The sequence below is a fragment of the Oncorhynchus tshawytscha genome, linkage group LG08 (genome assembly GCF_018296145.1).
Source record: "Oncorhynchus tshawytscha isolate Ot180627B linkage group LG08, Otsh_v2.0, whole genome shotgun sequence".
NCBI classification, from domain to species: domain Eukaryota; kingdom Metazoa; phylum Chordata; class Actinopteri; order Salmoniformes; family Salmonidae; genus Oncorhynchus; species Oncorhynchus tshawytscha.
In genome coordinates this window covers 29,732,080-29,876,258 of record NC_056436.1, presented here as the reverse complement: position 1 = coordinate 29,876,258, position 144,179 = coordinate 29,732,080, and the positions used below count along the sequence as shown (strand labels likewise).

General features: G+C 42.0%; 5 protein-coding genes and 1 long non-coding RNA gene across 8 annotated transcripts in view; 2 read left to right on the top strand and 4 right to left on the bottom strand.

Annotated features, from left to right (window-relative positions):
* LOC112256677 (rho-related GTP-binding protein RhoV) overlaps nucleotides 1-6,612 on the bottom strand; it is a 6,663-nt gene extending 51 nt beyond the window's left edge. Inside the window, exons 1-4 of the mRNA XM_024430087.2 lie at nucleotides 6,489-6,612; nucleotides 1,785-1,973; nucleotides 1,602-1,660; nucleotides 1-1,482 (exon numbers count right to left, since the gene is read on the bottom strand). The exon at nucleotides 1-1,482 is cut by the window's left edge and continues 51 nt beyond it. Of these exons, the coding sequence (XP_024285855.1) occupies nucleotides 1,036-1,482; nucleotides 1,602-1,660; nucleotides 1,785-1,947 (669 nt within the window). The 5' untranslated portion in view covers nucleotides 1,948-1,973; nucleotides 6,489-6,612 and the 3' untranslated portion in view covers nucleotides 1-1,035. The remainder of the gene's footprint in view (nucleotides 1,483-1,601; nucleotides 1,661-1,784; nucleotides 1,974-6,488) is intronic.
* LOC121846891 lies at nucleotides 5,767-10,008 on the top strand. Its single transcript, XR_006083882.1, has 3 exons — nucleotides 5,767-5,834; nucleotides 8,656-8,795; nucleotides 9,471-10,008. It is a non-coding gene; the product is annotated as an uncharacterized LOC121846891 (long non-coding RNA).
* A 14,988-nt stretch (nucleotides 10,009-24,996) lies between these two features.
* Nucleotides 24,997-26,946, bottom strand: LOC112257140 (glutathione-specific gamma-glutamylcyclotransferase 1). The gene is made up of 3 exons (XM_024430704.2): nucleotides 26,413-26,946; nucleotides 26,137-26,172; nucleotides 24,997-25,941 (listed from the first exon to the last, which is right to left on the bottom strand). The coding sequence occupies exons 1-3, from the start codon at nucleotides 26,584-26,586 to the stop codon at nucleotides 25,576-25,578; spliced, it is 576 nt and encodes a 191-aa protein (XP_024286472.1). The 5' UTR covers nucleotides 26,587-26,946; the 3' UTR covers nucleotides 24,997-25,575.
* A 3,013-nt stretch (nucleotides 26,947-29,959) lies between these two features.
* On the bottom strand, nucleotides 29,960-38,945 carry LOC112256678 (delta-like protein 4). Its single transcript, XM_024430088.2, has 11 exons — nucleotides 38,462-38,945; nucleotides 38,028-38,291; nucleotides 37,655-37,712; nucleotides 35,252-35,515; nucleotides 34,529-34,589; nucleotides 34,264-34,394; nucleotides 33,305-33,474; nucleotides 32,758-32,974; nucleotides 31,820-32,570; nucleotides 31,481-31,589; nucleotides 29,960-31,331 (listed from the first exon to the last, which is right to left on the bottom strand). The coding sequence occupies exons 1-11, from the start codon at nucleotides 38,513-38,515 to the stop codon at nucleotides 31,326-31,328; spliced, it is 2,085 nt and encodes a 694-aa protein (XP_024285856.1). The 5' UTR covers nucleotides 38,516-38,945; the 3' UTR covers nucleotides 29,960-31,325.
* A 44,525-nt stretch (nucleotides 38,946-83,470) lies between these two features.
* exd1 (exonuclease 3'-5' domain containing 1) lies at nucleotides 83,471-92,369 on the bottom strand. The gene is made up of 11 exons (XM_024430089.2): nucleotides 92,019-92,369; nucleotides 87,094-87,162; nucleotides 86,941-86,971; nucleotides 86,698-86,777; nucleotides 86,494-86,561; nucleotides 86,202-86,288; nucleotides 85,987-86,091; nucleotides 85,818-85,898; nucleotides 85,542-85,685; nucleotides 85,193-85,384; nucleotides 83,471-84,965 (listed from the first exon to the last, which is right to left on the bottom strand). The coding sequence occupies exons 1-11, from the start codon at nucleotides 92,140-92,142 to the stop codon at nucleotides 84,249-84,251; spliced, it is 1,698 nt and encodes a 565-aa protein (XP_024285857.1). The 5' UTR covers nucleotides 92,143-92,369; the 3' UTR covers nucleotides 83,471-84,248.
* A 19,205-nt stretch (nucleotides 92,370-111,574) lies between these two features.
* On the top strand, nucleotides 111,575-137,415 carry LOC112256680 (RAS guanyl-releasing protein 1). 3 transcript variants are annotated; one of them, XM_024430092.2, is made up of 17 exons: nucleotides 111,575-111,808; nucleotides 112,551-112,717; nucleotides 123,173-123,278; nucleotides 124,882-124,944; nucleotides 125,988-126,119; nucleotides 126,277-126,430; nucleotides 126,604-126,777; nucleotides 131,583-131,699; nucleotides 131,812-132,087; nucleotides 132,180-132,260; nucleotides 132,580-132,684; nucleotides 132,972-133,081; nucleotides 133,497-133,641; nucleotides 133,907-133,943; nucleotides 134,482-134,604; nucleotides 135,935-136,314; nucleotides 136,457-137,415. In XM_024430092.2, the coding sequence occupies exons 1-17, from the start codon at nucleotides 111,666-111,668 to the stop codon at nucleotides 136,595-136,597; spliced, it is 2,454 nt and encodes an 817-aa protein (XP_024285860.1). In that variant the 5' UTR covers nucleotides 111,575-111,665; the 3' UTR covers nucleotides 136,598-137,415. The 3 variants fall into 3 exon arrangements, with proteins under 3 accessions (XP_024285860.1, XP_024285859.1, XP_024285858.1); XM_024430091.2 differs by having other exon boundaries at nucleotides 111,576-111,808; nucleotides 112,554-112,717; nucleotides 134,482-134,616; XM_024430090.2 differs by having other exon boundaries at nucleotides 111,576-111,808; nucleotides 134,482-134,616.
* Nucleotides 137,416-144,179: the final 6,764 nt, after the last annotated feature.

The following is a 144,179-nucleotide window of genomic DNA, read 5'->3' as shown; positions in this document are numbered from 1 at the left end:
CTGTATATATTATGACTTTCCTCTTTCCAAGGCTTAAACCAATTTGCTGTATTACAAAGGCAAAGGGAACAGCTTTAATGGAGAGGCTTTGTCTTGTAAATTGGATCCTCAATGTGACCGCAGGTGACCTTAGTCCCTTGTTGGTGAGCTGGGTAACAAAACCCTGTGGTGAGAATATTCTCAACTCTGTCTTTTCCTCTGTTTTCTGAGGATTTACCTCAGACTGTTGGCCTCCCTCAGTGATCAATATACCTTACCATAAAATGGAGCTCACATGTTAACAGTAAATTAAAATAAGGTCTAAGGCATTAGTGAATATAATTTTCTACAACTACTCTAATGAGGTCTGATCTACATTATCTTTATATTTTTTAATTGAACCTTCATTTAACTAGGCAAGTCAGTTAAGAATAAATTCTTATTTACAATGGCGGCCTCCCGGGGAACAGATTTTTTACCTTGTCAGCTCGGGGATTCGATCCAGTAACCGAAAGGTTACTGGATAACCACTAGGCTACCTGCCGACCCATTCTTGATTTTATATTTTCACATTTACAAACTCCAAATTTCTTAAAATAAACAAAAAAATGAACACTTAAAGTGAAATATGTAACGAGACAAGTAAACGTGACATAAAACGACAAAGCAAACATTGTTTGAAACGTGGCTTCCACAAGAAGCATATATGGCTAGAAGATATTCACATTTTAAAGCCTACAAACAAAATACTTGACTATGCAGTATATGCGCTAGAAAAGTGATAGTCAGGTCGCAAATAGTCCGTGACACCAACTGCAATACAATGCTGTCTGAACCGTGTGAATAAGAAAGACTTTCCACAGTGCATACAATGGTGGAAGGCTATCACAGGTTGCTGGGGGAACTTTTGGCTTTTGAGCTTCAATAAGCACAACATAAGACAACTTTTGTCCAGAATAACTAACTCTTAGTAATCCAGCCAGTGGCTACTGCCACCCCCTAGTATTCAACACCAGAGGGTTTTGTGTCCTGTATTGAGGTAGTGATGCCATTGGATCACATGAAGCAGAAGAACTTCTTCCACCCCCCACTAGAAAAAGTCTTTGCACGACCAAATAGTTTGAGCTTCTTTGCTTTCTCACAGGCCTTGTGCTTGACGGCAGCAAAGATAGCAGAGTCAAATGCTTCTTTTAGGTTCTTCTGGGTCAGTGCGGAACACTCCACATAGTCGTGGGCTCTGATCTTCTCTGCCAGACGCCTGGCCTGGGAGTTCACCACTGGCTTGACCCTCAGCTGGTCCAGATGGATAAGGATGCCAACATCATGCCGGAGGTCAGACTGGGTCCCCACTAAAATTATGGGTGAAGCAGAATTGAAGGTGCGGATCTGTGGGATCCATTTTGAAGTGATGTTGTGGAAAGACACTGGGTTGACAACACTAAAGCAAATGATGAAGACATCTATTTGATTGTAAAACATGGAGCGAAAATTATCAAATTCCTCCTGCAGAAAATAAGGAAGTGGCAGATTAAGTCATGGTATAAATATATTTTCACTGTAGCCAACATTTAGTGTTGCCATAATGTATTTGGTAGGCCTACTCATTGCATTGGCCTAGTTACCTGTCCTGCAGTGTCCATCAACTGGATTTGTACTGGAATCCCATCTACTGTAACCAATCCTGTAGAATAGAGCACATTTCACCACATGCATTCTCAAACCCCCTTTCACTCAGCCCAAGTTACTGCCAAAGGAAAATTGTTAAGGTACAGTATTTAAAGGATGCAAAAAAAAATGCAACTCACCGGTGAAGACGTCAAAGGCCGTCTGACGGTATTCGTTTGGGTATCCATTTGAGATGTAACTTATAATCATGCTGGTTTTCCCCACAGCACCATCCCCAACCAACATACAACTAATGATTGTCTCATTGTGCTTTCCTTGGAAATCATCAGGGGGCTGCATCATCTTATCTCCGCTACTGCGTTCACTATCTGGTGGAATTTCAGCAAAAGTTTAAATTCTTATCCAACAGAACTATCACTGTCTCATCTTACATCAAAGCGCACATGGTGGAAACAAATGTAGCGGATACTTTGCCACCTCCAGTTTGAACGAACAATGCCGCCCAATCAAGTTACAGCCCTCAATTCAACGCAAATGTATTTTCACACGCTTGATTTGCATAGTCACTCCTACAGCGGCCATCGGCCACTTGACAAAATATGGGACATTGTGGATCGATGGCCTGGATACTGTATGAATTTCAGCGCGAAAGGCTACCTATATCAAATCAACCTCTCCGACCAAGGTGCAGGAGTTGAGACAAACTTAAGTGAAAAGGTAATTTAGCAACTCTTAGTGACCAGAGGAAGCTGATGAGGGTTTCTTTATTGTTTCGGCTATTTTTAGAAGTTTACAGAGAAAAATGAAGGAGGCTTTTATATATTTCAGAAATAGCCTATGGGTTCAGGGACCAATTATAATCGCAAAACAAAATGATGGTAAATTAGTTACAAGGTCAGGTGAACAAATCAAATTATCAATGAGAGAGTTCTATTGTATTCTAAAATAAATATGGGTATGTGACCAATACCATTTGATTAATACCTGATACTGATGGTTTTGTCGGGACTGATGGTTTGTTTACATAGCAGGTTAGGAGAATGAACGTAGCCAAAGATGATCTATAATATAAGATAGGCGACTGACCGTTCTAACAATGGAAATGCATGTCTGCAAAGGTGGAAGGCAAGCGGGAGGACGCGGGATCATTATAGCCAATAGAGTGGTGAGGAGTAGTTTAGTGTCCGGAAATAATTTAGCCATTCATTGTAGTCGATCTGCGATCTGTAAAGTTGCTATTTTCTCGTGTCATTCCTGGACTACTCATAATTAACAAAGTCAAATTGAATCAACAAGTACGATAGTCAGTTGGCGAAAAAATAAGGGTGCAAGACTGTGTACATATATGGCTGTGTTAGCAAAATCACTACATATCCCATCGAACGAAGCGGGGAGAGGCTCACAGTTCAAAGACCAGTCAGAAACGTCCTGACGCTAACGTAGGCGCAATGACGCCATGATGTCCTTCGCCACCGTTGTTTTACGATAGATACCTCAGATACCTCGAATTAGGCAAGGTTGTCCTATCTCTCCGTACCTGTTTTTATTAATCACCCAACTTCTTGCAAATTCTTTAAATAATAGTCCTGTACAAGGTATTTCCATAGCTGGTAAAGAAATTATTAATAAATGTGAACTCATAGCTGTCAAAGATTGTGTGACACCTTCATATTATGGTATTCCAGTAAAATATCTTACATATTTAGGCATAACCATTACAAAGGATTAGAAGTCTAGAGGCTTACTAAATTTTAACCCTCTTATTAAAAAAACCCAGAAGCTAAATCAATGGCTACAAAGGGACTTATCTTTAAAAGGTAGAGTCCTAATAACCAAGGCCGAAGGTATCTCTAGACTAACATATGGTGTTCTATCTTTATATCTTGACAGTAAAATAAGCAAGGAGATAGACCAGATGCTTTTCAACTTTCTTTGGAGAAACCGTACCCATTACATTAGGAAAACTGTTGTAATGAACACTTATGAGAATGGTGGACTGAATTTTCTGGACTAATAATACTTTTAAGATCAATTGGATAAAAAATTCCTAAGAAGACCCACTTCTATCTGGAATTTTATTCCTCATCATGTCTTCTCTACTTTTTGTTGCCTTAATTTCATGTTGTTTTGCAATTTGCAATCCTATTGGTGAGCCAACTGGTAAATGCAGTGGGTCTTTTACTCAGTTATAAAGAATTCTTATCACTTTACAAGGTCCCTGTAACACCTAAAGATTTTGCAATTGTTTTAGATGCCATTCCCTCAGGTGTTGCTATGTTATTCAGGAACGTGACCCTCAGAGCCTACCTTCTATTGACCCTTTTGACTCATCAGTAGGAAAGATTTGTTTCTCTTTTGGTCCATTCAACAACAGAGCGATACGAACCTTGTTTCAGCAGGATGTTGTATTTATGTTGCCTTATTGGAATGGATTTATTGATAATATCTGTTGGAAAAAAGTTTGGATGTTGCCACACACATGCCTACTTGTTAACAAAATTAAGGAAGTTTCCTTTAAAATTATTCATAAATATTATCCTGCCAACCACTATATGAAGAAGTTTAAGGAAAACATCAACTCAAATTGCTCCTTTTGTAATGACCACCCAGAAACAGTGTTGCATCTTTTTTGGCATTGTATGCATATAAGAAAACTGGCAAGATATCAGTAGGTTTATAATTGAACACATTTATGAAGATTTTACACTATTGTGGAGAGATGTACTGTTTGGATTCTTTACATACAAAAGAAATAAGCTGAAACATTTTTATGTAATTAATTTCATTATTCTTTTGGCCAAATTTCATATACACAAATGCAAATTTACAAACAGAAAACCACATTTTCATACCCTACAAAAATAAATTGAACTGTATTTTAAGACAGTTAAATGCTCTACTAACAAAAAAGCTGTTAGAATTGTAGGTATATATATGTCCCTTAAGGTCCTTGTGTAATTGTAATGTGATATTGTACCCCCTAGCTTGATTGTCCATTGTTTGTAATCTATGTATGCTTGTGTTCCCTCATGTGCTTTATGTATTGATTTGTTGTTAATAAAATAAAATGTAAACATTTTTTTAACAAAAAAGATACCTCGAACCAGTCATGACTATTCAACAAAACAATACTTAATTTAAGTTTATTTCCAGCGAATTTATTGGTTACATTATTGTTTAACTAACAAAGGCGTTTGAAGTTGAGAGTGCAGTATTTATTAAGTTTGACAATAAGCACGAAAACTAGCATAGTTCAGCTAGCCAGCTAGTTTAGCCATGGAAAGATGAGAAAAGAGTTAGAACATAAATGCACATGTGGGCCATCACTAGGCTAATTCAGGAGACCGATGTAGTTTCTATGCCCTGATCTCAGGACCTGGCGGCGAAAAGTTTGATGAAACAATTCAGAGACTGAAACGAATAAATCAGATTACTTCTATTTAAGTAGATAAAATCAATATACATCCCCAAAATCAGCTATAATTGTCAATAGTAAAACAAAGCTTAAAACGATGTTTGAGTACGACCAAAGTGTTTTCTAACTAAACCAAGATAGACAATAGCTTGTCGTTTCAAATGGGAACAAATGAGTCAGAGGGCAGAACAAGCCAGGAGGTGGGCAGAGCCAAGCACGCTAGAGATATCCTATTGGTGCGTTCTAGTAGACATCTGCATATTTCCGTTAGGAAAAACATACTTTGAAGTGCTGTGTGCAATAACTCAATTTGCCTTTGCACTCCTAAACCGCGCAATTTTTAAAAACTTTTGCGATGGGTAAAGTCTACAAACTTAGTCCACTCTGTTCATAACAGATTTGATTTTGGGGAACAGAAAACTATTGAGATGAAATGTTTAATTGATAAGAAAATGTACAGAATGTCAACCAAAATCTCGTTCCATCTTCTCCCACTGCCCTCCAGTGGGCTTCCTCTCACTACCATATTTTTCCTCTCACTACAGTTTTGCATGATGTATACTTTGACACTAATTAACCATTTAGAATCTGAGAGTAAATTGACGCGAATCCATTGATAAAAGTCCGAGAGAGATTTTTACACACCAGTGTAAACCTTCACGAAACACAGCCCTTATTTTACGTGTTTCTAAAATTCCCTGTGGGGAAAATGAATGGAACAATAGGTTCCTGTTGCTAGGTTTTATGGGTATTATGACACGTCCGCTGTGGGGCTCTATCCAGAAAATTAATGGGGAATTCAATTCTATGAAAGGTCAGATATGCGTGTAAACAGCAGACCAAACTCCAATATAAAATAGTGATGCGAACAAAACAGCTCTTTTTCAACTGATCTTTTCGGTGAACGTCGGGAGTCGAATCCCATCGGTGAAAGAGACGTCATTTGGCATCCTGATTTGCATACTGCTAGTGCTGCTTTTTTAGCTCAAAACAACTTTTTTCTGCAGATAAATGACAAAATAATTATCTAAAGAGGGTGATAGTGGCGATAGTGCGTCAATCAGGTCCTCGCTGATTTTTCAGTGCAATTATTATAATTATTTTGCAGGTCATCGAATAATTTGGCGTGTTTCACAATCTGACATAATGGTATTGTAGACTACCTTTTGGGCTTTACATTAGAGATGTGGATTTTTATCAGGTTCTAGGTCGATTATCAAACATTTTGAACAAAAAGCCATTTGGGAGCCAAATGAGTCGTCTCTTTTTCCTGAACAGATCCAAATGTGCCGGCTCAACGAAAAGACTCGGAATGCCCATCACAAATATAAAATCGTTGCCGTAATGCCACGTGCGTCCACTTATATCAGTAGGCCTACATGTGTAGCATAGTAAGCATTTCACTGTCTAAAGCTGTTGTTTACAAATCATTATAAAACTTCTGTTCGATCAAATAAGCCTCACTTACCAAATTAGCCCAAACATAATGTGTTGACCAAAATTGACACTCTCTCATAGACCTCCTTACAAACAATCCCACTTGGTCTGTTTATCGCAGATTGTGGGCGGAGTTGAGCCTCTCGCTTCAACTCTTCCTCTCTGATGTAGCAGGTTTGGAGAACTAGCACAGTAGGTTAGGAGAGGGAGGTTAGGAACTGATGGTTTGTTTACATACCAGGTTAGGAGAATTAGCGTAGCAGGTTAGGATATTATAATTAACGTGGCATGTTAGGAGAATGAGGTTAAGGTTAGGAAAAGATTCAGAGTTAGGCTTAGCTAAAATGCTACAGTTGTCAACAACTGTTGTCCCCGACGCGATAACTAGATGGAGCTGTAGGCCTACTCCATCTAGCTACAACCTATGATACTGATGGTTTGTTGGGACAGATGGTTTGTTTACATTTCTATGGTCAACATCCATTGTGCTCTAGTTGCTGAAGTCCTAATAGAACAAACTATAAAAACAACAACCTTTAAAGCTGCAATATGTAACCTTTTGGGTGACCTGACCAGATTCACATAGAAATGTGAGTTATAGATGTCATTCTCATTGAAAGCAAGTCTAAGAAGTGGTAGATCTGTTCTATGTGTGCTATTTCTATGCTTCCCATTCTTAAGTTTCATTTTTACTTTCGGTTTTGTACACCAGATTCAAACAGCTGAAAATACAATATTTTTGGTTATGGAAAATATATTTCACAGCGCTTTATATTGTACAATTATTATCTGCACTATACTTGCTTGTTTTGTCACATAAACTGAAATTAGGCGAACTATTTGAATTATAGCAACCAGGTAATGCCGGAGCGATTTCCTCATAGCGCATCTTTAAACAGATATCCCACAGTTATTAAACCAGGCCTACATATTTCACCTTTTAGGTGACCTGTGAATGCAGTTTAAAAGTTTACTGGAAAGGTGCTCACATGACTCGATGTGCATACTGTCCTGTTACCAGATAATAATGTAAACTGATTTACTTATTGTAGTTTGACTGTGTACTGTGCCATGTAGTCCTATAATGTGTGCCTGTCACCCGTCTCTGTAAAAGGCAGTGTTGTTCTACTGTCAGACATAATCTCTGCATCTCCAACCCTGTTTGTGTGGCATGCTCCCTCTGTTCCAGACCTGTTTTTGGTTCCTCTCCTCTCCCAGGTCTGATTGTCCTCTGAAAAAAAATAGCTCAGTTGTGTGGACATTGTGGCTCTGTCAACAGCTGGACAGTTGCTTTTTGCTCAGCACAGCTGTCAGATGCAGGCGCAGGATCCTCTGCTACAGCAGCATGTGCCAAGTTCCACTGCGGTGGTGGAATCGTCTCTGTTGTGATTTGCTAGTCTGACAGATACATAGAGGCTCACCTGTGTTAGCCTCCACAAATGCCTTCACACTTGTCTCTAACATATACATGCAGATTCCAGAATGCCGAACAGTCCCTTTACAAGTCAGAACTTCATTTGTACTTACTCTGCTGGGGTTCCTCTGAGTTCATCCTTATGCCGTTGGAAATTTGAGACAAAATAGCCACAGGAAAGTATTATGAAACAGACTTCAAAATGCTGGTCTCTGTGTGCGACTCTCACGGTCTGTTTGTCATCACTTGATCCAGGCAAACGCACACAACGTAAATACATGCACCAGATGTACACATAAACCAAGCTCTTGCAGGTGTTTACATGGTCTTGCACTTGTGCCTGGTGATAGAAATGTGTTAGAGCCCTCATGGTTGTGTATGCAATCATTCTCTTGATGAAAGACTACAAATTACAACTTCTTAGTATTTTGATTTACCTGATTCACATCATCTGATGATAAATTAATAAGATTAATGAATAAGATGTATTTTTAATGCACATATTTGATTGAATCTCTACGATGGCTTTTCAGTCTGTGAGGGACACAGTTATGTATTAATGAAGTTGTTTCACCACAATGTCCTAGTATATGCCTACTGTGCAGAAAGCACAATATGTGACTTGGGACAGTAGGGATATATTTATGGGGGAAATATAGAATTAGATGGACTTCCTTATCTATTGAAGCCTGCAGGAAATTCTGGGAGCATTGTGTTGTAAGTTCTCTATTTCCTGTTTGACATTGTTCCTCACTCTCTCCCCCTCTCTTTCTCCCACCTGCAGTGTGAGTGATAGGGATTGTATTCCCCTCCGTAGCAGGACAACATCTCTTCATGGCATCACCAGTCTCCTAATCTCAGTTAGCCAGTCTCCATGCTGCACTTTGCCACCAGTGATTGACAGGGCTCATTCCCACATCCAAGGTAACACTGCCATACACAGGAAACAGACCGTTATCATTGGATTTCCAATTTCCCTTTTCTGAAATAGCTGCTCTTGACATTTTTGACCTACCCGCAAGTTTAGTGTGATTATATAGCTTGCATGAAGTTGGTGACGAAGAATAGTTTTTGTATAAATGGAGTACACTTATTTATTTGCTGCATATACCGACCTGTGCTGTAGGGGTCAGCAGCACTCTGTTTTCAGGATGATTTGACAGTTAGGCTTCATTGTACTGCCCAGTGTAGAGCTGCTTAGTGTTTATAGTTCCCACGCCTCAGTCACTGTAAACATGTTTTTGATACACAGTACCGACCTTTTTCTGTATACCTCCTGTGTGGTTTAAATTGTTAACTTAATCTATATGTGGATGATACTGCAGCGACTGTATGCTACTGTTGATCTGGCTGTGTAAAAACTACAGTCAGTTTCATAGCTATGCAGGAATCCTTTGCTGATTTAAAACTTGTGCTTAGTTAAATAAAGGTCAAATAAAAAATTAGATGGTTCTCAGATTTAAGTTTTCCCGCATATAAATACTTAGGCATGTGAATTGATGTGGATTTGATGTTTAAAAAACATACAGATGAGCTGGTTAAGAATTTAAGATTTAAAGTTGGCTTTTTCTACAGAAACAAATCTTACCTTTCTCTAAGTCGGCAGGAAATGTAGCTGCCTGCTGCTGCTCTTAAACCTTTGGATGCCATCTACCATAGTGCCCTTCATTTGTTACCGGCGGCAGCTCCGATACTCATCAATGCATACTGTATCAAAAGGTTGACTGAACTTCGCTAAGGACCCGTAGATCTCTTTGCTGTTGAAGTATAGACACCTGAGTTGCCTAACCCGTTCACAGGATTGGTTCTCTTGAGGTTCCTAGGATCTCCATCAAGCTAGGTAAATCTGCTTTTAGTTTTAATGCACCATATTGCTGGAACAAAATTCAAAATACATTTCATCTTTCTATTCTGATTGGGGATCTATTTATTGATCAATGTAACTGTTTTTCTGGGTGATATGTGATGCATTATTTGTGCTGACCATGACTGTGCTTTTGTATTCTTATATGTATATACACAGTATATATTTTGTGTTTAATATGTATTTTATATTGTATTATATAGGGCACATTTGGAAAAGAGACCTAGGTCTTAATATGTCTTCCCTGTCAAAATAAACGTGAAATAAAAATCATTAGTATTCCACAGCTCTGTATCAGCATCACCAGACATGAGAACTATGTCCTGACACAGATTTGAAGAAGTAATCTGCTTAGTAATGGTCTCTGAATGGATATCTGCAGGTCACCATAACAGAGTCTACAGTGCAGTAGTGTACTGGGCTCCATTCTCAGGGCTATCCAAGCTGTGGTCTGTGAAGCAGCTTTAGAAAATATATACAACAGTCAGCCAACCTAAATACATTTGAACCAATTCTTTACAATCTGTTAAAGAGTGAACACAGTAACGGAAGTTCACGTCTTAGACCGAATTGGAGCACAATAGAATATCTGTCAGAAAGGTGTTAAAAGATTACATATCGTAAAATGGAGATTAACGTGCTACTGGCATAGATAGGGTCAAATGGGGTAGAAAACAAGCTCTATGAATATGTGGGGTACATTATCCTGAATAATCTATCAGTGAAAGCAACTGTTCCCTTCAAGCCTGTGCTATGTTGAGTATTTGCAGAGCACACCTCCATCAAATGAGATAGGTTACCATTACAGCTTTTTCTGGGACCCCCTGTGATGATGTTTTTGCGAATCCTCTTTCCGTTTGGGTCCAGTGGCATCCATCTTGTGTCTCTCTAACTAGAGGGGGTGAGTGGAGGAGTGTCGTAGTCTATAGCACTCCTCCAGGGGTGTTTGATCGTGGCAGAACTTTTCATGACCAAACCCAAGGTAGACTTTACACTTGAATAGTCAAAAATTCAAATTTAGTTCAGAATATTTAGAGACAGACTAAATTGTCAGTTAGGGTCTATATCGGTATGTTACTCAGGCCCATTACATCCTGTGTATGGTTAGGCAGAGAGGTACCAGATGTTGACAGTGCCAGAGTGGCTTAGTCTGCCTCTGCACTCTCACTGGAGACAGGATACAGCCCTTTCCCAGGTCACCTCCCTGGCTCCTTCAGTAATGGGACTGATTCATGGGAATTAAGACCTTTGTGAATCTCCCCTGTTGCTCACATTCTTCACATGTCGCCAGTAATAGCAGAGATGGCAGAAATTATTCATAGTAAATCCCACACACTAGAGTATGATTCCTCCTTGTTTGTTGGCCCAGTTAGAGTAAAGTCCAAGTGTTGATTTGGGGGTCACCCGAGCTTGTGTGTATCTCCATTAAGCCTTGGCAGGGGTCCAAGAGGAGGGGTCCCCTAATCCCACTTTGCCCTCAAGAGAAAGCCACAGGGGTCTGTCCCCGAATACAATCCCCTAATCCAAAAAAACAGTCAAAAAACGAATAGTAAGGTTAATGTTCATCACTCTGCCTGCTGGATGACCATAGGAGATTTAGGAGGTTGGTAAATGAATGCCTCATTTGCCTACATGCTTGGTCCACATCATAGGTAGCTTCATCCTTAATGTATTAAGGCTGGTGGAGTTAGGTTTCAGATGGGAATATATTGGATCACTTGCTTAATATATCTACAAGCAGTTCGCTACACTCGCATTAACATCTGCTAACCATGTGTATGTGACAAATAAGATTTGATTTGATTTGATATGCTTAATGAGGGATCAGGAAAAACAACTCATCCATCATATTGTACTGTACAGAATAAACTGTATCTGAACAAATGAAACAAAACCACAGTAGGCATAAAGTATCTCTGGACCGCAACATTGTCAGTCCTCCGTCAGCACTTTGGGAGTGGAGGAGTGTCTTGCTCAGTGGGTCCTGGGGGCTGGTTCCCCTTGTGGGTGCCTCTCCCAGCTCAAGCCTAGCATATCCTAGAACATGACACTCTAGAGCGTCTCTCCTGTCGGACTCTGGGCCCACGAGTCAGCTGGATCTGCTGGAGCAATCCTCTCTTAGCTGAGGGAAGTTGAATCTCTTCCCTCTGTCTGTCAGCACCTCTACGACCACAAGTCTAACAGTGTGAGCTCTGTCTGCTGCACTAGTCATATTAAATGGTGTTGCGCTAGTCAGCTGATTTTGTGTGGTAAAGCCCATTTTGAAATGTAATGTAGTTCTTGCAACAACACCAAGGAAGGAACCAGTTTCATACATGTAAGCACCTATAGTCCTTACCTGTCATCACCACAGCATTTGTCCCCATCATGCATGTTCCCTAACATGCATGCCTGACCATGTAATTCCATTTGATTTTTCCTATGTTGGGAAATCCAAATTGTTTGGTTTTATCCCTGTCTCCCAGTGGGTCAGATGTCCAGGTCTCTGGGATCCCCCAGGAATCCCCTATCCCACCCCTGTCTGTCTGCCTGTCAGCTCTGGAGAGGAGAGGGACCCTGGTGGCAGGGGGCTGTCTTCAGTCTTCCCTTTCCCTCTATGTACCTATGCAATATGTGTAGAATTGCAGGAAATTAGCTTAAAAATTCAGAATTACTATGGAAATGCTGTCGGCTATGGAGGAATAAACTGTCATGACTGGTGAAGTGCAGAAATGTTCCAACATTAAATCTCTGCAAAGATGAGCCTGGTTTAAATCTAAGAAACTCCATTAATAGTCTGATGTGCCTTGCCTATGCCTAGCTGACAATAAGCTACATTTCCTGGCCTATCCTTTTTTTTTTGCATTAGAGGAATTCTGGCCAATATCAAATCCACTCTCTAACCACACCACTTGCAAATTGCAGTGGTTTGACTTTCTATGCTTCCAATGATGTGAGGCTTCATGCTAGATAAATATAAAATGTTCTGTTGAAGAACTGAACCCATGGTATGAATGAAACAATCTGCAGACATAGTTACAGTTAAAGGGCTTTTGTGTTCCTTACCTGTAATTAGGAGGTCAAGAAACCCCGGCACAGAGTCCCTCTCACAATAGATTAGCTTCTCCTTTGTTGTCCTCTGTAAGTACAACATAGAACCACTGTGGAACGGCATTGAGATCCAACCTCTGCTGGTCTGTGGGAAAACTAGGCTCTGCTTCCTGTTCTTTGAGAGAAAATGGCAGGAAACATCCAGGGCCTTTTGATATTTGCTAAGTAAGTTTTGTACATAAGTGTTTACAGTGTGCATATGTCAGGGACATCTCTATCTATACCAAGAATCTTTGCCCTTTGGTGAACATAATTCAAGGGAAGTCAAACCCACATGGATATGAGTTATTACATGTTATTTATTGCTTGTAAATATTACATAGAAGTACAATGTATGTTGCATTTCTCCAAGTTTGAGATGGCCCTTGAAAGGGGAAATGTTCCAGACCTTGTATGTGGCCAGAAAGACCACTGAAGGTAATACTATTTCCTCTCCCAGCGTTCAGTTCTGCTGTGGGATTCGAAGTGGGCAGTGGTCCTCAAAGGGTTGGTACCCAGGAATGTCAGAATGGAGATATAATGTTCTTGACTTTCAGGAAAGGTCACCCATAATCTGCCCTCTCTTCAATGTACTCTGACAATGTACTATGTCAACCTCTCTTCTTTTTCCATCCTCTTTTCTCTTATTCATCCCTCCCTCTTATATCACACAGCCAACAGGGGGAGCTGTTAGCTCATCCTCCCCCAGTTTCAAGTTTTATTAGTCATACAGTATGTACAGGATACACATGGTATACACCTTCCAACAAAATGCTTACTTGCAGCTTCCTTCTCGACAACGCAACAACGAAAATAAATTCTAAAAGATAACAATATGAACATAAAGTAAATGGCTCAGTAGAATAGAATAAACATTTTAACATAAGTGTAGTACAGGAAGCCACAATTTCTAGTCCAATATTTACATGTTTTGGGGGACAATTGTTTAAATTGTGCAGTGTTTAGCAATAAATTATAAGAGTCTAGTAGCAGCATTTGTGATGTGTGTGTAACATGAATGTACAGTATATGTGTGTGTGTGTGTGCTACATTTTCCGATGTCTACCATTACAACTCTCAAACCAGCTGTGCAATGGAAAAGCAGACTCAAACTTTTTCCATGTCAGCACTCTGTGGTTTTCTTTGTGTTGACAACCAACATAGTGCAATATTGATGATAGGGCATCACTCAGTGAGTACCAAATGGTCCAGTAGTCTTTGTAATGTTTACCAACACACAATCAGCCCTCTCTCCAGGCTGTTCGATTACTACACATTGATTTGACCCCCCCATCTATCAGTGAAAGCTAGAAGGCCTCCCAGAGATGATCTCACAATGCTATTTACTAGAAGGCCCTAAAAACACCCCTCAACCAGACGTGGTGATGGTGCCCCGGAGTGAAAATTTGATTAGGGAAATGAAATTAAGAGCAGTAAAAGTGCCATTCCACAGAGGTGGGTCGGGATAATGAAGCAGGGGGAGGCTCTCTGGCTGGTAGGCTAATCAGGTCATTCCTGGTACAGGCCCCAGCCCCCAGAGCCCTGGTCCCCACAGATTGGATTATAACAGCCAGAGGTTGTGCTGTGCTCTGTATGAAGGTGTGATGGATGGGATGGATTGAAGTTTGGGTTTTATCATGTGATGATGGATGATTGTTATTAGGTTTTTGTTTCTGTTTGCAGAATCAGGCATCAATCAGGCATCAACCATCAACAACAACACGTAGGCCTACTGTAAGTTCTGACTCAGACCCTGTTACAAAGGAGAGCTGGACTTTTTTCTGGTGTGCTTGGGCATGTTGTGTACTGTTAGCTAAAAGGTTGATATAGCTTTTCAGTAAGAATGAACACATTAGCTTTGATAAGGTGGTTGCAGATTTTCTGCCAACCCATTAGCCATCATTGTAAGTGTTAGATTAGTGTTTTTTTCTCTCTCATGTCCTGTGGAACCAGGCTGTGGTGTGGTCAGTTGATCCTCAGTGGACACTAGTCTGGATCTTGGGGTTTGGGGTTACCCCAGTATTGGGGACCAGTAGCTCTTAAGTGCCCAGACTCTATTAGTGCCCTAATCACTTTCTCTTTAAAGCACTCTCAGGGTGACCTTCAATATCCTGCTGACCACAGAAGGTCAAGGGTCAGGGTTCAGCCAGAGTACACATTTGCATGCAGGTGGTGGCAGAGGGGATGATTGGCAAGGAACAATGTTTCTGGAGCGTGCCTTCTATCCTGCTTGTTGAGAGACAATGAACCCAAAAGATTGTTTTTATCGTCAGTATGTGTGACCTCGCTCTTTGTTCCTCCTCAGCATTTTTAATGCACACTCTTTGTAATCAATGCACACACAGGTCAGAGCACGTGTGACATATTTGTCTACGTCAGATGACCATAAAATGGAAAACAGGAGTCATTGGGTGTGAGAGGGGAAACAATTGAACATCAAGCTAGACAAAAAAGGGATTTCAGAACTAGAAATGTCCACCCCTCATTAAACAATTATTTTTTTATTTTATTTGATTAGGTTTTCACTTTGTCTTAAATGACCACTTACAGTGAGCTAGGGCCATGTGGTTATGTAATGGAGATGGTCAGGGATGGTGACATGGCCTGTGCCTGATCCCTATGCTCTAATTGAGTGACCCCTGGGTCATGTTTTCACTCCTTTACCCCTCCAAGTAACCCTCATGGAGGTTTTGTAAGAGCTCTATTGATTGGTAATCCCTTATTATCAGGTCTTCTAAGAGCTGTTAGCTTGACAGCTCAATCAATTCTGGAAAACCAACTGGTCATCATGTAAAGATTCATCAGTGATCTAACAGAGCAATTGCTCTCTGTTTACTGTCCATGAGAATGTACACATTCATGTTGTACTGTATTCCTGTTGTACTAGCCCTTTTAGTGTCCTGTTTTGACTAGAACAGATGCATAAAGGTACTAAATACTAGAAAAAAACTCATATTTTAGTGTAGTGTGTTTATATTGCCTTTAGTAGGTACATTTAGCAGTGTTGTAAAGTACTGAAGTAGAAAAACTTCGAAGTATTACTTAAGTAGTTTTTTGGGGGTATCTGTACTTTACTTTACTATTTATATTTTTGACAACTTTTACTTTTACTTCACTACATTCCTAAAGAAAGTAATGTACTTTTTACTCCTTACATTTACCTTTACACCCAAAAGTACTTGTTACAATTTGAATGCTTAGCAGGACAGGAAAATGGTCAAATTCATGCACTTATCAAGATAATATGTGGTCATCCCTACTGCTTCTGATCTGGTAGACTCACTAAACACACATGCATTGTTTGTAAATTATGTCTGAATATTGGAGTGGGCCTCTGGCTATCCATACATTTTAAAAACAAGAAAATGGTGCCATCTGCTTTGCTTAATATAAGGAATTTGAAATTATTTATACTTTTATTTTTGATACTTAAGTATATTTAGAACTAAATACTTTTAGACTTTTACTCAAGAAGCATTTTAATAATTTATTAAATTTTTTCTTACCCCTTTTTTGTGGTATCCAATTGGTAGTTACAGTCTTGTCTCATTGCTGCCAGTCCCGTACAGACTCGGGAGAGGCGAAGGTCAAGAGCCATGCGTCCTCCAAAACACAACCCAACCAAGCCGCACTGCTTCTTGACACAATGTCCACTTAACCCAGCCACACAAATGTGTCGGAGGAAACACCGTACACTTGGCTACTGTGTCAGCGTGTACTGTGCCTGGCTTATGCACTAGTTTCTAGTGCACGATGGGACAAGGACATCGCTGCCAGCCAAACCCTCTACTACCCCGGACAACGCTGGGCCAATTGTGCATCACCCCATGGGTCACCTGGTCGTGGAAGGCTACAACAGAGCCTGGACTCAAACCCAGAATCTCTAGTGGCATAGCTAGCACTGTGATGCTATGCCTTAGACCACTGCGCCACTCAGGATGCGTACATAAGTAGCATTTTGCTGGGTAACTTTCACTTTTACTTGAGTAACTTTCTATTATTAAAGTATCTATACTTTTACTCGAGTATGACAATAGGGTACTCTTTTCACCACTGCGTATTAGTAAAACATGAGTAGGTTATTGAGTACACAAGTAGGTTATTGAGGACACATTATATTTTACAATAGCAACATGGAAGTATCACATACATCCAGGTTTTCAAACTGGTTATTTTATTTCCAAAGCCAATTGAAGTGTTTTGACTACAGAGGATATTTTCAAAACAGTTTAGAACTATGGTGGGGATTTATGAGTCAACTCAACTGCATGTTGCACTTAGTAAATGGAGCCCAAATGGTTTTCATGTCATGCTTTGTTGTTTCCTGAGTCATCTGATAGATATGCCTTATGATTGAAAATAGTGCAGAGGATTTCATACTCTGATATGAATACGCTGTTGGCCTCTGTTTTGAAGTGTGTAGGCCTATTGGTACGCAGAGGGGTCCAGTCACATAAGGTTCTTATCAGACGCTGCTGCTGACTGAGTTTCCATTTGTCCAATTCTTCATACAGGCCTATACTTAAGCAATAAGGTCCAAGGGGGTGTGGTGTATGGCCAATATAACACGGCTAAGGGCTGTTCTTATGCACAACGCAATGTGGAGTGCCTGGATACAGTCCTTAGCTGTGGTATATTGGCCATGTACCACATAGGTGCCTTATTGCTATTATAAACGGGTTACCAATGTAATTAGAGCAGTAAAAATGTATGTTTTGTCATACCCGTGGTATACGGTCTGATATATCACGGCTGTAAGCCAATCAGCATTCAGCGCTCGAACCACCCAGTTTATACTTCCCAGTTTATAATTCCATTTATACTATCTTAACTGCCTTTGCCTTTCCTAGAAGAGAGCACATTTTTTACGGCTCTAACCTTTCACCCAGTTAGAGAGGGCTTTCTTGGAATCTGGACCAGAGTGCCACTGAAGGCGCTCAGCCCAAAATGTATATGTACTGCCGAGACCTCTCTCTGTTGGGTGTACACGTGTTCTCACAACATGATCAAACTGAACATGCAGGGAAAGGGAACTCATCTGCCCCCTGTGTCTCACTTTCAACACACAGACAGCACTTCTCGAGTGAGTGTAGTGGCTCTCCCAGGAACAGAATGTACTGACTAACACTGCCGGCATGGTGTGTATTTGTATAGCACCCTGGTAGCCACTGACACCTCACAATGCTAGAGCATAAGAAAAAGGGCAGGTCTGTTTTGGTAACTGTAATGCTGTGCTCCAAATGTTAAAGCTACAGTCTGTGATCTGGGAATCTGTACAGTGGTCTTTACAATTCTTGATATACACACTGATTCTTGAAGAATATACTGTAACTTATAAATCCCTCATGCGCTTACCCTATTATATTACTCTGTTGTTCAACAAGACTTTTAACAAACAATATCTTCATGTGGCATGTTGACATCACTCTCAGTCCTTGCATCTGGAGTACTGCCTGAATTTGAGAAGGGTTACATTTCCGTAGCCCCATCTCTCAGCTGTTCACCAAAACAAGTGGCAGGGATGCCTTGTCGTTGTTTTTCTTCGCTTTAAGACCGTGTTTACATACTGTACAAGACTGGTTAGTGTGCCATGTAGATCTTAGTATTCCTGCCAACCCCGGTACTCTGGGCATCCATTTAACGGCTGATTAATGGACCTACAGTACGACACCTACATTTAACCTATTACATAACCTTGAGTATGCTGTTGAAGTTAATGGTTCAGGTCACAAGACGGAGTGATCTAAGCTGCAACTCCATTAAACCTGCACTGCAGGATTGGCAGGATGTGCATTCACATAAGAAAATACATGGTTTCTGTACCAAAAATGACAACAATATGTGACTGACAGAACATGTTCAGTGGATGAAACTAAAATAGATTTTTTGTGAAAACGTGCTTTTCCTCCATGCAGTTTGACTTTGTTGTGCATTGTGGGTTTGATTGAATGAAGTCCAAAGGCACTCTAATGGACCTGTGAGCTGACTATTTCCTGGAATAATAGAAATAAAGAATACCTCACATTTCTCTCCTTTCCTACAGAATGGTCTAGACCAGGGCTCTCCAAGCCTGTCCCTGGAGTGCCCCCCTCCTGTAGGTTTTCAATCCAACCCCAATTGTAACTAACCTGATTCACCTTATCAATTAGCTCTAATTATTAGAATCAGGTGCACTGCATCACGGTTGGAGGGAAAACCTACAGGGCGGTAGCTCTCCAGGAACAGGGTTGGAGAGCCCTGGTCTAGACCATTGACAACTACGTATATATCTGCATATGGCCAAGTTATATAAAAGTGTGCTAGGGCAAAAAAGTTTTTGAGCTTTGGCACATGACCAGGAAACATACTCTTGAGGAATTCATAAACCTTTCGGCATTGGGTGTCTTTATATATTGAAAATCAGGATAGAAAAAGGGATGATTTCTAACCCAACCCACTATCCTTTAACAGCACATGATCTACATAGTTGGAATAGATTTTGAATAAGCAGCCTTTACCATTAGAATGAAACATGTGAGACACAATCACATACTCATACTGAATTGGAAAGATCCAGGGTGTCTTGGTAAGAATTCAAGTTAAATGCTATTTAGTTCAGTTGATTAAAAAAGCAAAAGCATTAAAAATCCCTGCTCCTTCAACAACAAAGGCAAATTGACTTCACATAGAAATAGAAAGGATATAGTATATACAATACATTGAGCAATGCAATAATCTTATTTCCACACAGGGTAAGTATTTGCATGACTCATCTATAACAAAACCCGTTTTTAAAGTCAGACCAGAAACAGGTAAATGTTAAATATTCTGTTTTTTATTCATATTTTCTTCAATCAGCCAGCCTCTGTCTTCATAGTAAGAAGCCCTAGGAGTAACGTTATCTGCTTTGTAATCAAAGTATACATTAAAGCTGCAATATGTAGCTTTTTGGGTGACCCAACCAAATTCACATAGAAATGTGACTTATAGATATGTCATTCTCCTTGAAAGAAAGTCTAAGAAGCGGTAGATCTTTTCTATGTGCGCAATTTCTATGCTTCCCGATCTTAAGTTGAGTTTTTGCGTCTTGTACTTTAGGTTTTGGACACCAGCTTCAAACAGCTGAAAATACAATATTTTTGGTTAATTAAAAGATATTTCACAGTAGCTTAGATGGTACAATGATTCTCTACACTATACTGTACATTGCTCGCTTTGTCACCTAAACTAAAAATGGGCGAACTGAAAAATAAGGGTAGGGTTGTAAAAAATCGAAGGACCATGAATGTAATAAGAAATCTTAGGTGCTGGCTTATTAAGGCTGGGAGCAATCACTACAGAATGTCCGGTCAGGACAAGGATGAGGTGGATATCCACTAGAGAGTGACTAGAGAGATATACCTGCTGGAGCGTGTGCTACAGGTGGGAGATGCTATGGTGACCAGCGAGCTGAGATAAGGGGGGACTTTACCTAGCAGGGTCTTGTAGATGACATGGAGCCAGTGGGTTTGGCGACGAGTATGAAGCGAGGGCCAGCCAACGAGAGCGTACAGGTCGCAAATGGTGGGTAGTATATGGGGCTTTGGTGACAAAACGGATTGCACTGTGATAGACTGCATCCAATTTGTTGAGTAGGGTATTGGAGGCTATTTTGTAAATGACATCGCCAAAGTCGAGGATTGGTAGGATGGTCAGTTTTACAAGGGTATGTTTGGCAGCATGAGTGAAGGATGCTTTGTTGCGAAATAGGAAGCCAATTCTAGATTTAACATTGGATTGGAGATGTTTGATATGGGTCTGGAAGGAGAGTTTACAGTCTAACCAGACACCTAAGTATTTGTAGTTGTCCACGTATTCTAAGTCAGAGCCGTCCAGAGTAGTGATGTTGGACAGGCGGGTAGGTGCAGGTAGCGATCGGTTGAAGAGCATGCATTTAGTTTTACTTGTATTTAAGAGCAATTGGAGGCCACGGAAGGAGAGTTGTATGGCATTGAAGCTTGCCTGGAGGGTTGTTAACACAGTGTCCAAAGAAGGGCCAGAAGTATACAGAATGGTGTCGTCTGCGTAGAGGTGGATCAGAGACTCACCAGCAGCAAGAGCGACCTCATTGATGTATACAGAGAAGAGAGTCGGTCCAAGAATTGAACCCTGTGGCACCCCCATAGAGACTGCCAGAGGTCCGGACAGCAGACCCTCCGATTTGACACACTGAACTCTATCAGAGAAGTAGTTGGTGAACCAGGCGAGGCAATCATTTGAGAAACCAAGGCTGTCGAGTCTGCCGATGAGGATGTGGTGATTGACAGAGTCGAAAGCCTTGGCCAGATCAATGAATACAGCTGCACAGTAATGTTTCTTATCGATGGCGGTTAAGATATCGTTTAGGACCTTGAGCGTGGCTGAGGTGCACCCATGACCAGCTCTGAAACCAGATTGCATAGCAGAGAAGGTATGGTGAGATTCGAAATGGTCGGTAATCTGTTTGTTGACTTGGCTTTCGAAGACCTTAGAAAGGCATGGTAGGATAGATATAGGTCTGTAGCAGTTTGGGTCAAGAGTGTCCCACCTTTGAAGAGGGAGATGACCGCAGCTGCTTTCCAATCTTTGTGAATCTCAGACCTCACGAAAGAGAGGTTGAACAGGCTAGTAATAGGGGTGGCAACAATTTCGGCAGATAATTTTAGAAAGAAAGGGTCCAGATTGTCTATCCCTGCTGATTTGTAGGGGTCCAGATTTTGCAGCTCCTACAGAACATTAGCTGAACGGATTTGGGAGAAGGAGAAATGGGGAAGGCTTGGGCGAGTTGCTGTTGGGGGTGCAGTGCTGTTGACCGGGGTAGGAGTAGCCAGGTGGAAAGCATGGCCAGCCGTAGAAAAATGCTTATTGAAATTCTCAATTATGGTGGATTTATCAGTGGTGACAGTGTTTCCTATCTTCAGTGCAGTGGACAGATGGGAGGAGGTGTTCTTATTCTCCATGGACTTTACAGTGTCCCATATATGAATGACATGGCTATATAAGCTAGCACAGGTAAGTATATAACAGAAAGGGCTATACACTACAGGAGGTACCAGGCCTAGTCACATGGCAATAGACTAAACAGCTTATTAGACTTGTAAACTGTACATGAAATTCAGGCAAATGTGCTCAAATAGACATTACAGTAATGTTGAAATGTATACATGTATATAATTACAATGAGCATGAGTGATATACAGTAACAGTCAAAAGTTTGGACACCCCTATTCATTCAATGTTTTTTCTTTATTTGTCAAAACTATGAAATAGCATATGGAATCATGTAGTAACCAAAAAAGTGTTAAACAAATCAAAATATATTTTATATTTGAGATTCTTCAAAGTAGCCACCCTTTGCCTTGATGACAACTTTGCACACTCTTGGCATTCTCTCAACCAGCTTATCTTGGAATTCTTTTCCAACATTCTTGAAGGAGTTCCCACATATACCGAGCACTTGTTGGCTGCGGTTCCTTCACTCTGCGGTTCAACTCATCCCAAACCATCTCAATCGGGTTGAGGTCGGGTGATTAAGGCTAGGTAATCTGATGCAGCACTCCATCACTCTCATTCTTCGTCAAATAGCCCATACAAAGCCTGAAGGTGTTTTGGGTCATTGTCCTGTTGAAAAACAAATGATAGTCCCACGAAGCGCAATCCAGATGGGATGGCGTAATGCTGCAGAATGCTGTGTTTATTAAGCCATGTTTATTAAGTGTGCCTTGTATTCTAAATAAATCACTGACAGTGTCACCAGAAAAGCACCCCCACATCATCACACTTCCTCCTCCATGCTTCACGGTGTGAATGGACTAAACATCCGTTCACCCACACCGCGTTTCACAAAGGCACAGAGTTTGGAAACAAAAATCTCCAATTTGGACTCCAGACCAATGGACAAATTTCCACCTGTCTAAAGTCCATTGCTCTTGTTTCTTGGCCCAAGGAAGTCTCTTCTTATTATTGATGTCCTTTAGTAGTGGTTTCTTTGCAGCAATTTGACCATGAATGCCTGATTCATGCAGTCTCCTCTGAACAGTTGATGTTGAGATGTGTCTGTTACTTGAACTCTGTGAAGCATTTATTTGGGCTGCAAATTCTGAGGCTGGTAACTCTAATGAACTTATCCTCTGCAGCAGAGGTAACTCTGGGTCTTCCTTTCCTGTGGCAGTCCTCATGAGAGCCAGTTTCATCATAGCGCTTGATGGTTTTTGTGACTGCACTCGAAGAAACTTTAAAGTCAAATCAAATCAAATTTATTTATATAGCCCATCGTACATCAGCTGATATCTCAAAGTGCTGTACAGAAACCCAGCCTAAAACCCCCAAAAGCAAGCAATGCAGGTGTAAAAGATCTTGAAATTTTCCATATTGACTGATCTTCATGTCTTAAAGTAATGATGGACTATCATTTCTCTTTGCTTATATGAGCTGTTCTTGCCATAATATGGACTTGGTCTTTTACCAAATAGGGCTATCTTCTGTATACCACCCCTACCTTGTCATAACCCAACTGACTGGATCAAACGCATTATGAAGGAAAACATTTCCACAAATGAACCTTTAACAAGGATCACCTGTTAATTGAAATGCATTCCAGGTGACTACCTTATGAAGCTGGTTGATAGAATGCCAGTGTGTGCAAAGCTGTCATCAAGGCAAAGGGTGGCTACTTTGAAGAATCTCAAATATAAAATATATTTGGATTTGTTTAACACTTTTTAGGTTACTACATGATTCCATATGTGTTATTTCAAAGTGTTGATGTCTTCACTATTATTTGACAATCTAGAAAATAGTAAAAATACAGAAAAACCCTAGAATGAGTAGGTACTGTGTGTTGAATAGAAAATAACCTAGCACCATAAATGAGCAATGGTATTAAATGGCTAATCACTAACAGTCATGCTTCAGGAAACAGCAGAGGGAGCACCCCCCTATCCACATCGATGGGACCGCAGTGGAGAAGGTGGAAAGCTTCAAATTCCTCGGTGTACACATCACTGACAAATTGAAATGGTCCACTCACACAGACAGTGTGGTGAAGAAGGCGCAACAGCGCCTCTTCAACTTTGGGAGGCTGAAGAAATTTGGCTTGGCACCTAAAACCCTCACACATTTTACAGATGCACAATTGAGAGCATCCTGTCGGGATGTATCACTGCCTGGTACGGCAACTGCATCGCCCGCAACCGCAGGGCTCTGCAGAGGATGGTGCGGTCTGCCCAACACATCACCGCGGGCAAACTACCTACCCTCCGGGACACCTACAGCACCCGATGTCACAGAAAGGCCAAACAGATCATCAAGGACAATAACCACCCGAGCCACTGCATGTTCACCCCACTATCATCCAGAAAGCGAGGTCAGTACAGGTACATCAAAGCTGGGACCGAGAGACTGAAAAACAGCTTCTATCTCAAGGCCATCAAGCTGCTAAATAGCCTATGTATATAGATGCCCTATATACATAGACTTGAAATCACTGGCCACTTTAATAATGGAACTCTAGTCACTTTAATAATGTTTTGCATTACTCATCTCAGATGTATATACTGTATTCTATGCTATTCTACTGTATCTTAGTCTATGGCACGTCCAAATGGCTATGGCTCGTCCAAATATTTATATATTCTTAATTCCTTTACTTTACATGTGTGTGTATTGTGTGTATGGTGAATTGTTAGATATTACTTGTTAGATATTACTGCACTGTTGGATCTAGAAACACAAGCATTTTGCTACACCCACAGTAACATCCACTAAACACGTGTATGTGACAAATAAAATGTGATTTAATTTAAAATGTCATGCATTCCAATGCAAAATGCTAATGGTAGTGCTAACGCTAGCAGGAGCACGAGCTAGCACACAAGCTCAACACAGAGTAAATTATAAACACGAAGGCCACAACCTCAAATCCTCCTACAGCGTCACATGCAGGTAAGAGCACATTATGAGGTTTCCAATGCCAAATAACACTTAAAATTTAAGAGATGCACTCTATTTCAAATTGTAAACTGGGTGGTTTGAGCCCTGAATGCTGATTGGCTGACAGCCGTGGTATATCAGACCGTATACCATGGGTCTGACAAAACATTTATTTTTTACTGTTCTAATTACATTGGTAACCAGATTATAACAGCAATAAGGCACCTCGGTGGTTTGTGGTATATGGCCAATATAACACAGCTAAGGACTGTATCCAGGCCTTAAGAACAGCCCTTAGGCATGGTATGGTATATTGGCCATATACCACAACCACTCGGGCCTTATTGCATAAATAACCACTGTTTCATGAGCGCCACACTTGAGTATGAGGCAACAGATAGCCTACAGCAACACAAACTAATTAAAATACTATTTTGTTATTTTATATAATTACTTTTTCATATTCTAATGTTACCCAGGACCTTCATAAACACAACGCAAATATTATTTATTCATCTGATGCCATATATGAAGTATATTTATTGGACAGTGTTTACACACCTTGTAGAGAAGCATACTGCACCTTGATTCTAATCTCATTGCCCTTTCAGCTTAAAAAATGTCAATGTCATGGGTGATTACTGACAATGGACAACAAAAACAGTGATCATGACATGTTGACCCTTTTTATGAGTTGGAGTGACTCTCACTGTCTTCACATTGTCAGTGTATTCACATTGTCAGTGTCTTCATGTTGTTCACATTAGCAAGTAACGTAGCGAGTGACGTAAGGGTTGAGTGTCGTACCGGTGGTCAGATGTGAGTATCCCTGGCCCTGGTAGTTCAGATGACCAGAGCCAGAGCGGCTGCCTCTATGGAGAAGAGATGGTCGTCCTCTACCTCGGGACAGTACAGCCTCATGAACTCAGCCAGGCGGAGGAGGTACTCTATGTTGTGGCCCGTGTTGCCTCTGCAGATGGTAATCTGAGCAGCTATCTCTGTGGGAGTGGCAGGCCCGAGGTATATGGGGTTGTCAGAGGTGGCAATGTAGACCAGGGCGATCAGGGACCCTTGGTACTTCTCTCTGGGAGTGAACTCCACCATCTTGGTGACGTAGCCCCCCAGCACAGCCTCTCTCACATTCAGGTACTGCAGAGACTCCTCCATCTGGGAGTCAGTGACCTCGTAGGCTACCCCCCAAGTGCAAGCCTGCAGCGAGAAGAAGAGGTGGATGTTAGACTGGGACAGGATTTCAACTTCAAGTTCTGTTTATCAACATGATGGACTATGCCAGTGTCAATATATTTTGCAACATACAGTACAGGACTTATTCGTGGTAGAAAGGATCAAATCAAATGTGAGCTGTAGGTGTGTTGTGGGTTGTTTTGAAATAAGGCCACTCACATCTTGATCTTCCACCAAAGTTACCACTCTACCTGGCTGTGGACAGGATGAGGATAAATGCACAGTCAGCATTTTTAACCATTTCATTTCCAGTTAGACTACACTGACATTTCCATATCCAAAATGTTTGACTTACAAATCAAACTTTTTTATTTGACTTTTCATTGGACTTCCCACTTTCTGAAGCACCACAGTTTGATCTGAGATAAGATCATATTTTGTCAATCTACAGCAGCAGCAAATACCTGAATTGCATTTCTGAAGGAAAAGGCTTACCACGTCTTTGTCTCCTCGATGGAAATTGTCCCCATGCCAGAAGCGTCGACTGTATCCTTCAATATAACCGACTTTGCTCCTCTTGTATTTGAAGTCTGGTTTCCAGACTAAGGAGCCATATCCGAATATCCACAGGCTGGGTTTTTCTGATGTGGTAATAGCCAGAAGCTTCATTATGGTTCGTTAGGGTTGAGGTACGATGTAGATGTAAAGTGTTGCCTATATTCTTCTGTCAATAAATAACTGTTCTAAGATGTTACCGATGCAGCTCATATTTTTTGCAGATGCGTTCCGAAGCATGAGACTTTTCAAACCTATTCGCTATAAAAACCTATCATCGCCTTTGACATTTCATCTTAGGAGTCTTGACTAGTCTTGCTGATGCGAAATAAGCCTATTATAGCCTACCCCTAGGTGTCGATAACATGTGAAAGAAGTGATGCATAGGCCTACAATACGTTTTGGTGTGTCGGACAATGTAACGTTAAAGTACTAGCCTACTGCTTCATTACCTTGGTTTACTGACACGTGTATTTGTTGTGTCCGGACGTCAGAACAAGGCGTTTCTGACCAATGATATCATATAATAGATCGTACTATAAGTACAAGCCTACCAAATCCGAATCCTTTTCGGGAGCAAAACATTTATTGGAATCCAACTTTCGAATTAATGTTACAATGTTGCGACATTGTATCTCACGATTGAACAGACTCTGACAACCACAACCACCACTTGAAGTAATATACAATATGAGAGATCTGTACTGTATGAACCTATGCCAACTTTGGTTTTGAGCATCAACTGTTCTGATAAGAAAGGGGATTTATTAAGTGTGTAATTTAGTCTTCACTCAAGGTGCCACTTGAAGTAATGTACAATGTACTGTAAATGCAATCTTGAAGGTATTTGATTTACTGAAAATGGTGTCTAATAATCATGAGTCACATAAAAGAAACAGAAAAATAGATGAATTCATTCATTCATTCATTCATTCATTCATTCCTTCTTCCATCCATTCATTGTATGTCAGAAGATATTGTATGTACCACATTATCAGAAACGACAAGTTATTTTTGCCCCATTCACAGGATTTTGAAACCTTATGTTTGAACATTATGCTCGCTGGTTAGACGTAGATTGACAGTTTCACTGGCTATCCAATGTCCAAACTTGTGAGTTGAAATATTCTATCCTTTAAAAATGCTTTGCTTGAGATCTTGCAATTCCTCCATGGACGTTGTTGGTGATAGTAGTGTATGTGAAAAATCAGTGTTTATTCACTTTGAAGTACTGTTAGTATATCCTTTTTTGCCTTGTTGCTCTGCACAGTCAGGAAAGTAAGGAAAGCAGCAATCCTGTCTATTTTTAATCCTGTGTGAAAATGGATCTCCCTTTATTTCATTTAGAGTCATATAGTCTGATATTGCAGCAGCAGCAGCTAACGAAATTGGATATACATAGAAGCATTCGTTTTCAGAATAAGATCCAAGCATTGTATTTTTTTAAATCATATTTTTATTATTTTTTATTCTTACTCCACATACAAACGTATACACATACGAGCAACACTTTACAGACGCACACACAATGACTACATCTCATCTGCCCAGACCCGCATATGCTCACACCCCCATCCTTAGTGCCTGCATCATTGCTTTCCACTTGGCCTTAAATTGTGTCAATTAGTTTTTCTCAGTCTTTATTTTGTTATGTAACTTTTATTACATTTAATGATTGAACCTTTATTTAACTAGGCCGCCCATTGCTATTTCAATAATAAATCATTCGATTTTTCCATTCTGTTTATTGATTTCCACGTTATTAGTATACGTTTTTTCAAGATGAGAAGGGAATCGTCCAGCCCATCGGGTATCTCACTACACCACCATATGCCTTGAAATGTGCAGACAGACGGATTAAAGGTACATTTACATTGTTATACTTCTGACAGCCAATTGTATTGCTTACGGGCGTTATAGTGCCCCCATGTGGACTGTATAGGGTTGCCATAAAGATCCAAGCATCGTAAAGCCCACTAAATGTCTGTTCTCTTCGTAGGTGCCTCTCTAGCACCCTATACATTTGTATCATACATGGTCAATGAATGACTCTTAAGCAGGCGATTTACCTTCAGCCTCATTGGCCTCTGGCTAGGACAATTATGTTTTGGTCCAATGACAACACAGTCTGATAATGGTATTCAATGTACTATATTTGATATCATCACAAAATCATAACATATAGAATACTTCCCATGCTTTGCAGATGCCATTATTAGTTGACAAAATTGTTTGTTATGACATTGTGATTCTTAAAGTCTCTAGTTATCAATTGTCATTGTAAGTATTTAAAGACATTTTGGAAGTAACTTTAAATGTTTTGTTAAGTGTGTAAAAATGTACATTTCAGTCTGTCTCATTTTGAATGTCCTTCCATGTATGATGTAATGCCCCCAAGTGTTAATTAAGAACATTACAAAAGGAAAGGAAACTGGCATGTATTTTTTAAATTTAATTTAATTTAATTAATTTAGATTTCATTCTCATTGCTTGAGCTTTGTAAAGCAGTCATTCACTTATGTTTGTTCTTTATAGGCCTTCTAAGATTTTTTTGATGAATAAATACCTTTTATTGTCAAGCATCGGATACTTGTGAAATACATAGCAATTGATCATGTTTGTAACCGTGAAGACGTTTCATAACAGATGCGTGAGACAAGTTTGCCGTTATCCTGTGCATTTAAAATCCGACGGGAAGCAGGAAATGATGTCACTTGGCCACGAACAGGATGCTTTTATTATAACACAATGAAAATACATGACTATGTGGTAGATGTCTGAAAAGGTTGTAAAATGGGACAGAATATGTGGAAAAGACAAACGTGTGGGTGTTAGTTGTTGTGACAAAATAATTAATCAAACTAATAAATATAATACTAGAAATGGATAATCAGGTGGTTTTCCAGTAGATATGTTATAGTCATTTAATGTGTGTGTGTGTGTGTGTGTGTGTGTGTGTGTGTGTGTGTGTGTGTGTGTGTGTGTGTGTGTGTGTGTGTGTGTGTGTGTGTGTGTGTGTGTGTGTGTGTGTGTGTGTGTGTGTGTGTGTGTGTGTGTGTGTGTGTGTGTGTGTGTGCAAGCATGTGATAGCCTACATGTCTTGTTGGGGAGATCAGGACTGGCCAAGGTGTTGTGTTGGCTTTAACACCTCTTCAAGGCTGCTGGTAACTTGCCACTGGACTCTTGGGGCCTTATTTTCTGCATTCATGCTTACAGTAGTTAGAGAGGAGGCATATGATGATTTTCCCAGTGGTGTAGGGTCACACCCTAAAGTATCTGCCTGGTTTGTTAAGTAGCCTCTTTTCTAGATTGTGCCTCCTCCTTGTCTCAGTATTGTAGCTTATGGGGCAGACATCCAAGGAAACAGCTTGAAATGTGAAGTCAGTTGAAAGCGACATGGATGCTTAACAACAAGGGGCATAGTGAGATTGGTGTTCTTTTTGAGGAAAAACTTGCATACAAATACTGACCAATCTGTGTACCGTACTTTAACATGACATGTTTTAATATATAACTTTGTCCATATTTCTCACATTGCTGTCACATACAAAACTGTCCACTGAATGATTGTGAGCACATTGATTTAACATCACATTGACACGCATGCCTCTCACCACTGCGATTGTTATAACTGCTACAAGGTCATACATCATCTAGACAATGAAGCCATTTCCACAACAGGTGGTGGATTTCAACTGAAGGTTCTTGATCATTCCAATATCTAGGCAAATTTATAGCTTTATAGTTGACCAATTATACTCAACATGAAACCAACAAACAACAGTGTACCAGATATTTTTTCATTGTTTTAAAAAACAACAATCACCACAACATTAAAAAATAAATTCTACTTTTTGGGCATCAAATAAAAAAACAGTTGTACAGAGACTTCTACATTTATAAATATACATTATATACAAAATAATCTTATAAAACATAGAAAGACCAGTGCTTTGAAATATTTAAATAACTAGTGAAATACTAATCTTAAAAATAACATTATTGGTTCAGTGAAGTCAATTCTAATTAAAGGCGTCCTTGGTATGATAGTCACTTTTGTTTTTCTTTGTCTTCATTTCTGGGCAATGCTGCATAATAACAAGTAAATATTGCTTCTTCTTGAATACCCCTGGCACTGCATCGTGTATCGCATCAGTTTTTTTCTCTTAAATTTTCCCTTCATTTTTTTGTTGTGCACTGGATCCAAGAAGAAGCTGGGCACCAATTTAGCTCTTTAACCCATACTTAAGGCTCTATGATTTGGGATGCATACATTATTTATCAACGTTTTAAAAAAAAATTAAAAATCATTTACAAAATTGACATAGGCCTTGGGTCTCAAATATTCTCATAAAATGAACCGTTTCCAGACGTTTTTATTCTCTCCTTGAAAGTTTATGAAACAAAGTCTGCCTTATTATATAGCACTTCACCAGGGTAGAGAAATGGAAGTAGCTGGCTCCTTCCATAGGCTTGTTGGCAGTAAGTTGATTGGTTGGTTGCTGATTATCACAATAAGTTGGAGTATCTCCAGACAGAGCCCTCTCATCCTGCAGATGGGCATGCTGGTATTAACACAGGCCTGTTTCCCATGGATATAGTGGGACGTTCTGTCAACGGGCTGAATCTGTCAGTACACACTGAGGGTGAAATGTCCAAAAGCCCACATTATTTCTCTATTACAGTGTGTTCAGTCCTTACATTTTATTGCATTCATAGAGCACACAGGATCGGTCCAGTTGTCAAGTTTTCAAGAGCAGCAATTTGCAGTTAAATTAAATCCCATCTATTTCTACACCTGTAAACAGTCCAGAAGATATCCATTCTTCAGAATGTCTGATACCATCCATGTATTATACCTAGGAGAAGAAAAAAAGGAAACCATTTGAATCATTGGAGCAATGTAATGGAAACCTCAACTTTTGCATTGCTGATTGATGACTGTTAATGACATGGTGTCAAAAGTTGCAGGAACATGTTCAGACGAAATGTGAAAATAAAAGCTTACCTCAGTTGCTATGACGCATTCATTCTTCTCCTCTGCTATCACAAACACAGACTGGTACATTGAATCTCTTGGAGAACATATCGTTGATATCCTACACTCTGGCCTTTCGCTGTAAATGAAAAGTAAAACATGTCAACACTCAAGCACAAATCCAAACCACTGTCATTTATCAAACACTGGAGAATAGGAAGTAGGACCAAATCTATCCAGGTTGTCATCTGCAAGCAGCATTTCAACCCACTAGGCACACACTGGTTTGAGTCAGCGTTGTTTCCATGTCATTTCAGTACAAACTTGGAATAGACGTTGAATTGTCGTCTGTCCCCAATGGGAACTTACCTGTACTTTCTAGTCAATGGCATTTTCTCCTCTATCATCTTTTTACAGTTCTCATCTTTATCCTCTTCTGATGGTTCATCCTTGTACTCCTTGGAGGTTTTGTAGTCCAAGTGGTAGTTGATGTGTTTGTGGTTTTGGGACTTCTCCCTGAGACAATCCACCTCCAGGTCCAGCTCCACCTTTTTGTTGGTGTTCTTCAGCTGCAGGTCAGAAATGAGGTTCTCCTTCTGGACGTCTGATAGGTTGTTCATGGACTCTGAGTCCTTCTTCCTCTTCCTCTGCTGCTGGATGTGGCGCAGGACCATGGCCACCATGCAGATCAGCACCAGGAGCACCACCATGCCCACACCCAGACAGATGGCTGCCCAGTGGAGCCTGTCCAGGGGCTCTTTGACGCGGCTGGGGCTGGGGCTCGGGGGGATGAGTAAAGGCACATCGTAGTACTGGCACTGGGGGCCACTGAAGTGGGCTGGGCAGATGCAGGCAGCAGGCTGGCCTTTGGCCCCGTCGGTACAGGTCCCACTGTTCAGGCAGGGTTTGGGGGCACAGCGGTCAGTGGGCTTGTCACAGTTGCGGCCGGTGTAGCCCAGGGGGCAGATACAGGTGTAGTCGTTGATGCGGTCCATGCAGCTGGCTCCATTGGCGCAGGGGTTCATGGAACACTCGTTGATGTTGATCTCACAGCGTGGGCCAGTGAAGCCTGAGCGGCAGCTGCACCAGCGTGTGGTGCCGTGGATAACACAACGTCCACCTGAATAGAGCAGACCAGTGTTATCAGCGCACATCACAACCACTTTAAGTTAGCTCTAATGTAGATGTCTCTAGAGAGAACATTCCAAATGGATCTGTTTGAGTAAGTGCTCTTAACTGACAGTGTACAAAATAAATCAAAGACAGTTCTTGTTATTGAGATACAGAGAGTGGAAACTATCACATACCATTTGTACAGGGCAGGGAGGTGCATTTGTCCACTTTCTTCTCACAATTGAGTCCAGTGAAGCCCCCTGGGCACTCGCACATGTAGCTCCGCCCGTTGTCCCTTTCTCTGCAATTCCCATGGAAGCAGGGTGAATCGGCACAAGTTAGCATTCTGTGCTCGCAGTGCGTCCCCTCGTACCCCTGCATGCATGCACACCTATAGCCGTTCTCAAGGTCCTGTGGGCCACAGAGAGTCAGAGGTTATCACAGCCCACTGTCATAGGAAACAATTCCAGCAAAGATCACTGTACTGTAGGTTTGTTGCTGTGCATCTCATTTCGATGCCTTTGCGACTCCACGTTATTATCTCATCATGCCACCTTTGCCCCAGTTTGAATGACATTCATTAACAGGAGAGAGAGTATGAACTGGGTCAACGATCTGGCTATTGCTCTGTCTGTTGCATTTTTCTATACTGGCCCAGAGACATGGATAGAGGAAAAACAAAAACAGGAAAGCCTGTGTGTGCTGTATGTTGTGGGAAACGGATAGGCTTTCCGGACTTACCAAGCACAGGCCTCCATTCCGACAGGGCTGGCTGTCGCACTCCCTGACCTCTCTGTCACACGTGTCCCCTGTGAAGCCCGGCTGGCAGGTACAGGTGTAGCTCCCCTGGCCCGTGTTCATACAGGTGGCCCCGTTACGACACGGCTTGTGATGGGTACAATAGTTCAGATCTGTGGACAAATGCAGTGATGGAAAAAGTACCCAATTGTCATACTTGAGTAAAAGTAAAGATACCTTAATAAAAAATGACTGAAGTAAAAGTGAGTCACCCAGCAAAATACTACTTGGTTTTAAATATACTTAAGTATCACAAGTAAATTGAATTGCTCAAATGTGCTTACGTATCAAAAGTAAACATAAAAGTATAAACCATTTCAAATTCCTTATATTAAGCAAGCCAGAAAGCACATTTTTTTTTTTACATTTATTGGCGGATAGCCAGGGGTACACTCCCAACACTCAGACATAATTTACAAACAACGCATTTGTGTTTAGTGAGTCCGCCATATCAGGGGCAGTAGGGATGACCAGGGATGTTCTCTTGATAAGTGTATGAAATTGACAATTTTCCTGTCAAAATGTAGCAAGTACTTTTGGGTGTCAGGAAAAATGTATGGAGTAAAAAGTACATTATTTTCTTTAGGAATGTAGTGAAGTAAAAGTAAAAGTTGTAAAAAATATAAATAGTAAAGTAAAGTACAGATACCCCAAAGAAGTACTTAAGTAGTACTTCAAAGTATTTTTACTTAAGTACTTTACACCACTGGACAAATGTTTATATGAAAAACAGTTACTCCCCGCCACTCTTCTCCTTTCATAATCAGAATGCCTGATGACTCTTGTTCTTGCAATATCATAGGAACATGTCATATTTCTACCGTCATAAAGGATGTCCTGTGTTTTCTGCTGTACTTCTGTATTGTTTCACAGCAGAACCCAGAGGAGCCTGAGACACTGACCTTGGTCACAGAGGAGGCCCCCCCAGCCCTCTTTGCAGGTGCACTGCCAGGGCTGCTGACAGGTGCCGTGTTTACAGGATGGATGTCTCTTACACTCATCGCAGAAGGTTCCCTGCCAGCCCTCTCTGCATCTGTCACAGAAAAAACACAATACTTTCAGCACTGTGTGCATACACACATGCAGGCATATACACATGCAGGCAAGCATGCATGTAAACACACACACACACACACACACACACTAAAATGACTATTGTATACTTACACACAGTCTCCTGGCCTTGAGCAATTTCCATTGTTTTTGCTGCACCCTTTGAGGCAAATTGCTGCATATAAAATTGAGACAAAACATGAACTTCATTTTTTTGTCAACTCATTCAACAATACATCATAAACTTCTGGTTTGGGATTAGGAATTACATTTCCACTGTTGTAGCATCAAACCTGTTACCTGTCTATTTATAAAGAAACCTTAATTTGCTGCTTCTGTGTTGTGTTGTATGTGACATTGATTTTGCATGGTTACAAGACTAGTGTTTAATGGCTGGTTAAGCCTGAGCAGATGCTTGCTCTCAAAAGAGGACAGCTGCCCCATTGTTGTCCGTAGGCTGTTAGAACCCTGTTTGCAGCTGCTGCCCTCCCGCTCAACAAAATAGACCTCAATTTAGTGGCGCGTGGCAGATAATAATGCTGTGATTAACTCGGCGCGTGCTGCTCTTCCAGAACGCTACCCAGGATTATTCTACCCACGTGGCCAAAATGGTAAGATATCTAGGGATGAAGGGGTTGGGTTGGGAGGGAGCTACAGTTTTTATTCGCTCATCCTTGCCACTCCAAAATACAAATATGATCCAAGCCTTTCTACAGCAGCAGCATCTTGACACGATAGAACCCATTTTGCAAATAGGTCTAATTTGAGAAATATCATTTTACTACATAATGTGAAAAATCTTCAGAAACCCAGAACATTTCACTCTTGATTGCTTACGTTCTTCGCAGTATTCTCCCTTCCAGCCCGGTAGACATGATATTTGCCCTTCAGGGTTGCAGGTGTAGTGGCCAAAGCGGTCATCTCTTGGAGCACATATTTTGGAACAACTGTCCCCGTAGTAATTTTCAATGCAGATGAACCGGTATGAGTACCTTAACTCCGTCTGACCCCCACTCTGCACATCCTGGGACCACTCATTCCCTACTTCCAACTTTCTTTGGATGGAAAAATAACTAATCAATAAGGCAGGGTTGTTTGTATCTGCGGGGATAGAGAACAAAACAAATCCGTCAAGATAGTGTGGCCTAACGTTCTTTTTTCATTGCCTTATCAAATAGGTATCATTGCATGCATACAGTCTATGCTTGTTAAAAAGGTCAAAACAAACAATGAACATTGTTGTCTTGAATTATGTATCTCTATAAGATATACAGAAAGTAAATTTAATGCAAGTTTTCAGTTTATGATATACACTACATGACCAAAAGTATGTGGACGCCTGCTCCTCAAACATCTCATTCCAAAATCATGGGCCTTGATATGGAGTTGGTCCCCTCTTTGCTGCTATAACAACCTCCACTCTTCTGGGAAGGCCTTCCACTAGATGTTGGAACATTGCTGTGGGGACTTGCTTCCATTAAGCCACAAGCATTACTGAGGTCGAGCACTGATGTTGGGCGATTAGGCCTGGCTCGCAGTCAGCGTTCCAATTCATCCCAAAGGTGCTAGATGGGGTTGAGGTCAGGGCTCTGGGCAGGCCAGTCAAGTTCTTCCACATCGATCTCAACAAATCATTTCTGTATGGACCTCGCTTTGTGCACGGGGGCATTGTCATGCTGGAACAGGAAAGGGCCTTCCCCAAACTGTTACCACAGAGCTGGAAGCACAGCATCGTCTAGAATGTCGTTGTATGCTGTAGCGTTAAGATTTCCCTTCACTGGAACTAAGGGGCCTAGCCAAAACCGTGAAAAACAGCCCCCAACCATTATTCCTCCTCCATCAAACTTTACGGTTGGCACTATGCATTGGTGCAGGTAGCGTTCTAATGGCATGCACCAAACCCAGATTAATCCGTCGGACTGCCAGGTGGTGAAGCGTGATTCATCACTCCAGAGAACAGGTTTCCACTGCTCCAAAGTCCAATGGCAGCGAACTTTACACCACTACAGCCGACGTTTGGCATTGTGCATGGTGATCTTAGGCTTGTGTGCGGCTGCTTGACCATGGAAACCCATTTCATGAAGCTCCCGACGAACAGTTATTGTGCTGACATTGCTTCCAGAGGCAGTTTAGGACTCAGTAGTGAGTGTTGCAACCGAGGACAGGTGGTCTCGTTCTGTGAGCTTGTGTGACCTACCATTTCGCAGCTGAGCCATTGTTGCTTCTCAATGTTTCCACTTCACAATAACAGCACTTGCAGTTGACTGGGGCAACTCTAGCAGGGCAGAAATTTGACGAACTGACTTGTTGGAAAGGTGGCATCCCATGACGATGCCATGTTGAAAGTCACTGAGCTCTTCAGTAAGGCCATTCTTCTGCAACGGGTGTGGCTGAAATAGCCGAATCCACTAATTTGAAGGTGTGTCCACATACTTTGTATATATGGCTCATCAAGGCCTGTGCGCTATTCTTCCAAATGGTTTAAGTGTACTGTGATTGAAATGTCCTATTCCTTTTTGTCAGCAAAACATTTTCAACCCATTATTCCCCGTCCAAAGGGAGCAAAAAGGTGTAAAATACAGGAAAGGCCGTCAGAGGCTTTTGGCAAGGTTTAGATATCCTCACTTAAGACTTGCACACTTTCCCACGCTTAAAATAAACCAAAGGAAGTGCGATTGTGTTGAAGACAGAGCATAAAAGAAGTGCTCTGTTGCACGTAACTCATCCTGACACATGGACATCAACACGTTCACATTTCCAAGTTTTATGTAACTGCAAAACGTCTGTATAAATTGCATGTATTTATACTACTTAATTATATAACTCTAGTGCATAGGGCAGGGGTAGGCAACTAGATCCAGCCGTGGGGCGATTTTTGTCGGTCTCAACCCAAAAAGAGATTGTATTTGAAAATAACAATCATTTTATACCTTGATTACATTGAGACACTATCACATATGTCTCTTTTTTTATTTGTAGAAACACTTGGGAACATATTTCCTAAATTAAACTAATTCTAGCTGAATTCCTGGTGATTTTACAGTATTTTTTGACCAAAAACTAAAATAATAGTCCTATATTATTTTTTTTACAAAGAACTTTGGGGAGCAAAACAAATTGATTAGCGGGCTGGTTTTGGCACGAAGGTCGCCTGTTGTCGACCCATGGCATAGGGAGCATTTTTCAAACATCTGTAACAGTGCTTCCTAGCGGTGGTCATGTATGGCGCGCACTACTCACCTTCAGGTAGATCCGCTGAAGGAGAATACCATGCTTCAATGATTAGAGAAAACGAACCCTAGAAGGACATGTGGAAAAAAATAAGGGTCTACCTTTTAAACTATTTAATGTGTACAGATGCACATCTTTTTGTTTCTTAAAAAATCTATCAATTGAACGATATGTGTAGACTAGGCTAATAACATGTTATGAAATCTAATATACTCTTGTTTCATATTATACACATCCATATCGGATAGTGCAGTCCTTGGATTTATGCTTATGGACGCTCTTCACCACCTATCTCATTGCAAACACCTTTGTTCCATGCATCAATAGGCAGATACTGTATATTCTCAACCACTTCAATTATAGGCAGTGCATAACGTCTTACCGGCCATGCAAAGTGGGTGAGTGGCAGGCGAATAGGTTTGGTGAACGTGCCGTCCTCCATGACGCTGAACGAGTTGTTGCCTAGTACAGGTGTAACGACACTGCCGAAGTAGCAGTCACCTGGTGACACTATCGTCTGGTAGTTCTTCAAGCAAACTCGGAAAAAAGTTCTACAGGCTGGACTGCAAGCTACGCCGTTTGCCAGCAAACTTCTATTATTCTGAAACTGATGAAGATCAAGCTCGAATACACCAGATCCCAGCACCTAAAGGAGGATAATCAATTAATGCATATAAAACAATATTGCTTTGCAAACATTTACATTATGAATTATTCTAGGCGTATTATATGATATTTTATTGTGCATTACAACACTATTGCTGTGTCAACATTCAGGCATGAACGATTCCAAAAATAGTTTAACTGTAAAATTACCTGCGTAAAAATCGTTATAACAATTGCGATGATAAAGGTAAACCAAGTTGCCATTCTTTTCCACAGATCGGTTCGTATCCTTTGAAAAATAACCTGTTCTCATCAGAGAGCTGCTATTCCAAGCAGTGATGGGATGGTGAGGAAATATTAAATTAGGAAAAGGGAAATAAATCCTTCTTCAAAACCCTTTTGGACTAAACCCAGCTCCGCAATCCAATACGCGCAGAAGTTGAGAAACCTTTTTATCCAGACAGTGAGATGCAGGTTAAACGCATAACAGTAACGTCAATATCCACAGTTTAGTCATCCTTCTGTCTTTACCATGACCTTCCATCATGATCCTGCTGAAAAAGTGCTTTCTCTTGGCGTGTTGATGCAACTCTTGCGCTTTGCTTATACAGAAACACGCTTCTGGTGGCGCCAATATTGTTGTGAAAATGTGGCAGTACATCAGTCACAAAGCAGACTGTTTCTTAATGAAGGGTGTTTGATGTCTCGCTTACATTATATACTTGTGTACTTATTATGAATACTGTTAATCAATAAACGCCGCCCCTTTCCTTCCGAGCCTATTGCAACCAACCCTCATGTCACATTTTGCAACATCATATCATAGGAAAACGTCATCATGACACGTTTTTCCAAAATATATTTCAATTGGTCATGCTCCCAGCAGGCTTTGTGGTGCCAATGGGAAGAGATGAGCATCTACCAATTGACACTTATTTCAATACATGGAATTCAATGGGAAAAGCTGTGTCACATGGTTGATGCTTTTGTCAATACATTACGGTCAATGGGAAACTTGTCAATGGTAAAATACGAGTGTCAACCAATGAACGCTTATGCCAATACATTTCAAGTCAATTGGAAAAGATGAGCATTAACAAATTTATGCTTATGTCAATACATTGCATTCAATGTGAAAATACAAGTGTCACATGGTTGATGCTTGTATCATTACATTGTAGTCAATTGGAAAAGATGGGTGTCAACCATTTTTACATTTATAAAGGTACAGACTCAGAGCTTCAAAATTGTATTTCATACACTGCAGTTGGGGGAAACATGGGGGAATTGTGTTTCTTTGAAATTTGATAAACTTGTTATCCCACTTTGGAGAAAAGTAGGATAAAATGCCCTTGAATGATTTTCACACTTTCTCAAGCACTCTTCTTTGTTTACACCCCTATTCATTATTGTTCACAACCTCTTATGCCTCAGCCACACCAATCTCTTTAAGAATTTACATGTGGACTACTTTTCAAAAGTTTTGGGTCATTTAGAAAGGTCCTTGTTTTTGAAAGAAAAGCAAAAAAATGGTGCATTAAAATAACATCAAATTGATCAGAAATACAGTGTAGACATTGTCAATGTTGTAAATGACTATTGTAGCTGGAAATTGATGATTTTTAATGGAATATCAACATAGGCGTACAGAGGCACATTATCAGCAACCATCACTCCTGTGTTCCAATGGCACATTGTGTTAGCTAATCCAAGTTTATCATTTTAAAAGGCTAATTGATCATTAGAAAACCCTTTTGAAATTATTTTAGTACAGCTGAAAACTGTTGTTCTGATTAAAGAAGCAATTAAACTGGCCTTCTTTAGACTAGTTGAGTGTCTGGAGCATCAGCATTTGTGGGTTCGATTACAGACTCAAAATGGCCAGAAACAAAGATCTTTCTTCTGAAACTCGTCAGTCTATTCTTGTTCTGAGAAATGAAGGCTATTCCATGTGATAAATATTTTAATGGACAAAAAGTGTGCTTTTCTTTCAAAACAAGGACACAAAACTTTTGAATGGTAGTGTATATATACAGTATATATATATATATATATATATATATATATATATATATATATTGTTATATTGTTATTTTGGTGTGTAGAGGGAACATCAGTTACTCTTAAAGTATTTGGTTGTCCAATATATGAATGTGGCTCAAGGTCTCAGATTGTCAACACTTTAAGCCCAATGTTGTGTTTTTGCAACACATACAAAACTACCTCTAGCTCTGACACAGAATATTTGTTTCTCAATTACATTTTTTCTACATCTTAAAGAAGACAGGAAAAAATATTTACTTGTATGGATGGCCTACAACAAATACTTGTGTAGGTTACTATGGTCTCTGTGGACAAGTTAAGGTTTCAGAGGCTACTGATGCCACAATAACCCTACCAACACACTACAAATACTACTGAGAGATGCATCTGGAGCTAAAGAGATGCATTATGTAGAGTTGGACATTAGTTTTGAGTTTAGGACCTGTACAGGATACAATTTAGGAAGTGTTGCATTTTTACAATGTTGGATTAAAAATCTCCAGGAACATGGGGCTCCTTGCGGGCCCTGTAGGTGCGTGGGCCCTAGGGCGGTTGCACCCACAGCCCTCGTGCTACGTCTGCTTATCTCTATCGCTAACCCTAGCTTCATGTTCACTTCCGGCTCAACCCTAAAATGTGTCTAAACCTTGCTTCATTTGCACATCTTGGCTCAACCCTAGCCATATCCCTAGCCCTAACTTCTTGTCCCAGCTCAACCTTAACTCCAACCACCCTAACCTTTAGGCTAGGGTTAGAGTTAGGGCTGAGCTGAGCTGAGCTGAGCCAAGATGTTGAAGGTTAGGGTTGAGCCAAGATGTGGAAACGAAGTTAGGGTTATGGCTAGGGTTGAGGTTAGAGTAAAGTTTGAGCCAGGATATGGTCATTAAGCTGGGTTAGGGTTAGGTTTGAGCCAGGAGTGGAAATAAAGTCAGGGTTAGGGTTAAAATTGGGGCTGGGTTCGGGTTGAGGCTAGGTTTATAGTTGTGCTGCGATGTGGACATGAATCTATGGTTAGGGTTAGGGTTAGGGATGAGCCGGGAATGGATATGAAGCTAGGGTTAGACTTACGGTTGGGGTCAGGGTTGGGCTTTGGGTTAGGGTTAGGGTGGAGGCTAGGTTTAGGGTTGAGCCGGGATGTGGAAGGGAATCAAGAGTTTGGTTAGGGCCAGGTTTAGGGTTGAGCTGGGAGTGGACATGAAGCTAGGGTCAGGGCCTCAACCCTAGGCAACAATTAATGATTTACTTGCATGGACCAAATAAAATAAATATCCTGCTTAAACAACAGGTGTAGACTAACAGTGAAATGCTTACTTCCGGGTCCCTCCCAACAATGCAGAGAGAAAAATAGAAAGTAATAGAAAGACAACACAAGGAATAAATACACAATGGCTATATATATGCAATGCATTCAGGAAAGTATTCAGATCCCTTAATGTTTTACACATTTTGTTACGTTACAGCCTTATTCTAAAATGGATTATATTATTTTTTCCCCTCATCAATCTACACACAATACCCCATAATAACAAAAGCCTAAATAAGTTTTTAGACATTTTTGTAAAAAAAACTAAAAACAAAACAGAAATATCCTATTTACATAAGTATTCAGACCCTTTAATCAGTACTTTGTTGAAGCACCTTTGGCAGTGATTACAGCTTCGAGTCTTCTTGGGTCTGACGGTACAAGCTTGGCACACATGTATTTGGGTAGTTTATCCTATTCTTCTCTGCAGATCCTCTCAAGCGCTGTCAGGTTGGATGGGGAGCGCTGCTGCACAGCTAGTTTTAGGTCTCTCCAGAGATGTTCGATCGGGTTCAAGTCCAAGCTCTGGCTGCGTCACTCAAGGACATTCAGAGACTTGTCCCGAAGCCACTCTTGTGTTTCCTTGGCTGTGTGCTCAGGGTCGTTGTCCTGTAGGAAGGTGAACCTTCGCCCAAGTCTGAGGTCCTGAGAGCTCTGGAGCAGGTTTTTATCAAGGAACTCTCTGTACTTTGCTCCGTTCATCTTTCACTCGATCCTGACTAGTCTCCAAGTCCCTGCCACAGCATTATGCTGCCCCCACCATGCTTCACCATTGGGATGGTGCCTGGTTTCCTCCAGACATGACACTTGGCATTCATGTGCCTTTTACTGAGGAGTGGCTTCCATCTGGCCACTCTACCATGAAGGCCTGATTGGTGGTGCTGCAGAGATGATTGTCCTTCTGGAAGGTTCTGCCATCTCCACAGAAGAACTTTGGAGCTCTGTAAGAGTGACCATTGGGTTCTTCATCACCTCCCTGACCAAGGCCCTCCTCCCCCGATTGCTCAGTTTGGCCAGGCGGCCATCTTTAGGAAGAGTCTTGGTGGTTCCAAACTTCTTCCATTTAAGAATGATGGAGGCCACTGTGTTCTTGGGGATCTTCAATGCGGCAGAAATGTTTTGGTACCCTTCTCCAGATCGGTGCTTCGACACAATCCTGTCTTGGAGCTCTACGGACAATTCCTTCGACCTCATGGCTTGGTTTTTGACATGCATTGTCAACTGTGGGACCTTGCATTGATAGGTGTGTGCCTTTCTTAATCATGTCCAATAAATTGAATTTACCACACATGGTAACCACACAAGTTGTAGAAACATCTCAAGGATGATCAATTGGAACAGGATTTACCTGAGCTCATATCAAGTCTCATATCAAAGGGTCAGAATACTTATTTACATGAGTTATTTCTATTCTTTATTTTTAATAAATTAGAAAAAACACACGAGCAATGGACATTAGACCAGTGGCAATTTGTCCTTTGGTCTGATGAGTCCAAATTTGAGATGTTTGGTTCCAATCGGCGTGTCTTTGTGAGACGCAGACAAGGTGAACGGATGATCTCCGCATATGTAGTTCCCACCGTGAAGCATGGAGGAGGAGGTGTGATGGTGTGGGGGTGCTTTGCTGGTGACACTGTCTGTGATTTATTTAAAATTTAAGGCACACTTAACCAGCATCGCTACCACAGCATTCTGCAGTGATACGCCATCCCATCTGGTTTACGCTTAGTGGAACTATCATTTGTTTTCCAACAGGACAATGACCCCACACACCTCCAGGCTGTGTATGGGCTATTTGACCAAGATGGAGAGTGATGGAGTGCTGCATCAGATGACCTGGCCTCCACAAACATCCGACCTCAAACCAATTGAGATGGTTTGGGATAAGTTGGACCGCAGAGTGAAGGAAAAGCATCCAACAAGTGCTCAGCATATGTGGGAATTCCTTCAAGACTGTTGGGAAAGCATTCCAGGTGAATCTGGTTGAGAGAATGCCAAGAGTGTGCCAAGCTGTCATCAAGGCAAAGGGTGGATACTTTGAAGAATCTCAAGTATAAAATATATATATATATATATATTTGTTTAACACTTGGCTACTGCATGATTCCATATGTGTTATTTCATCATTTTGATGTCTTCACTATTATTCTACAATGTAGAAAATAGCAAAAAGATCAAGAAAAACCCTAGAATGAGTAGGTGTGTCCAAACGTTTGGACTGGTCCTGTATATATGTTTTTTTTTTAACTTTACGCATGTTTTTGTTTTTGCATTTGATTATGGTTGTGTGTTTCATGTAAACTGAGTGTTAATTACCCTGTTCGTGTTTTGTTTATTTCTATTAAATAAATGCCCTGTAAAATACCACAGCCCCCTGCTCAACCATCCAATAGCCCCATTACATGACCTTCACTGGAAGACAGCCAATTCTGGAAATTGAAGTGGAGGTAAACTGTAGCCCTACTCATTGTATATTAGTTGAACCAAAACAGCTATGTTTATTGATCTTATAGTATCCACACAAGCTATTAAATAACTTTCTCTCTTTCATTTTTTAAGATCAAATGATTGTTCAGAGACGGAAACTAAAATGAACCCAATGAAGTAAATGTAGGACTTAAACAAATAATTGAAACCCTTTATACAGTTTTATCACACATAGACTAATGCTGGGTAACAGCATTGTTGGCTTTATCACTTATTGTGATTATCACTTTATCACTTATTGAGCAGATTGCCTTGCTGGAGCAGGATTTCCTTTACAAATAAGTCCTACAGGAATCCTGCAGCAATTCAACTTTTTGTGTCCTGTAGTAATCCTGTATCATTGACACAATTCTGCGGGAAAAGTCCCCGGTGTTCCTGCAGGAGTCCTGCAGAAATGTTGAAAATCCTGCACAAACATGACAATTACTGCAGGAATCCTGCAGGACCGAAACCTGCAGGATTTTGACATTTCTGCAGGATAATACAATTCCTGCAGGACCAAGTAAATTCCAGGTCGACTTCTGCAGGACCAAAACCTGCAGGATTTTAATATTCCTGCCAGATGGCGACTCACGGCAGAACACTCCTGCAGAGATGACCAGAGATGATCTACACCCCCCACCTTTGACTTATTAATGGATGGCGATTCTGTTGAGCACAGGGACAATGTACTAATCCTGCACATCTCACATCTCCACTACACTGGAGCCCTTTTCCCACCATTCACCGTGGCACACTGGACTGGTCCTGTGGAGAATCGCTGGAGTCCCTCAAACTGGTTGGTGTGGAGGAAAGGTTAACTCAACACGTACGTACAGTAGTAGTGATGAGAATGTAATGAGATCAGAGTCATAGTCCCTGAGCTCAGCCAGACTACTGTAGCGTTATGTTACTGATTTCTAACTACAGTAATAGCATTTGGATGCAATCAGTAAAAAGCCTGTTGGTTCTGACTGAATGAAGGAAACTGGTGAGCTTCAGTATTGTGCTAACGAGTCTTACCCAAGGCCCCATACACATTTCCAAACATCTATACACATGAATAATTGAAGAGGTGGTAAATTAATACCTCTGGATTTACCTGCCATCCCTTTGCACAAGTTAAGCTGCCTGGATTTGTAACCTACACCCTCTAAATATCACAAACAAAAACAGACAGCATCAGATATGGAGCTGAATCTCCAGTATTTACACTTTCTCAATATTTACCCATCACCTCCTACCCCAATCCCATTTTAGCACTCTTTTTGTGCCCTTATTTATTTTTGCATTTTAAGATTCAAAACCTAGCCTGAAATAATATGACATTTCAGCCTCCACCCCTAGTTTTATTTACACTCGGCCAATGCAAACAATAACCTAACTGGCTCTATTCTCTTCCCTCATTGCAGGCCTTGTGTAAACACAGCTTTGGAAACGAGACATAGGCCGTCCATAATTCCATCTGCAGTAACCCTTCTTTGTGGCAGTGTTTTGTAAAGCTGCCCCCCTCTTGGATCTGAAACCCTTAGAAATAACATTTTCATTGGGAAACAGAAGGTATGAAAGTGCATTTGGATTTAGCTTTAAGCGCTGCTGCTACTAATAGTTTCTACTAATGATAAATTGCCTGATGTAATCTTTTTTCTGGCCAGACTATCTTATAAAGCCTTTAGGTCAGAATGGGCAGTGTGTCATGTCTACATGAGCAGAATTCATCATTAATTAATATAACTCCCTTGACATCTCATTACAAATATCTAACCTAAATCATCATCTTCCCACTGGGCACAGACAACAGTTCTACATCTATTCCACATTGGTTCAACTTTTCATTGAGATGACATGGAAACAATATTGATTCAACCAGTGTGTGCCCAGTGGGTTATTACATTGATGTTAGGTTTTACATGATTCTTAACTGTCATGTGTGAGTGTACTAGCAAAACACTGACATTACACATCTCTATAAGCCTCTATCAATGCTAATATATTTACAAAACATATAAGGAAGATGAAGGTACCCTTCAACACCTGTCAAGTCAAGGGGGATCGACGGATTTTCATAACTGAATTTCTTTCATCTGTGTCCACTTTTTTCTTTTTACTGTAAATCTGTTTTTGGCATCAGGTCAATGACAAATACAATGACATGGGACATGGCTCAAATGACTAGGCTACTCAAATGACTTTTTAAATGTCAGATTATGACAGGCAGCTGCTCAAAGCAAATAATGGCAGCCTCAGGTAAAGGACAAATAACCAATATATCTTGCTGCTCAATATTTCAGTTTTTTATGTAGGCTTGTAGTTTGAGGATATAGTTGGTTTACATAGACAATCCAATATAAATGGATTAATAAACAGGGCAATTACATTATTGTGGTGTCTTTGAAATAGATTTTTTGAAATGATATAGCCCTTGATTGTATCTCCTTCTCCAATTGTCTCATTGCCAGTGTCAGTACTGTGTCATGTCTGATGTGTGCCTATTAGGTTCACTGTTCCAACAGCATCAACACACTGGGCATGTGCAATGGGAAATTAGTTACTGTGTTAACAGGTGGCCCCTTTTGTCCAAAAAACCTGCCCTTGCTTGAGTCACATCAGTTTAACACTTCTTAACAGCACATTTGATCTCTATGCTCCAATCCAACGAAGCAATTGAGCTTTTGATGTGCTCGCGCAATGGTTCTGAGGTATCTAACCATTTCGCCCTATACGAAGAGAAATCCCCTGCTGTCCCGACTAGAGAACCCAATGCTGTTTGTCCACTGCACTCTACTGCCTCTACTGCCTTGTTTCATCTGAAACTGGAGCTACACGTGTAGCTATTCAATGCTAATCCTCTGCAGAGTAAAGTTTTAATGTTGGTGTTGTTTGTATAAAATATTTCAATCCAGAAGTTAACCTCAATTAGTTAGAATTTTCTAAGTAGTAATGGCAGTATTTTTAAGAACATAGCGTATTTGCCAGTGATTATGAATGCAGTGCAGACTCCATTGATTGAAAAGTTTACAGCACCAAGCACAGTTTCCTGATAAACCCTTAAACTGGACAGACAGCAGGGTTTATACCTACAGTATATCTGGGAGCGGTGGGTGAGATGAACTAACACATGGATGTGCTACAGCGTAATGGAATCAGATGATGGATTGTTCTCCACTTGGTTCCAAGGGAGCATATGGAGATGCACTGAAGCTGCAGTTATAGAAATACACAAATGTACAGTTTCTATGTTCAGTAGTTCCCATTTTGTTTGTCACTCTCCTGTCATGAGATTTGTAATTTTGATCTTTATCAACTTCATAGTAACCCATAAACTTAGACTATCCCGTAGGTGAGTTCAGAGCACCTTCAAATGGCTGCTGTCTCGGTCAGACATATTACAAAACAGAGCCCAAGGCTGTTTTGGAAGTCTCCAACCACCCTTTTGGTGTAGTGTTGACTAAACAGTGTCCTGCCAGCACTTTGCTACCCCTACGACAGCACTGACAACACTCTTTAATCACTAGTGATGTTTAGTTCTGCCTGGGCTGCCTGGGATTTAGATGACACTGGAACAAAGAGGATATGGCCTATTAAGTAACTAAATGTTGTCTGGACACACACTTTAAATGCCAGTTGGTTAGCATGTTGAGTCATGTTTACAATGTGATACATGAGAATTGAGCCATTCGGAGCTGTTAGGAATAATAATAACAGAAAATGTGTACAGTGACGTATGAAACGTTGATGCATAAACAGTAGTGTATGTACTGTAAAGCATTGTTTGTAAGGTTTAGTAGGGCCCTAGCGTTTTGGGGGCCTTAAGCAAGATTAGGCTAGGGGGCACCCCACCTTATGAACAAAACATTTTAGTGGCCCCCTTCTTAATGGCAGAGAGAAAAACAATCATTTTTAAAGTTAATTTCCTGCAATTCTACACATTTTGCCATGGGTCGTAGAGAATACGTTGTCGTTTTAAAGCAAGTTAGATAGCTGGTTAGATTAATTTACCAATCTAAAAAAATGTTAGCTTAAATGTGCTAATTGAATGACAGTCAGTGACTGACATAACAAGAGGAAAACTGCTGACGCACAACCAAATTTCTAAATTGCACTTTGTGTATTCTACTATTCTAACTCTCAACATTAAGTTCAGAACCTGACTGAGCCCCCCCACCACCACCAAATAAGTGACCACTTATGCCCAGGGCTGGCCTAAGTGACCGGCCCTGGGATGGAGAAGGTAAATCAGTTTGTGGTGTCTGAGACCAGTGGGTGTGTGACAGCTGCATGTGTGCCAGCCCACAGAGCCCCATGGCCCAGGGCCAGCCTGGGAAGAGTGATCCATCCACAAGGACAACAGGACAGGGACAGCACACATCACTCCTACCTCCCACCCAGGGAACATTACCCCAGCCAGCAGTTCCAGGGCAGGGCCCTTCAATGAACACTATTGATCACCCCAACTCTGCTCTGTTCAGCTCTGCTCTAGGTTTTACAAATGGTGGGGCAGCAGGGGCGGACATACGGCCATCAGGGCATCTGTCACTGTAGGACCATGTCTCCTCCTACTCACTTAGAGGAAGTATATTTCTGTGTCAAGTTGAAAAAAGTCAAATATAGTATGTGTATTAGACACTGTCATCCAATTGCAGGTGTTACTACATGTGTATTTATTTCTGCCACTGTTTGTGTCGAAGTGACACTTGAAAGACAACTATGAAAGCTGCATGTGTTATTTTTGTGTCACGATAATGTTTTTTGGTGTGATGTCTGACTGCAGAGCTAATTGTGTGGAAGTTGTGGACCTTGAGGAAATCCTTCCCCACAGAGGTCAAGGCATCGCCTAACAGAAGAGAAAACCCTCCGACAGGAAAAGGAAATAGAAAAATGGAGGACAGGGAAGAAGTGTGACTGTGTGAAGAGGGCCATTAAAGATGTCCTCCAGTGATTTTGGACTTTTACTTTTGAAAAGCGATATCCCAAGTATATATTGTTTGGCAAAATAGTGTTTTGTAGACACAAGTGAAAACTTTGCGGAGTTCTTTGCGGAGGGATAGAGTTTTAACAAGAACCGTTTTGATCTGAAGAACCTCTTTCGGAAGACAATGGTTATTTTTAAGGCAAAGGGTTAAACCTTTGGAAGAAAGGGTTCTTTGATGACTCTTAGGAAGGAAAGAAGGGTTCTACATAGAACCATATATCATGTTTCCCAGCATGCTCTACTGCAAGGTGATTTTCAGAATTGTTTATTTCAGTATGTTTTTATTGATACATTTTATGCTACACAAAGATAAATAGCATACATTAACTAAACTAATCCAATCAGTTAGTAGTTGGACTTATTGCATCTGTTATTGAGATGGTTGTTCCCTACCCTGGCAGTCATTCTGAATGCAGGTTGTGGGTGATAAATAAGTCCTATTGTTGGATATCCTAACTCTAGCTGGATTCCAATAGGAATTAAACATCCCTTTGCAAGCCAAGATGTGGCCTGTAAACCAGGACTTTCCTTACACAACTGTGTGAGGGTATAATTAGGCCCTCAAAGAAAGGCCTTATGGTATACAGTTGAAGTCAGAAGTTTACATACACCTAGGTTGGAGTCATTAAAACTCGTTTTTCAACCACTCCACAAATTCCTTGTTAACAAACTATACTTTTGGCAAGTCAGTTAGGACATCTACTTCTAATACATTTTCCCAACAATTGTTTACAGACAGATTATTTCACTTATAATTCACTGTATCACAATTCCCGTGGGTCAGAAGTTACACTTGTTTACACAGAAGTTGACTGTGCCTTTAAACAGCTTGGAAAATTCCAGAAAATGATGTCATGGCTTAGAAGCTTCTGATAGGCTAATTGACATCATTTGATTATATTTGAGGTGCACCTGTGGATGTATTTCAAGGCCAACTTAAGCGCCTCTTTGCTTGACATCATGTGAAAATCAAAAGAAATCAGCCAAGACCTCAGAAATAAATTGTAGACCTCCACAAGTCTGGTTCATCCTTGAGAGCAATTTCCAAACGCCTGAAGGTACCACGTTCATCTGTACAAACAATAGTATGCGAGTATAACCACCATGGGACCGTCATACCGCTCAGGAAGGCGATGCCTTCTGTCTCCTAGATGAACGTACTTTGGTGTAAAATGTGCAAATCAATCCCAGAACAGCAGCAAAGGACCTTGTGAAGATGCTGGAGGAAACAGGTACAAAAGTATCTATATCCACAGTAAAACGAGTCCTATATCGACATAACCTGAAATTCCGCTCAGCAAGGAAGAAGCCACTGCTCCAAAACCGCCATAAAAAGGCCAGACTATGGTTTGCAACTGCACATGGGGACAAAGATCGTAAGATAAAAGGGTTCTCGGTAGAACCATTCATAGATGGTTCTAGGAAGAACCTTTATGTGATCAAATATTCATTGGTAGAACCTTTCCTAGAGAGTTCTAGGGAGAAACCTCTGCATAGGGTTCTACCTAGCACCAAAAAGGTTTCCCCTATGTGGACAAACCGAAGAAAAAAATACATTTCAACTTTTTTTCTATCAGTGTATGGTTGGTCTGACGTGAATCTGATGTCGTCGGCCACCCCCTTGCTTTCGGAACAATAGAGGTACAATAGAGAATAAAAGGCCCACCCCCCTACTTGACCCCTCCTGTCTCAGCCCCCAGTATTTATGTTGCAGTAGTTTGTGTCGGGGGGCTAGGGTCAGTCTGTTATATCTGGAGTATTTCTCCTGTCTTATCCGGTGTCCTGTGTGAATTTACGTATGCTCTCTCTAATTCTCTCTCTTTGTCGCGGCCGTTGAACGAACTGGACCGAGGCGCAGCGTGGTGAGCATACATTTTATTTTATTTTGGAAAGACGCCGAACATAAACACTTACAAAACAACCCTTGAAGCTAAAGGCTAAGTGCCATAAACAAAGTCAACTTCCCACAAAGACAGGTGGGAAAAGGGCTACCTAAGTATGTTTCTCAATCAGACAACGATAGACAGCTGTCCCTGATTGAGAACCCTACCAGGCCAAAACATAGAAATACAAATAATAGAACATAGAATACCCACCCCAAATCACACCCTGACCAAACCAGATAGAGTAATAAAAAGGATCTCTAAGGTCAGGGCGTGACTTTCTTTCTTTCTCTCGGAGGACCTGAGCCCTAGGACCATGTCTCAGGACTACCTGGCTTGATGACTCCTTGCTGTCCCCAGTCCACATGGCCGTGCTGCTGCTCCAGTTTCAACTGTTCAGCCTGCGGCTATGAAACCCAGACCTTTTCACCGGACGTGCTACCTGTCCGAGACCTGCTGTTTTCAACTCTCTAGCGACAGCAGGAGCGGTAGAGATACTCTGAATGATCGGCTATGAAAAGCCAACTGACATTTACTCCTGAGTTGCTGACCTGTTGCACTCTCGACAACCACTGTGATTATTATTAAATGACACTGCTGGTCATCTATGAACATTTGAACATCTTGGCCATGTTCTGTTATAATCTCCACCCAGCACAGCCAGAAGTGGACTGGCCACCCCTCAAAGCCTGGTTCCTCTCTAGGTTTCTTCCTAGGTTCTGGCCTTTCTAGGGAGTTTTTCCTAGCCACCGTGCTTCTACACCTGAATTGCTTGCTGTTTGGGTTTTTAGGTTGGGTTTCTGTACAGCACTTTGTGACATCAGCTGATGTAAGAAGGGCTTTATAAATACATTTGATTTAATTTGATTGATTGTACAAGGTAAGTCATGATGTCATTGACCACCTTGACCACCTATGTCATGACTTATCTTGACCATGGTGTAAAAAAAAAAGAGGTTAAAAGGAGACTGGAGTGCCACTTTAAGATGAGCCCAGGCAGCTTCTCAGATTTACATCCTGTCAGAACACAGGCCAGTCAGGCTTGCTGGACTGCAGGTTACAGTCAAACTGACCAGTTTATGTGATACTGAAACAGGTGTGTTCCCTTCATGTGCTGCAGGGTAGAGGTCTCTCTGTCCCCAAGTTGCCATGTTCCATTGGCAGTAAGGCTGTGCAGATACATACTGAGTGGACAATACATTAGGAACACTAATTATTGAGTTGCATCCCCTTTTGTTCTCAGAACAGCCTCAATTTGTCTGGGCTACAAAGTGTTGAATGCTGGGCCATGTTAACTCCAATGCTTCCCACAGTTGTGCTAAGTTGGCTGGACGTCTTTTGGGTGGTGGACCATTCTTGATACACACGGAAAACTCTTGAGCATGAAAAACCCTGCAGTGTTGCAGTTCTTGACACACTCAAACCAGTGTGCAAGGCACCATACCCTGTGCCTAATGTTTTGTACACTCAGTGTGTATGGCTAAGAATGTGAGTAGGGTGACTCCCCTAGTGGGTCTCTAACCCAGGCCACCAACACCAATGATCAACACCCTAACCACTGTGCCAATAAGGGATATCTCTAGGGCATGTGCTTATTGGCCCAGAATAGTTAGGCCCTGTCCAGCAGAAACCCTAATCCTCCTCCATCAGCACGTGTGTTGATCTGAAACAACTTGATAGGTGTAAGCAATAGGGTGCATGCACTTTGAAGTAAATCTCAGCTCTGTTAAATCAAATCCAATCAAATGTTATTTGTCTCATGCGCCAAATACAATGGGTGTAGACTTTACTGTGAAAGGCTTGCTTACGAGCCCTTTCCAACAATGCAGAGTTAAAAAATAAATAACAAATAATAAATACACTCAAGCAAAACATTTATGGATCATAGTGATTCAGGAGTATCATTAAAACCACCAACATAAGGCAAATATACAGAAACACTTCAATGGTTTAAATAAGTCAAAAGAATGATGAGAGAATAGTCAGATTAACTAATAACTGACACAGACATGGTGGCGTAGCAGGAGGATCTGAATGCTGTGAGAGGTTGTTTGTTCCAATCCCAGGTGAAGACATGTTGAATGTTTCTTTGGGATCATCAGGCAACTTCCTGACAACTGATACCCAGAAATGTTCTTGCAACGTTCTCATGAAACGCATCTAGAACATTAATATCTTGTATTCTGCATGGCAACCATGTTCTGTGTATGTTTGATGTGAAGTAGATGGAATGTTCTCCTAACCCTCAGAAAACTGGATACATGAATGTTCTTGCAACGAACATGAATGTTCTCGCAGCGTCCCATAAAACACATCCAGAATATTAATGTTGTATGTTCTGAAAAAATTGTAACCACATAAGTTTTGCTTGACATTAAGGGAATGTTCTCCAAACTTTAACATCAAAACATGCTAAAAAGGTTCTCAGAAGGTTTTTCTAACATATATAAAATGTTCCCCTAACTAATGGAATCCGGACACCCAAACATTACAGAAATATTTAGTTATCATTACAAAAATCTCCTCTCTCCCTAAAATTGCTAGCTGGGCGGTGTGTATGTTTTTATCCTTTTTCTAAACTGTTGTGTTTTTCAGGCAAGTCTAGAGGATGTACAAGGATACTGACAATCTGTAAGAGTGGACTTGTATCAACAAGCTCATTCTCAATCTCTCTTTATAGGAATCCATCAAAGTACTTAAATACAGATAACACCCACATCATATTTCATCAGTTTACTGTAACTTGTGTTGCGTTGGAGTGTGTGGGTGAACTTGGTTCACGTACATAGAGCCCTAAAAGGAGACATTTGTTGTCCGTGACACATAGTTTCCCACAAGCTCTCTGCCTCTATTCCCTGTCACAGCAGGGCCAGATCACTTTCCCATTATTATGAGGAGGAGAGAGGGAAATAGGAAGGCAAAGGATTTCCAGGTAGTACTTCAATCACGCTGGAGGCACAGTGAGAGGCAGGCCCATCTGAATTGGAGTGACATGGGACTGTGGGAAAACGGGGAACACAGTGGAAACACAGGGGGAGAGGGAACTGGGACCCAGCAGGGGTGGGCCGTGACAAAATAACATCACACAGAATGAGCTCTTCCTTGCTTTTTCCTGCACGAACACACACGAAGGGACACATGGACTCATGCATGCACACACACACTCCCACAAGCACAGGTTGAAGTGAGTCTCAAATTAAATGTTTAACTATTTACAATGCCAATGTAATTTTGTAAATTGCCATAAAATGGAAATAAAGAATAGTTCCCATTAAAATGTAATAGTGATCTTAAATTGTAGTCCATTTGGATCAGGTTGTCAGCCAGGGTCACCAATGAGAACAAAGGACATTGTCCAGATGAATTGATTGTGTCATGGTGAACACAGGAGCACAGGCGCTCAGAGATTGGTCAGTGTGTTTCATGCCATGTGGTCCTGTTGGTCAAGGTAGGGGGTTTGCCATCTGACAGAGTTGTGTTACACATCATAACTGGCGCCTTGGGGAAACAATGATGTGAAAACCTTTGTCATTCAATTAATGATGACATTTGAAATATCAAATAGCTTTAGACAATCAACCAAGCTGACAATGTGAACTGAACTTTTGATTTTAAAGTAAGCTGCTTTACTCATCAGTCCATAGTGTATAGGCTCCTACCCTGTACGCTCCTTCTAGCAGCAAACCCACATTGTCTAAGCAGGCCCCATGCACTGTCAGAGGACAGCCTTACTGTCTGATGAGGAGCCATGTTCTCTAGTGAAGGTCCCAATCTCCAGTAGTACACAATATGTATCCTAATAGGTTAAACAGCAGCACAGAGCCACCATAATATTGCGATAAGTATATATTGGACACTGGTCAAATGAAAGTTAGTTCGTTTGACTTAGTTAAAAATTGCCAATATCTTCAAATGGAAATAATTTAAGATGGGCGGATGTTCTCAATCTAAATGGTCAAACCTGGATTTTAAATTGTTATTCTGAAAAAGAACCAAGAAAAAAACTATCAAAGCTTTTGTTGATGTGATTCTTTCCTCGTCCTTAATTGCCTTGTCTTTTAATGTCCATCCACATTTGCATGTGCAGTGTTTCTGTTATTTGGCCAGATCTGAGGCAGACCAACGACAGTCCACATAACATGCACAGGCTGTTCAGCATTTACCAACCCAAGCTCACGCTCCCAATTCATTTGAATCTGTTTGTCATCCCCGAGACACACCTGCAGAACAAGGAGAGGAGTCAGAAAACATCTAGAGCTTCCAACATCACACACAAAACAACTCCCCTTTAATATTTTCCACTTGCCATCATTCCCCCTCCCAAAATATATGGTGCCATGGTAACTGTGCACTCATGGTTCCAATAAGCAGACGGTTGGGAACAATACTGGCCAGTAGGACCCAGGCCTGCTCTTGGGTAGTGGCCATATCCTGCTCTACTCTGCCTTGGCACCCCAATGTAGGACACTGCTCCACTCTTCATCATGGCCAACACTGAGTCTATCTGTACAGTCCCTGTTTACCACAAAGTAGGAGACCTGAGCTAAGGATATTAGATAGGTAAGAGGTACAGGTGCAGGAACTGAGAGACTCATTGACCCCTCACATGTATTTATTATGGCAAATGGGAATGTATACTGCTGTACAAAGGCAGGAAGAACAAACCTTGTGTGCTTGACAAAATCTTTGTGAAAAACAACAATGGTTGAGGTCAAAATGAGCCATTGTAATTTATTCAGTCAGATGTATAGATGTATTGTGTTTCAACGTGTCTCAGTTTATAATTGCCCCGAGTCTGCTTGTGTTTGGCTGTGCTCCTCAGGAAATCAACCAAGAGATGCTTGACTAAACAAATACGCACTCATTCTTAATGACATATATTATTGCTGCAATAAACCAAACAGACATTGTGACATAATTTAAAGCAAACACACGCTTGGCTTTCTATAAACAATCCATGCTAGGAAACAATCCCGTCTCTTATTGGAGAGGAACTTACTTTTGATTTCCTCTACAGTTGCGGGGATACAGACATTTTTATGATGGGGGAAGTTGTTTTCTTAGTGAATCAGAGCCATATTTCATGTTCCTGACATTGGCCAAAGTCCTTTTCCCTGGCACGGCAACCTTTCCTTATCAAAGCAATTATAGAAAATGGCTGCTCCAACTGTTATTCATTTGGCCTCTAATCAAAAGTGAGGCAGAGTATTGATGGACGTCCATATACTGTATATATCAGAGCCAATCTCAAGGTTTAGGGCTCAACTTAGGCCATTCCCAGCCCTGTTTTACATGGCATGAGGTAGCTAGCAGCAGAGAGAGATCCAGCTGGCTCAGCTCTATAGTGGGCCTGAGCTGGGGCCCACGTGTGACCTGTGATCTCTGTCCAGGGAGTACAGGCCAGGGCCAGTTTGTCCTGGCATAGAGGGGAGGGGGTTCCCATGTCAGAGCCATGCTAATATTGTTGGCATGCTTTACAACATGTTCTCCTTTTTGCTCCTCTGTCAGGTCCCATAGATGTTTGGAGACCTTTATTTTCTCGTCACACCCTGACTCCAAGGGGTCAGCCCCATCCATGGGAACACTGGATGAGATCACATTGGGAACCCAGTGGACGTACACAGCCCAGGGAAGAGGAGAGGCTGACAGAAAAGCAGAGAAAGGCACAAGTTACTTTTCAAATGAAGAATGTTCTGTAGCAGTCCAGAGAGGACATGTGGGGTGCAGACACTAAACCTGGGCCCCAATATGTCAAGGCCATGTGTTGCTGTTTCTTTAGGAGGAATGGGGAGTCGTGTCTCAGAATGATGTGCCACCCCCACTATAAATGTGACGTTCCACAGCGAAGGTGAGACTCCCTGCGTGCACTGATTAAGGGCCAGGATGTGCGTGGACATCCTCTGATGTTTCAGGAATTCTCTCATTAAAGAAGGTCACGTTGAGGGTCAATATGAATCAGTGACGGAATTAACAGAGGAGAGGTCCTCACTGAAGCTAAATAAACATGGGACTCATTCATCATGTGACATGGATGAAGCCATGACAATGGTAGAAAAGGTGAGAAATAGACAGTCACCAATCAGAAGTGTAAATTCAAAATACATAAAAGGAATGTTCTGTGAGATGTTTGAGGGAAATAGTAATCTGTCAAAAATGCTTATCATTCAGTAGTACTATGCATTAATTCAAAGTGCCGTTGTAAAAATGACTATGCAGTATTTAAGCTGCCTGGACTGGGCTAGTGGACTGAACAGCAGTTGAAACATGGCATAATTTCAGCCAGTGTCTCAGGGGATGACAAATATAGAAAATGCCGACCATATGGCATTCACAACAAGTAACAGTTTCAAACGTTCTCATGGAGGAAAATGAGAAAATTATATCAAATTGGCCTATATTTGGGGGCTCTGGATAATGTTTTTCTTAATGCCCTGAATTACAGCAATTAGGGAGTAGCATTACCATATCTGAGAGGTACGGTTCAACAGCAGGGGTACATCAGGGCTATGTTGTTTTCTATCTCTCTCCTCAACCCCATTCTCATGTCTGACAAATCCTTTCCAGCTCATTTACGATGCTTAGAGTGCGGGAGAACAACACCCCTCGGACGTAACACAGCGCAAGCTCCATGCCATGTCCCACAGAGGAGAGTGGTGCTCTCAGGAAACACTTGCTGAGATAACAAGATAGTAAGGAAAGCAGGGCCTCTGAAAGGCCACGGAACGCCCCACATAGAGGAAGAGGAGAGAGGGGTGGGCTAGGGGGAGGGGGAGTGTGCATGCTGAGGGGACTGAGAGGGGGGGGTCTGTTCGTGACAGTATGCTCAGCTGTGTTCCATACTGGCTACAGAGGGGCTATATGAGCAGCTGTAATGTAGACCAATCATAAGGACAGTTTAACTGTCTATCAGCCTGACCTCAGATTTGACAAAGCTAGTGCAGCCTAAATGGGGTCAGGATAAGGAAAGGTACAGTAGGATGCAGGCCCTGCGCTGCGAGCAAGCGTCATCTCGGATCCCGTGACATCACTGGCTCTCTGGCCCTGCCAGGATAAATAGATCTCCTCTGACATGTAGGGCAGAGCAGGACCCTCGCAAGCAAGCACACTCACAGATACTGTATTCTCGCTCTCTCACACGCACACCCACACGCACGCACACACACATACACACACACAGAAAATGCATGCACACACAAAAAGAGACACATGCAAATCCCAATGCACATTTATATGCACATAGTCAACTGCACTATACAAATACACACAGTATCACATCTGCAGAGGTTGCTTTACATAGTTAATGATTTTTGGCTCCTGACTCCCTTGATCCTTTTTCCAATTACCAGCAGCACCTGTAATCTACATGAGAGACAACAATCAGCAATTTGCCATCATCAAGTACACTAAAGGGACTACAACACTGACTAACAGCTCTATAAATACTATTCCATTACCTTTCCCATAAATGGTGCTACTGTTCATTGAGAGAAAATAGACATCAGACATCAATGGTATTACTACTGCCACGAAACCATTCAGATTTTGGGACACAAAGCCTCATCACTGTTTAAATCACTGCAACTGGATTGAGCAGTACAGCTGACAAGTGGAGGCACACAGAGATCAGGGCTATCAGTCAGTCTGATTGATTGTTTTCACTAAGCCAAAGTATAGGGAAGAAGCGGAAAAGGAAAGCCGTCCTTAAGGCCATTGTGTTTACTTTCTGAGGACAGAGGCAAGAGGTCGCGTGGGGCTTTGGGAGATGAGCAGAGATCCATTAGCCAGTGGAAAGAGAGCCAAGGGATTTGGAGAAGAGGTGTAGGGGCATGGGGTTCAAATAAGACCTCTTCTACTCTCTCTCTAAACCATTCTCCCTACAGTCAGTACAGTGGGAAAGGAGAAGCAGGGAAGTGCAGAACTCTCTTAAGATCAATGAATGTGGTGGGAAAAGGAGTGGCCCAGGGCAGCCAATGAGGGCTGGGCCACTGGGAGCAGGGGGGGGGCTAATGTAAACAAGGAAACCCCCTGATGTGAGCGGGGTCAGATAAACGCACAGGCCGCCACACAGACAGGTGCTTCCTGAGTCCTGCACTCTCAATCAGTTCAACCTCTCTCGTTCTCTGTCTCTCTCGTATCTGTAGCTCCTCTATCACTCTCTCACCAGAATTTCCAGGAGAAGGCCTACCCTCCTCTGTGTAAGGGCACGTTACAATCAAATTCCTAGTGTTCTCAGGCAAACAATAACCTGCATCCACTTATTGTTTTTCCAACTTTCTATCATTGATGTAAACTTTTCTAAACAGCAGGATAATGTTGAAAACATTGGGTTACTATGAAAGGCAAAGTGCATCAGCCAGATGGTTGGAGGTGAAGGGGTGAGATTTCTGGAAGGCAAATTGTGATTGCTATACAATCCTCTGAGCATTGACATCATGTGGTGTGTTTTCCTACCACCAGTAGAGATAAGAACCGCTTGCCGCTGCCTGCTGGTCACTAGGGTGGCTTACAGCCCTATAATGGAACACTGTGTTTGTTGGGGTCTGTGCTGACTGATAAAGGGCTAATTCCCCTCTACCTTTGTGGTGTCAGTATCAGGTGTATCCAATAGATTACAGAGGTGCTTTGTGTGTTTTCAGCTACTGATAAACTGTCTGCCCAAACTGATAGCAAACATCTCTATCTCTCCACCTCTCTCTCTATCCCTCCACCTCTCTTTCTCTCTCTCTCTGCTCAGTTGGACAGTCTGGGATTGTTTTGTGCTGTCCAATGAGGAAGGAAGCCGGTGTGAGAAAGTGGCTGTTTTTTTTGGGACCAACAGGAATTGGCCTCATCACAAGCGGTTCCTTTTCGCTGCTCGAACAATGCAGCGGCGTCACACCCCTCCAATGGACCTCGGCATTTCACATGGAAAAATGTTCCCAGAATTCCGCTCCCAGGCTCGGGGTAAGGCTGAGGATGGGGTGAGGGCGAGGGGGCGTTGGGGGGTTGGTAGGTAGGTAGGGGAGAGAGTGACACGAGCTGACCAATGAACACTTGTTACCACAAGTACTGTGTTGTGTCTACAGAAACACATTTACCCTAAACAACATTTTTAGAGGGCAAAGTCTAACTTTTTGTGGACATCTTAATGCACTGGAGATATTGCAGTTATGAATCCCTAGTAAAGCCTTTATAGTTTTTTTATTTGAGTTTAATGTTGAGGAGCTAACACACCTGTAGGGCATTCACGTTCTCACTGCTGTGTACTATATATGGGGAACTCATAGAAGCGACTCACCATGACATAGTAATGATTGAGGGAGCTAAAGCAGTACAGTGACTATAAACACTAGTTCCATGCCATGTCAGTTGTACAGTTCTGCATGTACCACTGTGGAACTAGCCATGGTCTGGCCAGCCAGCCTGACCAGATGAAAGAGTGTTTGAGTGGAGCAGTCCGTGCGCAACAGCTGGGATTACATAATCGGAGCATTGCTCTGTGTTTGTAATTACCGTGAGAGGGTAGGCACTGCTGTTCTCTCAGAGCCTTATCAGCACCAACATATCATACAGAGTTTGAACTACAGCACACAGCTCTGCCCACAGCTCACGCTTGTTTGTTCTAACAAACACTCCCAGGACATCACAGTGCAGCACCCAAATTACCCTGCCACATTTGGATTGAGCAAAATGCATTCTTCCCCCACAAAAGTGGTGTTATGCTAATTATGCATTCTGTTGATGGTGGGTGTATGTTAGGGCAGAGGGAAGTCCTGGTGTCAAAGTGACCTGAAGAAAAAGATGAGAAGAAAAACAGTAAATAAAAGTCATAAGGGCCCTTGGTTAGGGAACTAATATTGTAAAATAAAAACACTGAACTAAACACACTGCACTGCACTGCACAGGCAATTCTATGACTTCCTAGGAGACTTCTAGAACACCCCCCTTTGCAGCTCCTTTTGATTTATTTTTTATTTCACCAGGTAGGCCAGTTGAGACCACGTTCTCATTTACAACTGCGACCTGGCCAAGATAAAGCAAAGCAGTGCGACAAAAACAACAACACAGAGTTACACATAACAGTCAATAACACAAAATAAAGAAATATTTTTCTACGTATGTACAGTGTGTGCAAATGTAGAAGAGTAGGGAGAGAAAGCAATAAATAGGCCGTAGAGGAGAAAATAATTACAATTTAGCATTAATACTGGAGTGATGGATGTGCAGATGATGATGTGCAAGTAGAGATACTGGGGTGCAAAAGAGCAAGAGGGTAAGAAATAATATGGGGGATGAGGTAGTCGGGTGTGCTATTTACAGATTGTCTGTGTACAGGTACAGTGATCATTAAGCTTCTCAGACAGCTGATGCTTAAAGTTAGAGAGGTTAGAGACTCCAGCTTAAGAGATTTTTGCAATTTGTTCTAGTCATTGGCAGCAGAGAACTGGAAGGAAAGACAGCCAAAGGAAGTGTTGGCTTTGGGGATGACCAGGTGTTGCTATGGTGACCAGTGAGATGAGATAAGGTGGGGCTTTACCTAGCAAAGACTTATAGATGACCTGGAGCCAGTGGGTTTGGCGACGGATATGTAGCGAGGGCCAGCCAACGAGAGCATACAGGTCGCAGTGGTGGGTAGTATATGGGGCTTTGGTGACAAAACAGATGGCACTGTGATAGACTACATCCAGTTTACTGAGTAGAGTGTTGGAGGCTTTTTTGTAAATGACATTGACAAGGACCCCTTCAGTTGCAGAACCCTGTAAGTTTAGTGCAGACAGAGTCTACCAGTGCAGATATGGCTTCCTCCCTGGGTAAAATCCTCCCAGGCCTGCCTTACATAACACAGTCCACCTCCTCTAGAGAGGTCAGGAAAGAGGAAGTGGAACTGCATAGAGCTGCTTCTCCTAGGTAAGGGAACTACATGGCTGACTGGTGGAGGGGATAGGGGTTCAATGTGCTAGGTCTACAATGACAGTATATTTGTATGTCATTCATCACTAGGGACAATAAATCACCTGGGGTGTGTGAGAAAGTTGGGCCTGCAGGAAGATGAATTAGCACTGTGTGGTTTACATTGTAACTCCAGCCATAAGAAATAGTTACATTTAGTGAGAAAACATCATCAATGCACATTTTAAGAGTAGGCACCCTGCCTTCACAGCTAATTATTTGGATGTGTGGTTCTCAACGGGGTAGCTTGGCGGGTAGAGACATGGTAAAGTGCCCTAGAGGGAAAGGTAGATAATCTAAGAATAACACAGTGTAGCCTTCAACCTTGTCATTGAGTGAACTCTGGGCCAGGGTCTCCAAAGTGGTGCAAAAGCATCAGTCCTCCAGTCACAGAGGCCCTGCGAGGAGCCATTTATCATCATGAAGCCTAGCTCCCTCCACCCACCCCTCATCAGAGACCGCTCAGTTTCATATAGGCCTCGTTACACAAACACCCTGGGTCGCAGCTAACCCATCTCTACCTCTCCACTGATGTCCCACAGAGATGTCCCATAGAGAGCATTTATCAGGTGAGAGTCAGACTGCTCCTGTTGTCTTAATGTGCGGCTGAGAAAGCACCAACATACAGCCTGAATGATAGCAAACTCAGCATGAAGTCTGCCTATTGGACAAGGACTCAGCATGAAGCCTGCCTATTGGACAGGGACTCTAATTGACTGTGAAAATCTGACGTGTTACATTTCGTCAGCAGTGTATTGTATTTGCTAGGCTTAATGCATGATGGGGTTCGAGTTGAAGCATATTGTACTTAACAAAGGCCCACGACCTATTGCATTCTGCACTGTATACGTGTGTATGCACACCAACTAGCTCTTATGAGGTCAATCCTAGAGCAGATAACATTTGATTGAGAACAAACAACTAAGTCAATATTAATTCTGATGCGTAAGGCATAGGTGCTTGATGACAGAAAACTCTTTACACACATCTAACTAAACAGCTGTGGACATAGGGCATGTTCCCTTTCATATGCAGTCAAAGTAGGATTTCCAGTGAACCTTCGTGTGGAGGACTACAACAGAGCTCTAACAAAGATGCATTTATTGTACGTAGAGTGTGTACAGTAAGTAATAAAAGAAAACCTTGGAGCTTGGGAACTGTCAGAACATCAAGTAAACCAAACAGACTGTAAAAACACAAAAAAGGTTTAGTGCACAGGGATCAAATACACTGAGTGTACAAAACATTACACTCTGCTCTTTCCATGACAGACTGACCAGGTGAAAACTATGATCCCTCATTGATGTCACTTGTAAAATCCACTTCAATCAGTGTAGATGAAGTGGAGAAGACAGGTTAAAGAAGTCGTTTTAAGCCTTGAGACAATCAAGACATGGTTTGTGGCCTCCTAAGTTGCGCAGCGGTCTAAGGCATTGCATCACAGTGCTAGAGGCATCACTATAGTCCCGAATTCAATCCCAGGCTGTATCACAACTGGCTGTGATTGGGAGGTGCACAATTGGACCAGCATCATCCGGGTTAGGGGAGGGTTGGCTGGGGGGGGGGCTTTAGAAGTAGGCCGTCATTGTAAATAAGAATTTGTTCTTAACATTCACCATCTCAAATCAAATCAAATCAAATTTTATTTGTCACATACACATGGTTAGCAGATGTTAATGCGAGTGTAGCGAAATGCTTGTGCTTCTAGTTCCGACAATGCAGTAATAACGAGCAAGTAATCTAACTAACAATTCCAAAAAAAAACTACTGTCATACACAGTGTAAGGGGATAAAGAATATGTACATAAGGATATATGAATGAGTGATGGTACAGAGCAGCATAGGCAAGATACAGTAGATGATATCGAGTACAGTATATACATATGAGATAAGTATGTAAACCAAGTGGCATAGTTAAAGTGGCTAGTGATACATGTATTACATAAGGATGCAGTCGATGATATAGAGTACAGTATCAACGTATGCATATGAGATGAACAATGTAGGGTAAGTAACATTATATAAGGTAGCATTGTTTAAAGTGGCTAGTGATATATTTACATCATTTCCCATCGATTCCCATGATTAAAGTGGCTGGAGTAGAGTCAGTGTCATTGACAGTGTGTTGGCAGTAGCCACTCAATGTTAGTGGTGGCTGTTTAACAGTCTGATGGCCTTGAGATAGAAGCTGTTTTTCAGTCTCTCGGTCCCAGCTTTGATGCACCTGTACTGACCTCGCCTTCTGGATGGCAGCGGGGTGAACAGGCAGTGGCTCGGGTGGTTGATGTCCTTGATGATCTTTATGGCCTTCCTGTAGCATCGGGTGGTGTAGGTGTCCTGGAGGGCAGGTAGTTTGCCCCCGGTGATGCGTTGTGCAGACCTCACTACCCTCTGGAGAGCCTTACGGTTGAGGGCGGTGCAGTTGCCATACCAGGCGGTGATACAGCCCGCCAGGATGCTCTCGATTGTGCATCTGTAGAAGTTTGTGAGTGCTTTTGGTGACAAGCCGAATTTCTTCAGCCTCCTGAGGTTGAAGAGGCGCTGCTGCGCCTTCCTCACGATGCTGTCTGTGTGAGTGGACCAATTCAGTTTGTCTGTGATGTGTATGCCGAGGAACTTAAAACTTGCTACCCTCTCCACTACTGTTCCATCGATGTGGATGGGGGTGTTCCCTCTGCTGTTTCCTGAAGTCCACAATCATCTCCTTAGTTTTGTTGACGTTGAGTGTGAGGTTATTTTCCTGACACCACACTCCGAGGGCCCTCACCTCCTCCCTGTAGGCCGTCTGTTGGTAATCAAGCCTACCACTGTTGTGTCGTCCGCAAACTTGATGATTGAGTTGGAGGCGTGCATGGCCACGCAGTCGTGGGTGAACAGGGAGTACAGGAGAGGGCTCAGAACGCACCCTTGTGGGGCCCCAGTGTTGAGGATCAGCGGGGAGGAGATGTTGTTGCCTACCCTCACCACCTGGGGGCGGCCCGTCAGGAAGTCCAGTACCCAGTTGCACAGGGCGTAGTCGAGACCCAGGGTCTCGAGCTTGATACGAGCTTGGAGGGTACTATGGTGTTGAATGCCGAGCTGTAGTCGATGAACAGCATTCTCACATAGGTATTCCTCTTGTCCAGATGGGTTAGGGCAGTGTGCAGTGTGGTTGAGATTGCATCGTCTGTGGACCTATTTGGGCGGTAAGCAAATTGGAGTGGGTCAAGGGTGTCAGGTAGGGTGGAGGTGATATGGTCCTTGACTAGTCTCTCAAAGCACTTCATGATGACGGATGTGAGTGCTTAGTCGTTTAGCTCAGTTACCTTAGCTTTCTTGGGAACAGATTAGCTCTGTGCTGTTCAGAGGGTGAATGGGCAAGACAAATGATTTAAGTGCCTTTGAATGAGGTATGGTAGTAGGTGCCAGATGCACTGGTTTGAGTGTGTCAAGAACTGCAACGCTGCTGGCTTTTTCATGCTCAACAGTTTCCCTTTTGTATCAAGAATGGTCCACCACACAAAGGACATCCAGCCAACTTGACACAACTGTGGGAAGCATTGGGGTCAAAATGGGCCAGCATCCCTGTGGAACACTTTCGGCAGCTTGTAGAGTCCATGCCCTGACAAATGTAGGTTTTTCTGAGGGCAAAAGGGGGTGAAACTCAATATTAGGGAGGTGTTCCTAATGTTTTGTACACTCAGTCAATGTCATTATTTGGCAACACTTACAATACACCTATATTATACAATTTAAATTAATTTCTCATTGAAAGATGGCAATCAGTAGAATTCTAGATAGCTGAGCATCGCCTTTTTGAAATCCACATCACATATACCATGTAGAAAAAACATGTCTCTGATAAGGAATCACAACACCTCTCGTCGTTGCATTTCTGTCTGTATCATTCCTAATTTGTTGCCGAAACACGGTCCAAGTGGTAGTGTTGCTTCTGATAGAAACATACCCAGAACATGGTTGCTATAATCTCAGAATATCAGAAATATATATAGTATATTTATGCCTGTACTTTCTCACATTTGCCATTTAAGCAATGAGGATGCCAGGTATACCAAAACAATGCACAACACATAGTTCCATCTCCAAGTTGTAATGTGGAAAAATAGACGAATTGCATTACAGAAATATATTACTTGTATGAGTAACAGAGTAATATAAAGAGTTACTGTCTTCAAATATGGTAATATCATTCGTTTATTTTTCAAGAAACCTGTACATTACTTTCAGAATCAAGAGGTTCTGTATTTTTGTCAAAATTTACCTTGTTCTGTTCAATGTTCTCTCCTTATACAGTTGAAGTCAGAAGTTTACATGCACCTTAGCCAAATACATTTAAACTCAGTTTTCACAATTCCTGACATTTAATCCTAGTACAAATTCCCTGTCTTAGGTCAGTTAGGATCACCACTTTATTTTAAGAATGAAATTTCAGAATAATAGTAGAGAGAATGATTCATTTCATCTTTAATTTCTTTCATCACATCCCCAGTGGGTCAGAAGTTTACATACACTCAATTAGTATTTGGTAGCATTGCCATTAAATTGTTGAACTTGGGTCAAACGTTTCGGTTGGCCTTCCACAAGCTTCCCACAATAAGTTGGGTGAATGTTGGCCCATTCCTCCTGACAGAGCTGGTGTAACTGAGTCAGGTTTGTAGGGCTCATTGCTCGCACATGCTTTTTCAGTTCTGCCCACAAATTATCTATACGATTGAGGTCAGGGCTTTGTGATGGTCACTCCAATACCTTGACTTTGTTGTCCTTAAGCCATTTTGCCACAACTTTGGAATTATGCTTGGGGTCATTGTCCATTTGGAAGACCCATTTGTGACCAAGCTTTAACTTCCTGACTGATGACTTGCTTGAGATGTTGCTTCAATATATCCACATAATTTTCCTACCTCATGATGCCATCTATTTTGTGAAGTGCACCAGTCTCTCCTGCAGCAAAGCACCCCACAACATGATGCTGCCACCCAGTGCATCACGGTTGGGATGGTGTTCTTCGGCTTGCAAGCCTCACCCTTTTTCCTCCGAACATAACGATAGACATTATGGCTAAACAGTTATATTTTTGTTTCATCAGACCAGACAACATTTCTCCAAAAAGTACAATCTTTGTCCCCACGTGCAGTTGCAAACTGTAGTCTGGCTTTTTTTATGGCGGTTTTTGAGCAGTTGCTTTTTCCTTGCTGAGCGGCCTTTCAGGTTATGTCGATATAGGGCTCATTTTACTGTGGATATAGATACTTTTGTACCTGTTTCCTCCAGCATCGTTACAAGGTCATTTGCTGTTGTTCTGGGATTCATTTACACTTTTCACACCAAAGTACTTTAATCTCTAGGAGACAGAAGCGTCTCCTTCCTGAGCGGTATGATGGCTGCGTGGTCCCATGGTGTTTATACTTGCGTACTATTGCTTGTACAGATGAACGTGGTACCTTCAGGCATTTGGAAATTGCTCCCAAGGATGAACCAGACTTGTGGAGGTCTACAATTGGCTGATTTCTTTTGATTTTCCCATGATGTCAAGCAAAGAGGCACTGAGTTTGAAGGTTTGAAATACATCCACAGGTATACCTCAAATTGACTCAAATTATGTCAATTAGCCTATCAGAAGCTTCTAAGCCATGACATCATTTTCTGGAATTTTCCAAGCTGTTTAAAGGTACAGTCAACTTAGTGTATGTAAACGTCTGACCCACTGGAATTGTGATACAGTGAACTATAAGTGAAATAATCTGTCTGTAAACAATTGTTGGAAGAATTACTTGTGTCATGCACAAAGTAGATGTCCTAACCGACAATCCCCAAACAATTCGAGCTTCTACTTTTAAAAATCCACCTTTCCAGAAACAAGTCTCTCACCGTTGCCACTTGCTATAGACCACCCTTTGCCCCCAGCTGTGCCCTGGACACAATATGTGAACTGACTGCCCCTCATCTATCTTCAGAGCTTGTCCTGCTAGGTAACCTAAACTGGGACATGCTTAACACCCCGGCCATCCTACAATCTCAGCTTGATGCCCTCAATCTCACACAAATTATCAATGAACCCACCAGGTACATCCCCAAATCCGTAAACACTGGCACCCTCATAGATATCATCCTAACCAACTTGCCCTCTAAATACACCTCTGCTGTTTTCAACCAAGATCTCAGCGATCACTACCTCATTGCCTGCATCCGTAATGGGTCCGCGGTCAAACGACCACCACTCATCACAGTCAAACACTCCCTAAAACAGCAAGCAGGCCTTTCTAATTTACCTGGCCCGGGTATCCTGGAAGGATATTGTAAATGGAGAATAAGAGCACCTCCTCCCAGCTGCCCACTGCACTGAGGCTAGGAAACACCATCACCACCGATAAATCCACTATAATTGAGAATTTCAAGAAGCATTTTTCTACGGCTGGCCATGCTTTCCACCTGGCTACCCCTACCACAGTCAACAGCCCTGCACTCCCAACAGCAGCTCACCCAAGCCTCCCCCATTTCTCCTTCACCCAAATCCAGATAGCTGATGTTCTGAAAGAGCTGCAAAATCTGGACTCCTACAAATCAGCCGGGCTAGACAATCAGGACCCTCTGTTTCTAAAATAACCCCCATCACTAGCCTGTTCAACCTTTTTTTCGTATCGTCTGAAATCCCCAAAGATTGGAATGCTGCCACGGTCATCCCCCTCTTCAAAGGGGGAGACACTCTAGACCCAAACTGCTACAGACCTATATTTATCCTATCCTGCCTTTTCTAAGGTCTTCGAAAGCCAAGTTAACAAACAAATTACCGACTATTTCGAATCCCACCGTACCTTCTCCGCTATACAATCTGGTTTCAGAGCTGGTCATGGGTGCACCTCAGCCATGCTCAAGGTCCTAAATGATATCATAAACGCTATCGATAAGAGATATTACTGTGCAGCTGTATTCATCGACCTGACCAAGGCTTTCGACTCTGTCAATCACCACATTTTTATTGGCAGACTCAAGAGCCTTGGTTTCTCAAATGATTGCCTCGCCTGGATCACCAACTACTTCTCAGATAGAGTTCAGTGTGTCAAATCGGAGGGCCTGTTGTCCAGACTACCCACCACTGCGACCTGTAAAATCTCGTTGGATGACCCTCGCTTCATACTCGTCACCAAACCCACTGGCTCCAGGTCATCTACATACAGTGCCTTGCGAAAGTATTCGGCCCCCTTGAACTTTGCGACCTTTTGCCACATTTCTGGCTTCAAACATAAAGATATAAAACTGTATTTTTTTTGTGAAGAATCAACAACAAGTGGGACACAATCATGAAGTGGAACGACATTTATTGGATATTTCAAACTTTTTTAACAAATCAAAAACTGAAAAATTGGGCGTGCAAAATTATTCAGCCCCTTTACTTTCAGTGCAGCAAACTCTCTCCAGAAGTTCAGTGAGGATCTCTGAATGATCCAATGTTGACCTAAATGACTAATGATGATAAATACAATCCACCTGTGTGTAATCAAGTCTCCGTATAAATGCACCTGCACTGTGATAGTCTCAGAGGTCCGTTAAAAGCGCAGAGAGCATCATGAAGAACAAGGAACACACCAGGCAGGTCCGAGATACTGTTGTGAAGAAGTTTAAAGCCAGATTTGGATACAAAAAGATTTCCCAAGCTTTAAACATCCCAAGGAGCACTGTGCAAGCGATAATATTGAAATGGAAGGAGTATCAGACCACTGCAAATCTACCAAGACCTGGCCGTCCCTCTAAACTTTCAGCTCATACAAGGAGAAGACTGATCAGAGATGCAGCCAAGAGGCCCATGAACACTCTGGATGAACTGCAGAGATCTACAGCTGGGGTGGGAGACTCTGTCCATAGGACAACAATCAGTCGTATATTGCACAAATCTGGCCTTTATGGAAGAGTGGCAAGAAGAAAGCCATTTCTTAAAGATATCCATAAAAAGTGTTGTTTAAAGTTTGCCACAAGCCACCTGGGAGACACACCAAACATGTGGAAGAAGTTGCTCTGGTCAGATGAAACCAAAATGGAACTTTTTGGCAACAATGCAAAACGTTATGTTTGGCGTAAAAGCAACACAGCTCATCACCCTGAACACACCATCCCCACTGTCAAACATGGTGGTGGCAGCATCATGGTTTGGGCCTGCTTTTCTTCAGCAGGGACAGGGAAGATGGTTAAAATTGATGGGAAGATGGATGGAGCCAAATACAGGACCATTCTGGAAGAAAACCTGATGGAGTCTGCAAAAGACCTGAGACTGGGACGGAGATTTGTCTTCCAACAAGACAATGATCCAAAACATAAAGCAAAATCTACAATGGAATGGTTCAAAAATAAACATATCCAGGTGTTAGAATGGCCAAGTCAAAGTCCAGACCTGAATCCAATTGAGAATCTGTGGAAAGAACTGAAAACTGCTGTTCACAAATGCTCTCCATCAAACCTCACTGAGCTCGAGCTGTTTTGCAAGGAGGAATGGGAAAATATTTCAGTGTCTCGATGTGCAAAACTGATAGAGACATACCCCAAGCGACTTACAGCTGTAATCGCAGCAAAAGGTGGCGCTACAAAGTATTAACTGAAGGGGGCTGAATAATTTTGCACGCCCAATTTTTCAGTTTTTGATTTGTTAAAAAAGTTTGAAATATCCAATAAATGTCGTTCCACTTCATGATTGTGTCCCACTTGTTGTTGATTCTTCACAAAAAAATACAGTTTTATATCTTTATGTTTGAAGCCTGAAATGTGGCAAAAGGTCGCAAAGTTCAAGGGGGCCGAATACTTTCGCAAGGCAGTGTATATGTATATATATACTATATATAGACTCTTTTCCTGCTGATATATACTGTATATACAGTGGGGAGAACAAGTATTTGATACACTGCCGATTTTTGCAGGTTTTCCTACTTACAAAGCATGTGGAGGTCTTTAATTTTTATCATAGGTACACTTCAACTGTGAGAGACGGAATCTAAAACAAAAATCCAGAAAATCACATTGTATAATTTTTAAGTAATTAATTAGCATTTTATTGCATGACGTAAGTATTTGATCACCTACCAACCAGTAGGAATTCCAGCTCTCACAGACCTGTTAGTTTTTCTTTATGAAGCCCTCCTGTTCTCCACTCATTACCTGTATTAACTGCACCTGTTTGAACTCGTTACCTGTATAAAAGACACCTGTCCACACACTCAATCAAACAGACTCCAACCTCTCCACAATGGCCAAGACCAGACAGCTGTGTAAGGACATCTGGGTTAAATTGTAGACATGAACAAGGCTGGGATGGGTTACAGGACAATAGGCAAGCAGCTTGGTGAGAAGGCAACAACTGTTGGCGCAATTATTAGAAAATGGAAGAAGTTCAAGATGACGGTCAATCACCCTCGGTCTGGAGCTCCATGTAAGATCTCACCTCGTGGGGCCTCAACGATCATGAGGAAGGTGAGGGATCAGCCCAGAACTACACGGCAGGACCTGGTCAATGACCTGAAGAAAGCTGGGACCACAGTCTCAAAGAAAACCATTAGTAACACACTACACCGTCATGTATTAAAATCCTGCAGTGCACGCAAGGTCCCCCTGCTCAAGCCAGCGCATGTCCAGGCCCATCTGAAGTTTGCCAATGACCATCTGGATGATCCAGAGGAGGAATGGGAGAAGGTCATGTGGTCTGATGAGACAAAAATAGAGCTTTTTGCTCTAAACTCCACTCGCCATGTTTGGATGAAGAAGAAGGATGAGTACAACCCCAAGAACACCATCCCAACCGTGAAGCATGGAGGTGGAAACATAATTCTTTGGGGATGCTTTTCTGCAAAGGGGACAGGACGACTGCACCGTATTGAGGGGAGGATGGATGGGGCCATGTATCGCGAGATCTTGTCCAACAACCTCCTTCCCTCAGTAAGAGCACTGAGGATGGGTTGTGGCTGGGTCTTCCAGCATGACAACGACCTGAAACACACAGCCAGGGCAACTAAGGAGTGGCTCCGTGAGAAGCATCTCAAGGTCCTGGAGTGACCTAGCCAGTCTCCAGACCTGAACCCAATAGAAAATCATTGGAGGGAGCTGAAAGTCCGTATTGCCCAGCGACAGCCCTGAAACCTGAAGGATCTGGAGAAGGTCTGTATGGAGGAGTGGGCGAAAATCTCTGCTGCAGTGTGTGCAAACCTGGTCAAGAACTACAGGAAACATATGATCTCTGTAATTGCAAACAAAGGTTTCTGTACCAAATATTAAGTTCTGCTTTTCTGATGTATCAAATACTTATGTCATGCAATAAAATGCTAATTAATTACTTAAAAATCATACAATGTGATTTTCTGGATTTTTGTTTTAGATTCCGTCTCTCACAGTTGAAGTGTATCTATGATAAAAAATTACAGATCTCTACATGCTTTGTAAGCAGGAAAATCTGCAAAATCATCAGTGTATCAAATACTTGTTCTCCCCACTGTATATAGTAACCAAAAAAGTGTTAAACAAATCTAAATATATTTTATATTTGAGATTCTTCAAAGTAGCCACTCTTTGCCTTGATGACAGCTTTGCACACTCTAGGCATTCTCTCATCCAGCTTCATGAGGTAGTCACCTGGAATGGAATGCATTTCAATTAACAGCGGTACCTGTTAATTTACTATTTGGTAAAAGACCAATTACATATTATGGCAAGAACAGCAAACATAAGCTAAATAAAATAAGTAAGCTTGAGTTCTAACTGATTTTTAAATATTTTTTTATAAAAAATATCTCAATAGTGGTAGAGATGACCTCTGGGAGACAACTCAAAAGAGACCATATTCAAGTCCTCCAGCCCCCACTCATTCAAACGTAGGAACTGGTTCCTCCACTATGACCCCTGCTGCAGTATCTGGCTCCACACCCACCTCCGCCCGGCCATCTAGAAGTGTGAAGAGGCCAGCCCAGAAGCGGAGGAGGGCCAGTGCACTAGCGGCAACTACCACCGAGGGAGAGGACAGTTGGCACATTGTGCTAGAGAGGATGATGTGGAGCCACTTCCACCAACATTTCGACCTAAAAGGTAGCCAGGACCTGAGCTGGACATGACTGGAAAGTATAGCCCCCTTCATCTTTGTGTGTAAACTTTAATATTTTTTACCATAGCATTTTTGATGCTTTCTATAGTTATATACTTGAAAATTGATCAATTGACCCCAATTCGGCCACTTGGAGGCCACTTGGGTACATTTGGGGAAACTAGTGAGGGACACTTGTGAGACTTCATATTAAATATTATGTGGCTCTCTGATTCTTGAATGTATCCGTCTGAAACTTTGCACACACACTGTTGCCCTGTTGTGGACAGCTTCCTATCTCAATGTATGGCCAGTCTTTGCATTTCAAAGATAATACAAATATTATTTTAAAATCTTTTATCAGATCTATTGTGTTATATTCTCCTACATTCATTTCACATCTCCACACATTTCAAAGTGCTTCCTTTCAAATACTATCAAGAATATGTATATCATTGCTTCAGGTCCTGAGCTACAGGCAGTTAGATTTGGGTATGTCATTTTAGGCAAAAATTGAGATGAAGGGTCCTATCCAGAAGTGGTTTAACAAGCAGCATGGACTGTATGTTGTCGACTGCAGATGCAGTTGGGCCCTAGCGACATCAGATGGCTGCAATAATTAGCCTGGCCACTTCATCCTCATTATACTAGCAGTACCAAAACACTTTGCTCTCATTATCCTCAACCATTGTGTCCCCAAGCAGTTAGAAGCCATTTTGCCATCCCCATGGAAAAACAGTGTAGGTAAAACAGTTTACCCACAAATCTGCCTTGGTGTGCTTGCTGGTTCATTCAACTTGTTGAGCCAGGAAACTAAAGACCATCTGCTCTTTTCAGACAAAAACCCCACCTCAAAATCCTCCCAAGCCCAAGTCACATTCACCACATTCATAACCATTGGCAAGTAGATTGCTTTACCAAATACCCCCTCTCTCCCTCCATCACAGGAGCTCTTTATCCGAATGGGAGCCATGGTTGGTAAAGCGACTGCTAGGGGGGATTGTACGTGTGACTGTGAGAGCCAGGGAGTCTCTCAATGGCTCATCTACTACTCACACAGATTGAAAGGCATCAGCAGAGAGAGTAGGAGAGCACATGGTCACAGCCATCAGTGTCACTGGACCAGCCATGACAGGTAAAAGGATGGACAGCTGCTCTTCGCCAGGCCTGGAATGGGCAGTAACATTTACACAGCTAATGGGAAGCCCGGGCTTGGAATGTATTGTTCAGCTTGAGGCCCAAACACTCACACGGAAACAAACACCCACAAACCAAAAGTGAAACACAGGCTACCTAAGTATGATTCTCAATCAGGGACAACAATTGACAGCTGCCTCTGATTGAGAACCATACTAGGCCGAACTCAAAACCCAACACAGAAAAACAAACATAGACTGCCCACCCCAACTCACGCCCTGACCATACTAAAACAGAGACAAAAACAAAGGAACTAAGGTCAGAACGTGACAGGTCTACAATGTTTTTCTGAGGTCTTGGCTGATTTCTTTTGATTTTCTCATGATGTCATCCAAAGAGGCAATGAGTTTGAAGTTGGGCCTGGAAATACATCCACACGTACACCTCAAATGATGTCAATTAGCCTATCAGAAGTTTCTAAAGCCACAACATAATTTTCTGGAATTTTCCAAGCTGTTTAACGGCAGTCAACTTAGTGTATGTAAATTTCTGACTTGTGAAAAAAAAAATGTCTTGTGTCATGCACAAAGTAGATGTCCTAACCGACTTGCCAAAACTATAGTTTGTTAACAAGAAATTTGTGGAGTGGTTGAAAAACAAATTTTAATGACTCCAACCTAAGTGTATGTAAACTTCCGACTTCAACTGTAGCTTTCAGCTGATGAACTTCCACTCTAACTGTGCCAGTGCTTGTTATGGACAGTTGGACACTGATACTTGTTTGTGTGAGGTTTCATCCTGGTTATTCCTCCACCACAGTAGCTGTCCCTCTGTCTTACTCGTGTTATGGGTGGATCTGAAGACATCCACGGGTACGGTGCCCGTGCAGTATGTGGTGTACTATGGCTGTCTGCTCTCGTACTGGGCAGCCGCACACAGCTTCCGCAGGCCTGTTTGAAAGCTCACCAGGTGGGGCCAAACAAACACACATTAATCTGCGCTTTTTATGAATATTCAGACACAGCTGTCTGTGACAGGGAGATAGCAGCTGGTGCGTTTGTGCCCTGCTGATACCTCAGTGCCATCCCTGGACAGGAGCTCCTGCATCTGGGCCAACAGTACAGCAAGCCAACCTGCCTGTCTGCCAGGCCCACTCAAACCCCACGGCTGACACCTTTTACACGCAGAGGGTCAAAGACTCAATCAGACACCTCTAGGGGCCAGTCAGCGGACACAGGAAGTCACTTGTGTCACTACTGTACACAGTAACTTTGTTGCGTGTTTGTGCATCACAACGACAAGGAAAACATTATTTTACAGCAACTACAGAAGCTCAACAAACTATCTCTAATCAATTACATTTGTTAAGTGTCAACTAACACCAATAAGGCTCTATCAAAATGACTGATTAGTGTTTTCCGCTGAACCATTAGACCATATTAGGCTACTCTGTACAAATACTTTCATCCTGCCAATCTTTAATCCTAAAAGGATCATTTTCCATCCTTTCATTTCTCTCTAATGAAACAGTAGGTACATAGGTTGTAATGCTAGTGTTAAAACAGATGGCATTCCTTTCTGTATCACTTTTCATTTCCCATTTAGAGCTTCTGTTAAGAAATCCTAACAAACAAGAGCATCGAAAATGTATTTGAATTAAACGTAATTGAATTGAATCATTAGGACATGTATGTTCAGCTGTATGTGATCTGACTGATGGAGCATAATTTATTGTCATGTCTTAGCACCAGACTGTCTAGGAACAAATTCATGCGGTGTGATGAATACTGTATGGTGACATTTTTCATTACTGCTGAATGTCAGCTAGGCTTAAAGTGGCATTTACAATGTCCCACATGAGATCAATCAAATGTGCCCTTTTAATTGCCAAACTTAATCCACCACTAATCCAATAATATTCCCAAAACAAGTAGAGAGAATGGTGAGTAGGTTTGGAGACAAAGCCTGATGGAGGGACTGGAGGAGTTTGAGTTTGGTGGGCCTGGCGTTGGCACCTCCCAGATATGTTGTCAGGGCCAACCTGCAGATTGGCATCATCCTGCCAAGCAGGCTGTCAGTGTGCCAGGAACAGAGCACAGCTGCCAGGCCAAACCAGCAGGCACTAATTCAGCCAGCCACAGGGAGCCTTCTTCCTCCCCAAGCCTTCCCTGTGGCTATAATCAACCCTCCCCCACAATCTCCCACCTTTTTTTATCAAAAACATTTGTGACAGATGATGGTGCCAATATACAGATGACTAATTACCAGAAATTCTGGTGAATAAACACATTTTCTTCTATTGACCAGCACGCCCTTTTCTCAAAGCCGCTAAGCCTATGAGATTCTCAGAGCCAGCAAGGCAAGAAACCTCACTGAGTAATGTGCCTTTGCATCTTAATTGATGTTTAGAAAAATTCTGCACGGGCACATTCTATTGTGCTGTCAGTGTCTGCTGTACAATTGGAGATACAGTAGATCTCTAATCTGTGGAACATCGAGTAGAGGTTCCATTCATTATCATGGATCTCTTTGACACATGACCATGTTCATATTTGTGAATAATTAATGTCCTATTTGTTTGGTCATTATCCCCCTGGTTTAGAACAGGGCTTTGAACCAAAGGGACTGCAATGAGGCCAGTTGGTAAACTCAAGTCCAAAATGCATCGGAAACATTCAGTTGGCATTCTGATTGTTCTAGATCTTCTCTGTTGACATCCCACTGTGTCCCTGGCCTCTACCCTGAGCTCAGGTTGGGATGGGAAGGCTACCACTTGTCCTCCAGTGCTGGGCGTAGAGTTTCCTGGTGCCATGCCATGGGGTCCATCATCAAGGTCAAGTGAAAAGCTCCAGCCCTACATAGCAGAAAGGCTGACAGGCAGGGTTGGTTCCTCTCTGGTCCTCTCACACCCCCTAAGGCAAGAGCCACCTCTCCCCATGTACATACAGGTAACTGCCAAAATAAAGGAAACACCAACATAAAGTGATAAAATATCTTTATACCACGCTGGGTCACCACAAGCCATCAGAACAGCTTCCATGCGTCTTGGTATAGAATCTACAAGTGTCTGGAACTCTATTGGAGGGATGCAAGCAACACCATTCTTCCACGAGAAATTCCATCATTTGTTGTTTTGTTGATGGTGGTAGAGAACGCTGTCTCAAGCACTGCTCCAGAATCTCCCATAATTGTTCAATTGGGTTGGGGGGTTACTAAGCTATATGGAATTTTAAGAAGGTCATAACCAATCAATCAAATGTATTTATAAAGCCTGTCTTACATCAGCTGATGTCAAAGTGATGTACAGAAACCAAGCCTAAAACAATTCAGGTGTAGAAGCACGGTGGCTAGGAAAAACTCCCTAGAAAGGCCAAAACCTAGAGAGGAACCAGCCTATGAGGGGTGGCCAGTCCTCTTCTGGCTATGCCGGGTGGAGATTATAACAGAACATGGCCATTGTCATACCAAGGATCATTTAGCGATTTCATTTAGAATTTTAAGACCCCTTGGAGTATCAAAAAAACACATTGATGAAACATTTTTTGGGGTCTTACTGCTATTAGCCCATACAAACACATTGAATAACAGATTCACTACATTGAACAACAGTCCCAAAAACAAATAAAATAGAAGTATATTCTGAAGTGTCTCTCCTATATATGAAAGAAACCCATATTTTTTGGCATTAAACAGTCTTCATATATGCCAGGGGTGGGCAAAAAAAAAAAAATAGTAAAAATAAAGAAAAACCCTAGAATGAGTAGGTAGGTCCAAACTTTTGACTGGTACTGTACTTCCATTCATATTTTCAACTGGTCCCGGGGGACAGGTGTTTCAGTTGAGTCTTGTGAGGCCTGTGGGCGTCCTAGAGCAAATGTTTGTGAGAGTCTCACCTTTGCAGAGAGGGGTCATTTTAGTGTGTAGCCCAAACGGTTCGGACGCTACAGACAGAAGTTGGCAGATCAGCTATACCGACTTCAGACGAGGCTCCTGACACTTGTGGAGCAAAACGGAGAACACCATGTTTGTAGGTCAAAGCGTTCAGATGCTATAGACGGTTTTGTGAGAAGACAGATTTGTAGTGATGTCTCATGGACTGACAAACACCACTAGATCTGTTATCTTTCACTGGAGATGCGGAAGTGCGACATAGGCGGATATGGTGGATTGAGACACGTCCAACGCAACAAAACATATCTCTAGCTTAAACTGACAGATTTTTATTGTGATTTTTTTGTATTATACTAATTAGATTTTCATGGGGGCGCAGACATCAACCTTAGGGGGTTAAAGGCCTGGGTGCGAAACAGTCCATTTGATGCCAGTTGTACAGATTGGCACAGGGGTATTTGAGTACTATTCCGCAGGCCTGCCCTCTGCCCGGCTACATACGGCTCATCTGCTCACTCAATCTGTTCCCACTGTCGATGATTCAGTCTGCTCTGGCTGAAGGTCACAATATGGCACGGGCTTCTGGTGGAGAGAGAGAGTCCGCCAAAGGCCCCAGACAGCTTAGTCTCCAGCCTGCTGCCTCCCTGTGTACACAGGAGAGGAGAGGGAGAGATCACTGCAGAGAAGCCTGTGCAGATATTACACATTCAAGAACTTAGGCATGATGTACAATCAGTATTTAGTATAGGGCCTTTAAACGCAAAGGCCCTTACATCTGAAGGCTGATCATTAGGTTTGGTCACAGCTCTCCTCATGTCCTGGTGGAGCCTGACTAGTGACCACAGGGATACCTTAGCTAATCTTCAGTAGAGCATACTGCAATATTAATGCAGTGTTTTCATTTTTGCCCTACCTGAGTGGCCATCTGTGAAGCTTGGCTGTTCTCACATTAACTATTCATTCCTCTGTTGAATATGACCAGTGCTGCACAATGGGAGCTAATCGTGTAACTCTAGAGAGAGAGAAAAGGGGAGCAAAAGAGGGACTATATATGTAGGATGAATGAAAGGGATCTTATGATAACAGAGTAATGTATTATACAAGCAGATGGAAGGTGTGAAATACTGTAGAACCTGATGATTGATGTGTTTGTCCCTGTGGGCAAGGATAATAAAGTACAGATTATTAGTTCTATTGTTTTCACATTTGACCAGAAGTGGCAGCTAATGCTCAACCCGCCTACCTGCCTCAGTGCTCAGGTAAGACTGACTAATCAAAACTCCAACACTACAGGGCAATTAAATCACCCACCTCTGACTGACTCTGCTACTCAGGCAAAACCACAGACACCCAGGGGAGAGATAATGGCTGCCAACAGCAAAGCTCTCGCTGACACCTTATGCCAGTCATCACACCTAACGGCAGAGAAGTGTTCACTTGTGGAGCCACAACCACCCAGGCCTGATGATCAAGACCTGTCGGGGGGGGGGGCAGATGTGAAGAGTGCTCACACACAGGGGGAGAGATGATCAAGTCAATGACCCGGACACCGCTCTCTGCTCCTCTCCTTTCTGCTCAATCTGCTTAATGACCGGCAAGCTGTGGGCAAGATAAGCGCTTGCCCAGGCGAGCGCTCAACTCAAGTGTGAATATTAATGATGGTTTTGGCCAAGATGTGCTGGTGCAAACCAACAAACTGAATGATAATTCTAGAAAGAGGAGCAGAAAAGGAGAGGGTGGGACAATTCATTCCCCCCTCTATGGTTAATAATTCATGAAGTCCTATTAATTATGAACCAATCTGTAACCTAACAATAGTCAAGAGGGATGGTGGTTTCCTAGGAACATTGACCCATTTTAAATAGGACAGCGGTAACATAGTAGAAAGTAGTGGGTTACAACCGTTGTTTTGGGTCCTGTGACAAAGGGGATAATACAAGCCCCGGCAATGAATAATGCTGTTGTGTGTCGTGTCACGATGCCTCTGTGATCAGAGGCATTCATCCAATGAACCTGCCTGAGTCGGTGAATACAATCGTGAATGTCTGTAGTAGAGGTCGACCGATTATGATTTTTCAACGCCGATACCGATTATCGGAGGACCAAAAATAGGCCGATACCGATTAATCGGTCATTTTTTAAATGTATTTGTAATAATGACAATTACAACAATACTGAATGAACACTTATTTTAACTTAATATAATACATCAATAAAATCAATTTAGCCTCAAATAAAGTTCCTTGCTCAGAACATATGAAAGCTGGTAGTTCCTTTTAACATGAGTCTTCAATATTCCCAGGTAAGAAGTTTTAGGTTGTAGTTATAGGAATTATAGGACTTTCTCTCTATACGATTTGTATTTCATATACCTTTGACTATTGGATGTTCTTATAGGCACTTTAGTATTGCCAGTGTAACAGTATAGCTTCCATCCCTCTCCTCTCCGCTACCTGGGCTCGAACCAGGAACACATCGACAACAACCACCCTCGAAGCAGCGTTACCCATGCACAGCAAGGGGAACAACTACTCCAAGTCTCAGAGCGAGTGACGTTTGAAACGCTATTAGTGCGCACCCCGCTAACTAGCTAGCCATTTCACATCGTTACACCAGCCTAATCTCGGGAGTTGACAGCGCAATGCTTGCGAAGAGCTGCTGGCAAAACGCACGAAAGTGCTGTTTGAATGAATGCTTACCAGCCTGCTGATGCCTACCACTGCTCAGACTGCTCTATCAAATCAGACTTAATTATATCATAAAACACAGAAATACGAGCCCTAGGTCATTAATATGGTCGAATGCAGAAACTATCATTTCGAAAATCATTCCGTATTTTATCTAATGGGTGGCATCCCTAAGTCTAAATATTGCGGTTCCATTGCACAACCTTCAAATGTTATGTCATAATTACTTAAAATTCTGGCAAATTAGTTGGCAATGAGCCAGGCGGCCCAACCTGTTGCATAAACTCTGACTCTGTGTGCAATGGACGCAAGAGAAGTGACACAATTTCACCTGGTTAATATTGCCTGCTAACCTGGATATCTTTAAGCTAAATATGCAGGTTAAAATATATACTTCTGTGTATTGATTTTAAGAAAGGCATTGATGTTTATGGTTAGGTACACGTTGGAGCAACGACAGTCCTTTTTCGCGAATGCGCACCGCATCGATTATATGCAACGCAGGACATGCTAGATAAACTAGTAATATCATCAACCATGTGTAGTTAGAACTAGTGATTATGATTGATTTTTATAAGATAAGTTTAATGATAGCTAGCAACGTACCTAGGCTTCTTACTGCATTCGCGTAACAGGCAGGCTCCTCGTGAGGCAGGTGGTTCGAGCATTGGACTAGTTAACCGTAAACTTGCAAGATTGAATCCCTGAGCTGACAAGGTAAAAATCTGTCGTTCTGCCCCTGAACAAGACAGTTAACCCACCGTTCCTAGGCCATCATGGAAAATAAGAATGTGTTATTAACTGACCTGCCTAGTTAAATAAAAAGGTGTGGAGGAAAGAAAATGGGGAAAAAAACGGCAAATCGGCATCCAAAAATACAGATTTCCGATTATGAAAACTTGAAATCGGCCCTAATTAATCAGCCATTCCGATTTAATCGTCAACCTCTAGTCTGTAGTGGATGTGTTCTTATGGAAATATTGTATACCAATAATAGTCCCCCAAGTATAGATAGAATGGTGAGATTGTTCCTGTTGAATATATAATCAATTCCCATGTAATTAAGATGAGCGGTTTTGAAGGTTGGGTATTAAGTTTATAGTACAGATAAAGCATCCAGTAACTGAATGAAGGAGTTTATTAATTGTATTGTTGTTTATTTAACTGTGGAAGGAATTGCGTCTGACGCACATGTAGACACCATGAGCAAACAGTAGACCTCCACGTTCCTCCGGGGAAGAGCCACAACATGGAAACAGGTTTCTAGTAACCAATGAACGAACACAGCTAGAATTTCTGAAGATTGTGTTTGTCTGTGTCCTACCTTTCCGACACTAAAAATAACCATGCACATCCTGCTGCGATGTTCAAGGTGTAGTCGACTGTCCTTCTGGTAGGAAGCCATGAATATCGTGTGACAAGCGCCCTGTTCCTTCCTCTCAGGCCTGAGAAACAGGAAGTGGAGCTCATAATGCATTATTGTGACAGACAGGAAATGCAGTGTCCTCTAAAATAAGGGTCCCTCTCTACCCGTCAATGACCGGTCCCAGCTGTCTACAGCCCTGTGGTAGACCTCCCTCTTCCTGCACCCCTTTCTTCACATCAGCAAAACACAGAGACTGGGGAGATACAGCCTACTGAACAACTAGAACCAGAGTGTTTAGACAGACCCTGAAAAATCGACATCCCCTTCATCATATAGTAAAGAAAATGATGGATAAACAATGGGAACGTTGACTGTTTTATGACCAAAGGCAATGACAGACTGGGCCTGCTCAGTTCCAGGAACTGGAAGAGTATGGCAAACAATGGATTGGGCCATGTGATTTCTGCCAACCATACACAGTACACTTCATATGTACTGACTGACACAACAGTGAAGAGAACCTTGTCAAAACCTTAATGCAGAAGGGCTCTTACAGCCACTAGTCAATGTCTCAAGACTAAATTGATTGGAATTCTATTTTCAGTCACATTACTGGAAACAAGATGGTTTCAATTTGAAATCTAAAAGAAGCTCAAAAGGCCTAGGAGGCTAGGAGATGAAGTACAGAATAATCCATGATCTCACCATATGTCTGCTGCAGAGGGACAAGCGAGCCATGAAAAAAAGAAGTTTTGATCAGTCATGGAATTTGCTGAAAACAAACTGGCTTCCTATTTTTTTTTTAAGTAAATGGAGAACAAGCTATGAAGGAAAAATACTACCCTTTTGGTGCAGGCTGTACCTGCACCAAACTATTGTGATAGTCAGAACTATACGATGTATAGTCAAAAATAATATCCCGATATGCAACTATCAATCTGCCCGCCATTCACTACTATCGATCTAGTCCCTAGCAGAAGCTGAGGAGGAGCAAGTTGCTAAGAGAGATGAGTCTTTGTGCTCTGCTCCCTCCTAGTTAATTAAATACTACTTTATCTGTTTCATGCCTTCAAAGAGGGTACCTGGCATGAGCCCAAGCTGCTATACGTAGATAACCATGGCAATAAGACGTGATTAATGTGGGCCCCATTTGTACTGCGCGCCCTGCTGCGGTTTAAACACATTGTTTGTCTTAATATCCTGTTGATCCCAAACTGCACCTCTGAAAATGTATTCAAAGTGGCTCTTTGTGGAACACGTGTGTAATATCTGCATTGCAGGATCCTAATTCAGGAAGCCCATAAATTAATAAAGACATGGCTTTGTTTTCCTATGTAAAACATAGGCAGGTGTTGGGTACTTATGACCGTCAGCATCTGAACTTCTTGAGTGATTAGTGCTGCAGACAGGCAATATCAATTTCATGTCAACATCCTGCATTCATTCTGTGCCAGCTCTAATGGTTTTGCAGTCATCTGTAATCAAAGCAACCTTCCAGAAACAATGTTTTTCTTTCATTAACAGCACATCTATCAATGCTTTCCTGCGTTCCACCTCAATTAACAGCAACCATGAAGCCAAATTTAGTAAATTGATCATCCTAAGCTATATTGGGTACTTTATTCTGTGTTAGCATTTGTTTTACACAACTGACTATTGGACTTTGAGAAGAAACATTTTGAAATGAATGAATCATAAAAAGGTTTTTCATGTATACAATATTTTAATTTGATGTGCTTCATTTGGCTGAACTATAATTCTGCTGGTGCTGCACATATCATCCAGGTGTGGGCTGGTATGAATTAATACACTATGTTCTGTATTGTTATCAAAGGAATTAGTTGAACATTATCAGGCTGTAGCCTGGCAGAATATTCCAAGGGGCTCATTACCAAGTGAAATGACTGCACTTAACAGATTCAGAATGTACCATTACTCACGCAAATCAGGCCAGAAAGAGAGAGAGAATAAATCAGAGTATTGAACTGGTGTTAATTTAACTTTGTAAAGGAACAAGTGATGAACAGCAATTCAAGTCAATCTAAAAATAGAAGCTTAAATAAACAAATGTACAGGTTAACCAGATACCATGGACAACTCTAAATATCACTCATCCAATTATGATTTGATATTGTACATTTGAAATAGAAAAGCAGTTAACACCCAACATTGGTGCAATTTATATTGCAAACAGAATTGACAATTTACCGCCACCTAGTGGTCTTTGTAGAATAGAAGTGTACAAGTAATTTTGAACCAACCAATCCCAATCATAGGTGGCTCTTTCTAAATGAACTGAAGGAGAGACTGAGAGGAGAGGTGAGACCTTGGGGTTTCTGAATGAGGCCTCTCCCTGCACCAGGAATGTTTTCAGATGGCTGTACTGGGCTGGGTCTTGGGCCTGGGGGGACAGGCACCTCCACCCTCCCCACTAGGGCCTGGGTCTTCAGGGCTCCGGGGCTCTCCTTGGGGACCTGGGCTGCTGGTATCGGGAGAGCCAGGCCTCTTCCCAGGGGGGGGAACACAGGGAGAATGGGTGGTGTTGGGTCTTTCAACAGGGACCTCCCTCTGCCTGCCATTGTGTCCATCACTATCTCCAAGAGTCCTGGTGCTCCTGATTTAGCCACTGGGCTGACGACTCCAGACGGCTGTTTCCTGTAGCTCTGCTGGGCCTCTTGTGTCAGGGCACTGGTCATAGCATGGAGGTCAGAGGCCCCCAGGGTATTGCTGGGACAGGGTGTCTCTGCTGGGCCCTGCCCTGGTGCTGGGACTACAGGCCCCACTGCTGTGGGGACAGGAGGGTCTGTTTGTCTTTGGGTGGCTGTGTCCTGGCCCTGCCCATTCTGTGATGGGGGTAGGGGTCTGGGGTTGGAGCGCTCCAGCAGGCCCTGCTCAGTGACAGGATAGCGGTCGACGGCCCACTTCTGGCGCTTCTGACGCGTGTGCTCCAACTCCCGCAGCTCCCTGGGCAGCTCCAGAACATTGCTCTGTAGACAGACACACAGCTGCCCATTAGCTTCTGTATCACCACAACACAGACATTTATATCTCAGACCATTACTGCCATGGAGATCTATTCATTTTTATGTCACTAAATATTCTCTCAACATTGCCATATGTACAGTAATGAGTAAGTGGCTCTGGACGTTTGAGGATGTAAATACTATATCTGCGTGGTTGTGTTGGGTCGTGTGTGTGAAGCTCAGTGGCTCACCGAGCCGATGTTCTGCATGTGGACAGGTTCCTCTCGGCTGCCGCTGAGGTAGGAGTCCACCAGGCCTGTGTAGTCAGCCATGAGGGCATCCAGCAGCACCAGTCGTAGAGGCTGCAGGTGGATCACCGACAGGGCCATGACCTTCAGCAGGGATAAAGGGCAGGGACGCACGTACCACACCTCTTTGTCCTCCTATAGGTTTAGTACAGACACACAGATACAGTTTAGTACAGACACCTTGTATTTGTTAAAAGGTTTACAAGTCTTTCAACAGTTCTGTTCCACTGAGACAAAGACAAACACCACATCCATAATGCTGTGCTATGTTCCCTCCTTTAGGGTTCCGTACCTTGGTGAGCAGAGACTTGATGTTGAGAGAGGAGAGTTGTGACGAGGACATCTTCAAATGTAGGCTCACCACCTTCGGTAGGGTACTGACCCTGTCTGGCAGGAAGCCACCAGTCTCTGTGTAGAAGCACAGGATATCTGCCACCTATGGAGAAATAACATGACTACATTGCTGTGATAAGGCAGGTAGGACAACACCTGGTATGATGCCTACAGGTAAGTAAGAATCCATTCATAGAACAACATCATTTAGGCTGCACACTCTACAGTATACTACCTGAGTGTCAAAGACGTTGGTGAGATTTACTCCAAACTGAGCCATCAAACATCCGGCGAGACTCCGGCAGTCATGAGTGACCTGAACAACAAATATATACAGACAGAAATTGCATGAGGTGGAAGTGAAATGGGATAATATGTCAAACTCTCCCATCTATATTACTCACCTTTAATATGTGGTTATTTTCTAGGATCATGGACAGGCCATTCTTGAAGGCCCGGGCTCCAAGCAACAGGATGTCAAAGAGGTACACCTTGTTCTTAGTGGCAATCTACAAAGAGACATAGTCCAGTTCAAATTTACAACGATGAAAAGTAATAGATTGTGTGAAATAAGACACACATATGTAAAAGCCTAGGTAGGAACAGTCTCTTTCATCACCTGCAGCCAACAGAGTCTCTCGTGCTGGAACGTCCCGACCCCGTCAGCTCCTATCCCGATCACCTGCTGCTTCCGGATGTGCATCATCTAGGTGGAGAGAGCATGACCAAGCAAGGTGCTAGAGAGTTCAATCCGTACACCCACAGGACAGGACACACACCTCCTTAGGCTCCCACTAGATTCATTTCCCTCAAATGTTATCCACCTTTGTATGCCAATAGGCTATGTAATGTGAAGCTTACACCCAGGGCTAGGTGATATGAAACTGTGATTGTGAGGGTTAGGTACTCACAGCAGGACCAAACTTCTCATGGAACTCATCAATGACCACAAAGTTGACATGGCTCTCATCATCGTCATCTGAGGATGGCAGATATCTATTTGTAGTACTACATAGATCATATAAACCAACTAATGACAAAAACTAATGATGCAAATCTATGGCTTCTACTAGCTAAACGTGTACAATATAGTATTTAACCTGAGGTCAACTCACTCAGTATGAGACCCTTCCTGTAAGGCTGGAACTCTGCCACTGTCAGGTGACCTTCAGGTCTGTGGTCACTGGTGTTATCTCTGAGCAGAGTCTTTTGGTATTATTGCATGCAATACTAATGACACATTCATTTATCCGTGAGCAAAGTCAACTATTGTAAAATATGACAGATGCATACAAAGAATGATTCCATGGTTAGATAATCTTAAATCCATTCACTAATGACGTCAATATCGGACATACCGGTCAGACTTTGTTACATTTGGGAATTCCACTGAAAGATAGAAGGGTAAGTAATAGTTATACATAGCAGAAGACCAGAGATGATTAGATTCAACTTGTAAAAGTAGCTAGTAATAATGACAAAAATAAAAGTGCACGATTCTGGCTGCCTACCATTGAGAATTTCATGTCCAAAGAATAGTTTCACTCCAGGGAATTTCCTTCCATTCTTGACATCCACAACTGAAAAAGATTAAAGCCATACATTGCAGACTACTAGCTTCATGCAACAGTCAAATACTAGCTAGCTACACTACTGTTCAAAAGTTTGGGGTCACTTAGAAATTTCCCCCAAGAATTGTCCTTTAAAATAACATAAAATTGATCAGAAATAGTGTAAACATTGTTAATGTTGTAAATGACTATTGTAGCTGGAAATGGCTGATTTTTAATGGAACATCTACATAGAGTTGAAGTCAGAAGTTTACATACACTTAGGTTGGAGTCATTAAAACTTGTTTTTCAACCACTCCACAAATTTCTTGTTAACAAACTATAGTTTTGGCAAGTTCAGACATCTACTTACAAGTTCAGACATCTACTTTGTGCATGACAAATCATTTTTCCAACAATTGTATACAGACAGATTATTTCACTTAATCACAATTCCAGTGGGTCAGAAGATTACATACACTAAGTTGACTGCCTTTAAACAGCTTGGAAAATTCTAGAATATGATGTCATGGCTTTAGAAACTTCTGATAGGCCAATTGACATAATTTGAGTCAATTGGAGGTGTACCTGTGGATGCATTTCAAGGCCTACCTTCAAACTCAGTGCCTCTTTGCTTGACATTATGGAAAAATCAAATCAGCCAAAATTGTAGACCTCCACAAGTCTGGTTCATCCTTGGGAGCAATTTCCAAACGCCTGAAGGTACCACGTTCATATGTATAAACACCATGGGACCATGCAGCCGTCATACCGCTCAGAAAGGAGACGCGTTCTGTCTCCTAGAAATGAACGTACTGTGGTGTGAAAAGTGCAAATTAATCCCAGAACAAGAGCAAAGGACCTTGTGAAGATGCTGGAGGAAACGGGTACAAAAGTATCTATATCCACATAACCTGAAAGGGCGCTCAGCAAGGAAGAATCCACTGCTCCAAAACCACCATAAAAAAGCCAGACTATGGTTTGCAACTGCACATGGGGGCAAATATCACACTTTTGGAGAAATGTCCTCTGGTCTGATGAAACAAAAATAGAACTGTTTGGCCATAATGACCATCATTATGTTTGGAGGAAAAAGGGGGAGGCTTGCAAACCAAAGAACACCATCTCAACCGTGAAGCACGGGGTGGCATCATCATGTTGTGGGGATGCTTTGCTGCAGGAGGGACTGGTGCACTTCACAAAATAAATGGCATCATGAGGTAGGAAAATTATGTGGATATATTGAAGCAAGACATCAGTCAGGAAGTTAAAACTTAATTACAAATGGACAATGACCCCAAGCATAATCCCAAAGTTGTGGCAAAATGGCTTAAGGACAACAACGTCAAGGTATTGGAGTGGCCATCACAAAGCCCTGACCTCAATCCTATAGAAAATGTGTGGGCAGAACTGAAAAAGCATGTGAGAGCAAGGTGCCTACACACCTGACTCAGTTACACCAGCTCTGTCAGGAGGAATGGGCCAAAATTCACCCAACATATTGTGGGAAGCTTGTGGAAGGCTACCTGAAACATTTGACCCAAGTTAAACAATTTAAAGGCAATGCTACCAAATACTAATTGAGTGTATAAACTTCTGACCCACTGGGAATGTGATGAAATAAAATCTGAAATAAATAATTCTCTACTATTATTCTGACATTTCACATTCTTAAAATAAAGTGGTGATCCTAACTGACTTAAGACAGGGAATTATTACTAGGATTAAATGTCAGGAATTGTGAAACTGACTTCAAATGTAGACGTACAGAGGCTCATTATCAGCAACCATCACTCCGGTGTTCCAATGGCACAATGTGTTAGCTAATCCATGTTTTTCATCTTAAAAGGCTAATTGATCATTAGAAAACCCATTTGCAATTATGTTAGCACAGCTGTAAACTGTTGTTTTGATTAAAGCAGAAATACAAAAAAAAAAAACTGGCCTTCTTTAGACTAGTTGAATATCTAGAGAATCAGAATTTGTGGGTTCATTTACAGGCTCAAAATGGCCAGAAACAAAGATCTTTCTTCTGAAACGCGTTAGTCTATTCTTGTTCTGAGAAATGAAGGCCATTCCATGCGAGAAATTGCCAAGAAACTGAAGATTCCAGAACACAAACTGGCTCTAACCAGAATAGAAAGAGGAGCGGGATGCTCCGGTGCACAACTGAGCAAGAGGACAAGTACATTGGAGTGTCTAGTTTGAGAAACAGACGGCCTCACAAGTCCTCAACTGGCAGCTTCATTAAATAGTACCCGTAAAACACCAGTCAACGTCAACAGTGAAGAGGCGACTCTGGGATGCTGGCCTTCTAAGCAGAGTTGCAAAGACAAGGACATATCTCAGACTAGTCAATAAAAAGATTAAGATGAGCAAAAGAACAGACACTGGACAGAAGAACTCTGTCTAGAAGACCAGCATCCCGAACTCGCCTCTTCACTGTTGACTTTGAGACTGGTGTTTTACGGGTACTATTTAATGAAGCTGCCAGTTGAAGACTTGAGGCATTAAAATTATTTCACAATACTGATGGATTAGCTCCTATAGAGATATTACCATCTATGGCTGCAAATATTAAGGCGTATTATTCTAATGCAATTTTTTAAAGCTCTAAAATCACCAATTTGGCACATTACTGCACACATCAGGCTACACATATGCTCCCTCTAATTTTCCATCTCTCTCCCCTCTCGGAGAACCTGAGCCCTAGGACCATGCCTCAGGACTACCTGGCCTGACGATTCCTGGCTGTCCCCGTCCCCAGTCCACCTGATCGTGCTGCTGATCCAGTTTCTGCTGCTCTGCCTTTCTGCTGCTCTGCCTGCAGCTATGGAACCCTGACCTGTTCACCGGACGTGCTAACTTGTCCCGGACCTAATGTTTCGACCCCCTCTACCACACCTGCTGTCTCGACCTCAATGCTTGTGTAACGGATGTGAAATGGCTAGCTAGTTAGCTGTGGTGCGCGCTAATAGCGTTTCAATCGGTGACGTCACTTGCTCTGAGACCTTGAAGTAGTGGTTCCCCTTGCTCTGCAAGGGCCACGGCTTTTGTGGAGCGATGGGTAACAATGCTTTGTGGGTGTCAGTTGTTGATGTGTGCAGAGGAGCCCGGGTATGGGCGAGGGGACAGATGTAAAGTTACACCGTTACACTTGGCTACGAAAAGCCAACTAACATTTTACTTCTGAGGTGCTGACCTGGTGCATCCTCTATAACTCGGTACCGGTACCCCCTGTATATAGCCTCGTTATTGACATGTTTTTTTCCTTCCCCCTTTCATCAATTTAAATATTTACTTAACATTTTCTTAACTGCATTGTTGGTTAATTAAGGGATTGTAAGTAATAATTTCACAGTAAGGTCTACACCTGTTGTATTAGGCACATTTGATAAATACAAATTGATTTGAACAAAATTTGATTCAATCGACTGGTCGATCTCCAAGCCATTCCTAGTCTTTCAAATATTTATGTAAAAAAATCAAGCCTTGCGTTCCCATTTGTTTCGCAATGTTGGTGGTAGGTGCACTTGATTTTCAGCAGCCCTAGCACCGGGTAGGCAGTGTTCCCATTTTATGTATCTGAAGATAAAACGATGCCTACCGGGCAGGCCCAGAGAGCAAATCAAGTGCACCTATAGGCTGGCTAATTAGATAACTGCAGACACCGTGATCTGAGCTTCCTCAAGCCATAGACTGTAAAAAGAAACCTTGAACGCACAGCAAAGTTGATAGTGAGATTAACACTTATAACCATGACTAGTGAGACTCAATGAATACAGCGAATAGCTGCTGTTTTATAAGTTCATGCCGTTATTCAGCACTGTCAACCCTTTGTTCAACAGTTTTATAAGCAATAAAATGCACATTCGCCTGACTTCCACTCATGCTACAACCAGCACTGCAATGAAGGAGTATAACAACGTGCTTTGATAAGCGTTATTATTTTCATCTCGTCTTTTAACGTCAAGGAATATTTTACTTTCTCTGGTCATAGGAGTAACATGAATTGGTGCATGAGGCAGAAATAATGTAGTAGGACAAGTTTGGCCATCAGCTGGAAGACTCCCCTTTTCTCAGCGGATGGAGGGAGAGGAGGGACTATGAGTCAGGTGAGAGGCAGCCTCACCACTGCTCCATCCCTCCCCTCAGACTGGCCATCGGAAGCAGGCAGTCAGTCCAGTAAAAAAACTCATATTATACATATTGAAAAAGGTCTGAAAAGAACATTGGGCAATTACAGCATAGCCAATATGCAGTGATAGGGCCAAGTAGACCTGGAAAGTTTTTAATTGCTTAATGTTGCATAGGCTTACGTTCATTAAGTAATGTAAAGAAAAACTGAGTAGTGGCTCTCGTTTTGCATTTTGACTCAAATGATCGACTCCAAAAAGGTTGGTGACCACTGCTCTATAACCACTGTTATTATTACTTGACCCTACTGGTGATCTATGAACGTGTAAACATCTTGAAGAACGACCTGGTTCTCCACCAGGCAGAGCCAGAAGGGGACTGGTCACCCTTCAGAGCCTGGTCCTAGGGTCATGCCTTTCTAGGGAGTTTTTCCTAGCCACTGTGCTTCTAAATCTGTGGGGTTTTAGGCTGGGTTCTGTATAAGCACTTTGACATCTGCTGATGTAAAAATGGCTTTATAAATACATTTGACTTGGAGATGCTTTTGGGAAACGGGGTCCAGGTCAGTCTAGCACACGCGCACACCTTTCTGGAAAAACGCCTTTGCTGGCTAAATAACGTTAGCTACCATAGCAAACTTGCTGAGCTGAATGTGATCAGATACCGTGGAGATTCTTTGCAAAAAATATGACCATGTAAAACAGTTCAATCAAGATAATGTAAGTCTGTACATTAATTTTATATCTTACCGTCCTCTAAAATCACAGTTTTATTGGCGTTTATCCGCTGAACAATTCCAAGGAAAGTCGCAGTCTTGAGGGTCAATTTGATGCGCTTTCTCTTGAAGCTATCCATGAATTGAAAGTCGTCCATGGTCTTCTTTCTAAACAACAATTGCTATGCTTGTTGTTCAATGTATCAAGCAAAGCTAATGACAGCGAATCAATCTCTGTCGATACTTTTTTTTTTAACCAACATGTGCCTTGACCAAAGCAGGTGCGAGGAATCAACTACGTGAACGTGATTGATTGACGGCCAGGGGGTGGAGCGTGTGAGGGGTCAGGCCATACAGTCGCATAGAGATGAGTAGCTAGAGAACGCTGCATTGTAATGTCCCATATGGCGTCTGCGAGAGCAGATGTAGTTGCCACAGTTACAAACCCCGCCTATTTTTTTTTATTTAACTAGGCATGTCAGTTAAGAACAAATTCTTATTTTACATTGACGGCCTACCCGTATTTTTACAAAGTATTTGCTTAATACATGATTTAAACCCAACCTTAGCCACGCTGCTAACCTTATGCCTAACCTAGCGATTTCCCCCCCCCCTTCATTTTATAACCTTAACATCACATTACGATATAGCCAATTTGAATTCGTGGCTGTGGTAACAAGTGGAAACCGTGAGAAAATGGGCAGCGCCAACTCCATTCTAAAGTAGTCAATTTTCTTCCGCGACTACTTGAGTTGGTAAACAAACTGAAAGGTTCCAAACTGCCACCTATAGTGTGTTGTTTGAACAGGTATGATGCCATGCCTGGCGATTTACTGCCACTTTCAGTTATGGACCGTTTTCTCATGAGTATAATTCATTGGCTGATCCCTCCTGATGACCTGGATGGAATTATGTGATCCTTCCTTAACCCATAGGAAGTCCCACCTAGTTGACTACTTAAAAATGGTGAAAGACCTCAATGGAGCTGCTCATGCTAAAACAGACTTTTGGGCCCTATAGTGCTCTATCTCTGTGGTCAGGCATCATCAGGCAACCTTCTTCTTCTATATAATGGCGGGCCACAAACAAACATTTAAGGTGCATACCACTACCTATTGTTTCAGCTCGACCTTGCATGATGCTTGACAATAAATACTCCTTTCAATATTGATTGTTGTCCATAACCATGCTTCCGTCTACAGTTTTTATGTGAGTAAAGTCATATATAAAAATGTAAAAAATAACCACAGCTGTGATGAAAACAGGAAGTTTCTGTGTAATTGTATAAATGTTGACAGATAATTTGTTTGTTTGACATGGTGGGATGTTTTTGTTTAGGCAGTGGTGGAAAAAGTCAATCAATCAAATCAGACACAGCAGTTGCATTAAGGAGAGGTATATCTATAATTCCATGTGTATAACTTGTATTATCATCTACATTTCTGATGAGTATTTCTGTTGAATGATGTGGCTATGCAAAATCACTGGATGTTTTTCGAACTAGTGAATGTAACGCGCCAATGTAAACTCATATTTTGATAAATATGAACTTCATCAAACAAAACATACATGTATTGTGTAACATGAAGTCCTATGAGTGTCATCTGATGAAGATCATCAAAGGTTAGTGATTAATTTGATCTCTATTTGTGCTTTTTGTGACTGCTACCTTTGGCTGGATAAAATGGCTGTGTTTATTGTTGTTTGGTGGTGGCCTAACATAATCGTTTTGTGGGACTTTTGCTGTAAAGCATATTTGAAATCGGACACTGTGGTGGGATTAACAACAGGATAACCTTTAAAATTGTATAAAATACATGTATTTTTGAGGAATTTTAATTGAGATTTTTGATGTTTTGAATTTGGCGGACTGCACTTTCACTGGCTGTTGTCATATCGATCCCGTTAACAGGATTTCAGCCCTAAGAAGTTTTTAAGTATCAAAAGTAAAAGTATAAATCATTTCAAATATATTAAGCAAATATATTAAGCAAACCAGACTGCACAATTTTATTTCTTGTTTTTTTATTGACGGATAGCCAGAGGCACACTCCAATACATCATTTACAAACTAAGGAATTTGTGTTTAGTGAATCCGCCAAATCAGAGGCAGTAGGGATGACCAGGGATGTTATCTTGATAAGTGAGTTAATTTGACCATTTTTCTTTAAAAATTCATAGTATGCTTTTGGGTTTCAGGGAAAATGTATGAAGTAAAAATTACATTACTTTCTTTAGGAATGTAGTGAAGTAAAAGATGGCAAAAACATAAATAGCAAAGTAAAGTACAGATACCCCCAGAAACTACTTAAGTAGTACTTTAAAGTATTTTTACTTAAGTACACTGCTCAAAAAAATAAAGGGAACACTAAAATAACACATCCTAGATCTGAATGAATGAAATATTCTTATTAAATACTTTTTTCTTTACATAGTTGAATGTGCTGACAACAAAATCACACAAAAATGATCAATGGAAATCAAATTTATCAACCCATGCAGGTCTGGATTTGGAGTCACACTCAAAATTAAAGTGGAAAACCACACTACAGGCTGATCCAACTTTGATGTAATGTCCTTAAAACAAGTCAAAATAAGGCTCAGTAGTGTGTGTGGCCTCCACGTGCCTGTATGACCTCCCTACAATGCCTGGGCATGCTCCTGATGAGGTGGCGGATGGTCTCCTGAGGGATCTCCTCCCAGACCTGGACTAAAGCATCCATGTGCTGAATTGGATTCAGGTCTGGGGAACGGGCGGGCCAGTCCATAGCATCAATGCCTTCCTCTTGCAGGAACTGCTGACACACTCCAGCCACATGAGGTCCAGCATTGTCTTGCATTAGGAGGAACCCAGGGCCAACCGCACCAGCATATGGTCTCACAAGGGGTCTGAGGATCTCATCTCGGTACCTAATGGCAGTCAGGCTACCTCTGGCGAGCACATGGAGGGCTGTGCGGCCCCCCAAAGAAATGCCACCCCACACCATGACTGACCCACCGCCAAACTGGTCATGCTGGAGGATGTTGCAGGCAGCAGAACGTTCTCCACGGCCTCTCCAGACTCTGTCACGTCTGTCACGTGCTCAGTGTGAACCTGCTTTCATCTGTGAAGAGCACAGGGCGCCAGTGGCGAATTTGCCAATCTTGGTGTTCTCTGGCAACGTCGGGCCCTCATACCACCCTCATGGAGTCTGTTTCTGACCGTTTGAGCAGACACATGCACATTTGTGGCCTGCTGGAGGTCATTTTGCAGGGCTCTGGCAGTGCTCCTCCTGCTCCTCCTTGCACAAAGGCGGAGGTAGCGGTCCTGCTGCTGGGTTGTTGCCCTCCTACGGCCTCCTCCACGTCTCCTGATGTACTGGACTGTCTCCTGGTAGCGCCTCCATGCTCTGGACACTACGCTGACAGACACAGCAAACCTTCTTGCCACAGCTCGCATTGATGTGCCATCCTGGATGAGCTGCACTACCTGAGCCACTTGTGTGGGTTGTAGACTCCGTCTCATGCTACCACTAGAGTGAAAGCACCGCCAGCATTCAAAAGTGACCAAAACATCAGCCAGGAAGCATAGGAACTGAGAAGTGGTCTGTGGTCACCACCTGCAGAACCACTCCTTTATTGGGGGTGTCTTGCTAATTGCCTATAATTTCCACCTGTTGTCTATTCCATTTGCACAACAGCATTTGAAATGTATTGTCAATCAGTGTTGCTTCCTAAGTGGACAGTTTGATTTCACAGAAGTGTGATTGACTTGAAGTTACATTGTGTTGTTTAAGTGTTCCCTTTATTTTTTTGAGCAGTGTACTTTACACCATTGTGTGTAGGTAAAATTAATTAATGCTTGAAATGTCGCCGGGAATGCCTTTATGCGCTAATAGTGATATAATCACCATCATACCCCTCAGGAAACCATGCAGTTTATTAAACTACAGATTACATATATTATGATGAACTTCACAGGGTGGTGAAAGTGCACTTGATGAGCTTGATTCTGCTTTCCAATAAATATCGAGGGTCTCTCCGTTTGACAAATAAAAATATTCTCGCTCTTATCCATAATAATCTCATCATGTAGACTAGCCAACCAGGCACAGCATACCTGCACTGTATATGTGCAGGTGCCAAGACCAGAGTAGGGACATTTGCTATTTAACAAAACTATCGGTAGAGTTGAAAATACAATGGAAACACATTGAACTTCAGATTTTTATTTGGTACATGAGAACTTAAGCGAAAAGTACATTTTGTGTACACTGTCATAACGCACAGATTTTTTATCTGGAACAAGTTCAGTTGGTGGAAACCTACCACTGGTGGGAAAATATGCATATTTTCTTAATGCGGATTCTAGAATATTTGCATGAAAATCTTGTACCAATTGGATGGAAACCTAGCTAGTGTCACTCAGCGCCACCGGAAAACGTGTGGCATTTGCCCCAGTACTTTTCACACCACTTTCAAAGCAGCAGCACCGACCAGGACAGTTATTTCTCAGCACGTCATTGAATGCTTCTGAAGCTAAGCAGGGTTGGTCCTGGTCAGTTCCTGGATGGGAGACCAGATGCTGCTGGAAGTGGTGTTGGAGGGCCAGTAGGAGGCACTCTTTCCTCTGGTCTAAAAAAATAAAAAATAAAACAATATCCCAATGCCCCCAGGGCAGTGATTGTGTAGGGTGTCCTGTGTAGAGGGTGCCGTCTTTCGGATGGGACGTTAAACGCGTGTCCTGACTCTCTGAGGTCATTAAAGATCCCATGGCACTTATCGTAAGAGTAGGGGTGTTAACCCCGGTGTCCTGGCTAAATTCCTAATCTGGCCCTCAAACCATCACGGTCACCAAATAATCCCCAGTTTACAATTGGCTCATTCATCCCCCTCCTCTCCCCTGTAACTATTTCCCAGGTCGTTGTTCTCAGTCAACTTACCTGGTAAAATAACGGACAAATAAATAAATAAATGCCATTGAATTGCATCACTCATCTCATATGTAATGCTGTATTCTAATCTCCTGTACCTTACTCTATGCCGCTCTGACATTGCTCGTCCACATATTTATATATTTATATATATATTTATATATCCTTAATTCCATTCCTTACTTAGATTTGTGTGTATTGTTGTGAAATTGTTAGATATTACTTGTTAGATAGTACTGCACTGTTGGAGCTAGAAACACAAGCATTTAGCTACACCCGCAATAACATCTGCAAAACATGTGTATGTGACCAATAACATTTGATTTGATTTTGAAGACTACACCATTGAAGACTACACACTGAACAGTTGTGCTATTTGTATTTGAGCAATAAGATTGGCAGTTCATTCAAGCACTACTACACTCCTGATAGTCACAACTTCTCCAGCACTCGAGCAGTACAGAAGGCACAGACGTCAATTCAACATCTATTTCATGTTGGTTCAATGTAATTTAATTGAAATGACGTGGAAACAACATTGATTCAACCAGTGTGTGCCCAGTGGGTAGCTACGTTCACACAGTACATAGGAGCTGTCCTGAGCAAAAAGAAGCACCCATCAATCAACTCGCTGAGCTTATTTATTTTAGGGAAAGTGATTTACAAAAGTAAACCTTCAATAGTGAACATATTACACATTTCTGACTACTGTTGATAGTCTGCAAAAATAAAGATACAAAAAAATACATTTTAGCATTCGTCTTGGCTAGTCTATGAGACCAGGCTGATCCACCCTCACCAATCACCCTCCTTTAGTTTTTTGCCTTAAGTAACCTTCTGTCTTATGTAACCGCACCAAACGTAACATATGCTAATTTGAGTGTCCCGGATTTACATTTACTATGTTACGTCTAGTCTACGAGACCAGGCTGTGTAGCCAGGTCAATATATCTTTTCCAACGCAATTGTCTTAGAGGGGCAGCGTCCTATTATCAAAATGACATTAGAAACAAAAATGACTGAAATTAATACAATGCAATTCTACGGAATAGAGTAATGAAATAATATGAAACAGCTTTTTAATACATTGAGAATTTGATACTATAAGTTCCTATATGCAAAAGATGATTCTGAGATAATTACCTTTAAAGTTCTGAACCCTGATTGGTTTGAATGATGTCAATACAGGACTAAGATCGAATCATACTACACTGACTCTGACGCTCGTCAGATGTGGCAGGACTTGCAGACCATTACAGACTACAAAGGGAAGCACAGCCGAGAGCTGCCCAGTGACACGAGCCTACCAGATGAGCTAAACTACTTCTATGCTCGCTTCGAGGCAAATAACACTGAAACATGCATGAGCACCAGCTCTCATGCACCAGCTGTTCTGGAAGAGTGTGTGATCACACTCTCCTCAGCCGATGTGAGTAAGACCTTTAAACAGGTCAACATTCACAAGGCCGCAGGGCCAGACGGATTACCAGGACGTGTACTGCGAGCATGCGTTGACCAACTGGCAAGTGTCTTGACTGACATTTTCAACCTCTCTCTGTCCTAGTCTGTAATACCAAAATGTTTTAAGCAGACCACCATAGTGCCTGTGCAAGGTAACCTGCCTAAACGACTCACGTCTGTAGCCATGAAGTGCTTCAAAAGGCTTGTCATGGCTCACATCAACACCATTATCCCAGAAACCCTAGACCCACTCCAATTTGCATACTGCCCCAACAAATCCACAGATGATGCAATCTCTATTGCACTCCACACTGCCCTTTAACCACCCGGACAAAAGGATTTTAAAAATATATTTTTATTTCACCTTTATTTAACCAGGTAGGCTAGTTGAGAACAAGTTCTCATTTACAACTGCGACCTGGCCAAGATAAAGCATATCAGTGTGAACAGACAACAACACAGAGTTACACATGGAGTAAACAATAAACAAGTCAATAACACAGTATAATTTTTTTTTAAGAGTCTATATACATTGTGTGCAAAAGGCATGAGGAGGTAGGTGAATAATTACAATTTAGCAGATTAACACTGGAGTGATAAATGATCAGCTGGTCATGTGCAGGTAGAGATACTGGTGTGCAAAAGAGCAGAAAAGTAAATAAATAAAAACAGTATGGGGATGAGGTAGGTAAATTGGGTGGGCTATTTACCGATGGACTATATACAGCTGCAGCGATCGGTTAGCTGCTCAGATAGCAGATGTTCAAAGTTGGTGAGGGAGATAAAAGTCTCCAACTTCAACGGGCAGCAGAGAACTGGAAGGAAAGGCGGCCAAATGAGGTGTTGGCTTTAGGGATGATCAGTGAGATACACCTGCTGGAGCGCGTGCTACAGGTGGGTGTTGCCATCGTGACCAGTGAACTGAGATAAGGCGGAGCTTTACCTAGTATGGACTTGTAGATGACCTGGAGCCAGTGGGTCTGGCGACGAATATGTAGCGAGAGCCAGCCGACTATAGCATACAGGTCGCAGTGGTGGGTGGTATAAGGTGCTTTAGTAACAAAGCGGATGGCACTGTGATAAACTGCATCCAGTTTGCTGAGTAGAGTATTGGAAGCCATTTTGTAGATGACATCGCCGAAGTCGAGGATCGGTAGGATAGTCAGTTTTACTAGGGTAAGTTTGGCGGTGTGAGTGAAGGAGGCTTTCTTGCGAAATAGAAAGCCGGTTCTAGATTTGATTTTGGATTGGAGATGTTTGATATGAGTCTGGAAGGAGAGTTTACAGTCTAGCCAGACACCTAGGTACTTATAGATGTCCACATATTCTAGGTCGGAACCATCCAGGGTGGTGATGCTAGTCGGGCGTGCGGGTGCAGGCAACGAACGGTTGAAAAGCATGCATTTTGGTTTTACTAGCGTTTAAGAGCAGACAAATCAAATCAAATCAAATTTTATTTGTCACATACACATGGTTAGCAGATGTTAATGCAAGTGTAGCGAAATGCTTGTGCTTCTAGTTCCGACAATGCAGTAATAACGAGCAAGTAATCTAACTAACAATTCCAAAAAAACTACTGTCTTATACACAGTGTAAGGGGATAAAGAATATGTACATAAGGATATATGAATGAGTGATGGTACAGAGCAGCATAGGCAAGATACAGTAGATTATATCGAGTACAGTATATACATATGAGATAAGTATGTAAACCAAGTGGCATAGTTAAAGTGCTAGTGATACATGTATTACATAAGGATGCAGTCGATGATATAGAGTACAGTATCAACGTATGCATATGAGATGAACAATGTAGGGTAAGTAACATTATATAAGGTAGCATTGTTTAAAGTGGCTAGTGATATATTTACATCATTTCCCATCAATTCCCATGATTAAAGTGGCTGGAGTAGAGTCAGTGTCATTGACAGTGTGTTGGCAGTAGCCACTCAATGTTAGTGGTGGCTGTTTAACAGTCTGATGGCCTTGAGATAGAAGCTGTTTTTCAGTCTCTCGGTCCCAGCTTTGATGCACCTGTACTGACCTCGCCTTCTGGATGACAGCGGGGTGAACAGGCAGTGGCTCGGGTGGTTGATGTCCTTGATGATCTTTATGGCCTTCCTGTAGCATCGGGTGGTGTAGGTGTCCTGGAGGGCAGGTAGTTTGCCCCCGGTGAGTCGGAGGCCATGGAAGGAGTGTTGTATGGCATTGAAGCTCATTTGGAGGTTAGTTAGCACAGTGTCCAAGGAAGGGCCAGAAGTATACAGAATGGTGTCGTCTGCATAGAGGTGGACCAGGGAATCGCCCGCAGTAAGAGCAACATCATTGATATATACAGAGAAAAGAGTCGGCCCGAGAATTGAACCCTGTGGCATCCATATAGAGACTGCCAGAGGACCGGACAACATGCCCTCTGATTTGACACACTGAACTCTGTCTGCAAAGTAGTTGGTGAACCAGGCAAGGCAGTCATTAGAAAAACCGAGGCTACTGAGTCTGCCGATAAGAATATGGTGATTGACAGAGTCGAAAGCCTTGGCCAGGTCGATGAAGACGGCTGCACAGTACTGTCTTTTATCGATGACGGTTATGATATCGTTTAGTAGCTTGAGCGTGGCTGAGGTGCACCCGTGACCGGCTCGGAAACCAGATTGCACAGCGGAGAAGGTACGGTGGGATTCGAGATGGTCAGTGATCTGTTTGTTGACTTGGCTTTCGAAGACCTTAGATAGGCAGGGCAGGATGGATATAGGTCTGTTTGGGTCCAGGGTTTCTCCCCTTTGAAGAGGGGGATGACTGCGGCAGCTTTCCAGTCCTTGGGGATCTCAGACGATATGAAAGAGAGGTTGAACAGGCTGGTAATAGGGGTTGCGACAATGGCGGCGGATAGTTTCAGAAATCGAGGGTCCAGATTGTCAAGCCCAGCTGATTTGTACGGGTCCAGGTTTTGCAGCTCTTTCAGAACATCTGCTATCTGGATTTGGGTAAAGGAGAAGCTGGGGAGGCTTGGGCGAGTAGCTGCGGGGGGGGAGTGGAGCTGTTGGCCGAGGTTGGAGTAGCCAGCAGGAAGGCATGGCCAGCCGTTGAGAAATGCTTGTTGAAGTTTTCGATTATCATGGATTTATCGGTGGTGACCGTGTTTCCTAGCCTCAGTGCAGTGGGCAGCTGGGAGGAGGTGCTCTTGTTCTCCATGGACTTTACAGTGTCTCAGAACTTTTTGGAGTTAGAGCTACAGGATGCAAATTTCTGCTTGAAAAAGCTGGCCTTTGCTTTCCTGACTGACTGCGTGTATTGGTTCCTGACTTCCCTGAACAGTTGCATATCGCGGGGACTATTCGATGCTATTGCAGTCCGCCACGGGATGTTTTTGTGCTGGTCGAGAGCAGTCAGGTCTGGAGTGAACCAGGGGCTATATCTGTTCTTAGTTCTGCATTTTTTGAACGGAGCATGCTTATCTAAGATGGTGAGGAAGTTACTTTTAAAGAATGACCAGGCATCCTCAACTGACGCAGGATGAGGTCAATGTCCTTCCAGGATACCCGGGCCAGGTCGATTAGAAAGGCCTGCTCGCAGAAGTGTTTTAGGGAGCGTTTGACAGTGATTAGGGGTGGTCATTTGACTGCGGACACCATAGCGGATACAAGCAATGAGGCAGTGATCGCTGAGATCCTGAATGAAGACAGCGGAGGTGTATTTGGAGGGCCAGTTGGTCAGGATAACGTCTGAGGGTGCCCTTGTTTACAGATTTAGGGTTGTACCTGGTGGGTTCCTTGATGATTTGTGTGAGATTGAGGACATCTAGCTTAGATTGTAGGACTGCCGGGCTGTTAATAAGCATATCCCAGTTTAGGTTACCTAGCAGAACAAACTCTGAAGCTAGATGCGGGGGCGATCAATTCACAAATGGTGTCCAGGGCACAGCTGGGAGCTGAGGGGGGTCGGTAGCAGGCGGCAACAGTGAGAGACTTATTTCTGGAGAGATTCATTTTTAAAATTAGAAGTTCGAACTGTTTGGGTATGGACCTGGAAAGTATGACATTACTGCTATTACTGCTATCTCTGCAGTAGACTGCAACTCCTCCCCCTTTGGCAGTCCTATCTTGATGGAAAATGTTACAGTTGGGTATGGAAATCTCAGAATTTTTGGTGGCCTTCTCACATAGGATCACCTATGTGAGAATGCTATTCATTGACTACAGCTCAGCGTTCAACAGGATAGTGCCCTCAAAGCTCATCAATAAGCTAAGGACCCTGGCACTAAACACCTCCCTCTGCAACTGAATCCTGGACTTCCTGACGGGCCGCCCCCAGGTGGTAAAGGTAGGTAACAACACATCCGCAACACTGATCCTCAACACAGGGGCCCCTCAGGGGTGCGTGCTCAGTCCCTTCCTGTACTCCCTGTTCACTCATGACTGCACGGCCAAGCACGACTCCAACACCATCATGAAGTTTGCCGATGACACAACAGTGGTAGGCCTAATCACCGACAATGGGAGGAGGGAGGAGGGAGGAGACCTGGCCTCCTCTGTAGGGAGGAGGTCAGAGACCTGGCCATGTGGTGCCAGGACAACAACCTCTCCCTCAACTTAATCAAGACAAAGGAGATGATTGTGGACTACAGGAAAAAGAGGACCAGGCATGCCCTCATCCTCATCAACGGGACTGCAGTGGAGCAGGTTGAGAGCTTCAAGTTCCTTGGTGTCCACATCACCAACAAACTATCATGGTCCAAGCACACCAAGACAGTCGTGAAGAGGGCATGACAAAACCTATTCCTATTCAGGAGACTGAAAAGATTTGGCATTGGTTGTCAGATCCTCAAAAGGTTCTATAGCTGCACCATTGAGAGCATCCTGACTGGTTGCATCACTGCCTGGTATGGCAACTGCTCGGCCTCCGACCGCAAGGCACTGCAGAGGGTAGTGCGCTCAGCCCAGCACATCACTGGGGCCAAGCTTCCTGCCATCCAGGACCTCTATACCAGGCGGTGTCAGAGGAAGGCCCTAAAAATTGTCTGACTCCAGTCACCCTAGTCATAGGCTGTTTCTCTGCTACCGCATGGCAAGCGGTACCGGAGCACCAAGTTAAGGTCCAAGAGGCTTCTAAACAGCTTCTACCCCCAAGCCATAAGACTCCTGAACACCTAATCAAATGGCTACCCAGACTATTTGCGTTGCCCCCCCCATCTTTTACAGCGCTGCTACTCTCTGTTGTTATCACCTATGCATAGTCACTTTAATAACTCTACCTACATGTACAAAATTCCTCAACTAACCGGTGTAAGGTCTACACCTGTTGTATTTGGCGCATGTGACTAATAAGATTTGATTTGAACCTTATAGTTCCAAGCTCTCGACATATCATAATAACCAAATATAGCCTATTAATAGCTGCATATAGAGAGAAAGCATGCCAACCTATAGGCCCTTCACAATGGCGGATTTGGGTATAGGCGACATGGGCAGCATCTTGCCAGGGGCGGCACAGGGCGTCCACACAAAAAAATGTGGAATGGTGACACTTGCACGATCGGTTATCTATCGCTCATTTGCACGTCACGTCAAGGATATCATGTCACCTTGTGGGACTGTGGGTCAATTAACCTTGTCGGAGTGGGTGCCCTGATTCTAGTTTGTGAGCTAGTCAGGCTACTGCCTGGGAAGGTGTCCCACTCAGAGGTACGAGATGGGGAGGGGGGCTGGGGTACGTTGACCTCAGGTCTTCCCACTGGAAGCCTGAGGAAGGGGGAGCCGAGGAATCTTTAAAATAGCGCACCTCTAACTTTGTACAGTACTAATGCAATTAGTAAAATTAGTCACACTACGAAATGCTACCAAATAAACCACAAGTCATTCATAATACTGTGAATTGTTGCATTTTTTCAGCTTTGTGCTAAATCATTAAGAATAATATAAAACCAGTCTGCACACCACCAAGGTGAATTGGTTTAGTCTTGACTCTTGGTTGACAGTGTTGGAGGATGGGTAATGTATTGATGCTTGAGTGCCAAATCAACACAAATGGATAACTAAAGGTCTAAGCCATCAACTGCCCAGTTTAGGAAAAAGCGGAGAAACGCGCAAAGTATAGTTTGCAGCTATGTCATCTCTTTATGAGTATAATATTATGCATGTAATGAAATAGGCTAGTATAATACTTATGTTTGTTAGCCTACAGTATGTTGCTATGTTGCTGGCTATACTATTACGTACATCGAATAGCCCCCGCGATATACAACTTTTCAGGGATGTTAAGAACCAATATACATAGGCAGTTAGGAAAGCAAAGGCTAGCTTTTTCAAACAGAAATTTGAATCCTGCAGCACAAACTCCAAAATCTTCTGGGACACTGTAAAGTCCATGGAGAATAAGAGCATCTCCTTCCAGCTGCCCACTGCACTGAGGCTAGGAAACACTGTCACCACTGATAAATCCACGATAATTGATCATTTCAATAAGCATTCTTCTACGGCTGGCCACGCTTTCCACCTGGCCACCCCTACCCTGGTCAACAGCCTTGCACCCCCCACAGCAACTTGCCCAAGCCTCCCCCATTTCTCCTTCACCCAAATCCAGAGAGCTGATGTTCTGAAAGAGCTGCAAAATCTGGACCCCTACAAATCAGCAGGGATAGACAATCTGGACCCTCTCTTTCTAAAATAATCTGCCAAAATTGTTGCAACCCCTATCACTAGCCTGTTCAACCTCTCTTTCGTATCGTCTGAGATACCTAAAGATTGGAATGCTGCTGCGGTCATCCCCCTCTTCAAAGGGGGAGACACTCTAGACCCAAACTGCTGCAGACCTATATCTATCCTACCCTGCCTTTCCAAGGTCCTAAATGATATCATAACCTCCATTGATAAGAGACAATACTGTGCAGCTGTATTCATGGACCTGGCCAAGCCTTTCGACTCTGTCAATCACCACATTCTTAATGGCAGACTCAACAGCCTTGATTTCTCAAATGACAGCCTCGCCTGGTTCAACAACTACTTCTCAGACAGAGTTCAATGTGTCAAATCGGAGGGCCTGTTGTCCGGACCTCTGGCAGTCTCTATGGGGGTGCCACAGGGTTCAATTCTCGGGCTGACTCTTTTGTCTCTATACATCAATGATATCGCTCTTGCTGCTGGTGACTCTCTGATCCACCTCTATGCAGACGATACCATTCTGTATACTTCTGGCCCTTCTTTGGACACTGTGTTAACTAACCTCCAGATGAGCTTCAACGCCATACAACTCTCCTTCCGTGGACTCCAACTGCTCGTAAATGCAAGTAAAGCCAAATGCATGCTCTTCAACCAATCGCTACCAGCACCTGCCCGCCCGTCTAGCATCACTGCTCTGGACGGTTCTGACTTAGAATATGTGCACATCTACATATACCTAGGTGTCTGGTTAGACTGTAAACTCCTTCCAGACTCACATTAAGCATCTCCAAAATCGGATTTCTACTTCGCAACAAAGCATCCTTCACTCATGCTGCCAAACATATCCTTGTAAAACTAACTATCTTACTGATATCTTGACTTCGGCGATGTCATTTACAAAATAGCCTCCAACACTCTACTCAGCAAATTGAATTCAGTCTATCACAGTGCCATCCATTTTGTCACCAATGCCCCATATACTATACTACCCACCACTGCGACCCGTATGCTCTCGTTGGCTGGCCCTCGCTTCATATTTGTCGCCAAACCCACTGGCTCCAGGTCATCTATAAGTCTTTGCTAGGTAAAGCCTCACCTTATCTCAGCTCACCATAGCAGCACCCACCCATAGCACGTGCTCCAGCAGGGAAATTTCACTGGTCAACCTCAAAGCCAACACCTAATTTGGCCGCTTTTCCTTCCAGTTATCTGCTGCCAATGACTGGAACGAATTGCAAAAATCACTGAAGCTGGAAACTCATATCTCCCTCACTAACTTTAAGCACCAGCTGTCAGAGCAGCTCACAGATCACTGCACCTGTACATAGCCCATCTTTAAATAGCCCATCCAACTACTTCATCCCCGTACTGTTATTTATTTATTTTTTGCTCCTTTGCACCCCAGTATCTCTACTTGGACGTTCATCTTCTGCACATCTCACTCCAGTGTTTCATTGCTGAATTGTAATTATTTCGCCACTGTGGCCTATTTATTGCCTTACCTCCCTTACCTTACCTAATTTGCACACACTGTATATAGACTTTTTTCCTGTTATGTTATTGACTGTTTGTTTGTTTATTCCATGCGTAACTCCGTGTTGTTGTTTGACGCACTGCTTTGCTTTATCTTGCCCAGGTTGCAGTTGTAAATGAGAACTTGTTCTCAACTAGCCTACCTGGTTAAATAAAAGGTGAATTAAAAAATTATTAAATAAAAATTACACAGAGTGACATCCCTTGCCGGCGGCCAGAGTCAGAGTCCATGGCGAACTCCTCGGCGCTCCACGTCCCCTGCCTCAGATGGAAGAGACGTTCACCCGCCGCTCTACCGAATGGTCGAAGACTGCCCGGAAGCGGCTAGTGAAATCCTTGAAATGGTCCAGCGCCGCATCTCCTTCTCCCCACACGGCATTGCCCCACTCCAAGTCTTTCCCAGAGAGGCACGAGACGAGGGCGGACACCTTCTCACAGCCTGAAGGAGCCGGGTGGACGGTTGCCAGGTAGAGGTCGAGCTGCAACAGGAAACCCTGGCAGCGTGCAGCCGTCCCGTCATACTCCCGGGGAAGGGCGAGACGAATCCCACTGGGACCAGGTGAAGGGGGGGCGAGTAGTGGAGACCCTGGTTGTGCTGTTGGAGGCGCTGGAGGAACTCCCTGTCTCTCCAATCGGTCCATGGTTTGGACAACGCGGTCCATGGCTACGCCGAGATGATGGAGCATCTTCGTGTGCTCCCGGACGCACTCCTCCAACGCTATTCCAGGGGCACCTGCTTCTGCTGACTCCATATTCGCGGTGTGGGATTCTGTAGCGGAGTGCGTATTATGCAGCAGAGAAGTTAGGCACAGGAGAGCAGAACTGGGTAATAACCGTTAATGTATTAAGCAAAACCAACGGCATCCAGAAAGAAACAAGATAAATGGGCTCAAAAATAACCCGCCGTGCGCTCACGGGAAACGTGCACAAGCACTACAATAAACAATCCCACACAAAGACATGGGGGGAACAGAGGATTAAATACACAACACGTAAATGAGGGAATAGAAACCATGTGTGTGGAAAAACAAGGCAAAACAAATGGAAAATGAAAAGTGGATCAACGATGGCTAGAAGACCGGCGATGCCGACCGCCGAGCCCCCCCGAACTAGGAGAGGATCCGACTTCGGTGGATGTCATGACAAATATACAATTTTCTGTCCAACTAGCTTACATAACATTGGATATAATTTCACACAGTTTAATCATGATAATGTGTGTAGCCTGCAGCAAAACGATTACAACCTAGCTAGCACATTATTAATTTAGTTAACTTTCATTGAGGTGACATCATAAAGGTTTTCTGTGATTGTATTGACTTGGTCCTGAGCTCGTTAAGGGGAATTACTAATGGGGAATTACTTCTGACTTAGACGTCTATATTATGCTGATATTTTGTATCTTTTGTAATATATTGAGTCTTTTGGGGTGTATTATGCCTAGAATTAACTATGGAGGTTGTATGGTTAATTTCGTTCCTATTCTGAAAGTTTGATAAATTGTGCATAATGACATTTAATTGTGCAATAAATGTATTTAGTGTTTCAGACTCATATACTGTATTTTAATACAGATTCAGGGAAATATTTTGGAGCACCCTCTGGCACTGGCCAGGATGAGGAGCCATCTCCCTCAGCCACACAGGCCTCTTCTGAAATTATCTCGGAGCCTGGTCTGGCCCTCAAAATTTGAGGAACTTCAGTTATTCTTGGGGCAGCAGGTAGCCTAGTGGTTAGAGTGTTGGACTAGTAACCAAAAGGTTGCTGGATCGAATCCCAGAACTGACAAGATAAAAATCTGTCGTCCTTCCCCTGAACAAGGCAGTTAATCCACTGTTCCCCGGTAGGCCGTCATTATAAATAAGAATTTGTTCTTAACTGACTTGCCTAGTTAAATTAAGATTTTTTTAAAATTGAGTAAATTATCTGGTAAGCTTCCACAGCCTTATAAAATGAAATGATATTAATGTCAGGTACTCCTCCTATTTTCCTAAATGGATTGAGTCTTGAAAAGTATATTGTTATTGTGGTTGTTCCATTTCATTTTTTTTTCAGAGTAATGGTTTTGTAAGTTTTAGACAGTGGATAGCTGAAAAAGTGCACTGCGGCATTGTGGTTTGCATAGAGTTGCTTTGGGTTATTTTCATAATGTTTTTTCTATTTCATAAAGCCTTGTCCTCAGAAGGAAGTTACTGTGTTGCAACAGTAGTACAGATTCCCGAACAATGTATCACAAACTAAAAAACATGCGCTGGAACTTTGGCGACTAGTAAGTATTTTTTTAACTCCCGCTTTGGGCTGGATGTGACGATGTGTAGTTCATACACACATAATCTATGAGCAGAATTAATGTTCTATCTCAATTAGCCACGAAATCTCTAGTTTGAAAGCGACTGTTCTCTGGAAGCCGAGCGGCGCCATTTTCCCTACCTTTTTTCCCACGTGGGCCAGCCCCCTAGCAATTCGAGCTTCAGCCCCTCGCCGTTTGAGTGACAGCTAGCAAGATGCACACACATAGTAAAACAAAAGAGAGAGAGAGCAATGATGCGTTGCACATATGTGACACAAGGGTCCCACGTGGGCACCACATTTGGCTCGTGAGCGCTACTTTCAGAACTACTGGTTAAAAAGTATACGAAATTACCAGAGAATCGCTTTAAAGCACAGTCAAATCGAATCTACATCAAACATCACAAAGCATTCTGAGGTCTGGGGTTAGACTGCACAGAGGGAACTATTATAGCTGTAAAGAGTTATTCACATTCATAACCATTCAATGTGATGACTTCACCTCACATAAAATAGAACAGTTAACTCAGAAGATAAGAAAGGATCACATTCTCATGGGTGTTTTGTGTGTTTATTGAATCTTGATCTAGAGAAGACATCAGATGTTGTGAACATGCACTTAGGTTTGATTAAGCTATCTGCTGAGTGCTGATAAGTTAAAGATGAATTTCATAGATGGAATATACTCAGTACTATTTATAATGTATGACAAACATGCTACCTCAAAGTTTAAATAATAGTGGGTTATTGAACTTTCAAACATTTTCCTATGAAGTTTCTGCTATGTAAATGTTTGTCTGTCCTGGTAAATAATTAAGTGAATGTTGACTTCAACCACATGGGGGCAGACTTAAGGCATTTTGGGCCATAGTTCAATCACTCTATTAGATGCCGGAGCCCTGTGAGAAAAGTAAACAGTTAATAAAATCCATTGTTAAAAGTCAGAGAGCATATGGTTGAATGATGTTCATTCATGAACAAATAAGTGATTTCACGGAAGTGCAAGCAGCAGTGTTAGCAATTATACTAGATATCAACCCTTAGTCCATCTTGCCTCAGGCAGAAAGGGAAGTACAGTATTTCCATCCATATCAGGTCAATTATCACTCAGTTAAGGGTAGAAGGGGGAAAGAAGTATCTGAGTGAGGGGAGTAGGACAGAGGAGTGAAGACAGAAAACAGGAGTTTCAGGAGTTTTTTTTTATCAGTCTATAACAACACAATACTATGACTAGTGCTGGTGTCAACATCAGGACCTGATGGTGTCATGTTTGACAGCTTCTCCACAACCTACTCATTCAATGTCTCCATGAAGATAGAAATAAACTTATTGGATAACTATATATTAAAACAAGCATAGATCCTAATTAACCTCTTAGCAGTTTTTTTTTTTGCTTATCTTTATCAGGGATGCCAATAATTATGAATGGACCTGACTGTATGTATTTAAATGTATAGTTCACCCAAATTACAAAATGACACATTGGTTTCTTTACCCTGTAAGCAGTCTATTGACAATATTTGACATTAATCCATGCTTTGGTTTAGTTTACCTGGCACTGTTTTCAAATCCTGGTACCGATATTGTCAAAATCCTTCTAAAACATTAGAATTTGGAAACAGTACCCGGGAAATAAAACCAAACCACAGATTGCTGTCATCCCACTGGGCAAAAACTGGTTAAATCAACGTTGTTTTCCAATGTCATTTCAACAAAACAAAAAAAGTGATGTTGAATCAATGTGGAAACCTGATTTGGATTTGCAAAAAGTCGTCAACATAAGGGAATTTCGTTTTTTAAATTTTTTAAGCCAACTTTTAACCAAAACCCAATGACATGGTGACATTTTCTGTTGATTTCATGTTGAATTCCCATTAGTTGACAACTCAACCAAATGTAAATCAAAACATTGAAATGGTGTCTGTGCCCAGTGGGATACCTTGTCCATAGACTGCTTACAGTGTAAGGAAACCAATGCGTAATTTGGGTTAACTAGCCCTTTAAGTCAGAGAGTGAGTGACATGTTGTCTACTCCATGGGAACATTTCTAACATACAGTTTATCTAGCTCCCTGTCTGGACATGTGTGATTAGTCCCAACACAGCAGGCTTACAGAAACATCCTCATAGGGGGGCAATGTCTAGTAGAGAGCTATGACTAAAAGGAAGGCCCCACCTTTCCTCTGCTGCAGGCACAGCAATGCAGCAATATATGAAGTTGTGGTGGCAAATTCCAGGGAGCCTGAAACTACTAGTCATGGGATGATGGACATAAAGGTTCAGGATACTGTGAATAAACCTGCCAACTCTGATTAACAAAATGACACACACCTATTGCTGGAATTCATGTAGTTATTGCACACTTAATTAAATCACTTTTATCACAATTAAGTTTTTTTTAATTCAAAATAATCAATGTAAGAACAGATATTGCACACAGCCTATTGCACACTTAACCTAATTGTGATGAAAGTGATATAAGATTTTAAATAATCAATGTAAAAACAGATATCTCATATCTAATTGGACATAGGCTTAATGTAAAAACAATTTAATCATGACTCATGCTTTAATGACGACAAATCACTAAACAATGGCAATAGGTTCATAAAGAAATGGGTTAGGCAGGCCTACTCATTCTACTAATTTGAGCTCTTGCGCATAAATTACTGAGGAGTGAGTCGCATCACCAAAACAACTTTTGTTCAAGTGCGTTTACGCCCACACAGACACAGCACGATGCATCTTAATTTGTGCCATCCTCATTGACAAGTCAAAACAATGGTGAGCTCCCCACCGGCGCGCGGCCGCACACTGAACAAGGCACGCAATGAAAATGCTCTCATCGAAACGGACACAGATGGATAGTCTCGTTCAACCACTTGTTGCCCAGTATCTCGCTATGGGATGCCAATCCAAAGAAAATGGGCAAAATGAAAATGTGGGATCAAATGGAAAGGAAAAAGAACATCCGTGAGTTATTTTTTTAACAAACTCCTGTATTTGTGAATGAACTGAATACGTTTATGAAGCGCATTACGCAGACATTTGAAATAGCCTACAGCAAATATCGTTTTGTCAATTTGAAACATACGCAATTATAAAACCTTTATTGACACCGAATAAACATTATGATCTTGTTGATTTAGAATGTAAATCTAACTTTTGGTGGTTCTTAGTCATACAATAACTTTATGAGTGCAACAATTCCGTACCCTGCGATTTATAAAAGCATCGACCAGGACGTACAACTGATGCACTCTCAAAACATATTCTCTATAGACTGTCTTCTCTCTTTCGAATGTCATTCCATAGTTAGCCTATAGATTGGAAAGAGTATAGAACAAATGGCATGCATGGCATCCTCTCCGTTTATCAGCCAACTGTTTATTCAGTGGTTCCTATAATAGAAGTCGGCAATCAACAATGATTTCCCCAAAAGGAAGGAAATGAGAACAATGAAAAATAGCAAAGCTACCTTTACTCTAAAACACCAGGTATGAAACACTTTGGAGTGTAGTATAATGACCTGAAAAGTGTTGTGTTATATTTGCCTGTGTGATTTCTTTAGGATTAACATGTAGCCTTTTCATTGTGTTGTCTACTTCAATATTGTATGCACTGCATGCTATAAATGGCTGCACACACACACACACAGCTGTGCCCTCTACACCTCCCTCCACCTCATGCCCTCTCTCCTCCACTGCCCCTCCAGAAGGCCCTCTCTCTCTAAGGTCTGCCCGCCTGTGCCTACTCGGCCTCAGCGGTTCAACAGGCCCAATCTGGCCCAGATGACCCAGGGCAAGGTCATGATGTCTCTGGGACACTATACCAAGGGGGCCAGCTGGGAAGAGCTGATCCAGGCCTGTATCCAGTCCTTCGGTGAGTCACTGTGTTCTGGGCTGCTCTTGTGTTTCTGCCAGTAATACTATTGGTAACTGAATGATAATACTGACTTTATATGATTTCACAATACTGAATATGCGCTGCATATTTTCCTTTTTTGTATGAAAAAAGTATTGTTTTTTGTTGCATGAGTTCGTTGTTTAGCTGTACAAAATGGTTGTGCAGGTCAAGATCATTGTCATTAGTTATGTTGTCAGTTTATAGCATCTGCTTCATTTCCCTTTTTAAGTGACGTTGAATGCTGAGCCTCAGTTGTTTTTAAATCAGTAGGGTGAATGTTTCCTGGAAGCACCTGTTTCTCTCGGCCTCTAGCTGTTTGATGTTAAGAGACCCTGTCTCCATGAAACTGTTAACATTTACAAGGTATCTCTAATTAGCCTATAGGGCTAGGTTGACAAAAACAGACCGCATTTAAAGACTTTTCCCTTCTATGAACTAGCCTCTATTTGTTGTCTAACAATATGGTTGTCAGTCTTTGCATTTGAGATGAGACAGGGATTTATTTTTTATTTATTTACGTTTATTTGACAGGGACAATGCACAACAAAATATACGTCTCAGAGCACTGAGATATGATGCGTTGCACCAGATGTAGTTTTATTAGAATATTACGATCACTTTCACAAAAATGTTAAGTATATATTTTCACCTACACACAGGGGAGGAATCGGAAAGACCAGACTACTAGAATTCTTTGCATTTTGGTTGTTATCAGTAAAAAACAAATCATCTGCCCAATGGGGCAACCTCAGCGCAGGCTCAACTTGCGCGACTGCTCATGTCACTTGCCCAGGGCAATGGACTATTCAATTTCTCTAAGACTATATTTACATGATAATGCCCGATAAACCGGTGTTTGGAGGACATATTGGCACTGGTGTTGTTAGGCTCGAGACGAAGTTGATATATCCTCAAAACACCGGCTTCGAAGGGCATTATCACTTTTATACAACGGGTTACCAACATATTCAAATAATGATTGACATATTTTCATTAGACACGACCCAGTCGTTCAGTCTTTGTTCTGTATCTATGGATGCAACCCAGTCCTTCGTTCTAAATGTTCCATTGCCATACTGGCTGGCAACGTTCTTATCCCTTGCTTGCTAGCTAGCCAACTACGGCTAACTTACAGTCATGTCAAAAAGTGCAGCCAGAATGAGTAGCTGCCTTTGCATTTGTTTAAGCTGTTTTCTAGTGACATTTATTTGGATACATTCATAACAATGAGCTAATGGTGTAATTTCACCTGGCATAGAAAATCACTTGTCAGGACAACAACAACACAGCTACTGTAACACAATCAATTCAAACAGAAGCTGGAAAGACTGAAAATTAGCTGTGTTGTTTGACCTTTTTTCAATTGACCTTTTTTTGTATACAGAGCCTTGACCTTTTCCGCAGTTTGTTACGTTACAGCCTTAATCTAAAGTTGATTAATTTTTCCTTCATCAATCTACACACACAATACCCCATAATAACAAAGCAAAAACAGTTTTTTTGAATTTTTTGCAAATGTATAAAAAATTTAAAAAAAAACTGCAATATGACATTTACATAAGTGTTCAGACCCTTTACTCAGTACTTTGGTGAAGCATCTTTGCCAGTGATTACAGCATCAAGTCTTCTTGGGTATGCATCTACAAACTTGCCACACCTGTATTTGGGAAGTTTCTCCCAATCTTCTCTACAGATCCTCTCAAGCTATGTCAGATTCAATGGGGAGCGTTGCTGTACAGCTATTTTCAGGTCTCTCCAGAGATGTTAGATTGGGTTCAAGTCCGGGCTCTGGCTGGGCCACTGAAGGACATTCAGAAAACACTCCTGAGTTGTCTTGGCTGTCTGCTTAGTGTCGTTGTCCTGTTGGAAGGTGAACATTTGCCCCAGTCGGAGGTCCTGAGTGCTCTGGAGCAGGTTTTCATCAAGGATCTCTCTGTGCTCTGTACAGCAGGATATTGAATTTCAATTTTGAAACAATTTTGCAAATGTTGAAGAGACAGACAGGAAGGTTTTTACAAATCTTTGTGTTGAAAACAAAATGTTAGTCTAAAAGAAAAGTGAGATGTCTAGATGCATTTTATAGTGGAGATCAAGTTTATAAGTTGCCTCGCTGGGCTGATGAGACAGTGGATTGCGCAGTCAGATGGAACAGAGTAAATAGGCATTTTAACGTCATAGATTTAGCCGTTGGTAACTTATGGAATAGACACCGGCTGGATTGCGGTTTTACCCAATCAGCATTCAGGATTAGACCCACCCGTTGTATATTATTGTATGTGGATCTACTGCAACTCTGCCTGCTCTGAATATGATACAGTATAACAAAATAATTCACCAATTGTGAAGTATTGATTCAGTAGACGTGGAATGTGATTTAAGGATATCACATTAGCAATACATTGACTTTGTCTATTTACATGTATTTATATATTCTGTATATTGGCTGCAATATGGAAGCTGTCAAAACCCTATCAAGATACCCTGTTAAATGAGAATAATGTGCCCTACTAAGTTGTCTGGAGTGCTCTCAAAGTTATCGTGATTATCTATTGGAAGAGGCAAGCATTCTGATTGCTGTTGCTTGGAGACACAAATGGAGTGAAGAGTGAGTGATGAGGAGGTGGTACAGTGGACTGAATACAGAGAGTGACATCCCTTACTTACAGTTATCTGTCAAGGAAAATAATGGCAGAATAATAGCTGGCTGTTCATTTAGGATTTATAAAAAAAATATATCAGCCATGTTAATCAAGTGTGTGCTCTTCTAAAGCTCCTTTTATGTCTTTTTAGGAGAATTCACCCATATGGTTTACTAACAATATGTGTTGAATGACTGAAATTGTCATTGAATTTCCAAATCAGACTTTACAGGTCATTGAGAGAAATTCCGATCCTTTCAAGGAAATCTAGTCTACAGTAAGGAGATTAACATGCAAGTGTTTTGAATCCAAGTTAATACGAGGGTACAAAATGGACCTACTATGTAGTACAGAGAGGTCAAACAGGGCGGAGCGTTCCCCAGCGGCTGCTGTCTCACATCAGAGGCTGACCCCCCAGGTCCTGGGGCTCCTGGGGCTCCGGCACCTTTTCAAATGTGAGAGCACACGTAAGAGTCATTTGAAAGATTGGGCTAGCAGCAGTAAGGCAAAGGTCAGCTACCCAAAAGGCCCTTCTCAGATGCTGACCACTCTTTGAAATGCAGAGCACCAAGGGGTGGGGATCAATAATGTTTGACATCATCATTCACCCCCAAGTCCACGCCCCACAGTTCCACTCACCCACAGTGCCCAAAGTCTCTACACTAGCATAATGTTAATGGACAGCAATAAGCATTGCAGAGATTTGAAAGCCTCAATCGTGGAACCCATTTGTAATTAAATTCATTTTCCATGTAAATCATGTATGATGCAGGCACACAACCTGTGAATCTCACAAAGAGATATCCACTGCAGGCTCGGATGTACTGTAGACACTAATGTGAAAAACCTTTGTGCCTATGGTGGTCAACATATGTTTAAACACTTACGGAGCATCATGGCTGTTTGTGGATATTAAATCAATTTCCTGTACTCCATTGTTCTACATGTACTGTAGGCCTACAGCATGTTGGGCCAACATTATAAGGTACATGCAGTAGAGAGTGTGCAATTAATAATGACATGGAAATCTCTGGGGCCTCTTAAACTGTTCCTTACCGATTCTTTCATGTGTACAGCAGAGATAAGCATTGGGCTGACTGAGGCAAAACAAAATGATCATCCATCCCATTAGACCACCAAAAATTCTGAAATATTCATCCCTAACTACAAAATTTTCAGACAAGATAGAACGGCCAAAGGAGGCGGTGTTGCAATCTACTGCAAAGAGAGCCTGCAGAGTTCTGTCCTACTATCCAGGTCTGTACCTAAACAATTTGAACTTCTACTTTTAAAAATCCACCTCTCTAAAAACAAGTCTCTCACCGTTGCCGCCTGCTATAGACCACCCTCTGCCCCCAGCTGTGCTCTGGACACCATATGTGAACTGATTGCCCCCCATGTATCTTCAGAGCTCGTGCTGCTAGGCGAACTAAACTGGAACATGCTTAACACATATCTAAGCTTGATGCCCTCAATCTCACACAAATGATCAATGAATCTACCAGGTACCACCCCAAAGGCGTAAACACGGGCACGCTCATAGATATCATCCTAACCAACTTGCCCTCTAAATACACCTCTGCTGTTTTCAACCAAGATCTCAGCGATCACTGCTTCATTGCCTGCATCCATAATGGGTCAGCGGTCAAACGACCTCCGCTCATCACTGTCAAATGCTCCCTGAATCACTTCAGCAAGCAGGCCTTTCTAATCAACCTAGCCGGGGTATCCTGGAAGGATATTGATCTCATCCCATCAGTAGAGGATGCCTGGTTATTTTTTTTAAATAACCAGGCAAATTCCTCACCATCTTAAATAAGCATACCCCATTCAAAACATTTAGAACCAGGAACAGATATAGCCCTTGGTTCTCTCCAGACCTGACTGCCCTTAACCAACACAAAAACATCCTATGGCGTTCTGCATGAGCATCGAACAGCCCCCGTGATATGCAACTTTTCAGGGACGCTAGAAACCAATATACAGGCAGTTCGAAAAGCCAAGGCTAGCTGTTTCAAGCAGAAATTTGCTTCCTGCAACACAAACTCAAAAAAGTTCTGGGACACTGTAAAGTCCACGGAGAATAAGAACACCTCCTCCCAGCTGCCCACTGCCCTGAAGATAGGAAACACTGTCACCACCGATAAATCCACTATAATTGAGAATTTCAATAAACATTTTTCGACGGCTGGCCATGCTTTCCACCTGGCTACCCCTATCCCGGTCAACAGCACTGCACCCCCCACAGCAACTCGCCTAAGCCTTTCCCATTTCTCCTTCTCCCAAATCCAGTCAGCTGATGTGCTGAAAGAGCTGCAAAATCTGGACCCCTACAAATCAGCAGGGATAGACAATCTGGACCCTTTCTAAAATTATCTGCCGAAATTGTTGCCACCCCTATTACTAGCCTGTTCAACCTCTCTTTCATGTCGTCTGAGATTCCCAAAGATTGGAAAGCAGCTGCGGTCATCCCCCCTCTTCAAAGGGGGGGACACTCTTGACCCAAACTGCTACTATATCTATCCTACCCGGCCTTTCTAAGGTCTTCGAAAGCCAAGTCAACAAACAGATTACCGACCATTTCGAATCCCACCATACCTTCTCCACTATGCAATCTGGTTTCAGAGCTGGTCATGGGTGCATCTCAGCCATGCTCAAGGTCTTAAACAATATCTTAACCACCATCGATAAGAAACAATACTGTGCAGCCGTATTCATTGACCAGGCCAAGGCTTTGGAATCTGTCAATCACCACATCCTCATCGACTCGACAGCCTTGGTTTCTCAAATGATTGCCTCGCCTGTTCACCAACTACTTCTCTGATAGAGTTCAGTGTGTCAAATCGGAGGGCCTGTTGTCCGGGCCTCTGGCAGTCTCTATGGGGGTGCCACAGGGTTCAATTCTCTGACCGACTCTCTTCTCTGTATACATCAATGATGTCGCTCTTGCTGCTGGTGAGTCTCTGATCCACCTCTACGCAGACGACACCATTCTGGATACTTCTGGCCCTTCTTTGGACACTGTGTTAACAACCCTCCAGGCGAGCTTCAATGCCATACAACTCTCCTTCCGCGGCCTCCAATTGCTCTTAAATACAAGTAAAACTAAATGCATGCTCTTCAACCGATCGCTCCCTGCACCTGCCCGCCTGTCCAACATCACTACTCTGGACGGCTCTGACTTAGAATATGTGGACAACTACAAATACTTAGGTGTCTGGTTATCCTGTAAACTCTCCTTCAAACATCTCCAATCCAAAGTTAAATCTAGAATTGGCTTCCTATTTCGCAACAAAGCATCCTTCACTCATGCTGCCAAACATACCCTTGTAAAACTGACCATCCTACCAATCCTCGACTTCGGCGATGTCATTTAAAAAATACCCTCCAATACCCTACTCAATAAATTGGATGCAGTCTATCACAGTGCCATCTGTTTTGTCACCAAAGCCCCATATACTACCCACCACTACGATCTGTACTCTCTCATTGGCTGGCCCTCGCTTCATACTCGTCGCCAAACCCATTAGCTCCAGGTCATCTACAAGACCCTGCTTGGTAAAGTCCCCCCTTATCTCAGCTCGCTGGTCACCATAGCAGCACCCACCTGTAGCACGCGCTCCAGCAGGCATATTTCTCTGGTCACCCCCAAAACCAATTCTTCCTTTGGCCGCCTCTCCTTCCAGTTCTCTGCTGCCAATGACTGGAACGAACTACAAAAATCTCAAACTGGAAACACTTATCTCCTTCACTAGCTTTAAGCACCAGCTGTCAGAGAAACTCACAGATTACTGCACCTGTACATAGCCCATCTATAATTTAGCCCAAACAACTGCCTCTTTCCCTCCTGTATTTATTTATTTATTTAGCTCTTTTGCACCCCATTATTTCTCTCTACTTTGTACATTTTTCCACTGCAAATCAACCATTCCAGTGTTTTACTTGCTATATTGTATTTACTTCGCCACCATGGCCTTTTTTTGCCTTTACCTCCCTTATCTCACCTCACTTGCTCACATATTATATGGACTTATTTTTCTACTGTATTATTGACTGTATGTGTAACGTTCGTCGTCCTCGTCTGAGGAGGAGTAGGAGAGATCGGACCAATATGCAACGTGGTACGTGTCCATGTTAATTTATTCAACAGAACACTAAACAAAATAACAACGGAGAATGAAACGAAACAGTTCTGAAAGGTGACATACACTAAACAGAAAACATTCACCCACAAAACACAGGTGGGGAAAAGGCTACCTAAGTATGATTCTCAATCAGAGACAACGAACGACACCTGCCTCTGATTGAGAACCATACCAGGCCAAACACATACAGTGGGGCAAAAAAGTATTTAGTCAGCCACCAATTGTTCAAGTTCTCCCACTTAAAAAGATGAGAGAGGCCTGTAATTTTCATCATAGGTACACTTCAACTCTGACAAAATGAGATTTTTTTTCCCCCAGAAAATCACATTGTAGGATTTTTAATTAATTAATTTGCAAATTATGGTGGAAAATAAGTATTTGGTCAATAACAAAAGTTTATCTCAATACTTTGTTATATACACTTTGTTGGCAATAACAGAGGTCAAACGTTTTCTGTAAGTCTTCACAAGGTTTTCACACACTGTTGCTGTTATTTTGGCCCATTCCTCCATGCAGATGCTGGGCAACACGGACTTTCAACTCCCTCCAAAGATTTCCTATGGGGTTGAGATCTGGAGACTGGCTAGGCCACTCCAGGACCTTGAAATGCTTCTTACGAAGCCACTCCTTCGTTGCCTGGGCAGTGTGTTTGAGATAATTGTCATACTGAAAGACCCAGCCACGTTTCATCTTCAATGCACTTGCTGATGGAAGTAGGTTTTCACTCAAAATCTCACGATACATGGCCCCATTCATTCTTTCCTTTACATGGATCAGTCATCCTGGTCCCTTTGCAGAAAAACAGCCCCAAAGCATGATGTTTACACCCACATGCTTCACAGTAGGTGTGGTGTTCTTTGGATGCAACTCTGCATTCTTTGTCCTCCAAACACGGCGAGTTGAGTTTTTACCAAAAAGTTGTATTTTGGTTTCATCTGACCATATGACATTCTCCCAATCTTCTTCTGGATCATCCAAATGCTCTCTAGCAAACTTCAGACGGGCCTGGACATGTACTGGCTTAAGCAGGGGGACACGTCTGGCATGGCAGGATTTGAGTCCCTGGCGGCGTAGTGTGTTACTGATGGTAGGCTTTGTTACTTTGGTCCCAACTCTCTGCAGGTCATTCACTAGGTCCCCCTGTGTGGTTCTGGGATTTTTGCTCACCGTTCTTGTGATCATTTTGACCCCACGAGGTGAGATCTTGTGTGGAGCACCAGATCGAGGGAGATTATCAGTGGTCTTGTATGTCTTCCATTTCCTAATAATTGCTCCCACAGTTGATTTCTTCAAACCAAGCTGCTTACCTATTGCAGATTCAGTCTTTCCAGCCTGGTGCAGGTCTACAATTTTGTTTCTGGTGTCCTTTGACAGCTCTTTGGTCTTGGCCATAGTGGAGTTTGGAGTGTGACTGCTTGAGGTTGTGGACAGGTGTCTTTTATACTGATAACAAGTTCAAACAGTGCCATTAATACAGGTAATGAGTGGAGGACAGAGGAGCCTCTTAAAGAAGAAGTTACGGGTCTGTGAGAACCAGAAATCTTGCTTGTTTGTAGGTGACCAAATACTTATTTCACACCATAATTTGCAAATAAATTCATAAAAAATCCTACAATGTGATTTTCTGGATTTTTTTTCTTCTCATTTTGTCTGTCATAGTTGAAGTGTACCTGTGATGAAAGTTACAGGCCTCTCTCATGTTTTTAAGTGGGAGAACTTGCACAATTGGTGGCTGACTAAATACTTTTTTGCCCCACTGTAAACACAACCTTGAAAAACGAACAGACTGCCCACCCCAACTCACGCCCTGACCATACTAACACAAAGACAAAATAAAGGAACTAAGGTCAGAACGTGACAGTATGTTTGTTTTTCTCCATGTGTAACTCTGTGTTGTTGTATGTGGCCTACCTGGTTAAATAAAGGTGAAATAAAACAATAAAAACATTTACAGTTACTTTACATCTGTCAAAACAAGGAAAGACTCCTTTCACCATGACTTTGCTGATGATGCCTATGATAATAAAACACCTCAAAGTAAGGCAACGCTCCCTGAATTCTGCCTTGTTTGTCATCACATCCCTTGTCCTATCCCAGTGCAGCCTGCTACTTCTTTCCTAACTTTCCACAGTGAGTAAGACAGAGGGGATTTCCTCAGCAATTAGCCCCGTCTGGGTTGGTAGGGAGGTGTTGTAAAATGATGAAGTAATTGTTTACCTGGTAGTGAATCAAAAGCTCTTCCTTGTTATTTTAGATGATTTTAGAGCAGAACTTGCTTATATGATTGCAGCAATAAAAAAAACATTAAGTTTGTATAAGTAGAGGAAGGATAGAGTTGAGTTGTTTTGTATCACAGTCCTTCAACATATAGTGACAGTATAAAGCGTCAAACCTATTACAACAGTTTCCCCTCAGAACAGTCTAATCATGTATATGATTTTCTAGATATTTCTTTTCACTCATGACAATTTTTCTTACAGTAAGATTATGTCTGTGTCATTGCTGGGAAGGCGACTTTTCATTGACATTGATCATTGGGGCGTTGTAGCCCTGGTTGGGGCCGGTAAATGGAACACTGCCGTACCAGTGGTGCAGGATATGAGAGAAGGATTAGCTGCCTGTTGAAGTTGGCCCAGTGAGATAGTGTTTGTTATCTATGTTGCCATCGTGTCTGAGGTATTTCAAGTCGATATGGGATATGTGGAGACCCATGGAAACTGTCATCCTTGTGTGGCATTAAGACAATACCAGCTGCTTAGGTTCAAAAGTTAAACACCATTTTCATGGCTTCGTCAAGGTGCTTTCTTAGCTACGATTTCCAGAAAATCACTGGCAGATTGTTTACCTGCAATGGAAGAGATCAGAAGCATAGCAAAGAGGTTGTCATTTGCTATCCAATAGACAAATATGATAGTGAACCACTTGTTTATAAACAACATGTTACAGAGGACCAACAAAATGTCCATGTCTCATGTCAGATCATTTGTAAGAGAGAGGCTAATGTAGTTAGAAATGGAATCTGCAATTGCTACTGTGTGGATACAGCTAACAATGTATTCCTTGAGATGTTTTCCACAACGTCATATCCTTTTATCTCCAGTGCCTCTAGGGACAAAGCTGTTTGAGTAGATGACAGAGATGGTGGCTGAAGGTTCCTGTGATGCCATAAGTGTTGGCAGAGATATAGGGAGGCGGTCACAAAGACAGGAAGTGAGATACGACAGAGAAAAGTAGACCACAGAAAATTCACAATACCACCACAGGAAAAGACATTCAGAGATGGTGAATACACTTAGATTTGCAGTTGACACAAAACTGGCATGTTATTATGTTCATGGTTGCGAAGCACACATTAAAATTTAAAAAATAAGGTATGCTCTTTTGAGGTTGATTTGTATCATAATTTGACTGCAGACTTGTGGCTGAATGGAATCAGGAAGTTTTAATGGTTAAACCAATTGTTTTGTTGACATTCTGTAGCATAACATGACTTTGGTTATCAGAGAGCTACGGTAGCATTGGACATTGATATGCAGAAATTATTTTCTTGTCCATATGAAATCTCAACCATCTACAGTACATTATTGGCATTGTGATAGGCAACAGCATGTCTGTTGACGTGCTCCATGTGTTGTGCTCTCTTTCAGATGCGGAGGGCTGTGTATGTGGGAGCAGCCACCTGATGAACATTACCCTGACCATGCACCGACTCCTCATGTCCTCCAGTGACCTCCTGGAGAAACTCATCTCCCTATATCCTTTACCAAGCAGACCCAATGCTCTATGGCTGTTCCACTACAACAAAAACTATTATCGAGTTGGCACCAGGACCTGACCAATCTGTTGTGCCAAACATGGGATCTTTACCGCCTGTGCAGCGCTGTTTTGTGATCTGGTTGTCAGTAGCAACGGCCAATTAAGATCCAACTTGGCTGACAAGGTGCCATGCCATCGACTCCTCTCTCCTACCAGCAATGTGACTATCAATATGTGTGCACCCCAATTCTGTATTGCTGTACTATAGAGCCTCTAAATGTCTTTGTTAGCTCCAGTACACATCACCATGTTCTGTTTCCAATCCAGTGTCTTCCAGGTACTTTACAGTATTTTTCTATTACCATCTTAGCTACACAAAAAGCACGATTCATCCCAATTTAATTCCCCCTCTTCAGGTCTGGTGTAAAAAGGCCACTGTAGTTGCCTATTTTCTGTTCTGAATGAGCAGTCTGTAATCTAGGGCTCCATTCAACAAAGAGCTCTGACGTCACAAAGCCCAGAGGAGCGGCAGTACTGGCACAGTGAGGAGGGTACTAAGGCTAGGGGCTTCAGGTGTTAATTACCTCTTCCCAGACTGAAGCCCTCTTCAGTTCTATTTAAACACAGCCTCTCAGCTGCCCAAGGAGGATCGCTCACCAATACCCACGTCACACCTCAAGATGCACTGTGCGTCCTGCCCTCTATTTTCAACCCCTAAGCTCGTTCTGAGCTGAAGACCCAGAAGCATCAAATATGGTTAAGAGTGGCTTAGGAACAAGTGAAAGCACTGGAGCCATTAATGCCATTTATCGTAAAAACAATCTGGCTTTGCGATAGTGTGGGTGGCTCTTCATCTCCCATGACGCAATTAGCCTTTTTATGTGCATCACTTCAAGCTGATTTCTGCCAACAGAGTGCAGCAAGGCTCACAGTGTCAGGCAATTTTTTTTTTTTTAACTCCAGTTTTATATAATAAGAAGAATGGAGATGTTTTTTGAGTTAGGTACTCTGTACCTACCAAACATATGGCACAGCAGCTTAGCTAATAAACTGTTCTCACAGCCATTGAAATGTAAAAAGTAACTTTATGTTGGCTGTGTTTTACCTGGTTGAGAGAACATGTTTTTACTCATTAAAAGGGTCCTCTGCCAGCACATCTTCTACAGGAATAGGGATTGTCTGTTGTGCATGTTTTAACTGACACTTTTATCCAAAGCAACCAAGGAATCCAGCCCATAGCCCTGTAAACAACATGCTTCAACCAACTGAGCCATTGGAACCACACAACACCAGAATGATTCACTTGCTGATGCTCCTAACCAGTTCTCTTTTTTTGTGGTCGCCTCCTCCCACACCACCAAATGTCACATCTGTTCGCCTTTTAGTTTTCCTATTGATGAGTTTCCTGCGCTAAATACATTAAACACCAGTTAGTAATTGTTTACTTAGATGAATAGACACTTTGTCCTGCACAGTGATCCAGATCGTTTATTCCCTGATAAATCCCACATACAGTTCATGGTCTCTTCCCAGACTCTAAACAATGTGCACATTTTACTATACCAGTGAATCATAATGTATCCTTAACTTGAGGTGTTACATTTAAAAGCACCCTGGAGAATAAGCAGTCCACAGAGTGTAAGAGGATCTGTTACTTCATTAGGTAAGTGTGTGTTCCCCCTGCAGTCGTCCTAATCATGCCACTACCACTGGGGTCCACTAAGGCCTCCACACAATAACTCACTATTCAATCATTCTTATGAAAGGACATTAAAGGGCTTATCCACATAACACCTAATAATACAATATTCTATAACTGGGTTGATGGTTTAGGCAATGCTATTAGTGCATTTGCAAGAGCCTATAGTGTTGATTTCATGTTAGACAATAAACAACTAGGGTTTAGTGTTTGAAGTATACTCTCAGTCGGTATTAGATAGAATGTCACAGCTCCACCCGCCTTTGGGGAAAACAACCCGTAGTTACCTAGGTTACCCCATTGGCTCCCTGCAAAAACTGGACTTTTTTTCAAATGCAATTTCCTTGTTGTCTGCTTGTTTTAGTCAATTATAAAACTGCATTTAAGAAAAGTACTTTTCAACATTTCCTGCTTCCGTGCATTCTCACTACTTAGAAAAACGCAATATTGTAGAGCTTCCCTCACTCCCCTTTTTATGCGGTGCTGGCAAACATGTGAGTGAGTGAGTTGCTACCGACCAGAACGTTAAGCTAGCCAAGACCAACAACACAAACAAACACACTATATAGCTACAAGTAGTGAGTGGAGTTACAAACGGACTATACTGAACAAGTTAAATGTCTTACCTGTGATGAAATGTTTTTCACACACATAGCTAGCTACATGTACCCTACTTGGACACCAGGTTCCCACACTGCATAGCCCGAAGCTACATGGCTCTTCTCAAGGGCTCTATTTCCCTATGTGGGAGCATTCTAAACCGTAGGTCAAGATTTTTGACCTGGTTACATGTACAACATAGCAGCTTTTCAGCATACTTTGTTATTTATGTATGACACAAAATCTACAACAAAGTTGGCTCTTTTATAATGGTGGTCAATGAGAAATAATGTTTGTTTTCCACAATTTGTGGGCGTGGTCAAGGGTAATTCCTTCTTATGTGAATATTGACTCGGGGTATAGTATTTAATTGTGGTAAACACAGTCTTATTGTCCATATATTTCAGGTATTGGATCCAGGAGTTCTGGACGATGTTCCGGTTACACAGCAGCCTGTCAGACTCCATGGAGCAGTTCCAAGATCTGGTCAGGGATCAGGGCCAGGAAAGGCTGTGCCCTCTCTTGCAGACTAAATGGATGTAAGTATTCCCGGTATATTACTGAACAGAATTCATGTCTCTCTTGAGGAAAGCATCTAGAATGACCTGAAAATGGTTTCATGATAATGGTTTCAAATGATGCCTGTGTAACACCTGTGTGTTTCTGGTCTGTGTTGTTCACCATGTTGTGTCCCAGAAATGATAGACACTGGTCTCAGAAGCCCAGTCAGAGGATCAAGGCTAACAGCAGTAAGAAGAGGAAAGTGTCTCTGCTGTTTGATCACCTGGAGCCCATTGAGCTGGCTGAGCACCTCACCTACCTGGAGTTCAAGTCCTTCTGTAGAATATCAGTGAGTAGAGTCCCAATCCACCTATATGTGATCGCTATAAACACTATGACATTCTGAAGATTGTCATAGCACATGCGTTCTACAGTAGGTATTTCAATGCATTCAAATGTGTTCTGCAAAACTTCTGTCCTTTTAGCAAAATGAGTCAGCATATGCTTTATTCTTTTTTCCAGTTTGCAGACTACCAGAACTATATCCGCAGCTGCTGCATGAAGGACAACCCCATGATGGAACGTTCCATTACATTGTGCAATGGTATCTCCCAGTGGGTGCAGCTCATGGTTCTGAGTCGACCTACAGCTCAGCTGAGAGCAGAGGTCTTCACCAAGTTCATCCATGTGGCTCAGGTATGGCCCTAACTATTTATCCTCCTCCTCCAGAACCATTGTAGACTAACTCTACAGTATATGTCTAGACAATAACAAAATGTCCACATACAAGGTGTTTAGCCCCCATGTTTTGTACCCTCATGAATTGTGTTTGTTCAGTGTCTATATCTGGTACCTTTTCCTTGTATTAAACTAATGCATGTCTACCATATCGTACAGTGAGACCTTCAGTACCTACTACTGTACTGCAGAAGCACCATCATTTGTTGTTACATAATGCATATTAAAAGAGGGCTACTAATGACTCTCAAGAGCTCCATGATGGGCTTTTAGTGCATCAAAGATGCTGGCTAACAGTGAATGTGTGCTCTGAATATTAACAAAGTACAGGCCTTCAGCACTAATGGATTTATCAGTGCTAAGTGCTAATACTGAGGATCTATCAGATGCTATGGGTTCCCTCCAAAAATGGAAAGGTACCGGGATTAGATGCGTTTCCTATAGAATTCTACTGGCTATTATCTAGCGGTTGATGCCTCTTTTTCTCCCTATGATCAAGTCCTGTCTGGCGAAAACGCTTCCTCATACTTTACGTCTTGCAGCTATTACTTTACTGAAAAAGAAAGATAAAGATCACACGTTGTGCTCCTCCCATAGACCAGTGTCACTTTTAAATGTTAATTATCAATTGATTGCTAAAATATTAACTCTGCGCCTAGAGTCGGTGCCCAATCTCATCCACACAGGCCAAACTGGTTTTGTACAGGGTCGTCTATCCTGTGATAATTGACGTCTATATTTTGTAACCATATTCCAGTTATTGAAAAAGGTTACTAATGACTTGAAAAGAATGGACTTCCTTCCGATTTATCTTACAGCCAGCGTTAATGTCATCCAAATGTCAATATTACCAAAATGTCTTTATTTGCTTCAGAATCTTCCAATTTCACCCTCTGCATTTTATCAAAAACATGCAAAGCCTATTTTCCTCATTTATTTGGAATAACGAATCACCCAGAATTTGTCTGCAGGTCCTGTATCTTCCATAAAAGGCGGGTGGTCTGAATTGACCAAACCTAAAAATGTACTATTGGGCAGCCCAACTCACCCAAGTTAAACAATGGTTTTCTCCCACATTAAGTTCTTGGGCAAGGGTAGAATCCTATGACATTTTACCATATGAGCTGAAATACCTTAACTATTTTGGCCTGCAAAATAAGGTTACAAATAACCCTGTCATTTGTAATAGTATACAATAATACACGTATGGAAAGCAACTCATAAATGACTGGGTTACATTGCATCCCTCTCCACTTTTGCTCCCATATGGAGACATCCCTGCTTTTAATTATGAGACATTTACAACCTGGCACAACAAGGGTTTAAGGAAAATGTACCACCTCTTCCAGGATGGTACTACTATGAGAGACATTCTGTATTCCATCTGACCATTTGTTTCAATGTTTTCAAGTCTGACATATGGTTCAATTAAGGAATAAGGTTCTCTTGTGAAATCCAAATCATCTAAACGTGATGTCTTACTGAATAATAGTAAAACAAATTGTCAACTGTATTTCCAAAGTTTGTGTTGTTAGATCATATGCTAGTAGACACAGATGTTACTAGATTAGGAACTATGACAACTACCGTCAGAGGAAGGCCCTGCAAATTGTCTAAGACTCCAGCCACCCTAGTCATAGACTGTTCTCTCTGGTACCGCATGGCAGACGATACCGGAGCGCCAAGCCATAAGACTCCTGAACAGCTAATCAAAGGGCTACAGAGACCCCTCTTTTAACGATGCTGCTACTCTGTTTATAATCAATTCATAGTCACTAACTCTACCTACATGTACATATTACCTCAACTAACCGGTCCCCCCTCACATTGACTCTGTACCGGTACCCCCTGTAAATAGCCTCGCTTGTTATTTTACTGCTGCTCTTTAATTATTTGTAACCTTTATTTTCTATTTCCCACTTATCTATTTTTTTCTTAACTTCTTAAAGCGTTGTTGGTTAAGGGCTTGTAAGTAAGCATTTCACTGTAAGGTCTACACTACTTGTATTCGGCGCATGTGACAAATACGATTTGATTTGAAATGGGAACAAGATTGACAGTTTGAAATAAGCAGAGAGATAATGTGTTCTACAGTTTGAAAGCACACACATTTTCCTACAACGTCAGACACAAACTCTCTCAGGTTCACAGAATTAACTATACACCAGAAAAACTTCACGAAATGAATGCTGAAATGTCTTTTCTTTGTTGGAGGCAAAAGGGTACTTTTTATTCACATGTTTTGGACATGCAATCTTATTTCAATGTTTTGGGAATCTGTAAACACAATTTCAGAAAGTTTTAACAGATGTCTCTCTCTCTCACGCCTTGTGTCTGTTTGGGTCTAGTGAACTTGATCCATGGAACAATAATCATAAAAAAATATATTGATCTGTCTCTGCACCAGTGTTTTTATAACATTACGCTGGAAATCAGATAGTCCCTCTACTTTAACACACTGGCTAAATGAAATATCTGGCTACATCCCTTTGAACAATATCTTCTATAATATCAAAGGCAGACCACATCATTTACAAAACATCTGGCATTCCCACATCCAATTCATGGCAATAAGAGTGAATAAATAATGAGTGACATGTTTATTATTATAATTTGTTGATTTTATTTTTGTGTCTAATTGTATGCATTGCTGTACCTTTTTTGGTACTTTATATGCAAGGACACGTGTGTATTTAATTAATTGTATTATGTGTTGAAATTGTATTTACACATGCTAAAATACACACACACACACACGCACACACACACACACACACACAGTTGAAGTCGGAAGTTTACATACACCTTAGCCAAATACATTTAAACTAAGTTTTTCACAATTCCTGACATTTAATCCTAGTAAAGATTCCCTGTTTTAGGTCAGTTAGGACCACCACTTTATTTTAAGAATATGAAATGTCAGAATAATAGTAGAGAGTGATTCATTTCAGCTTTACTTTCTTTCATCACATCCCCAGTGGGTCAGAAGTTTACATACACTCAATTAGTATTTGGCAGCATTGCCTTCCATAAGCTTCCCACAGTAAGTTGGGTGAATTTTGGCCCATTCCTCCTGACAGAGCTGGTGTAACTGTCAGGTTTGTAGGCCTCCTTGCTCGCACACGCTTTCTCAGTTCTGCCCACACATTTTCTATAGGATTGAGGACAAGGTTTTGTGATGGCCACTCCAATACCTTGACTTTGTTGTCCTTAAGCCATTTTGCCACAACTTTGGAAGTATGCTTGGGGTCATTGTCCATTTGGAAGACCCATTTGCGACCAAGCTTTAACTTCCTAACTAATGTCTTGAGATGTTGCTTCAATACATCTGTAACGCGTCTGTGTGTAGATGAGTCAGGCGCAGGACAGCAGATAAGAGTAATGTACGCAATTTACTCAACAAATATACAATACGCGTCAATAAATCCAAGGCCACACATAACGGACAGCAATACAAGAAACAATCACTCACAAACAAACATGGGGGAACAGAAGGTTAAATAATGAACAAGTAATTGGAGGATTGAAATCAGGTGTGTAAGACAAAACAAATGGAAAATGAAAAGTGGATTGGCAATGGCTAGAAGACCGGTGACGTCGACCGCCGAACGCCGCCCAAACAAGGAGAGGGACCGACTTCGGCGGGAGTCGTGACAATATCCACATAATTTTCCAACCTCATGATGCCATCTATTTTGTGAAGTGCACCAGTCCCTCCTGCAAGCAAAGAGGCACTGAGTTTGAAGGTAGGCCTTGAAATACATCCACAGGTACACCTTCAATTGACTCAAATGATGTCAATTAGCCTATCAGAAGCTACTAAAGACATGACATAATTTTCTGACATTTTCCAAGCTGTTTAAAAGGCACTGTCAACTTCGTGTCTGTAAACTTCTGACCCACTGGAATTGTGATACAGTGAATTATAAGTGAAATAATCTGTCTGTAAACAATTGTTAGAAAAATGACTTGTGTCATGCAAAGTAGATGTCCTAACTGACTTGCCAAGTCGGTTAGGACATCTACTTTGCATGACACAAGTCATTTTTCCAAATTTGTGGAGCGGTTGAAAACGCTTTTTAATGACTCAAACCTAAGTGTATGTAAACTTCTGACTTCAACTGTATATGTATATATATATAAAGTATTCCAAAAATAACTAGTGGCTCTACTTGATCAAATGCCTCTTCATCACTTCATTCACATGCAAAGCTGTGTTCTGAAGAGTAATGAGGAGCTGAGAGAGTTGGATGAAGAGGCAGCAGTCTGGAGAATCTCTCTGGGTTACATTAATGCACTAGTCAGCTGCCGCTCCTCTAACTCCTCTCAATGCATTCCACGCCAATGGGTTCCAGTGTCCCACAGCAGGGCCATATGACCAATTAGGGAACTGAGAAAAGTTGGTGAAACATTTACTGGGGCGACAGGTAGCCAAGTGGTTAGAGCATTGGGCCAATAACTGAAAGGTTGCAAGATTGAATCCCTGAGCGGACAATGTAAAAAATCTGTTGTTCTGCACCTGATCAAGGCAGTTAACCCACTGTTCTTAGGCTGTCATTGTAAATAAGAATTTGTTCTTAACTGACTTGCCTAGTTAAATAACGGTTAAAAGAAAACAACTAGATTTGTACAACTGTATTATCTAAGATTGTAAGCAACAGTATTATGAATGCCTAATGCAACCAACATTAGAGTGCTGCTTGTGGAGAGTGCTATGGGTAGACACTGATTTAAGGTTCAATTAGAATGTTTGTGTTTCCCAGAGCCTCCATCTTATGCACAACTTCAACACACTAATGGCTGTGGTGGGGGGCCTGTGCCACAGCTCCATCTCCAGACTTAAAGAGACCAGTTTGCATGTGTCCCACGAGGTCACCAAGGTACATTTATCTATAACATTATCATAACATGATCTATATTGATCAGTATGTCTAAAATACAATACAAGGTAATAATCTACAATATATTTTCCACTATCTCTTCTCTCCACAGGTGCTGAATGAGATGACAGACCTCCTGTCCTCCTGTAGGAACTATGACAACTACCGTCAGGTGTACAGCAGGTGTGCAGGCTTTAAGATCCCCATCCTGGGGGTCCACCTCAAGGACCTGATCTCAGTCAACGAGGCCATGTCAGACTACGTAGAGGACAACAAGGTGAATGTTCAGAAGCTCCAGGCTTTGTACAACCACATCAACGAGCTGATCCAGCTACAGCAGATCACCCCACAGCTCGATGCCAATAAAGACCTGGTCCACCTTCTCACGGTTAGTACACACCTAAGTACACAGTAATTCACACTACTGTGTCTGTTGGTAAATGACCCTGGTCTCTGACCCTGTTGTCCTCTACTGCTCAGCTGTCCCTAGACCTCTACTACACAGATGATGAGATATATGAGCTCTCTTACACCAGGGAGCCCAAGAACAGCAAAGCACCCGTGAGTAAAAAGAGGACATGAAAAACACTGTGGGAAATGAAACTATTTGCATAATGATTGAAATAGAAAATACTCCTAGCCATAGCAAGTTCACTGTGTTATGGCTAGGGGTGTTTTCAATTTCAAACATGTTTAATAATACTGACAAAAACCCAGTTAGCTCCAGTGAATCATGTCTGATGTTGCATATCCCATTAACAAACCTATTTAAAGAGAATGAGCACTGGAGCTCTTTTTTTAATTGGCCCCATTTAACATCAGCACAGTCTATTCTACATCTGCTGACAATGTTCTGATCATCTGTTTTGTTTTACATCAGCCAGCCACCCCATCTAGACCTCCAGTGGTTGTGGAGTGGGCATCAGGAGTGGCCCCAAAACCTGACCCCAAAACCATCAGCAAACATGTGCAAAGAATGGTGGATGTGAGTTGAAAATACCAAGGGAAGGAATATAGACATAAGCATTGTATTCTGTTTCATAAAAGCAGTAAATCATGTTTTAAATATTGTTTTGTCATGACCGTTATGTTATTTCCATTAATGTATACTACATACATTATTTCTCTGAAAGTTATTTTTCTCTGAAAGTTAAATTTCTCTGAAAGTAGTTTTAATACTCTACCAGATCAAACTGAACAGAACTCTTTCCAGTTGATCTATTGTGCTTCGTGTATCTCATTACTATGTCTTGTGTCTCTTGTCCTCAACAGTCCGTGTTTAAAAACTATGACCATGATGAGAATGGCTACATCTCTCAAGGAGACTTTGAGAAAATCGCTGCTAGCTTTCCATTCTCCTTCTGTGTTATGGACAAAGAGAAGTATGTATGTGGTTCCGCTGTGGCTGCATGGGCTCTCCTTTGGCACATTTGACAGTTCACACTAACAGCATGGGCTCATTTTTAACTGCAGAGAAAGGAAACTAAAGTGGAATCTGGGCATGTAGCTACAGGAAACAGAAATATCAACATAAGTATCAGCTAGCCATATGTCTCAGCAGTCAACTCTCACTGTGGTCAACTGTGGTTAAATCACAAACTTCTTAACCAGTTAGCTGGTGGAGTGAAACTGTTGAAGTGAAGTAAGGAAGCCTGCTAGTTTTGGTTCCTCTTATTTCAATGTGACATATAGAAGTATGAAATTAGGCCCAATATAGTACATACAGTACATTGCAAACATAAAATTTCATTGCAAACATAAAATGTCTTTCTTATGCTTTGTGTTGTCCTGCTCCAGGGAAGGCCTCATCAGTAGAGAGGAGATCACAGCCTATTTCATGCGCGCTAGTGTCATCTGCTCCAAGCTGGGTCTTGGCTTTGTCCACAACTTTCAGGAGACCACCTACATGAAGCCCACCTTCTGTGACAATTGCTCCGGATTCGTAAGTCAAGACAGTACATTACAGCACTATGTCCTGATCTGTCTTTAGCTTAGCTGTCGGTCTCATTAGTATGGGCAGGAGTTTTTCCTGAAGTTGTCGCCTGATCAGGAAAGACTCTGGGGCTTAGTTAAAGCATACTCATCAACAATAGCAATGCTGGTACAGCTTTAAATGACTATTTAAACATGCACATTCCTCATTCTTAAATATGCATTGCTTCTGTTATCTCCAAACAACCTTTTCAAATTCCTCTTTTCCATAACAGTTGTGGGGCGTCATAAAACAAGGCTACAGATGCAGAGGTGATTATTTTTTTTATTTTTATTGTTGCTGCGTCTAGACTAGAATATTCCATCATGTTTGCATAAATGTTATTCTGCACGTAGTTTACAGTTCAGTACATTGTTGATAGGATACAATGTTAGCAGAGGTTGCTGATAATGGGGAGACTGCGAGGAGCAGGTAATGTGTAGCTATCTTGAGAAGGTGCATTGTGTGGTTTCTATCATGCAGACTGCTAGCTGAACCCTGCAGCACATGAAAGTCACAACCACAAAACAACTTTTTACTCTCTTCCCCTTGAAACAGTCAGAAACACGCTGTTTGCATGGCAACATGCACACAAAGGTCTGAAAACTGTTCTGTTCCACAGGCACCATTAGGCAACTGAGGGGAACGGAAGTTACATTATCTAGTAGGGTGCTATTGACAACAAAACAAAAACATGCATTCTCTGTGCAACCCAACATGACCATACAAGAATCTATAAAAAAATAAAAAAATCCTTTCCACCTCTGCCTGCTCTAACATGTTGTCTGCATTCTTTTGGCCTGTTCACAGACTGTGGGATGAACTGCCACAGGCTGTGTAAGGACCAGGTGGCGTTTGAGTGTAAGAAGAATGCCAAAGGCAGCAGCACCTCTGAAGGTCCACTAACACCCGGCTCCACACCCGGCACTACAGGTGGGCCAGAAGGTGAGGAGGGACATACACGCATAGTAAATATGCTTGGGCCGTGATCCCACTCTCTGAGGGTGTCTCTGGTGGACAACACATTTCCAATTTACACTGTATTCATGTGTGAAATAGCACAAATATAAGCAAGATATATTTTTTTAATCACACATACTAAATTATTTACCAAAATAGTGATGAACCACATGTAGTGTAACAGTAACCAACCAGAGTTGTGATTGCTAGTTGTGCTAGAAATCTAAGCAGCAGAAGGTCGCCATCTGCTGGTCTAGAAGTAATACATCACCCTAGGTCTAGAAGTAATACATCACTCTAGGTCTAGAAGTAATACATCACTCTAGGTCTAGAAGTAATACATCACTCTAGGTCTAGAAGTAATATTTTACCTTTATTTAACTAGGCAGGTCAGTTAAGAACAAATTCTTATTTTCAATGACGGCCTAGGAACAGTAACCAACCAGAGTTGTGATTGCTAGTTGTGCTAGAAATCTAAGGCAGCAGAAGGTCGCCATCTGCTGGTCTAGAAGTAATACATCACTCTAGGTCTAGAAGTAATACATCACTCTAGGTCTAGAAGTAATACATCACTCTAGGTGTAGAAGTAATACATCACTCTAGGTCTAGAAGTAATACATCACTCTAGGTCTAGAAGTAATACATCACTCTAGGTCTAGAAGTAATACATCACTCTAGGTCTAGAAGTAATATTTTACCTTTATTTAACTAGGCAGGTCAGTTAAGAACAAATTCTTATTTTCAATGACGGCCTATGAACAGTGAGTTAACTGCCTTGTTCAGGGGCAGTTCTTCCAACCTTTTGGTTGCTAGTCCAACACTCTAACCTCTAGGCTACTCAGCCATCCCATATATCCCTCTACTTGTGCTTACTACCTGTATGCAAAGTAAAACCTAATCTTGGATAGTCCTAAACTATACCATTCCATGTGGTAACCATTATTGACAGGAGTCACATATATTGCAAATACACAGGAAATATAAAGTCCCAAATCATTATTTGAAAGGTATGTCTTTGCAGGTGAGAGAGCAGGTTTAATCTAGTTTATGGAAAAGTAGCACAGCATCTGGGTAGTTTCCCTATGTGGTGGACTGTCATACTGCTCTCTAAAGTCAAGGACCTGCCTCACTTACTGTAACACTGGATGTGCTTTCTGTGGTCAGACAAACACTCAGTTGACTTTTCCTTAACCTTATGAGATTAACTGTTTGCAAACATATCACTTCAAAACCAGAGAACTGATTGAAATGGGTTGAACAGATCAGAGTTGACTGACTATCTTTATGGTGTTGTTTGTGCTAGGCTCAGAAGAGGGGCCTTTCCCCTACCCGTCAGAGGAATGTAGGGACTGGAGCCCTGACTCTGTGCCCCCCTCCCATCTGAGGCTCCCCCCTAAGCTGTCCATGCCTGTGGGGGTCCACTGTAGCACCCAGACAGAGGGCCCTCCCGCCCCTGCCTCCCCACCAGAGCCCAGTCGGCTACAGCCAGTACAGCCCTCTCTCCTGGCCCCTGTACCCTCCTCTCTCTTGGCCCCCGTACCCCCCTCCCTCACCCCATGCCCCAGTCCGGTGCCCCAACGCAAACAACGGGCCTATGCCAAGTGGGAGAACAGAACCTCTACAGTGCTAAAGCCCAGGGAGCCGGATGAAGATACAAAACCCAACTATGATGCTCTGGAAACGGTGAGATTCAGACACCACTACCTCTGGGTTACTGATATGTGTTCAATTGTGTACATTGAATGTACTATATTCTAATTTCTAGAGTTTTGAACGCAAGGTTAAACATTCCAATAAGTAAACAATGATGGTGAATGATTCTCAGGAGAACCAGAAGCTTCAGAAGAACAACGAAACGCTGCGTAAGAAGCTGAGGGAGACGCAGCGCGAGGTAGAGATCCTGCAGACACTTCTGAAGAGGCACGCCCTGCACCCTGTGGTGGAGGACTCGTCCTCCTCCTCCTAGCCAGGAACACCCTTCAGCAGGTCAGACACACCCACTCTATGACATCACAGGTGATGCTCAGCCCTCTTTCTCCAGAGCCACTGACAGTACTGTTTGTCTTAAAGGACCACAGCGCCACACAATCAAGATACACAGAGGGACCTAAACGTCCCTGTGAGGAGACACTGTTACTCACATTGTTTTATGCCATGGGTACCTCACAGTGCGGTACATACAGCCACTCTAATTACCAGTTACAGCCAATATGGGGTTATGAGGCATAGCCAATGAAAGTACCGTCCTGAATAGGACACAGCCAGTCAAAGCACAGTACCAGCCATTATGGAACAAAGCCAATCAGTGTGACATTGGGTTGGGGACTCTGACAATTAGAATTCCACACAGTATGGCCAGGACACTCGCCAAGTTCATTCAGGTGTACTGTGTAGTTATTATCCTGTCTTAAGTAATAACAAGGTTGCATATTGTAAATCCATGTGATTTCAATGTCACTGTCAATATTTATTGTTAAAACACTACAATACAGGTAGATATAGATATAGATAAATCATTGTTTTAGTCTTTATGGAGGTAGGTGCAAGAAGACATTTTCTAAAAAGACTACATTCAACCACAGTGTTCTTATGTATATTTCATCAGCTCAGTGCGGTCCATAGTAGCAAATAACATAATTTTCGATGTTTCACCAATGACGTACCATGTAAATAACCTAAGCATATCATATATTGTGGTGCCATTGTACCAGTAGTTTCTCTCAAGATGTCCTCTCTCAGTATTGCTGTCATAATGAATGTTATAATAAAGACATTTTCTCTATTCATCATGTTCGGTGAGATTTGTAACTCGGTGGGTGTCAATTTTTTCTTCATTTGTATGGAACCTTCACAGTATGGAACTGACAGTAGCTGTGAAATACGTTCCACTAGGGGTCACTAAACCCACTAGAATACCAGCATAGCCTACCGCTCTGCCTGCTTTCATAATGATTTGATGGTTTAGTTTTATTTTGTTTTCGTCAACTTTGCTAAAATAGAAAGCACCACTCATAGTAACTATACTATTTGCTGTATAAATGCCATTCTCTATTCAACCTCATCAGAATAGCTGTGAACCAGTGCCATTACCTCCTCAGTTGGTGGTTAATGGGAAGTTTAACAGGAAAAGAAGAAAGTCCTTCCATAATGTTAGAGAACATGAGCAAGGTAGCCTGGGCAGGGGGTTCTGCTCTTAAAGGGGCAGACCCCCTCGCCTTCAGAGGTTTGGTACGAAAATGTATGCACTCACTACTATAAGTCGCTCTGGATAAGAGTGTCTGCTAAATGACAAAAATGTAAATGGAACAATAAGGCTCCACCTATACAGTCAACAGGTGAGATTGTGACCACCTATATGGCATTAATAATAATAATAAGCGAAAGAAAGAACTTTTGCAAGAGGATAGAGCAGTGTACATTTGGTGCCTATCTTTTGTGTCCCTTGTAGGTCAATAGCCTGCTGCTCATAATTAGTGCTGTGTTCGCATTTATATTTGACCTGAGGTCTCTGTAGGTAATTAGTCTTCTGTGGTGAAGCGTATAGTGTAGATAATCATTGTACTTGTTTTTCACATAAACTGATATTAGGCGAACTATTAGAATTTTAGCAACCAGGAAATGGCGGAGGGGCTTCTGCATAGTGTACCTTTTAAGAATGCTGGTCCATTGGGTGTCAGTTCGAGTAGCCAATAGAGTACCACATTATGAGTCATAATACCCATAAAACCTAGCGGTCAAACAAGGAAATGGTTCCAATCGTTTTTCCATCATTCATTTCCCATGGTGTTTTTTTATTTTTTTAGAAACACTTAAAATAAGGGCTGTATTTTGTGTAGGCTTACACTGGTGTGACGTTTGGATAACTGTAAATCTCTCGAAGACGAGGTGACTTATCAATATCTTTGCCTGTATTTACAGCCCAAAAATTAAGTGCTAATGTGACTATCATAAAGAACTACAAATGCCATGATCTGGACAAGACTGCCAAATCAAGGCAAAGGTAAGCATCTCTGGATTAATGTTAGCTAAATGTAGTCATGAATGTATTGGCAAAATGTCTTTAATGAACAATTCTGTGACCTGTCTTGGGAAAGTTTTGAATTGACACAGTACCTGTTAGCAAAGGTGTCAGCTACAGATGACGTGCAGGAGCTTGCAGGGATTTGTAGTCTTTGATGCTAATTAGCATTTTCGAATCTGAGACTAAATATAGACGTGTATATTGATAAGTCACCTTGTCTAAGAGAGATTGTGGTTATATTAACGTCACGCCAGGGTAAGCCTACATGAAACACAGCCCTTATTTTAAGTGTTTCTAAAATCCCCTATGGGAAAAAATGGTGGGAAATCTATTGAAACTATTTCTGTTTGACTGCTAGGTTTTATGGGTATTATGACACCTCCACTTTGGGTCTCTATGTAGGCTACGTGCAGGCTATGGTGCAGCTCATGTGAATTCGTATAAATTGTAGGTACATTTACATATTTCTAGGGGGTAGATGTATTTGTCGTTAGGATTTTTTTAAACAACTGTTTTTATATTTTCAAGGCAACAAATAGGCTGAATAAATTAGCAGCTACCTCTGTGCTTGTGTAGTCCAGTGGTTATAGCTGCTGACCCCATCACACATATGCCAGAGTTGTCATGGGTTTGAATCCAGCACACTGCCCTTTGACTTTGACTGCAGGAACTCGTACTTTATAGTTACTCTCAGTGGGCTGTATTTGTACTCTTACTCAAGTCATTTCTGAAGGAAGGAACTTACTTTCTACTGTTTTACATTTGACCAAATCCCTTACAGTTACATAGATATTAGATCCATACAGTACCAGTCAAAAGTTTGGACAAACCTACTCATTCAAGGCATTTTATTTATTTTTGCTATTTTCTACATTATACATTTCTACTATAGTGAAGACATCAAAACTATAAAATAACACCTATGTATCATGTATACTGAGGTATAACATATATTTTGAGATTCTTCAAAGTAGCCATCCTTTGCCTTGATGACAGCTTTGCATACTCTTGGCATTTTCTCAACCAGCTTCATGAGGTAGTCACCTGGAATGCAAATCAATTAACAGGTGTGCCTTGTTAAAAGTTATTTGTGGAATTTATTTCCTACTTAATGCGTTTGAGCCAATCGGTTGTGTTGTGACAAGGTAGCGTGGTATACAGAAGGTATCCCTATTTGGTAAAACACCAAGTCCATATTATGGCAAGAACAGCTCAAATAAGCAAAGAGAAACAACAGTCCATCATTGACTGACCTTCATGTCTTAAAGTAATGTGGAACATTTCAAGACCTTTGGAAGTTTCTTCAAGTGCAGTCGCAAAAACCATCAAGTGCTGGCTCTCATGAGGACCGCCACATGAAAGGAGGACCCAGAGTTAACTCTGCTGCAGAGGATAAGTTCACTAGAGTTAGCTGTGCCTCAGATTGCAGCCCAAATAAATGCTTCAGAGTTCAAGTAACAGACATCTCAACATCAACTGTTCAGAGGAGACTGCGTGAATTTTCATTTAACTAGGTAAGTCAGTTAAGAACAAATTCTTATTTACAATGACTGCCTACTCTGGCCAAACTCGGACGACGCTGGGCCAATTGTGCACAGCCCTATGGGACTCCCAATCACAGCCAATCGTGAATCAGGCCTCCATGGTCAAATTGCTGCAAAGAAACCACTACTAAAAGACACCAATAATAAGAAGAGACCAAGAAACACGAGCAATGGATATTAGACCAGTGGAAATCTGTCCTTTGGTCTGATGAGTCCAAATTTGAGATTTTTGATTCCAACTGCCGTGTCTTTGTGAGACGCAGAGTAGATGAACGGATGATCTCTGCATGTGTGGTTCTCAACGTGAAGCAGGTGTGCGGGTGCTTTGCTGGTTACACTAAGTGATTTATTTAGAATTCAAGGCACACTTAACCAGCATGGCTACCACAGCATTATGCAGCGATACGCCATCCCATCTGGTTTGCACTTGGTGGGACTATAATTGATTTTTCAACAGGACAATGACCCAACACACCTCCAGGCTGTGTATGGGCTATTTGACCAAGAAGGAAAGTGATGGAGTGCTGCATCAGAGAGAATGCCAAGAGTGTGCAAAGCTGTCATCAAGGCAAAGGGTGACTACTTTGAAGAATCTCAAATATATTTTTTAAACACTTTTTTTGGTTACTACATGATTCCATTTGTGTTATTTTATAGTTTAAGTCTTCATTATTATTCTCCAATGTAGAAAATAGTAAAAATAAAGAAACCCTTTAATGAAATGGCGTGTCCAAACTTTTGACAGGTACTGCAAATAGTGGCGTTCGGTGCCGTTTAAGATGGACATTTTTTTGTTGTTGTTCATGAGCATGGCCTTATTTCTATTACAGCATATTGGATGACTGTCATTCATATTCCATTCACCCAGTATAATGTAACAGTGGCAGGCTTCGACTACTACATAACTCACATTTTCCCTAGACCATTGTGAGTTTGCTACAACCTAATTGCTACAATCCTGAGGCGACAGACAGTGACACATGGACAGAGAGTGACACATTCAATACCGCCTTGCACACTCTTGCCAGCATCTAGCTGATCTAGGGTATAATCATTAGTCCAACAGTTGGAAACGAGAGTTTCTATTGGATAAATTCAGGTACAGTTGAAGTGGGAAGTTTACATACACCATAGCCAAATACATTTAAACTTAGTTTCACAATTCCTGACATTTAATCAGAGTAAAACATTCCCTGTCTTAGATCAGTTAGGATCACCACTTTACTTTAAGAATGTGAAATGTCAGAATAAGTGATTTTTCACCTTTTGTTTCTTTCATCACATTCCCAGTGGGTCAGAAGTTTACATACACTCAATTAGTATTTTGTAGCATTGCATTTAAATTGTTTAACTTGGGTCAAACGTTTTGGGTAGCCTTCCACAAGCTTCCCACAATAAGTCCAGTGAATTTTGGCCTATTCCTCCTTATAAAGCTGGTGTAACTGAGTCAGGTTTGTAGGCCTCCTTTCTCACACATGCTTTTTCAGTTCTGCCCAAAAATTATCTATTGGATTGAGGTCAGGGTTTGTGATGGCCACTCCAATACCTTGATTTTGTTGTCCTTAAGCCATTTTGCCACAACTTTGGAAGTATGCTTGGGCTTATTATCTATTTGGAAGACCCATTTACGACCAAGCTTTAACTTCCTGACTGATGTCTTGAGATGTTGCTTCAATATATCCACAATTTTCCTACCTCATGATGCCATCTATTTTGTGAAGTGCACCAGTCCCTCCTGCAGCAAAGCACCCCCACAACATGATGCTGCTACCCCGTGCTTCACGGTTGGGATGGAACATAATGATGTTCGTTACGGCCAAACAGTTCTATTTTGTTTTTTTCAGACCAGACGACATTTCTCCAAAAATTATGATCTTTGTCCCCATGTGTAGTTGCAAAGGGTAGTCTGCCTTTTTTTATGGCCGTTTTTGAGCAGTGGCTTCTTCCTTGCTGAACGGCCTTTCAGGTTATGTCGATATAGGACTCGTTTTACTGTGGATATTGATACTTTTGTACCCGTTTCCTCCAGCATCTTCACAAGGTCCTTTGCTGCTGTTCTGGGATTGATTTGCACTTTTCGCACAACAGTACATTCATCTCAAGGAGACAGAACGAGTCTCCTTCCTGAGCGGTATGACGGCTGCGTGGTCCCATGGTGTCTATACTTGCCTACTATTGTTTGTACAGATGAACGTGGTACCTTCAGGCATTTGGAAATTGCTCCCAAGGATGAACCAGACTTGTGGAGGTCTACAATTTTATTTCTGAGGTCTTGGCTGATTTATTTTGATTTTCCCCATGATGTCAAGCAAAGAGGCACGGAGTTTGAAGGTAGGCTTTGAAATACATCCACAGGTACACCTCCAATTGACTCAAATGATGTCAATTAGCCTATCAGAAGCTTCGAAAGCCATGACATCATCTTCTGGAATTTTCCAAGCTGTTTAAAGGCACAGTCAACTTAGTGTATGTCAACTTCTGACCCACTGGAATTGATACAGTGAAATAAATCTGTCTGTAAACAATTGTTGGAAAAATTACTTGTGTCATGCACAAAGTAGATGTCCTAACTGACTTGCCAAAACTATAGTTTGTTAACAAGAAATGTGTGGAGTGGTTGAAAAACTAGTTTTAATGACGACAACCTAAGTGTATGTAAACTTCCGACTTCAACTGTATGTTTATCCCCGTTTTCGTTCCTTTTGCTTCCGTTTTAAAAATGTTAACAGAATCGGCGGAATGAATACACCCCTGATCATGCGTAAACACAGTTCACTTTCATATCAGCCACATTGTATTCATTCTCGCATCTTTGCGCCCTCCTCTCACCTTTCCACTTCACTTGTGGACTTCAATGCACAACACATCTGTCTCGCTCTTTAGGAAGAAATGAATTTGTTCAAAACTGTTCAACTATTGTCTTTCGCTCTTTTCTGCATCAACTACTCACCACATTATGCACTGCAGTGATAACTAGCTGTAGCTTATGCTTTCAGTCCTAGATTAATTCGCTGATCCTTTTATTGTGTGGACAACATGTCAGTTCATGCTGCAAGAGCTCTGATAGGTTGGAGGACGTCGTCTGGAAGTTGTAACAATTACTGTGTGTCTGTGGAAGGAGGTGAGAACCATGAGCCTCCTAGGTTTTGTATTGAAGTCAATGTACAAGAGGAGGACGGAAGCTAGCTGTCCTCCAGCTACACCATGATGTTACACTACAGTGTTGTTGAGGATATTGTAGAACTTCATTGCAAAAAAAAAGTTTTAATCAATTATTTGGTTGGAGTGAATATTTAATCATGTAATTTAAAATGGATGACTTTTAAAAAGTTTATTTAAAAAAATGTAAAAATTCAATGAGGATGGTCCTTCCCTTCATCCTCTGAGGAGCCCCCACTGACAGGTGAAAACAATCCAAATTGTGATTTAAATGATCAAATCATGGTAAATATGTTATTTTATGTCTGTATGAACAATTCACGACCCCTTGACCAATTAAATATATTTTGAAATAGGGCTATTTGACCAAGAAGGAGAGTGAAGGAGTGCTACATCAGATGACCTGGCCTCCACAATCCCAACCTCAACCAAAATTGAGATGGTTTGGGATGAGTTGGACCTCAGTGAAGGAAAAGCAGCCAACAAGTGCTCAGCATATGTGGGAACTCCTTCAGGACTGTTGGAAAAGCACTCCAGATGAAGCTGGTTGAGATAATGCCAAGATTGTGCAAAGCTGTCATCAAGGCAAAGGGTGGCTATTGAAGAATCTCAAATAACACATTTTTTGGTTACTACATGATTCCATGTGTATTATTTCATAGTTTTGAGGACTTTACAAGTATTATACAATTAAGAAAATAGTAAAAAATAAAGAAACCCTTGAGTGAGTAGATGTTCTGAATATTTTGACCAGTAGTGTATGATCTCTGCTTGTTGGCTAACTAGCCACCTTGTCATTGGCATAAAGAGTGAACAGATGATGA

Bases quoted from the DNA above. Each gene is read 5' to 3' on its own strand.
- LOC112257140 (XM_024430704.2), bottom strand. From the start codon at position 26,586: ATGAAGCTTCTGGCTATTACCACATCAGAAAAACCCAGCCTGTGGATA. The intron at 26,173-26,412 runs GTAAGCCTTTTC...TCCTGTCCACAG, and splicing joins ATCGAGGAGACAAAGACGTG to CCAGGTAGAGTGGTAACTTT. The intron at 25,942-26,136 runs GTGAGTGGCCTT...TTCTCGCTGCAG, and splicing joins CTTTGGTGGAAGATCAAGAT to GCTTGCACTTGGGGGGTAGC.
- LOC112256678 (XM_024430088.2), bottom strand. From the start codon at position 38,515: ATGGCAACTTGGTTTACCTTTATCATCGCAATTGTTATAACGATTTTT. The intron at 38,292-38,461 runs GTAATTTTACAG...ATCCTCCTTTAG, and splicing joins TTATAACGATTTTTACGCAG to GTGCTGGGATCTGGTGTATT. The intron at 35,516-37,654 runs GTGAGTAGTGCG...CTATCCCCGCAG, and splicing joins TTCAGCGGATCTACCTGAAG to ATACAAACAACCCTGCCTTA.
- exd1 (XM_024430089.2), bottom strand. From the start codon at position 92,142: ATGGACGACTTTCAATTCATGGATAGCTTCAAGAGAAAGCGCATCAAA. The intron at 86,972-87,093 runs GTAGGCAGCCAG...TCTATCTTTCAG, and splicing joins TGGACATGAAATTCTCAATG to TGGAATTCCCAAATGTAACA. The intron at 86,778-86,940 runs GTATGTCCGATA...GACTCTGCTCAG, and splicing joins AATGTAACAAAGTCTGACCG to AGATAACACCAGTGACCACA.
- LOC112256680 (XM_024430090.2), top strand. From the start codon at position 111,666: ATGAAAATGCTCTCATCGAAACGGACACAGATGGATAGTCTCGTTCAA. The intron at 132,685-132,971 runs GTGAGTTGAAAA...TGTCCTCAACAG, and splicing joins ATGTGCAAAGAATGGTGGAT to TCCGTGTTTAAAAACTATGA. The intron at 133,944-134,481 runs GTGATTATTTTT...GCCTGTTCACAG, and splicing joins ACAAGGCTACAGATGCAGAG to ACTGTGGGATGAACTGCCAC.